The sequence below is a fragment of the Somniosus microcephalus genome, chromosome 7 (genome assembly GCF_052327205.1).
Source record: "Somniosus microcephalus isolate GS21.2 chromosome 7, FLI_Smic_1.0, whole genome shotgun sequence".
NCBI classification, from domain to species: Eukaryota; Metazoa; Chordata; class Chondrichthyes; order Squaliformes; family Somniosidae; genus Somniosus; species Somniosus microcephalus.
Window position 1 is genome coordinate 131,854,043 of NC_140993.1, and position 128,361 is coordinate 131,982,403.

Here is a 128,361-nt window from a genome sequence, read left to right on the forward strand (position 1 = left end):
CACAGGACTCAGAGGAGTACTTCGATGGGGTGGCCTACAGAAGAACATTGATGGGTAAGCACACGAAATGCTTGGTGCATTGGGAAGCCTGCCAGAAAGCCTGCGTGCACTGTCAAGGGGCATGGAGGAGTCTGGCATCAACTTGGCACAGGGCTTTGCGCAGAGCCTGGAGCCCATCCATTACAGCTTGGAAATGGAGGCAACTCCATTGGCCCACTGTGGACCCAACCATGATGCAGCATCAGATGGCCGATGTCTCAGCTTCCATTGCAGCACAAGCAGCAGCCACCCAATGTCTGAGTGCTGCAGTGGAAGCTCAGACTGCTATCATGCAAGGTCAGCTTGCTGCTATGTAAGCACAGACTACTGCCATTATGGTTCTGGATTCCAGTGTTCAAAAGGGCCTGCAGGGTGCCACAGCGGTCAAGCAATCTGTCCACCAGCAGATTATTAGGATTGCTGAGGTGCCGCCCTGGGGGAGTGACAGTGGCTCCGTGGAGCACAAACCTGCTGTCCTCTCTCAGGATGACAGCATTCATCCTTCCACCACTGCTACTCCACCAATGCCCTTGCTGTTGCCTGTCAGCCAGCCAGCCCAGACTGCTGCTGCTCATGCCGAGGTGGTGCAGTCTGCAGCCGGCCTTCTAGGCCCAGAGCTGCTCAAGCTCGTCCTCCTGCAAGGCCATCAGCAGTCTCTTCCACTGAAACTCAGCAGCCTCCCACCAACCATGTTGCAGTCGCTGGGGTAGCACTGCGTAAGGAGCATTAGGACAGGCAAAGGCACATGAAAGACAGCCACTAAGGGAATGCACAAGGGTCATTAGCTGACTTTGTATGCAATACGACATGATTCCATTTATAAATTTGGTTTGGAATGTTTATCTTGTTGTGGCTTTTATTTTTGCATTGTGGTTAAGCAGACACTGTGATGGTCAGTGACAGAGGGAAGATACGGGGCTGAATTTTCATTGAGGAGTTGGGTAGGAGGCGGGACTACAACTTTCGGGGTTGTAGTCCAGCCTCCATCGAGTTCTAGCCAACCCACGCGATTTTGACTTGATTGACCTTGTTGAGCCCGCCCAGTGGGCTCAGCAGGCCAATTAAGGGCCACCCGGCAACAGGTTACGTCACAGATTGATATTTCATCTGTCAAGACCTTTTGACAGATGAAATATCAGCATTCGACAGCTGTTTGAAGCTGTCAAACACTGACAATCTGTACTCTAAGTTAATTCCTTCCTGTCAGGATGATTTACAGATCTCCGAGGAACAGAAAGCTGAATGCTGGAACTTTTGACAGATTGCGGCCATTCTGCTTTCTGTGCCGGTGAGATGAGGGACTCCCAAGACCCGAAGGAAGGAAGGCTGTAAAGGTAAGTAAATGTAAGTACAACTTCTTTAAACACTTTACACACACCAAACACACTTACCTCTGCACTCATGTATCCATCACTCACCTGAACACCAGACATCTCGACCCCTCCAAGCCCTTCATCCCGACGGCCCGCCTCGCTAACTTGGCGTGATTTGGAGCCGTCGGGAATCCCACATTTCAACAATGAAAATAGGGATTAGGCTAAAAACTGCCCGTTAACTACCTGTTAACAGGCAGTTAATTGGCACTAATCCCCTTCCCCAGCGCGAGTCGGGCACCCGTCTCCTTTGAAACTGGCATGGAGGTGGGTTGGGGGCAGGATGGGTGCGTGCCCCCCGATTTCGGTATTTTAACCCCCCACATGCCTCCAATCCCGCCTCCACGGCTCAATGAAAATCCTGCCCAAGGTGTGGGACTGTTGGTGAATGGGGAATTGGGATTGAGGTTACTCATAATGCACTCGGATGAGTTCCTCACGGACCTCCCGGGCAGAAAGGGGCTGTCTAGGTTGCCTCCTCCCTTCCTCTTCCTCCTCCTCCTTCTATTGCTCCTGCTCCTCAGCTGGTTGCCGTATAGCTGGTGGCAATGGCTGTGCCCTCATGATGGCGAGGTTGTGCAGCATGCAACAGACCATGAATTTTAACACCTGCTCTGCCGGGTACTGCAGAGCTCCTCCAGAGCAGTCCAGGCAGCAGAAGTGTTGTTTCACCACTACAATTGTCTGCTCTATCACATTTTGTGTGGTAGCACAGCTTTCAATGAATGCATGCTTTGCACGTGTACATGGGTTGCGCAACGGAGTCATGAGCCATGTTGTCAGTGGTCTTGTTGCCCAGTTGCTACCCTTTGGTTTGCTGTGGTGGCTGAAATGCAGCTGGCACAGCAGACTACTGCAGAATGAAGACATCATGACTGCTGCCAGGATAACGGCTACTGACCTGCATGATTCGCTGCCTTTGGTCGCAGACCAGCTGGGCGTTGAGGGAGTAGAAACCCTTTCGGTTCCGGTATATGATAGAGTTGACATGTGCCGCCCGCAAAGCAATCTGCATGCAGTCAATGGTACCCTACACCCTGGGGAAGTCTGCAATCCTAGCAAAATTGCATGCTCGCTCTTCCTGCTGGTCTCTGGCAAGAGAGAATGAAATGTAGTCAGCTCTTTTTGAATAGAGAGCATCAGTGACCTCCCGTACACAACAGTGGACAGACAGCAAACTGCGAGTTGTTGCAAATATCTCCAGCTCCAGCCTGGAAGGAGCCATACACAAAAAAGTTCTTGGCCACGGTCACCTTCACAGCCACTGGCAATGCGGTCCTTGCCCTGCAGCAAGTGGCAGATTTCAGTGAGGATGTCCTTATCGAAGCACTGACGTCTCACACATTGTTCCTCACTGAGGTTCAGGTAGGAGAATTGCTCCATGAACACCCTGGGCAGATATGGCCTCCTGGGCTTCTCCCCCCTCCTTCTCCTCCCTCTTCCAGCAGCTTGTCCTGCTCGGCATGCCCTCTGTTCATTCTCCCAGTCACGCTGTATTCCAAGGGAAATTCCTACTAGTGCACCCATGTCTGTCAGCAAGTGGTTTGTGCAAAAGCCTTGAAATCAGGAAAAAGTCCTTCAGCACCTGCCATACCACTCCCTGTAGATTTTAGCAACTTTAACCAACTATAGAAAGCACCAAACACTTGTAGAATCATAGCCACAGCCAGTAGAAATCAATCAGTAACCTGTAAGTAGGCGATAATCCCTTTAAAGAGCCTTGGTGCTGAGTCCTCCCTGCTGCTGAATGCATGTTGAGCTGTGCAAAGTTAAGAGAGGGCGTTAGCTGGAGCGTTGAGCTCCAAAATGGCACCACTGGCTGACTGACATCATGATCTGCCTGCTCTGCATACTTCCGGCGGACTTTCACTAGGCACGTACTTACGCCCTCACCAATATGGCGTCTGACATGATTCGCCACACAGGTGTGCACGCATGGCATTTTGGAACCAAAACGGCTTTCATAGTGCCGAGAAATGGGCGTTAAGGATCCGAATTTTGCCCCTGTAGTTCTTCCTCTCACCTAGTTGGTTTAAAGCTGGTTAACCTCAAGTTTGTATAGATGATGGGCTGTGGAAAAATAAAGCGCAGAACATGTAAAAATACTGTTTCATACATAACAACATAAATGACCTACATTGCTGGCTAAGAGGCGAGGCAAAATGCCTTCACATAAGCAGTAATTTGCCAAATGAGCGTCTGGCCTAATCATACTTTTTGATGTAGCCTTTGTATAGCCACTGACCGCTGAACTCTGTAGGTGATAATACAAACAAACTATGCATTGCATGAAATGATCTTCTGGTCTTTTTCCCCAGCTCTTTGCCCTTTAATCCCTCCTCTTCTGAAGACATTGGGGTAGAAATTGGTATGCATTGTGCTTGTTTTTTGGGGGTAAAATAGACACAAAGCATAGCAGTTTAGCAATGGAACGTCCTGGACCCAGTGTGCACAGGCGTTGGTCCCACTGCTAAATTCGTGGGGTCCATTTTTTTGGCGTCTCAGGCGGACTCCTGAGACAGGCATGAGGTTCCTAGAATATGACAATGATGGGCCCAACGCATGTTTATGGACACCTTTGTAAAATTAGGTATCAATGAGTGGGACAGGCATCAGGATTTTTCAGCAGCCATCAACAAAAGGTAATTCAAAAAGAAAATACTGCAGATGCTGGAAATCTGAAATAAAAACAGAAAATGCTGGAAATACTCAGCAGGTCAGGCAGCATCTTTGAAGAGAGAAACAGAGTTAACGTTTCAGATCGATGACCTTTCACCAGAACTGAAGATAATTGTTCAGTAATTATTTTTAATTACTTTTTCTGTGGATCCAGGAGTAGGAGTGCTCCCCGCGACTCCACAGTACTGGCGTCGCCCTCACCCATTGCCTAATCCAAGCCCCATCCCGGAGCTTACCTAAGGAAAACTGCCGACGGCCCGGAATTCTTTTTTCTCGTGGGGTGATCCGCTTGTGGCACTGGCTGCTCATCCCAAATATGTAGATGAGGCCCAAGGCCCAATTTCAGATGAACATCAGGCCTCTCTGTTTGGGTCCAGACTAATTTCTACTTCATTGACTCATTGTGGGGTGCAATTTCATGTGCATTGGTATTTTCACGTGTGAACCTAGACAGTGAGCATTATACGGCAATTCAACAATGGAAGGCCTCATCTCAACAGAGCTCATTTAATTGCTAACACACACTTTCTAGCAGGAACCACTGAGCAGAAATCAGAAGCAGAAACCCTGGGTGATTTTTCCCTTCTCTAAATCCAGCTTCAGGTGTATTTGAAACACCTGTTTGGTTTAAGCATAATTCTTTCTAAAGTGCTAATCAATAGAAGTACAATCTAGCAATATGCATACAGACTATATGATTACACTATCAGTTACTGAACTCATTGGCACAGAAGTTAGTGGCGTCTCTCTGCCACAATTATGCCGGTGAAGCAGGCCAAGGATTTCTGTTCTCACCAATTCAAGTCACTGGTTTCATTTTATAATAATCAGAAATCAAGCTGCCTGCTTTTCTTCTCCAAACCTTTGGTCAGTCAAATGGGTTGACTAATCAAGTGCTGATTACCATATTCGTTTAAACAACCTTGTTGCAACAGAAAGCTACCATTGTTAGTCCTTGGATGTGTGTCTTGGTCACATCAAGATAAGTACATAAATAATACAGCAGCATAAAGTCAAAACAGCAATGACTTAACTATTGATATGGATTGTGTGAATTTCCTTCTATTTTTCATCTGAATCAATACATACAAATATACATTCTGTCTCATGATTACTGTTGTTGATGCCATATGATTAACTCTGCCCCAATATTTTTGTCCATTCATCAGGGAGCTGGGATGTCTTTGTTGTTACTAGTGACATGCCAAACAGTGGCACAGATGTAGAGATAACACTAACAGTTTGCTGCCAGAATGGCTCAGCTACTCCCATCATTCTTAAGAAAGGGTCTTTGAAGAAAGGTTATACGCACAAGACCTCATTAGACATAGATGAGCAATTAGGAGCCATCACTAAAGTCAGGCTGCAGAGAGAGGACTCCAGGAATGAAGATATTTGGCATTGTCAGAAGGTAATGTGTGAAGATGCCTGTGGGCAGTAATAACTGATCACAAATCTGTAACATTTATAACTACTAATTCTTTCCACCTCCATCTTTCACATTATTTTCTTCATATTTAAGGTTTGTTTGATACTATTCTAATTTTTTCAGCAAAATTAATTTGCAAAATCATTCAAATTCCTTAATTCCCTCAGGTTGAGCTTCAACACCAAAATACAAAAGAGGTGTTAGAGTTTTTGTTCCTGTGCAATTTATCACAAGTTGAAGGATCCAAAGTGGTGGAACTCCCCGTAATCAAAAGCAGCACCGATTTTCTGACAGGTTTGTAGCTCTGTTGGGTATATCACTAGATGAACAGTACATATAAACAATATTTGAAGTGAATCTAATATCGATTCAGAGAAAATATGGTGAAAGATACGCATTTTCATTTCACACAATCCATTATTAATCTGTTGACCAAGATGTCCAAAACTGAAAGCACGTTGTGTTTTGCAGTGAAGGAATACATGATATTCACCACCACTGGATCGTCCAATGAATTAGGAACAGATTCTGATGTGTACATCACTTTAAAAGGAACTTTAGGAGATACAGGCAAAAGAAAGCTCAACACGGAAACAGGAACTAAAGAAGGAATGGTAGGAAAACCTGTGCATTATGGTCAAATAATTGGATTTTAATTTCACTCTGTATTGATAGACAGAATAAAGTTAGGACTGGCCTGATCCAACCATTGAACTACAGGCACGCAGTTACAACATAAAACTGTATTGATGCCAGACAAGTATCTTTATAAACCTCCCCAGTTTAAAGTTATTTACCAAAATGTAATTATCCTCTTGGGTACACATAGATGTAATTTTATTTCAAAGGATTCATTATACAACCCAAAGGCCACTGAGGTCATTGTAAACCTCTGTTGCAGCCTTCAGACTCAGGGGCCTAACAACGCTTTTGAATTTGACAGAAATCACACGTGGGGAATTGTGTATTTTTTCTCTGCAGAATATGGACATATATATAAAAAAATAAAAACAAAAAGTGCTGGAAAAACTCAGCAGGTTAGGCAGCATCCGTAGAGAGAGAAACAGAGTTAACGTTTCAGGTCGATGATCTTTCATCAGAACTGGAAAAAGTTAGAGATATAACAGGTTTTAGGCAAGTGCAGAGGCAGGGAAAGGGGGGAGGGCAGGAAAGATCAAAAGGGAAGGTCTGTGATAGGGTGGAAGGGAGGGGAGATTAAATGACAAAAGGTATGATTGTATAAGGCAAAAGGAGATGGTAATGGGATAAGTAAAGGAACAAAAGATGGGTTTAGAAGAGAGGTAAATGGGAATAGCAGAATCACTAACAGCTGTCTGGAAAAAATGGGGGCAGAGGTTATGATCTGAAATTGTTGAACTCAATGTTGAGTCCAGAAGGCTGTAAAGTGCCTAATCGAAAGATGAGCTGCTGTTCCTCGAGCTTACGTTGAGCTTCGTTGGAACTTTTGTATTGTATAAAAATGTATATATTTTCAAATTGCACACCAGTGGTGCAGAGCTTCCCTTCTCCCCAATGGGAGTGCATGTCAGGAAATCACACTCACACTCAGCCCATGATTATCTGTAAGGCTCAAGCCTTTCAAGAATTCCCCCCTGTACTAGTGAGCCTGCTTGGGGGTAGGACAGAAATCACTGCTGCAGACCTCCGGACAAATTAAATTATAAAAAATAATAGGGCCAGGGGAATCAGTTACACTCCTGTGGGAAGGATTTCACGTATGATAGCAACACTGTATGCCAGGAACACACTCCATTCCTAGCAGCCAGCATTGCTATGGGGCAAAAGATGGAGAATACATTGAATGGCATATTGCTATTATTTGCACTTCATTTCAATTCACCTGAATATATTTGGGTGTACACATTCAATATTCAATGTCACTTTGAGCAGAAAATCCTGGAAGTGGCAGCAGGGAACTGAAAAATGGCTTCCTAGAATGAGTCTGGGGTGCTGGTATAAGTCTATGGGGGAATCTGCCCCTTTATTTATTGTGACTTGATTTAAAGGGAAAGCCACCAAGTCAAAACTATACAAAAATACTTCAAGAGGAAAGAAGTGAGAAAAGTGGAGTGAAAAGGTCAAAAGAGAAAAGGTGCAATAAGCATTATAATATCATGTTCATACTATATTATTGGCTCTATGCTGTAATGTCTCTATTTCACAGCAATGCAAGCAGCTGCCATATTTTCACTGCCTGCTCACATTGTTGCACTATTGGAAAAGCAGGCTGCACCATATATCCAAACAAGATAGTTATTTTCAATCATTGAAATATAAATCATGATACAACTGGGTAGCAGGATTTATTTTAGCAGAAAGAAAACTTTTGCTTTTATGCTACAGCCAAAGCCATCCTTCTTGAATAAAATGCCTGTCCATCTTATTTTTTTAAGACTTTATTTTTGTATTGCATCTCTACCCTTTTTATTTCTCCCTTTAAAAGCACCTTTCCTTTTAAAGATTAAAACTTAGAAACATAGAAGATAGGAGCAGGAGTAGGCCATTCGGCGCCTCGAGCCTGCTCTGCCATTCAATGCGATCATGGCTGATCATCCAAATTCAGTACCCTGTCCCTGCTTTCTCCCCATATCCCTTGATCCCTTTAGCCTTAAGAAATATATCCAACTCCTTCTTGAATATATTTAATGAATTGGCCTCTACTGCCTTCTGTGGTAGAGAATTCCACAGGTTCACCACTCTCTGGGTGAAGAAATTCTTCCTAATTTCTGTCCTAAATGGCTTACCACTTATCCTTAGACTGTGACCCCTGGTTCTGGACTCCCCGACCATCGGGAACGTCCTTCCTGCATCTAGTCTGTCCAGTCCTGTCAGAATTTTATAAGTTTCAATGAGATCCCCTCTCATTCTTCTAAACTCCAGAGAGTATAAGCCCAATCGACCCAATCTCTCCTCATATGTCATTCCTGCCATCCCAGGTATCAGCCTGGTGAATCTTCGCTGAACTCCCTCCATGGCAAGAACATCCTTCCTCAGATAAGGTGACCAAAACTGCACACAATACTCAAGGTGTGGTCTCACCAAGGCCCTGTACAAGTGCAGCAAGACATCCTTGTTCCTGTACTCAAACCCTCTTGCTACGAAGGCCAACATACCATTTGCCTTTTTAACTGCCTGCTGCACCTGCATGCTTACCTTCAGCGACTGGTGCACAAGGACACCCAAATCTCATTGCACTTCCCCTTCTCCCAATCTATTGCCATTCAGATAATAATCTGCCTTCCTGTTTTTGACACCAAAGTGGATAACCTCGCATTTATCCACATTATATTGCATCTGCCATGCTTCTGCCCAATCACCCAACCTGTCCAAATCATCCTGGAGTTTCTCAGCATCCTTCTCACAGCACACACGCCCACCCAGCTTTGTGTCGTCTGCAAACTTGGAAATATTACATCTAGTTCCCTTGTCTAGATCATTAATATATATTGTGACTAGCTGGGGTCCAAGGACCAATCCCTACGGTACCCCACTAGTCACTGCCTGCCACTCGGAAAAAGACCCGTTTATTCCAACTCTTTGCTTCCTGTCTGCCAACCAGTTCTCTATCCAAGTCAATACCTTTCCCCCAATCCCATGTGCCTTAACTTTACATGCTAATCTCTTATGTGGGACCTTATCGAAAGCCTTTTGAAAGTCCAAATACACCACATCCACTGGTTCTCCCTTATCTATTTTACCAGTTACATCCTCAAAAATTTCCAGTAGATTAGTCAAGCACGATTTACTTTTTGTAAATCCATGTTGACTTTGTCCGATCCTGTCACTGTTTTCCTCCTTTATCTTTTTCATTCCTCCGTTAAACTTTGTTCCTTGATTCTTATTTCTATTTCCTTTTGTTTTAGCTTCTGTTCATCAATTGTGTTTTTGAAATTTAATTTATTGTTCTTTTATGATTAGCAGAATGAATTTCCCATTGCCGTGGATGGATGGGATTTCCGCTCCACCGGAATTCCACCGGCAGAGTGAAACTCCCGGAATGTTGGGTGGGTCCAGAGACTATTTTGTACAAGACATAAAAATCAGAGGAATGGATGAGCAACTGAGGGATCTACACTTATTTATTTATTTGAAAGCAGTACTTGTGTTTGATTTGTATCAGCCATGGCTCAGTGGCCTCTGAGTCAGAGAAGGATGTGCCTGTCTATGTCCTCTTGAAGCCTATCACTATCCTCCTCACTGTTCACTATACTTCCAAGTTTTGTGTCATCTGCAAATTTTGAAATTGTGCCCTGTACACCCACATCCAAGTCATTAATATATATCAAGAAAAGCAGTGGTCCTAGAACCAACCCCTGGGAACACCACTGTATAGATTCCTCCAGTCCGATAAACAACCATTCACCACTACTCTGTGTTTCCTGCCACTTAGACAATTTTGTATTCATGCTGCCACAGTCCCTTTTATTCCATGGACTTCAACTTTGCTGGCAAGCCTATTATGTGCCACTTTATCGAACACCTTTTGGAAATCCATGTACACCACGTCAACTGCATTTCCCTCATCAACCCTCTCTGTTACCTCATCAAAAAACTCGATCAAGTTGGTTAAACATGATTTGTCTTTAACAAATCCGTACTGGCTTTCCTTAATTAATCCTACACTTGTCCAAGTGACTGTTAATTTTGTCCCTGATTATTGGGCTGGATTTTATCAATGGGGGTGCGTTGGGGGCGGGACTGCTGGTTGTCGGGTTTCAGTCCTGCCCCCAATGACATCCAGCCAACCCACGCTATTTTCCCTTGATTGACCTTGTTAAGCCCACCCTGTGGACTTAGCAGGCCAATTAAGGGAAAGCTGGTGACAGAGTACGTCAGCGTATGACGTTTCATCTGTCAAAGATTTTTGACAGACGAATTGTCAGCGTTTGACAGTTTTGAGAAGCTGTCAAACACTGACAATATCTGTTCTATGGTGAGTCCTTGTACTGAAGACTCACGAAACCTCTTTCCTGAGCAGAAATCAGATGGCTGCTGCATCGGAGAATGCAGCAGCCATTCTGTCATCTCTGCCGTTGATGTTGAGTCTGTGTTTACAAGTGCAGTTATAATGAATAACAGGACACAGACAACAGAAGTAAGTAAACAGGTCTTTAGTGATTGAGGGTCAGGGCGGAACTGAGGTACACTTTGCTCCGCAGGGTTTATATACCGGTGTGGTCACCACCGGTACTACAATGTACAGGAGCCGTTAAAAAGTAGTCCATCACCTTAAGGTATCCTCTTAAGGTAGTACAGGTTACATACACTACAATTCCTCCCCTTTTAGCTTAACAGTGGACACCCCCAATTAATACACTACATGGATAACATATATACAATTTACACACAAGAACTGTTCAAAGATTCAGTCTCTGAGGAGGCCTCCTGATCCGGCCCAGATAACGCCTTTCAGGGATCTCTGGTTCCCGTTGCTGGGGTGACTCATCCACTTGATCTCCTATGGATTCAACATCATCCAATACGTTCGAGTCTGAGGTAGATGCTACAGGCTCAATAAGTTCTTCAACTGGTGTCTCTGCTGTAGACATGGGGTCGACCCTTGTTCTCGATTCCACAAGTTGGTCAGCATGACGTCGTATTACGTTCTCTCCAACGTCTACCGTGTACATCAAGGGTCCCTGTCGTGCACAAATTGTCCCAGGTTGCCATTTATCATCCCTATAGTCCCTGGCCAACACTGGTTGTCCTATTTCAAAACTACGAGTGGCCTTTTTATTTACATGCTGGAATTGCTTGTGTTCGACTTCCCGTCGCACATTGGGTTTTAACAAATCCAACCGGGACCGCAACCTTCTGTTATAGAACATTATGGCAGGGCTTTGATTTGTCACTGCATGCGTGGCGTTTTGATACGCCATTAGGAAATTGTCCACCTTGTGTTGTAGTGGAATATGATCTTCACTCATGGCCTTTATCGCCTTTTTGAACGTTTGTACAAATCTCTCGGCCAACCCATTTGTAGCCGGATGATATGGGGCAGATGTATAATGTTTCACCCCATTCTTTTTCATGAATTTCTGGAATTCTTCTAGTCCGTTGTCTGAACATATTTGCTCCGGCAATCCATTCCTTGCAAATATGGTTCTTAGAACTGCAATCGTCTTCTCAGAGGTAGTGGTCGACATCTTAATCACTTCTGGCCATTTAGAATGTGCGTCTACTGCTATCAAAAACATGGAATCCATGAATGGACCTGCAAAGTCGATATGCACACATTGCCATGGGGCTGAAGGCCATTCCCACGGATGCAGCGGTGCAATTGGAGGTGCGTTCTGAACTTTTTGGCACCCTGAGCAGCTTTTAGTCAGATCCTCTATTTGTTTGTCGATACCTGGCCACCACACATAAGCCCTAGCAAGGCTTTTCATCTTGACTCCCCCCAGATGACCTTCGTGCAATTCTTTTAGAACTCTCTCCCTTAATTTAGGAGGAATAATCACCCTTGTTCCATACATCAATGTTCCTTGACATACGGACAGCTGTTCTCGTCTGGCTGAGAATGCTGGTAACAGTGTTTCGCCATGTGCTGGCCATCCCTTCACTGTCAAGTCGTAGACCCGAGACAGTGTCGGGTCATTTCGGGTCTCTCTCTCAATACCCGCATTGGTGACTGGTAAGCATTCGATGATGGTCGAGTGAAATATCTCGACAGGGTCAACTGCCGGTGCCTCTTCCGCTGTAGGTAGTGGCAGGCGCGACAGCCCATCAGCATTACCATGTTGCTTTGTACCTTTGAACTCAATATCATATTGATGTGCCCCTAGGAAAAGGGACCATCTCTGAAGCCTCTGCGCCGTCATTACCGGAACACCCTTCTTAGGGTTGAAAATGGAAACCAACGACAGGTGATCTGTCAGCAGCGTAAACTTTTGGCCTTGCAGGTAATGGTTAAATTTCTTAACTCCCCACACGAGGCTGAGAGCCTCCCTATCTATCTGAGCATAGTTGCGCTCAGCGGAGGTCAATGATCTGGATGCGAAAGCGACTGGCCTTTCCGAGCCATCTGGAAACTTATGTGAGAGCACTGCCCCGATACCATATGGAGAAGCATCACAAGCTAAGCGAATAGGCAGCGTTGGGTTAAAGTGAGCCAACACTTCCTTAGAGGTGATCAGTGCCTTGCTCTTTTGAAAAGCCCGCTTACAATCATCGCTCCACTTCCATGGTATTCCCGTTTGCAAAAGAGTGTTTAGCGGGTGTAACACCGTGGATAAATTTGGAAGAAACTTGTGATAATAGTTAACCAACCTGAGGAACGACCTCAACTGGGATACATTTTCCGGTGCTGGAGCTTTGACAACAGCTTCGATCTTGTCAGGTGACTTATGGAGCCCCTCCTGGTCAATGACGTGGCCGCAGTACGAGATTCGCTTTTGAAAGAACTCGCATTTCTGGTGATTAGCTCTTAGCCCATATTCTTTCAATCTGATGAGCACCTGCTCCAAATTCGCGCGGTGATCATTATCGTTAGCTCCTGTAATCAGGATGTCATCCAGGTAGCATTGTGTGCCTGGGATTCCCTGCAATACCTGCTCCATGGCCCTTTGCCAAATCGCTGGAGCCGATGCCACTCCAAAAACCAGCCTATTATACTGATATAAGCCCTTATGTGTGTTGATCGTGAGATACTGTCGTGACGCTTCATCAACTTCCACCTGTAGGTACGCCTGCGCCAGGTCTATCTTGGTGAAGTGCTTTCCGCCAGACAGCGAAGCGAAGATATCTTCAGTCCGCGGAAGCGGATATTGCACCGTGTGAAGAACTGGATTAACAGTGATCTTGAAATCGCCACAGATGCGAACCTTCCCAGGTTCCCCCGGCTTGTTGCTCAACGAACGCTTCATGACAGGAACATTGGGTGTAGCCCATTCGCTCCAGTCCACCTTGGACAGTACCCCTGAACGTTCTAGCCCTTCCAGCTCTGCTTCCACAGCAGGTCGTATCGCATAAGGCACCGGTCTGGCTTTGAAAAATTTTGGGTTTGCATGTTCTCCAACCTTGATGGTTGCCGTAATTCCTTTCAGTGTTCCAAGTCCCTGTTGGAACACCTCCTTAGCATCGTCTAAGATTTTGGACAGTCGTTTAGGTTTGACGTCGTCCTCCTTACAGGCATCCACAGTCAGTGCTTGTATGGAATGCCAGTCCAAATTTATTCTCCGGATCCATTCCCGTCCCAGTAGTGGCGGACCTCCATCAGGTAACACGTACAAGTCCATTTTCTGACTTTCTTTACCATTGTAGACCACATTTACTTTTATCTTTCCTTTGGGGTATACTATTTGCCCCGTGTATGTTTTCAATACAATCTCCGTATCCCTCAGGGGAATGTGCGAGAATAACCTTTTGTAATCTTGCTTATTCATGACCGTTAATGCCGACCCTGTGTCCAATTCCATCTTCACTTGGACTCCTGCTATCCGGAGCATGACCCAGATAGTTTGGCGGTCTGCTGTGTTACCCACATTATGTATTTTCAGACAACCCAGCTCCTTACTGCTGGAGTCTGAATCCGTCTTCTGTTCATCCGAACTGTTCTCTGTCACCTTGTGTACTTTTTTGTACTTCTCCTGCGGTGACTTTTTGCTGCTGGTCTTCTTTCCTGACCGGCATACTCTCGCTATGTGACCAAGTTTGCCACATTGCCTGCATTCTTTGTCTTTGAACCAGCACTGGTTCTGGTCATGCGTTGTCCTTCCGCAATGATAGCACTTTACTGCGCCCAATGTCATTTCATTGGTGCTGAATTCCAGTGGCCTTTGCTGCATCTCTGCAGCGCCCCGTGCTGCTGCCTCGTGGGATGCTGCAATGCTGAAAGCTTTGTCCAGCGTAAGATCCTTTTCCTCTAGCAGTCGCTTCTGGGTTCCTTCCCTTAGGAGCCCACACACAAACTTATCTCTCAGTGCGTCTGCCAGTCCTGTTCCGAACTGGCAGTACTTTGATAACTTGCGCAGTTCTGTTAGGAATTCAGCATTGCTTTCTTCTTTAAGTTGAATTCTTTTGTAGAATTTAAATCGTTCCGCTATCAGCAGCGGTGTGGGGTTTAAATGCTCTTGCAGGATAGTAACACTATCCGTGAAACTCTTTCCTACCGGTTTGTCTGGGGTTACCAGGTTCCTTAATAACCCATATGTCTTCGCACCCATCGAGTTTAATAGGGTTAGTGCTTTCTTATCATCCAGTACATCATTCGTTCTACAGTAAACTTCGATGCGTTCCACATAAGTGGCCCAATCTTCCACATCGTTGTCGAAGGCAGTGATGTTACCCGTTTTTCGGCATCCTTGCTGAGTTTCTCCTTTCCCTTCGGATATTATTTAATATGATGACATTTTTAATTTTTTTATTTAAGATGGCGGCTTTTCCCGCGCTTGGCGGCTTTTCCCGCGCGTGTCTTCTTCCCCCGCCGACTCAAGATGGTGATTCCCGCGCTGTTGCTGTCCACGCCTCCCAGCGGTCCTTCCTGCCTTTATTTTCCCGTGTATACGCTTCCTTGTGCTGCTGCTCTTGTTGCCCCGCCGCTCCCGCGGTCCTTGTGGCAATAAAGCGCTTTTCTGGCTGCTGCGCGTCTCTGCCCCGATTGCAGTCCGGCCCCTGACGCCGGCTGCGGTCGTGTTCTCCGCCCTTTTTCTTCGTTTTTCCTCCCCTTCTCCCACTGACAACTCGGCCGACTTCCCCCCCCGTGCCGCTCGATCGGGCTTACCCGCCGCTGTCGTAGAAGGGATGATCACTGCCTGTTGCTGATGTTGGACTTCGTGGCCAGAAAACCGAACCGGGTTCCCGATGGCCTCCCATACGATGCAGTGCTCAGCAGGATGTTGAGGGCGGATGCCCTTTTCCGACGCCCGTTTCTGAGGACGAAGCTTCCTTGGAATGGGCCCCAGAATCAGTACTGGGGGAGGTGATGCAAAACTGCCGCTAGGTACGATCAGACTCGTCGCCACTGTTGAGTCTGTGTTTACAAGTGCAGTTATAATGAATAACAGGACACAGACAACAGAAGTAAACAGGTCTTTAGTGATTGAGGGTCAGGGCGGAACTGAGGTACACTTTGCTCCGCAGGGTTTATATACCGGTGTGGTCACCACCGGTACTACAATGTACAGGAGCCATTAAAAAGTAGTCCATCACCTTAAGGTATCCTCTTAAGGTAGTACAGGTTACATACACTACAGTTGAGATGAGGAACCTCCGGATCCCCAAGGGTTAAAGCCTGCAGGAAGAAGCAAAGGTACGGAAACTTTTTCTAACACTTTACACTCATCTCCCATACTTACCTCTCTACACTTGCATCCATCACTCACCTCCACAGCAGACTTTTCGACCCGTCTCACGCCCGCAGATCCACTGCTCGCCTCGCTAACCCTGGTGAGGCTCGCAGCCGTCAGGACTTGTGTGGGTAAAATGGGGATAACCCTCTTAACTGCCTGGGAAGATGGCACGGAGGCGGGTTGGGAGCGGGGTTGGTACCCGCTCTCAGTTTCTGCCATTTTCCCGGCAGACCCCCCATTGTTTCTAAATGCTTCCCCACTACCGAGGTTAAACTGACTGGCCTATAGTTGCTGGGTTTATCTTTACACCCTTTTTTGAACAAGGGTGTAACATTTGCAATTCTGCAGTCCTCTAGCACTACCCCTATTTCTAAGAAGGATTGGAAGATTATGGCCAGTACCTCCACGATTTCTTCCTTCACTTCCCTCAGCATCCTAGGATGCATCCCATCCGGTCCTGGTGACTTATCTACGTTAAGTACAGCCATCCTTTCTAGTACCTCCTCTTTATCAATTCCTATCCCATCCAGTGTCTCCTCTACCTCCTCCTTTACTATGTCTATGGCAGCATCCTCTTCCTTGGTGAAGACAGATGCAAAGTACTCATTTAGTACCTCAGCCATACACTCTGCCTCCATGTTTAGGTCTCCTTTTTGGCCCCTAATCAGCACCACCCCTTCTCTTACTACCTATTTACTATTTATATGCCTATAGAAGACTTTTGGATTACCTTTTATGTTAGCTGCCATTCTATTCTCAAACAATCTCTTTGTCCCTCTTATTTTCTTTTTCACTTCTCCTCTGAACTTTCTATATTTAGCCTGATTTTCAGATGTATCCTCGACCTGACATCTGTCATATGCACTCTTTCTCTGCTTCATCTTACTCTCTATCTCTTTCGTCATCCAGGGAGTTCTGACTTTAGTTGCCCTACCTTTCCCCCTAGTGGAAATGTACCTCGACTGTACCCGAACTGTTTCCTCTTTAAAGGCAGCCCATTGTTCCACTACAGTTTTGCCTGCCAATCTTTGATTCCAATTTACCCGGGCCAGATCCATTCTCATCCCACTGAAATTTGCCTTCCTCCAATTAAATATTTTTACGCTAGATTACTCCTTGTCCTTTTCTATAGCTAATCTAAGCCTTATGATACGATGATCACTGTTTCCTAAATGTTCACCTACTGACACTTGCTCCACTTGACCTACCTCATTCCCCAGAACCAGATCCAGCAATGCCTCCTTCCTCATTGGACTGGAAACATAATGATCAAGAAAATTCTTTTGAACACACTTCAGAAATTCTTCCCAATCCCTGCCATTTACACTATTACTATCCCAGTCTATTTTAGGATAGTTGAAGTCCACCACTATCACTACTCTATAGTTCTTGCTTCTCTCTGTAATTTCCCTGCAAATTTGCTCCTCCATATTTTTCCCACTAGTAGGTGGCCTATTGAATACACCTAGTAGTGTAGTGGCACCTCTATTATTTCTTAACTCTAGCCATATAGATTCTGTCCTTGACCCCTCCAGGACATCCTCTCTCTCCAGTACTGTAACATTCTCCTTAACCAAAACTGCCACACCACCTCCTATCTTTCCTTCCCTATCTTTCCTGAACACCCTATATCCAGGAATATTTAATATCCAATCCTGCCCTTTTTTGAGCCAGATCTCCATTTCCTCATCTTTTGCTGGTAACGGGTGGCGTTAAGCCCCCGAATTTTTAGCTGCTAGTTCTTTGGCCCAGACAGGACCCAGTGTATGCTGGTACACCCAGTGCGTTGAGGTGTACCAGCTTCCAGAAGGGTGTATGGGCCCCACCGGGGGATCTAGTTCAGGGAAGTGGCCAGGACCCTTGAACAATGACAATTTCATTTTTTAAAGTTGTAGTATTGGCCCTTTTTGTAATGTGGTTGATGGGGGCTGTGAATCATGTCTTCATAGAGGGTGCTTCCACCCCCAGAGTAGGAAACTACCTGAATTTCCAGAAGCATGGGGCAATCAGGCGCCCATAGTGCTGTGGGCACCTGTCAGCCCCATGCAACTCAGATGCCCATCCACTGATCCCACATACACTGACAGTGTTAGCATTGATGGGCACTGGCAGGTGCAATCTTGGTGTAACTGTCAGGATCACACTTTCGGCTGAAAATTCAGTAGCCTTAGCGCCTCATTTGAGGCGCTAGAGGGCCTTGCACCGGAGTTATGGCCAGTAGTGAAATTCCCTGGGGCCCTAAATCGGCGTTGCTCCGTTAGCGCTGCGCCGGCACCGATGACGTCATCGGTGTGCGCAGCGTCCCGGTTGCCGTGGTAACCCGCCCGAACTCCGAAATTGAGTTGCGGCCGCCTCGCCCGTGGCAGCCGCAACCAGCGTTTTGTCAGAGGTGCCTTACTGCAGTTAGCGCCGGCGCATTAAAGGCCCCGCGGCGGCCGGCCGCTTTCCCGCCGGCCGCCTGCCCGCAGCTCCCTCCCCGGACTTCTCTCCCCCCCCCCCCGGAACAGATGCAAGCCCGGCACTTGTCCGAGGTGCCGGGCTCATTTTTAAGCAGATTTGCGCGGGCCGCGGCCGGGTGCAGGCAGCTCCTCCTTAACGGAAGGAGGAGGCCTGCACTTCCCCAGCCTGCCGCACCGCATCGGGTGCCGCAGCGCCGGAATTGCGGCGCGAAACGGCAGTTAGCGCCCTTTTCCAGGCGCTAAGACCCTTCAGTAGCACCGGCAGCCGTTTGGGCGCGGCGCCACTGAATTTTTGGCGCGCGCAGGGGACTTAGCGCCGGCACTAATTTCCGGCGCTAAAGCCCTGGCTAAGCCAAAACCCAATTTCTAGGCCTTTGTATATTTTTGGGGCCTATATGATTAATTTCTTTTTGTTTTGCAACATTTACTAAAATTAAAGAATCAGAATCTTTTCAGGGAACCACAAACCATGCAAGCAGTATCTAATAACTACAACAAAACTTTTATAACTCAGGGTTCCTATGTGCGCAGCCAGCTTTGATTGCCATCAGTAGCACTAAAACCCATAACCACCTTATTGTGATGAAATATTTTTACTATTTCAGTGTTTCATTTTCTCAATTGATGTTAAATCTTGCAGATTAACACATTGATAACTGAGGCAGTTGATGTAGGGCAGCTTCAGGCACTAACGATTCAAATGGAAAGAGGTTCTGATTCATACCTGGAGAAGATTATTGTGAGGGAAGGAAAGTATGCAATGACAGAAGCTGTATTTATGGCTCGTGAATGGTTATATCACCCAGAAGATACAAACAATGTGTCAACATTAAATCTACCAATTACAGGTTAGTGGATTCTTAAAATGTAATTGATTTTCTATTAGAGTTTAAATGCTGAAACACCTGTAAGTTTAAAAATATTGGCCTAGAAATTTGTTTGCGTAGCACCCCTTTTTCAGGCACTGAACAGCTTCCTATGCCTTCAATATGGTGAGCCATATACACATGCTCATTATGAACCAGGAGTGCACCGCCTGTCATATTAGTAAAGGCCAAAAAATTGGCATGCAGTGCCCGTGCCTGAAACAGGCATTATGCTCTGTTTGATGCCCCCACTGCAAGATTGGTTTGCTCTGATGCAGCTGGCACCGGCTGCACTCAGGTAAACCAGACCTACATGTGGTCGTTAAAGGCCACAACCAACAAGGTAAGTTTTTAAATATACTTACCTGAATGTGGAGCCGGGAGGAACCTACATTCAAAGCACATGGACCCCCCTCCAGATTGGCACCGATTCCAACACACTTCATACCAAAGTGAATAACCTCACATTTCCTCACATTATACTCCACCTGCCACCTTATTGCCCACTCAGTTAACCTGTCTTTATCCCTTTGCAGGCTCTTGTGTCCTCCTCACAGCTTACTTTCCCACCTAGCTTTGTATCATCAGCAAACTTGGATACATATTGCACTCGGTCCCTTCATCTAAGTCATTAATATAAATTATAATAGCTGAACACAAGCACTGATCCTTATGGCACCCCACTAGTTACAGCCTGCCAATCTGAAAATGAACCGTTTATCCCTACTCTGTTTTCTTTCCATTAATCAATCCTCTAACCATGCTAATGGCCCAGAAATTTGGGTCGGGGGCTTCCCGCGGGTGTAAGCCCCCAACCTGCACTTACCTTGCGTGCCAGCCGTTGAGCTGTGGGCCCCCGTGGAATTGCGATCCTGGGTCTGCTCCAGCTGCCGGCGCACAGTGCTTGCGTATCCCAGGGGCGCAGTTAGTTTGATGCGTCCCCTGGGATCACGTGGGCCATGGGGAGCCAATCGGAGCAGGGAAATGCCCATTCATAAATTTGACAGGAAGAGCTGTCAAAACTTAGAAATACTACAGGCCCCAAAACATCACTAAATCTTCAAATAAATTTTTAAAAAATCACATTTTTTAATTAAACTATAAATTACATTAAATAACTATTTTAAACAATAATTTAAATTTTTGAAAAAATTAATTTTATTTTCTAACGGGGCTAAAAATAAACTTACCTTGCTTTAAAGTATTTAAAAATAATAAACCTGTGGAAAAAATGTTTTAATTTTAATTAATTCACCACTTACCTTGTAAAAAGCAGGCCTTACACCTGCTTTTTAAATGTGTAACTTCTGGAGACTTACCCTCCCGGGAAAACCTGCAAAAAAAACCTAAGTTCGATGCGCACGCGCTGCCTCTCCCACGCACACGTTCGACCTCTGAACCCCTTCTTTCAGAGGAACAGAAGTGCTGGTTTCCCGCGCATGCGCAGTGCATGCAGGAAACCGGCACTTCCATTGGGCCTACGGGTGAGTACCCCGTGCGTACTCACCCGTGGAGACCCGAATTTCTGGGCCAATATATTACCCACAACCCCATGAGACGTATTTTGCATAGCAATCTTTTATGTGACACCTTATCAAATTCCTTTTGGAAATCCAAATATTGTTGAGTCTGTGTGTTCCAGATATACTTATTTTAAATAACTGGACACAGACAACAGGAAAAACTTAAACAGGTCTTTACTACTTGAAGGTCAGGGCTGAACTGCTTTACAAATTACTACACAGAGCTTATATACCGGTGTGGTCACCACCGGTACTACAATATACAGTAGCAAGAGAAAGTAGTCCATCTTCTTAAGGTAGTTCTCTTAAGGTGGTACAGGTTACATACACCACAATTCCTCCCTTTTTAGCTTAACAGTGTACACCCCAATTTAAACATAACATGGATAACATATATACAACTTTCATGCAACTGTTCAAAGATTCAGTCTCTGAGGAGGCCTCCTGATCCGAGTTGGATAACGCCTTTCAGTGGTCTCTGATTCTGGTTGCTGGGGTGACTCCTCTAATTGATCTCTTATGGATTGAACATCCTCATGTACGTTCGCGTTTGAGGTAGATGCTACAGGTTCAATAATTTCTTCCACTGGTGTCTCTGCCGTAGCCATGGATTCGACCCTTGTTCTCGATTCTACAAGATGGTCAGCATGACGTCGTATTATGTTTTCACCAATCTCTACCGTGTACATCAGGGGTCCTTGTCTGGCACGAATTGTTCCAGATTGCCATTTCTCATTCTTATAGTCCCGGGCTAACACTGGTTGTCCTATTTCGAAACTCCGAGTGGTCTTGTTATTTACATGCTGGAACTGTTTGTTTTCGACTTCCCTACGCACATTTGGTTTTAACAAATCCAACCTGGACCGCAACCTCCTGTTATAAAACATCATGGCAGGACTTTGATTTGTCACTGCATGTGTGGCGTTTCGATATGCCATTAGGAAATTGTCCACCTTGTGTTGTAGTGGAATATGGTCTTTGCTCATGGCTTTTATCGCCTTTTTGAACGTTTGTACAAATCTCTCGGCCAACCCATTTGTAACCGGATGATATGGGGCAGATGTATAGTGTTTCACCCCATTCTTCTTCATGAATTTCTGGAATTCTTCTGACACGAACTGCGGTCCGTTGTCTGAACATATCTGTTCTGGCAATCCATTTCTTGCAAATATGGTTCTTAGAACTGCGATCGTCTTTTCCGAGGTAGTGGTCGCCATCTTAATCACTTCTGGCCATTTAGAATGTGCGTCTACCGCTATCAAAAACATGGAATCCATGAATGGACCTGCAAAGTTGATATGTACACGCTGCCATGGGGTTGAAGGCCATTCCCATGGATGCAGCGGTGCAATTGGAGGTGCATTTTGAACTTTTTGGCACCCTGAGCAGCTTTTAGTCAGATCCTCTATTTGTTTGTCGATACCTGGCCACCACACATAAGCCCTAGCAAGGCTTTTCATCTTGACTCCCCCCAGATGACCTTCATGCAGTTCCTTTAGAACTCTCTCCCTTAATTTAGGAGGAATAATCACCCTTGTTCCATACATCAATGTTCCTTGACAAACGGACAGCTGTTCTCGTCTGGCTGAGAATGCCGGTAACAGTGGTTCGCCATGTGCTGGCCATCCCTTCACTGTCAATTCGTAGACCCGAGACAGTGTCGGGTCGTTCCTGGTCTCTCTCTCAATAATCGCATTGGTGACTGGTAAACATTCGATGATGGTCGAGTGAAATAACTCAACAGGGTCAACTGTCGGTGCCTCTTCCGCTGTAGGTAGTGGCAGGCGCGACAGCCCATCAGCATTACCATGTTGCTTTGTACCTTTGAATTCGATCTCATATTGATGTGCCCCTAGGAAAAGGGACCATCTCTGGAGCCTCTGCGCTGTCATCACCGAAACACCCTTCTTAGGGTTAAAAATGGAAACCAACAGCTGGTGGTCTGTCAGCAGTGTAAACTTTTGGCCTTGCAGGTAATGATTAAATTTTTTTACTCCCCACACGAGGCTGAGAGCCTCCCTATCTATCTGAGCATAGTTGCGCTCAGCGGAGGTCAATGATCTGGATGCGAACGCGACTGGTCTTTCCAAGCCATTTGGCAACTTATGTGATAGCACTGCCCCAATACCATATGGAGAAGCATCACAAGCTAAACGAATAGGCAGCGTTGGGTTAAAGTGAGCCAACACTTCCTTAGAGGTGATCAATGCCTTGCTTTTGTGAAAAGCCCGCTTACAGTCCTCGCTCCACTTCCATGGCACTCCCTTTTGTAAAAGAGCGTTCAGCGGGTGTAGCACCGTGGATAAATTTGGCAGAAATTTATGGTAATAGTTAATCAACCCTAGGAACGACCTCAACTGGGATACATTTTCCGGAGCGGGAGCCTTCACAACAGCTTTGATCTTGTCAGGTGACTTGTGAAGCCCCTCCTGGTCAATGACGTGACCACAGTACGAGATTCGCTTCTGAAAGAACTCACATTTCTGGCGATTAACTCGAAGTCCATACTCTTTCAATCTGGTGAGCACCTGTTCCAAATTAGCAAGGTGTTCCTCATCATCATCTCCTGTAATAAGAATGTCGTCCAGATAGCATTGTGTGCCAGGAATTCCCTGTAATACCTGCTCCATGGCCCTTTGCCAAATCGCTGGAGCCGATGCCACTCCAAAAACCAGTCTATTATACCGATATAAGCCCTTATGCGTGTTGATCGTGAGATACTGGCGTGACGCTTCATCAACTTCCATCTGTAAGTACGCCTGCGCCAGGTCTATCTTGGTGAAGTGTTTCCCGCCAGACAACGAAGCGAAGATATCCTCAATCCGCGGAAGCGGATATTGCACCGTGTGAAGAACCGGATTAACAGTGATCTTGAAATCGCCACAGATGCGAACCTTCCCCGGTTCCCCCGGCTTGTTGCTCAATGAACGCTTCATGACGGGAACAATGGGCGTGGCCCATTCGCTCCAGTCCACCTTTGACAGTACTCCTGAACGTTCTAGCCCTTCCAGCTCAGCTTCCACAGCAGGTCGTATCGCATAAGGTACCGGTCTGGCTTTGAAAAATTTCGGGTTTGCATGTTCTTCAACCTTGATGTTTGCCATAATTCCTTTCAGCGTTCCCAGTCCCTGTTGGAACACCTCCTTAGCGTCGTCCAATATTCTGGACAGTCGTTTAGGTTTGACATCGTCCTTTTTACCGGAATCTACAGTTAGTGCTTTTAAGGAATGCCAGTCCATATTTATTCTCCTGATCCATTCCCGTCCCAGTAGTGGTGGACCTCCCTCAGGTAACACATACAAGTCCATTCCTTTGCTTTCTTTACCCTTGTGGACCACCTTTACTTTTATCTTTCCGATGGGGTACACTCTTTGCCCCGTGTATGTTTTCAATACAATCTCCGTATCCCTTAGGGGAATGTGTGAGAATAACCTTTTGTAATCTTGCTTATTCATGACCGTCAATGCCGATCCCGTGTCCAATTCCATCTTCACTTGGACTCCTGCTATCTGGAGTGTAACCCAAATAGTTTGGTGGTCTGCTGTGTTACCCACATTATGTATTCTTAGACAACCCAGTTCCTTACTGCTGGAGTCTGAATCCGTCTTCTGTTCATCCGAACTGTTCTCTGTCACCTTGTGTACTTTTTTGTACTTCTTCTGTGGTGACTTTTTGTTGCTGGTCTTCTTTCCTGACCGGCATACTTTTGCTATGTGACCGAGTCTGCCACATTTTCTGCATTCTTGATCTTTGAACCAGCACTGGTTCTGATCGTGCGTTGTCCTTCCGCAACGATAGCACTTTACTGCACCCAATGCCATTTGATTGGTGCTGAGTTCCGATGGCCTTAGCTGCATTTCCGCGGTGCCTCGTGCTGCCGCCTCATGCGATGCTGCAATGGTGACAGCTTTATCTAGCGTAAGGTCCTTTTCCTCTAGCAGTCGCTTCTGAGTTCCTTCTTTTAATAGTCCACACACGAACTTATCTCTCAGAGCATCTGCTAGTCCTGTACCAAACTGACAGTACTTTGATAGCTTGCGCAGTTCAATTAAGAATTCAGTGTTGCTTTCCTCTTTCAGCTGCGTTCTTCTGTAAAATTTAAATCGTTCCGCTATCAGCAGCGGCGTGGGGTTTAAATGCCCTTGCAGGATAGTAACAATATTCGCGAAAGTCTTATCCGCCGGTTTATCTGGTGTTACAAGGTGCCTTAATAACCCGTACGTCTTCGCACCCATCGTGTTTAATAGGGTTAGTGCTTTCTTTTCAGCCGGTATCTCATTTGCTGTACAATAAACTTCAATACGCTCCACATAAGTGGCCCAATCTTCGACATCGCTATCAAAAGCAGTGATGTTACCATTTTTAGGCATCCTTGTAAGTTTCTTTAAGTATTTTATTTTATTTTTTTTTCGAAAATGGCGGCTTCCCGCGCTTGGCGGCTTTTCCCGCGCTTGTCTTCTTCCTGCGCCGACTAAAATGGCGGCTTCCCGCACTTGGCTTCTTCCCCCGCTGGCTACAATGGCGATTACCACGCTGTTGCCGTTCTCGCCCCCCAGCGGTCCTTAATTTCCCCCGACGCTGCTGCTTTTACTCCCCGCTGTCCTCGTGGGTATTAGCGCTTCCTTTCTTGCTGCGCGTCTGTTCCGATTGCAGCCCGGCCCCTTACACCGGCTGCGGTCGAGTTCTCCACCCTTTTTCCTCCGGTCTCGCCCCCTTTCTCCACTGACAACGCGGCCGACTTTCTGCCCGTGTCGCTAGACCGGCTTACCCACCGCCGTGGAAGAAGGATGATCACTGCCTGTCGCTGATGGTGGACTTCGTGGTCAGCAATTCCAACCCGGGTTCTCGATGCCTCCCGTGCGAATGCGGTGCTCAGCAGGATGATGAGGGCGGATGCTTCTTCTCGATGCCCATTCTGGGGACGAAGCTGCCTTGGATGCAATTGCCGCTGGGTAAGATCGACTCGTCGCCACTGCTGAGTCTGTGTGTTCCAGATATACTTATTTTAAATAACTGGACACAGACAACAGGAAAAACTTAAACAGGTCTTTACTACTTGAAGGTCAGGGCTGAACTGCTTTACAAATTACTACACAGAGCTTATATACCGGTGTGGTCACCACCGGTACCACAATATACAGTAGCAAGAGAAAGTAGTCCATCTTCTTAAGGTAGTTCTCTTAAGGTGGTACAGGTTACATACACCACAACTACATCCATTGGTTCCCCTTTATCTACCCTGCTAGTTACATCCTCAAAAATGCTAAATTTGGTAAACACCATTTCCCTTTCATAAATCCATGTTGACTCTGCCTAATCGTATTATGATTTTCTAAGTGCCCCGTTACCACCTCCATAATAATGGATTCCAGCATTTCCCCGACGACTGATGTCAGGCTAAATGGCCTGTAGTTCTCTGTTTTCTCTCTCCCTCCTTTCTTGAATAGCAGGGTTACATTTACTACCTTCCAATCTGCTGGGACCGTTCAAGAATCTAGGGAATTTTGGAAGATCACAAACAATGCATCCACTATATCTGCAGCCACCTCTTTTAGAACCCCTTTAAGTAAAATGATGGGACATCTGAGACCCGTTGCATGTAATTCTTGTGCCATGTGGGAACTCCAGGACACTTCATGTGTCCTGGATAACTATGTATGCAGGAAGTGCCTCTAGCTGCTGGAACTCAAGCTCAGGGTTTCTGAGTTTGAGGAGTGGTTGGAATCACTGTAAGGCATACAGGTTTTTTCAGGAGGAAGGGGAACAGCCAGAAGTCATGGTCCATGTTGGAACCAATGACACAGGGTTGAGGTCCAACAAGCACTGTTTCAGGAGCTAGGGAGGAATTTAAAGAGCAGGGCCTCAAAGTTGGTAATCTCTGGATTACTGTCAGTGCCACGTGCTATTGGCCCATAAATTCCATTCCCTAAGGGTGTGTACGCGCTTTGTACTCACCTGTAGGGCAAACGGAAGTGCCGGTTTTAGGCATGCACTGTGCATGCGCTGGAAACTGGAACTTCCATTATGTGAAGAAAGAGCTTGACAGGTCAAACGCCTGCGCCGGATAGGCAGCGCGTACGGCTGAAACTTCCGTTTTTTTCACAGTTGCTTCAGTCCAGGTAAGTCGGAAACTGCTGCACCTAGAAAAGCAGGCGCAAGGCCTGCTTTTACCAGGCTAACAGTTGAAGAAAGTTAAAAAAAAAATGTTTCCACTGATTTAGCATTTTAAAAGAATTTAAAGGTAAGTTAATTTTTAGCCCTGTTAAAAACTTTAATTATTTTTTTCAAAAATTTTAATTTTTGTTTAAAATAGTTAATTTATGTAATTTATAGTCATTTTAAAAATGTGATTTAAAAAAAAAATGTATTTCAAGTTTTACTTATGTTTTGGGGCTGATCTCTATTCATAGGTTTGACAGGTCTTCCTGTCAAATCTATGAATGGAGATTCCCTGCTCTGATTGGCTCCCCATGGCCCATGTGATCCCAGGGATGCTGCAAACTACCTGCGCCCCTGGGATACGCATGCCTTGCACACCGGCAGTTTGAAGAGGCACAGCAACGGAATTCTGCGCCTCCCGGGAGCCCTCCGGTCCAGGCGGAGATTTTTCCAAATCGCAGCCCTCCGCCCGTGGGAGGGCTGCGAACGGAATTTCTGGGCCAATGAGTATAAGAGCAGTAAGATAAGACATAGAAACATAGAAGATAGGAGCAGGAGTAGGCCATTCGGCCCCTCTAGCCTGCTCCGCCATTCAATGAGATCATGGTTGATCATCCAAACTCAGTACCAGCTTTCTCCCCATATCCCTTGATCCCTTTAGCCTTAAGAAATATATCTAACTCCTTCTTGAATATATTTAATGAATTGGCCTTAACTGCCTTCTTTGGTAGAGAGTTCCACAGGTTCACCACTCTCTGGGTGAAGAAATTCCTCCTCATCTCAGTCCTAAATGGCTTACCCCTTATCTTTAGACTGTGACCCCTGGTTCTGGACTCCCCGCCATCAGGAACATCCTTCCTGCATCTAGTCTGTCTAGTCCTGTTAGAATTTTATAAGTTTCAATGAGATCCCCTCTCATTCTTCTAAACTCCAGCGAGTATAAGCCCAATCGACCCAATCTCTCCTCATATGTCATTCCTGCCATCCCAGGTATCAGTCTGGTGAATCTTCGCTGCACTCCCTCCATGGCAAGAACATCCTTCCTCAGATAAGGTGACCAAAACTGCACACAATACTCAAGGTGTGGTCTCACCAAGGCCCTGTACAACTGCAGCAAGACATCCTTGCTCCTGTACTCGAATCCTCTCGCTATGAAGGCCAACATACCATTTGCCTTCTTAACCGCCTGCTGTACCTGCATGCTTACCTTCAGCAACTGGTGCACAAGGACACCCAGGTCTCATTGCACTTCCTCTTCTCCCAATCTATTGCCGTTCAGATAATAATCTGCCTTCCTGTTTTTGCCACCGAAGTGGATAACCTCACATTTATCCACATTATACTGCATTTGCCATGCATCTGCCCAATCACCCAACCTGTCCAAATCATACTGGAGTTTCTCATGTTAATGCGTGGCTGGAGAAGTGATGCAAGCAAGAAGGCTACAGATTCCTGGGACACTGGGACCAGTTCTGGGGCAGGAGGGATCTGTACAAGATGGACAGCTTGTACCCCAACAGGGCTCGGACCAATGTTCTGGCAGTGAGGTTATCTAGTGCTGTAGGGGATGATTTAAACTAATTTGGCTGGGGAAGGGGCACAAGGATAAAGCATTAGAGAGGAGCTAGAAGGTGCACAGAGGATTGGGGGTGACAAACACCATTAAAATAAAGAATAGTTCAGAAATGAGAGGGATCAGACAGGGAGGAAATGTGAGACAGGCTAGGCTTTGGAGTGCATGTGCATAAAGGCAGAGACCGTGGTAAATAAGGTTGGTGAGCTGCAGGCATAAGTAGCCATATAGTTAACAATGAGGAGGATAGTAACAGACTTCAGCAGGACATAGACAGACTGGTAAAATGGGCAGACACATGGCAGATGAAATTTAATGTAGAGAAGTGTAATGTAATACATTTTGGAAGGAAGAATGTGGAGAGGTAATATGAACAAAATGGTACAATTTTAAAGGGGGTGCATGAAATGAGGGGCCGGGGGTGTCTGTACACAAATCTTTGAATATGCAGGGCAAGTTGAGAAGGCTGTTAAAAAAGCACATGGGATCCTTGGTTTTATTAATAGAGGAATAGAATCCAAAAGCAAGGATATTATGCTAAAACATTATAAAACACTGGTTAGACCTCAGCTGGAGTATTGTGTTCAATTCTGGGCACCACACTTTAGGAAGGATGTCAAGGCCTTCAAGAGGGTGCAGAAGAGATTTACTAGAATAGTACCAGGGATGAGGGACTTCAGTTATGTGGATAGATTGGAGAAGCTGGGGTTGTTCTCCTTAGAGCAGAGAAGATTAAGAGGACATTTGATAAAGGTGTTCAAAATCATGAATCGTTTTGATAGAGTAAATAAGGAGAAACTGTTTCCAGTGGCAGAAGGGTCAGTAACCAGAGGACATAGATTTAAAGTTATTGGCAAAATAATCAGAGGGCATGAGGAAACATTTCTTTACACAGCAAGTTGTTGTGATGTGGAATGCATTACCTGAAAGTGTGGTGGAGGCAGATTCAATAATAACATTCAAAAGAGAATTGGATAAGTACTTGAAGGGGAAAAAAATTACATGGCTATGGGAAAGAGTAGGGGAGTGGGATTAATTCAATAGCTCTACCAAAGAGCCAGCACAGGATTGATGGGATGAATGGCCTCCTTCTATGCTGTATCATTCTATGATTCTATGAGATTATGATATAGTGGCAATAACAGAGACCTAGCTCAAACAAGGGGAGGAATGGGCACAAAATTCCTGGCTACAATATATTCAGGAAATATAGGGAAGGAAAAGAAGGAGGGGGAGTGGCAGCATTGATCAAAGATACTGTTACAGTACTAGAAAAGGATGATGTACTTGAGGATTCAAAGACAGAATCTATTTGTTTAGAATTAAGGAACAATAGCTGGGTGTATACTATAGGCCACCAAATAGTTGGAAGGAGATAGAAGAGCAAATTTGTAGGCAAATTGCAGAAAGTTGCAAAATCTAATGAGGGACTTCAGTTAACCTAATATAGACTGGGAAAATAACAGTGTGAAGGGCAAAGAGGGGGAGGAATTCCTGAAATGTGTACAGGGGAACTGTCTTGATCAGTATGTTTTCAGCCCAACAAGGAAGCAAGCAGTAATGGACCTGGTTCTGGGAAATAAAGTGGGGCAAATGAATCATGTTTCAGTAGGGGAGCATTTGGGAAACAGTGATTACACAGGTTTAGAGTAGTTATGGAAAAGGACAAGGAAAGATTGGCAGGTAAAACGGATGTTCCGCCCCAAATAGGGCCCAGGCAAACAGGCAGTGAAGGCTGTGGCCCATTGTATCCGGGTCTCGACCTATTTCCCAGCCTTTAAACCACACTCCTGTCCAACTTATGGCAGGAGTGCATCAGAAGCCCCCCAGACCGTTGGGGGAGATGCCACTGTTGTTATTATAACTCATTAAATTACTGAGGCAAACATTTCCACTGTGTGTTATGATTTTGATGCACTTAACACACAGAGTAAATCTTCCTCCTCCATCACTAAATTCATATTGCAGAGCCTGTGAAACAAAACTGATTATGAAATTATTCAGAAAACAAACTTAACCAAAAAATATTCTCAATTAATTTAGAACTGCAGCTAAGCAGAGAATACCAAGAACTTCCATCCTGGCAACAGCTTAAATCAGGTACATTGATGGCCAATGCAAATCGTTTACTGTTTTTGTAAAATTAAAGTGACATGGCAATCCTTGATATTGGACGTTTCTCTTGATCCAGGAGGCAAATGGAAAATCTATCTGTCAAATCTCAATGACACAGCAAAATCAGTGAATAGAATTGATTTGGAAATGGTAATATATGGAACAATGAAAAAATCTAATCCTATTCCTTTGGCGACTGAACTATCTCGTTTTGTGGATTTTGTGACATTTGAGGTAAGTCATTAATTAATGCATACACTGCAGAATGGTATCTGTTTTTGTAATGTTAGTAAGGCCATTGGTAAACTGGAGTAGTGTAAGGACTGGATGAAATATGTCCTTATTTGCATATGGTATTTGTTTCTTTGAAGTAACTGTCATTTTGGCTCAGCTGGTAGCATTCTTTTCTCTGAGTTGTGCAGCAGGACTTGAACATATACAACAACAACATTATGCATTTATATAGCACCTTTAACGTAGTAAAATATCCCAAAGGCGCTTCACAGAAAATATATAAAGGCATTAATTCCACGTTCTCAGTGGAGAGCCACCCTGAAAGGGAGTGCAAGTCAGAGATAGGGTTACAACACTGTACTGCAAATTCTCCTACCCATACCTCCTTCAACCATGGCTCCCTACTGGGAATGTAGGAGCTGTGCATTTAGTCTGTAATCTAGGCTGATACTTCAGTGTAGTGCTGTCCCATCTGCATGATTTGGTGATTCTACTGGATAGTAAAGATTCTACACCACAATGTGAAGAAGAGCATAGAGTTCTCCTGATGTTCTGGCCAATATTTTTCCCTCAGCCAAACAACCAAAAAAAAAAAATGAGCCATTCATCTCATTGATGTTCCTGAGACTGTTGTGAAAATCGCTGCTGGGCTTGGCTGCATAATAGTAACTGCTTTTCAAAGCATTTCATTGAAGTAAAGTGCTTTGGCTGCTTCTGAGACATGATAAGGCACATATAATTGCAAGGTCTTTCTTTAATTGATTGAATAATTATTGCAGGTTGGAAGAATCTCCATAAAGCAGTTCAGCTGTCTTTGTTCTTTCTTAGGAATTTGGGGATAAAATAACAAAAATGATTAGTGTAATACAATAATTTTATGAAAGCCCCAAAAAACTCACATATTAAAATTAGAACTAACAACAACAACTTACATTGATATAGTGCCTTTAATGTAGAACAAAGTCCCAAAGCACTTCACAGAAAAAAATGAACACCAAGCTAATTTAAATTAGGAGGGAGAGGTGGGCTTTAAGCAGGGTATTAAAGGAGAGATGAAGGTGGAAAAGCAGAGGATTCTAGGAAGGGAATTTCAGAAATGGTGCCTGGTTAGCTGAAAGCATAGCCACCAATCATGGGGCAAATGGAGTGGGGGGGGGGGGAGCCACAAGAGGCAGAGGAAGAGAGTTTAGGGAATTGTGGGGCTGGATGAGATTGCAACAACAGATTACATCTATAAAGTACCTTTTAATGTAGAAAAACATCCCACGGTACTTCAGGGAAGCAAAAATTGACACTGAGATAAAGGAGATATTAGATGGGGTGACTAACAGCTTGGTCAATGTGGTACGTTTTCAGGAGGGTCTTAAAGGAGGCGAGAGAGGCGAAAAGGCAGTGAGGTTTAGGAAGGGAATTCCAGTGGCTGAAGGCACAACCACTAATGGTGAGGCAAAGGTTGTGTGGGATGCACAAGAGGCCAGAGTTGGAGGAACGCAGAATTATTAAAGGGGTGTAGGACTGTAGGAGTTACAGAGATAGGGAGGGGCAAGGCCATGAAAGGATTTGAACATGAGGATAAATTGTAGACATTGGGCGGACCAGGAGCCTATGTAGATGAGCGAGCACAGAGGTGATGGTTGAGCAGAATTTCATACAGGTTAAGAAATGGACAGCAGTGTTTTAGATGAGCTTGTGGGGGACAACAGTCTCCCGCGTAAAGAAATAGGCAACACAGCGAGCTACAAGAAATAGGTCTTTACTCCAATTCTCACAATACAGTACTGAATTCGTGAAGCCCGCGAACCTGTGATGACTCACAGATTGGTCACCTGCTGGAACCTGATTGGTTTTCCTTCTATCAGCAGCAGGCAAGTCTGAACGTACCTTATTCCTCTCAGCTTGCAACTGTCTTGTGGGGGGATGGGAATACAGCAGTTAAAAGGGGATTATACAGGTTTATCTACATACACACAGTGTTTCCCCAATGTGGCAACGCCACATACGCCCCCCCAGAATCCTCGTTAACTGTAAAAGTCAGTCTCTGCGGAGGTTTGACCAAGCGGCCGTAGCGGCTGTAGTAGCCATCTGGCGTGTGAGGAGGGCTGTCTGGGAGGTCGGCCGGTTGGTTCGTCGGCTGATCTGGCGGCTGGTCTGCCGGTGGGCTGGCTGGACGGGCTGCCGGCGAAGGTGGGGCGGCGGCCGGGAAGTAAGGTTCTGGCGTGTCTTGATCCTCTTGTGGGGCCGCCGCCAACGCGGGAGGTCTGCCCCGCCATGGGGGAAGAGCCGGCCGAAACGGGAAGCTGAGGTCCAGGTGCGCCGGTTTGAGGCGGTCTACTGAAATAAGGTCCGGCTTCCCGCCGACATCGATAAGAAAAGCTTTGTCCCCCGTCTCCAATACTGGGAAGGGGCCGGTGTATGGTGCCTGCAGCGGGCCTCTGTGCGCGTCCCGGCGCACGAAGACGAACTCTGCATGTCGTAAGTCTCGAGGCACGTAGGACGGCTGTGGGCCGTGTTGCGAAGTGGGCACTGGACGGAATTGCTGGGCCATGTCCTGGTGCAGGGAAAGCTGTCTGGCGGCCGACCACGGCTCCGTTGTCAGGGGGAGGAAGTCGCCTGGTACTCTAAGCGGTTGGCCGTAGACCATCTCGGCCGCAGAGGCGCGGAGGTCCTCTTTGGGCGCAGTACGCAATCCCAGGAGAACCCAGGGTAGTTTGTCGATCCAGCTGGTGTCGGCCAGGCTGGCGCGGAGGGAGGCTTTCAAAGAACGATGAAAGCGCTCGCAGAGCCCGTTGGCCTGTGGGTGGTAGGCTGTTGTCCTGTGCAACTTGGTGCCGAGGCCGGCGATGATGGCATTCCACAAGTGGGAGGTGAACTGGGGGCCTCTGTCCGAGGATATGTCGGTCGGCACGCCGAACCGGGCCACCCATGTCGAGACGAATGCTCGCGCGATGTCGGTCGTGGTGGTGGAGGCGAGGGGAACCACCTCGGGCCATCTGGTGGTGCGGTCGATGATCGTGAGCAGGTGTGTAAAACCGTGCGACAGCGGCAAAGGGCCTACCAGATCGACGTGGACGTGGTCGAAACGCCTCTCGGGCACCGGGAAACACTCCAATGGCGCCTTGGTGTACTGCTGGACCTTAGCGCGCTGACATGGCACGCATGTGTTGGTCCAGTCTCTCACATACTTGTGGAGTCCAGGCCAGACGAACTTGGCGGACATAAGTTTCTGAGACGCACGCATCCCTGGATGTGAAAGGCCGTGGATGATGTCGAAAACTCGCTTGCGCCAGGCGGATGGAACGACCGGCCTAGGCGAGGGGACTGAGACGTCGCACAGGAGGGTTGTGCCGGCTGCGTGGAAGTGAATGTCGGCCAGGGTGAGGCTGGTAGTTGACGTCCTGAGGGCCTGGATCTCCGCGTCAGCAGCCTGGTCTCTCGCCATGCTGGCGTAGTCGACGCCCAGGTGCACTGCGTGGAGCGAGGGTCTTGAGAGGCAGTCGGCCACCAAATTGTCCTTGTCGGCGACGTGGCGGGTGTCCGTGGTGAACTCCGAGATGAAGTTGAGTTGGCGCTGTTGGCGCGCGGACCAGGGTTCGGTTACTTTGGCCATGGCGAAAGTGAGCGGCTTGTGGTCCACGAATGCAGTGAACGGCCGGCCTTCCAGAAGGAAACGGAAGTGCCGGATTGCCAGGAACAGGGCCAGGAGCTCTCTGTTGAACGTGCTGTAGGCCTGCTCGTTCTTGCGCAGCTGTCGGTTGAAAAATGCCAGTGGCTGCCACGTGCCTTCGACCCACTGTTGCTGGACGGCGCCGACGGCGTAATCTGAGGCGTCCGTGGTGAGGGCGGTCTTGGCGCCCGGGATGGGGTGGGCCAGTAGTGTGGCGTTGGCCAAGGCGCTTTTGGTCTGGTGGAAGGCTGTCGCAGTCTCGCTGGACCAGGTGAGTTGCTCTTTGCCCGTTTTGCCCCTGGTGGCTTCGTAGAGGGGGCGCATGAGTGCGGCGGCCTTGGGCACGAACCGGTGATAGAAATTGACCATCCCCAAAAATTCCTGCAGCGCCTTAACCGAGGTGGGCTGGGGAAAGTCCGCCACCGCCTGCACCTTGGAAGGTAGGGGAATGGCTCCCCTTGGCGAGATTCTGTGGCTGAGAAAGTCAATTTGGGCTGCTCCGAACTGGCATTTGGCCGGGTTGACGATTAACCCGTGTTGGCTGAGGTGCTGGAAAAGGGAGCGCAAATGCGCGATGTGCTCGGCCTTGCTGGTACTGGCCACGAGGATATCGTCCAGATAGACGAACAGGAAGTTCAGGTCCCGTAGGACTGAGTCCATGAGCCGTTGGAAGGCCTGTGCGGCGTTCTTAAGCCCGAAGGGCATGCGCAGGAACTCGAACAGTCCGAAGGGGGTGATGACCGCCGTCTTCTGGACGTCTGCGTGGTGGACGGGGACCTGATGGTAGCCGCGAATCAGGTCGACCTTGGAAAAGACGGACTTTCCTGCTAGGTGTGCCGAGAAGTCTTGGATGTGCGGAATGGGGTATCTATCGGGCGTGGTGGCATCGTTGAGCCGTCTGTAGCCGCCGCAGGGGCGCCAGCTACCACCCGGCTTGGGCACAATGTGGAGGGGGGACGACCAAGGGCTGTTCGAGCGGCGGATGATGCCCAGTTTTTCCATCGTGGCGAATTCTTCCTTGGCCACTGCCATCTTGGCTGGGTCCAGGCGTCTGGCTCGAGCGAACACTGGTGGTCCCATAGTGGCGATGTGGTGCTCGACCCCATGCTTGGCTGCCGCGGCTGAGAAGGTCAGTTGTGTGAGCCTCGGGAAATCTGCGAGTAGGCGGGCGTAGTCGTCATGCGCCGGGGCGGAGCAGGACCCGACGAGGGCCGGGTTGTTGCTCTGCTGGCAGGCCAGTGAAGCGAAAGTTGCTGCGTCGATCAGGCGCCTGTCGCGGACGTCGACCAGGAGTCCGTGGGCGCAAAGAAAATCGGCGCCCAGCAAAGGATGTGCCACCGAGGCTGTCACGAAATCCCACGTAAATCGCTGGCCGTTGAAACAAACCTCGGCCCGTCGCTTTCCGAAAGTAGCCATGGCTGCGCCATTTGCCGCCACGAGGGGTGGGCCGCTGCGGCCTGCCTGGATGTCGAGCTGGGATGCAGGAATTATGCTGCATTGGGCTCCGGCGTCGCAAAGGAATCTGCGCCCTGAAAGAGAGTCGGTTATGTACAGCAGTTTACCTGCGGTGCCGATGGCCATCGTGGCGGCGGGGGTGCGGTCGAGCGGGCCTAGGCGGCGGCGCGGGGCTGTTGCGTTGGACCGGGCGGCCATCTTGGTTTGATCGAAAGAGCAGGGTGCTCTGCAGCGTTGGGCCTTGTGGCCGAAACGCGCGTGGTAGTAGCATAGTTCTGCGGCCTGGCATGGCGGCGCGCGCTCGGTGGTGTCGGGGAGCCTCGCGGCTGCACAGCCGAGTTGGGCAACGGCGAAAACTTTGTCCGCAGCGGCTGCCAGTTGTACGCAGTCCGTGATCGGGGACCCCGCGAGGGCAGTCTGTACCTGCTGAGGAAGCAGGCTGAGGAAAAGGGCCCGAAACAAAAAGCACTGCGGTTCAGAGCCCAGGAGCGCAAGCATCCAGCTCATCAACTGGGTCAGGGTAGAATCGCCGAGGCCTGGTAGTGAGAGAAGCCTGCGGGCCCTCTCCTCCTTGGACAGGCCGTAAGCCTGCAGCAAGCGGCCCTTAATGGTTGAGTACTTGCCGGTCTGTGGTGGGTTCCCCAGCAGGTCGAGAACTTCGGCGGCGGTAGAGCTTGCTAGTGCTGAGACTACGTGGAGGTACCTTTCTTCATCGTCTTGAACCCTGCGAAGGGTGAATTGGGCCTCCGAGTGCGCGAACCAAGCTGGTGCTTGGTGTTCCCAGAAGGTGGGGAGCTTCAAGGACGCGGCGCCGGCCGACATCAGGCTGCTGCTGGTTGCCATCGGGTCATTGCTGGCCTCTGTAGGGCTGCGTGAGTCGGGGGCTTCGGCCGCCGACATTCGGGGTCACCAATGTGGGGGACTACGGTCTCCCGCGTAAAGAAATAGGCAACACAGCGAGCTACAAGAAATAGGTCTTTACTCCAACTCTCACAATACAGTACTGAATTCGTGAAGCCCGCGAACCTGTGATGACTCACGGATTGGTCACCTGCTGGAACCTGATTGGTTTTCCTTCTATCAGCAGCAGGCAAGTCTGAACGTGCCTTATTCCTCTCAGCTTGCAACTGTCTTGCGGGGGGATGGGAATACAGCAGTTAAAAGGGGATTATACAGGTTTATCTACATACACACAGTGTTTCCCCAATGTGGCAACGCCACAAGCTGAAGATTATGGAGGGTGGAGCATGAGAGGCTAGCCAGAACAGCATTGGCACAGTCGAAGCTGGAGTTGGCAAAGGCATGGATAATGGTTTCAGCAGCACATGGGCTGAGGCAGGGCTGGAGATGGGCAATGTTATGAAGGTGGAAATAGACAGGCTTGATAATGGAGAGGATACAGGGTTGAAAGCTCAGCTCACATTTAAATAGGACGCTGAGGGGCAAACAATCTGTTTCAACCTGAGGCAGTGGCCAGGGAGAAGGATGGAATTAGAGGTGAGGGAACGGATTTTGTGGGAGGACCAAAGATGATGACTTCAGTCTTCCTAATATTTAACTGAGGAAATTATGGCTCATCCAGAACTGGATGCCGGACAAGCAGGTTGACAAGATAGAGGCAGTGGAGAAGTCAAGAAAGATGGTAGAAAGAAAGCATATATATGGCACTTGTCTTCGGATGATGAGAACAAGGGGCAGCATGTAGATGAGGAATAGGAGAGGGCTAAGGATAGATCCTTGGGGGACCACGCAGGTAATGGTGCAGGAGCAGGAAGAGAAGCCATTGCTCTGGCTACAATTGGTTTCACTCTTACTGACCCAATCAAGGGCAGACCCACTCAGCTGGAGGAGGATGGTGTGGTCAACAATGTCAAAGGCTAAAGACAGGTCGAGAAGGATGAGGAGGGATAGTACACCATGGTCACAGTCACAGAGAATGTAATTGGTGACTTTGATTAGAGCCATTTCAGTGCTCTGTCGGAGGTGGAAATGGAGATAGGGAGGTGTAAAACCATGAAGGAATTTAAACATGAATAACAATTTTAAATTGGCGGCACTGGGGAATGGAAGCTAGTATTATCATTGAGAACAGGCGTGATGAGAGAGTGGGTCTTGTTGTGGGTTGGGATACAGGCAGCAGAGTTTTAGATGAGCTGGAACTTGCAGAGGGTGGAGGATTGAAGACCAGTCAGGAGAGCACTGGGATAGTTGAATCTTGAAGTGACAAAGTCATGGATAAGGGTATGAGCAACAGATGGACTGTGGTAGGGGCGGAGGTAGATGATTTTACAGAGGTGCATGTAGACGGTCTTTGTGATGGAGAGAATATGAGGTCAGAAGCTAAGCTTAAGGTTGAATAGAAGGCCGAGGTTGAAAACAGTACGGTTCAACTTAAGACACTGACTGGAGAGGGGCATAGAATCATTGGCAAGAGTATGGTGCTTGTGGTGGGGCCAAAGACAATGGCCGGAATTTTCCTTACCTTGGTGGGTCTGGTGCGGCCGGTGTCCATGGCGGGTCCCAACCCCGCTGCTGGCTCCATCCCGCTGCAGAAAATGAACTTACCTTAATGGGGCCTATTAAGCCCGCCCAGCGTGTTACCCGGCCCAATTAGATGGAGCGGGTATAGTGACCTCATTCATGACACGTTTTAAGCCAGGATCCTTAAAGGGACCATGGCCCCATTAAATTTTACGTTTAATCTAACATAATGAGTGTTGAATCTTTACTCTACAATAATATAAGGCCATCTGCTACCTCCCCCACTGAAAGTCAGCAGCCTTCCACCAACCACGCTGCAGCCACTGGGGTAGCACAGAGTGACATCGCTAGGATAGGCAAAGGCACACACAAGACAGTCACTAAGGAAATGCACAAGGGTGATTAGTTGATTATTTGATGTAATATTGGATGCATATATGAATAAAGTTGGATTGGAAAGTTGTGCTTTGTAGTGGCTTTTGTTTCAGCATTGTGGCCAATAGTATGCTGTGATAGTCAGTAACAGAGGGATGTTAAGCTGTGGGACAAATGTTGAAAGGGGAATTGGGTTTGTGGTCACTGGTACCGCAGGCGGATGATTTGATTCCGGATATCCCAACCAGAAGGGGGCTGTCTGGGTTGCCTCCTTCCTTCAGCTTCCTCCTTTTCTGCTTCCACCTCTTCCCTCTGCGAGCAGCTTGCCCCCTTTGCTGTCTCTGTTTCATCTCCATATGATGTTGCCGCCCAAGAGGGACTGCAACTAGAGCCCCCAGGACTGTGAGCAAGTGGTGTTCTCGGAGCCCTTGCTTTAACATCCAAAACCTTGCAAGCGTCCAGCAGCACTCCCAGTACACTTTAACAACTTCTTAAAGGTATTGCACCAAGCCACTACTCCAATTAAATATTAAAAAAACACTCCAAAAGTTGAAATCGACTCTTACCTGAAAGATCAGGGAACGGTCGCATAGTGGTTATGTCACTGGGCTAGTAATCCATGTAGACCTGGACTAATGATCCAGCGACGTGAGTTCAAATCCCACCATGGCAGCTGGGGAATTTAAATTCAGTTAATTAAATAAATCTGGAATAAAAAGCTAGTATCAGTAATGGTAACCATGAAACTATTGGATTGTTGTAAAAACCCAGGGAAGGAAATCTGTCCTTACCTGGTCTGGCCTATATGTGACTCCAGACCCACAGCAATGTGGTTGACTCTTAACTCCATTTGAAATGGCCTAGCAAGCCACTCAGTTGTAACAAACCGCTACTGAAACACCATAATAAGAATGAAACCGGACGGACCACCCGGCTACGGACACGGCAGCGGCACACCCAATCGACCCTGCAACATAGAGTCATAGAGTCATAGAGTTTTACAGCACAGAAAGAGGCCCTTCGGCCCATCGTGTCTGCGCCGCCCATCCATCCCTGTCCAGTCTAATCCCATTTTCCAGCATTTGGTCCATAGCCTTGTATGCAATGGCATTTCAAGTGCTCATCCAAATGCTTCTTGAATGTTGTGAGGGTTCCTGCCTCTACCACCCTTTCAGGCAGTGAGTTCCAGATTCCAACCACCCTCTGGGTGAAAAAGTTCCTCCTCAAATCCCCTCTAAATCTCCTGCCCCTTACCCTGAATCTATGCCCCCTTGTTATTGACCCCCCTACTAAGGGGAAAAGTTCCTCTTTATCTACCCTATCTATGCCCCTCATCATTTTGTACACCTCAATTAGGTCCCCCCTCAGCCTTCTCTGCTCCAAGGAAAACAACCCCAGCCTGTTTAGTCTTTCTTCATAGCTGAGGCGCTCCATCCCAGGTAACATCCTGGTGAATCTTCTCTGCACCCTCTCCAAAGCAATCACATCCTTCCTATAGTGAGGCGACCAGAACTGCACACAGTACTCCAGCTGTGGCCTCACCAGCGTTTTGTACAGCTCCATCATAACCTCCCTGCTCTTATATTCTATGCCTCGGCTAATGAAGCCATGGTGTGGAGATGCCGGAGTTGGACTGGGGTGGACAAATGTAAGAAGTCACACAACACCAGGTTATAGTCCAACAGCTTTATTTGAAATCACAAGCTTTCGGAGCGCTGCTCCTTCTTCAGGTGAAGTGGAGAAATGCATAAAGACACAGCTTATATAGTCAGAGAATCATGTCAGATGTTTACAGGTAACCTTTCCAACTGCCATTTATCGCACCTTGGCAGAGAGATAATCACAGCAGTCAAAGGTGTGAATGGTGTCCAAACAGGTCAGTCAGGGAAACATTACATCAAAGAACAATGAGGTGGGGTCACAAGGGGTCAAATATTGCAGATGCTGGGGTCTGTATGAAAAGCAAAAAAACAGACAAAAAACATTTTTTTTGGCTGGAAATCACAGCAGGTCCGGCCACATCTGTGTAGAGAGAACAAGCCAATGTCGACTCGAGTCTGGATGACCCTGCATCAGGTGGGGTTACATGTAGCGTGACATGAACCCAAGATCTCGGTTGAGGCCGTCCTCATGAGTGCGGAACTTGGCTATCAGTTTCTGCTCGACGATTTTGCGTTGTCGTGTGTCTCGAAGGCCACTTGGAGAATGCTTACCCGAAGATCGGAGGCTGAATGTCCTTGACTGCTGAAGTGTTCCCCGACTGGGAGGGAACATTCCTGCCTGGTGATTGTTGCGCGGTGTCCGTTCATCCGTTGTCGCAGTGTCTGCATGGTCTCGCCGATGTACCATGCTCCGGGGCATCCTTTCCTGCAACGTATGAGGTAGACAACGTTGGCCGAGTCACATGAGTATGTACCATGTACCTGGTGGGTGGTGTCCTCACGTGTGATGATGGTATCTGTGTTGATGATCTGGCATGTCTTGCAGAGGTTGCTGTGGCAGGGTTGTGTGGTGTCGTGGTCGCTGTTCTCCTGAAAGCTGGGTAATTTGCTGCGAACGATGGTCTGTTTGAGGTTAGGCGGCTGTTTGAAAGCGAGTAGTGGAGGCGTGGGGATGGCCTTAGCGAGGTGTTCGTCATCATCGATGACATGTTGAAGGCTGCGAAGAACATGGCGTAGTTTCTCCGCTCCGGGGAAGTACTGGACGACGAAGGGTACTCTGTTGGTTGTGTCCCGTGTTTGTCTTCTGAGGAGGTCTATGCGATTTTTCGCTGTGGCCCGTCGGAACTGTCGATCGACGAGTCGAGCGTCATATCCCGTTCTTACAAGGGCGTCTTTCAGTGTCTGTAGGTGTCCATCGTGTTCCTCCTCGTCTGAGCAGATCCTGTGTATTCGCAGGGCTTGCCCATAGGGGATGGCTTCTTTAACGTGGTTAGGGTGGAAGCTGGAGAAGTGAAGCATCGTGAGGTTGTCCGTGGGCTTGCGGTAGAGTGAAGTGCTGAGGTGTCCGTCTTTGATGGAGATTCGTGTGTCCAGGAATGAGACTGATTCTGAGGAGTAGTCCATGGTGAGTTTGATGGTGGGATGGAACTTGTTGATGTTATCGTGTAGTCTTTTCAGTGATTCTTCGCCGTGGGTCCATAGGAAGAAAATGTCGTCGATGTATCTGGTGTATAGCGTTGGTTGGAGATCCTGTGCAGCGAAGAAGTCTTGCTCGAACTTGTGCATGAAGATGTTTGCGTATTGGGGTGCGAATTTGGTCCCCATGGCTGTTCCGTGTGTTTGGGTAAAGAACTGGTTGTCGAAGGTGAAGACATTGTGGTCAAGGATGAAGCGGATGAGTTGTAGGATGGCGTCTGGAGATTGGCTGTTGTTGGTGTTGAGTACTGAGGCTGTCGCAGCGATGCCGTCATCGTGGGGGATACTGGTGTAGAGTGCCGAGACGTCCATCGTGGCGAGGAGTGTTCCTGGTTCAACTGGTCCGTGGGTGCTGAGCCTCTGTAAGAAGTCTGTAGTGTCGCGACAGAAGCTGGGGGTTCCCTGTACGATGGGTTTCAGGATGCCCTCGACATATCCAATGAAGGCAAGTATCCCATATGCCTTTTTAACCACCTTATCTACCTGTTCCGCTGCCTTCAGAGATCTATGTACATGTACACCAAGGTCCCTCTGACCCTCTGTACTTCCTAGGGTCCTACCACTCATTGTGTATTCCCTTGCCTTATTTGTCCATCCAAAATGCATCACCTCGCACTTTTCAGGGTTAAATTCCATTTGCCACTTTTCCGCCCATCTGACCAACCCGTTTATATCGTCCTGTAGCCTGAGGCTTTCCTCCTCGCAATTTACCACCCCACCAATTTTCGTGTCATCTGCGAACTTACTGATCATACCTTTTACATTCTCATCCAAATCATTTATGTAGCTCACAAACAACAAGGGACCCAGCACCGATCCCTGAGGTACCCCACTGGACACAGGCTTCCAGTCACAAAAGCATCCTTCGACCATCACCCTCTGCCTCCTGCCACTCAGCCAGTTTAGGATCCAACGCGCCAAGGCACCCTGGATCCCATGGGCTCTTACCTTCTTGACCAGTCTCCTATGCGGGACTTTGTCAAAAGCTTTACTGAAGTCCATGTAAACCACATCCACAGCATTTCCCTCATCCACACACCTAGTCACCCCCTCGAAAAATTCAATCAGATTTGTCAGACATGATTTACCCTTGACAAAGCCATGCTGACTATCCCCGATTAATCCTTGCCTCTCCAAGTGGAGACTAATTTTGTCCCTCAGAATTTTTTCCAATAATTTCCCTACCACAGATGTTAGGCTCACTGGCCTGTAATTCGCTGGTTTATCCCTGCTACCCTTCTTGTATAATGGTACTACATTAGCTGTTCTCCAGTCCTCTGGTACATCCCCTGTGGCCAGAGAGGTTCTGAAAATTTGTGTCAGAGCCCCTGCAATCTCCTCCTTTGCCTCCCACAGCAGCCTGGGATACATCTCGTCCGGGCCTGGGGATTTATCCACTTTTTGGCCTGCTAAAACCGCTAGCACCTCCTCCCTCTCGATGCTAATATGTTCAAGTATGTCACAGTCCCCTTGCCCGATTTCTATGTCTGCATCGTCTCTCTCCATAGTGAACACAGATGCAAAAAATTCATTTAAAACCCCGCCTACATCATCTGGCTCTACACACAGATTGCCACTTTGGTCCCTAATGGGCCCTACCCTTTCCCTGGTTATCCTCTTGCCCTTAATATACTTATAAAACATCTTAGGATTTTCCTTTATTTTGCTCGCCAGTGTTATTTCATGGCCCCTCCTCGCCCTCCTAATTTCTTTTTTAAGTATGCCCCTGCACTTTTTATACTCCTCTAGGGCTTCTTCCGTCTTTAGTCTTTTGTAACTGCCAAAAGCCCCCCTTTTATTTCTAATGCATTTTTGTATATCCCTTGTCATCCAAGGTTCCCTTTGCTTGTTGGTCCCACCCTTGACCTTTACAGGAACATGTTGGCGTTGTACTCTCTCTATTTCCCTTCTGAAAGTCTCCCACTGTCTTGATGTGGATTTTCCTATAAGTAGCTGCTCCCAGTCCACTTTGGCCAGATCCTGCCTTATCATATTAAAATCGGCCTTCCCCCAATTTAGAACCCTTATTTCCGGGCCGTCTTTGTCTTTTTCCATGACCACCTTAAATCTCACCGAATTATGGTCACTGTCGCCAAAATGCTCTCCTACTGACACTTCCACCACTTGCCCGGCTACATTCCCCAGAATTAGGTCCAGTATCGCCCCCTCTCTTGTAGGACTTTCTACATGTTGGCTCAAAAAGCTCTCCTGGATGCACTTTAAGAATTCTGCACCCTCTAAACCTTTCACACTCTGACTATCCCAATTAATATTGGGGAAGTTGAAATCCCCCACTATTATTACCCTATTATTTTCGCACTTTTCTGAGATTTGCCTACATATCTGTTCCTCTATCTCCCCCTGACTGTTTGGGGGCCTATAGTACACTCCCAGCAAAGTGCTTGCCCCCTTTTTGTTTTTAAGTTCTACCCATATGGCCTCATTAGAGGAACCCGCTAATATATCATCCCTCCTTACAGCAGTAATTGACTCCTTAATTAATATTGCAACACCCCCTCCCCTTTTACACCCCCCTCTGTCTCGCCTGAAGATTCTATACCCCGGAATATTGAGCTGCCAGTCCTGACCCTCCCTCAACCATGTCTCCGTGACAGCAACAATATCGTACTCCCATGTGTTCAACAACAACTTCAGTTCATCCACCTTATTTGCAAGACTCCTTGCATTAAAATAAATGCCTTCCAGCCCTGCCATATTCCCTTTTGCCTTCACATGTTTGCTGTGCCTTGTTTTTTTCTCTGTATTTGGCTGTAAATCACCCCCTGCTATAGCTCCACTCTGTACCCCATCCCCCTGCCAAGTTAGTTTAAACCCCCCCCCCAGCAGTGCTAGCAAACCTCCCCGCAAGGATATTGGTTCCCCTCTGGTTCAGGTGTAAACCGTCCGACTTGTACAAGTCCCACCTTTCCCAGAAGCAGACCCAGTGATCCAGGAAACTAAAGCCCTCCCTCCTGCACCATCCCTTTAGCCACGCATTCATCTGTTCTATCTTCCCATTCCTATACTCACTAGCACGTGGCACCGGGAGTAATCCAGAGATTACAACCTTTGAGGTCCTGCTCTTTAATCCTTCACCTAGCTCCCTAAATTCTTGCTGCAGGACCTCATCCCTCTTTTTACCTATGTCGTTGGTACCAATGTGGAGCACGACCCCTGGCTGTTCACCCTCCCCCTCCAGGGGGGGACTTGTGCCAGAATTGGGAGAGCTGTCCTACAGACTAGTCAAGCCTGACACAGTCATTACTCACAGAATCATACCTTTCAGCCAATGTCTCAGATTCCTTCATCACCATCCCTGGGCATGTCCTGTCCCACCGGCAGGACAGACCCACCAGGGGTGGCGACACAGAGGTATACAGTCAGAAAGGAGTGGCCCTGGGAGTCCTCAACATTGACTCTGGACCCCATTAAGTCTCATGGCTTCCGGTCAAGCATGGGCACGGAAACCTTCTGCTGATTACCACTTACCGCCCTCCCTCAGGTGATGAATCAGTACTCCTCCATGTTGAACACCACTTCGAAGAAGCACTGAGAGTAGTAAAGGCACAGACTTCAATGTCCATCAGCAAGAGTGGCTCGGTAGCACCACTACTGGCTGAGTCCTGAAGGACATAGCTGCCAGTCTGGATCTGTGACAGGTGGTGAAAGAACCAACACGAGGGAAAAAACCTACTTGACCTCATCCTCACCAACCTACCTGTCGCAGATGCATCTGTCCATGATAGTATTAGCAGTGACCACCGCACATTCATTGTGGAGACTAAGTCCCGTTTTCACACTGAGGACATCCTCCATCGTGTTGTGCGGCACTACCACTGTGCTAAATGGGATAGATTCAGAACAGACCTAGCAGCTCAAAACTGGGCATCCATGAGGCGCTGTGGGCCATCAGCAGCAGCACCGCCCGGCATATCTCTCACTCTACCATTACCATTAAGCCAGGGGACCAACCCTGGTTCAATAAGGAGTGTAGAAGAGCATGCCAGGAGCAGCACCAGGCGTACCTAAAAATGAGGTGCCAACCTGGGGAAGCTGCAACACAGGACTACATGCATGCTAAAAAGTGGAAGCAGCATGCTATAGACAGGGCTAAGTGATCCCACAATCAATGGATCAGATCAAAGCTCTGCAGTCCTGCCACATCCAGTCGTGAATGGTGGTGGACTATTAAACAACTGACGGAAGGAGGAGGCTCCATGAATATCCCCATCCTCAATGATGGTGCAGCACATGAGTGCAAAAGACAAGGCTGAAACGTTTGCAACCATCTTCAGCCAGAAGTGCCGAGTGGATGATCCATATCGCCCTACTCCTGAGGTCCCCCCCATCATAGAAGCCAGTCTTCAGCCAATTCGATTCACTCCACGTGATATCAAGAAAGGGCTGAGCCCACTGGATACAGCAAATGTTATGGGCCCAGACAACATCCCTGCTATTGTGCTGAAGACTTGTACTCCAGAACTAGCCGTGCTTCTAGCCAAGCTGTTCCTTTACAGCTACAACAATGTCATCTTTCCGACAATGTGGAAATCAAGGTGTGTTCTGTCCACAAAAAGCAGGACAAATCCAATCTGGCTAATTACCGCCCCATCAGTCTACTCTCAATCATCAGCAAAGTGATGGAAGGTGTCATCAACAGTGCTATCAAGTGGCACTTACTCACTAAAACTGAAGTCAATGGGAATCGGGGGGAAACCCTCCACTGGATGGAGACATACCTGCATAAAGGAAGATGGTTGTGGTGGTTGAAGGTCAATCATCACAGCCCCAGGACATTGCAGCAGGCGTTCTTCAGGGCAGTGTCCTGGTCTCAACCATCTTCAGCTGCTTCATCAATGACCTTCCCTCCAACATAAGGTCAGAAATGGGGTTGTTCGCTGATGACTGCACAGTGTTCAGCGCCATTCACAACTCTTCAGATAATGAAGCAGTCCATGCCAGCATGCAGCAAGACCTGGATGACATTCAGGCTTGGGCTGATAAGTGGCAGGTAACATTCGTGCCACAGAAATACCAGGCAATGACTATCTCCAACAAGCGAGACTCTAACCACTGCCCCTTGACATTCAACGGCATTACCATTACCGAATTCCCCACCATCAACATCTTGGGGGTTACCATTGACCAGTAACTTAACTGGACCAGCCACATAAATACTGTGGCAACAAGAGCAGGTCAGAGGCTAGGTATTCTGTGGCGAGTGTCTCACCGCCTGACTCCCCAAAGCCTTTACACCATCTACAAGGCACAAGTAAGGAGTGTGATGGAACACTCTCCACTTGCCTGGATGAGTGAAGCTACAACAACACTCAAGAAGCTTGATACTATCCAGGACAAAGCAGCCCGCTTGATTGGCACCCCATCCACCACCTTAAACATTCACTCCCTTCACCACCGGTGTACCATGGCTGCAGTGTGTACCAGCTACAAGATGCACTGCAGCAACTCACCAAGGCTTCTTCGGCAGCGCCTCCCAAACCTGCGACCTCTTCCACCTGGAAGGAAAAGGGCAGCAGGCGCATAGGAACACCAGCACCTCCAAGTTCCCCTTCAAGTCACACACCATCCTGACTTAGAAGTATATCGCTGATCCTTTATCGTTGCTGGGTTAAAATACTGGAACTCCCTCCCTAACAGCACTGTGGGAGTACCTTCACCACACGGACTGCAGCGGTTCAAGAAGGCGGCTCACCACCCCCTTCTCAAGGGCAATTCGGGATGGGCAATAAATGCTGGCCTTGCCAGCAAAGACCACATCCCATAAATGAATAAAAAAATTTTTTAAAGGTATGTGTCCCTATAAGAAGCGCTGACAGCGTCTCTGTACCTGCCTTCGGTCGCCTGAGGAAGAGAGTGTTTGAAGACTAGGACCTCAAACCCGGCACTAAGCTCATGGTCTACAGAGCAGCAGTGATACCCGCCCTGCTGTTTGCCTCAGAGACATGGACCATGTACAGCAGGCACTTCAAAGCACTGGAGAGGTACCACCAATGTTGCCTCCGCAAGATCCTGCAAATCCATTGGCAGGATAGGCGCACCAACATCAGTGTTCTGGCTCAGGCCAACATCCCCAGCCCGATCAGCTCCGATGGACGGGTGACATTGTCCGCATGCCCGATACGAGACTCCGAAAACAAGCGCTCTACTTGGTGCTCCGGCACGGCAAGAGAGCCCCAGGTGGGCAGAGGAAATGCTTCAAGGACACCCTCAAAGCCTCCTTGAAAAAGTGTAACATCCCCACCGACACCTGGGAATCCCTGGCCCAAGACCGCACCAAGTGGAGGCGAAGCATCCGGGAAGGCGCCGAACACCTCGAGTCTCTTCACCGGGAGCAAGCGGAAGCCAAGCGCAGGCAGCGCAAGGAGCACACGTCAACCCAAGCACCCCACCCACCCGCCGCTTCAACCACCGTCTGCCCCACCTGTGACAGAGACTGTAGGTCCCATATTGGACTCATCAGTCACCTGCAAACTCATTTTCAATGTGGAAGCAAGTCATCCTCGGTTCCGAGGGACTGCCTAAGAAGAAGATTGTCTAAGAAGACAACTGCTGCATGCACGTTCTACTGTGCGTGGATAGAAGAGGGCGGTATGGAATACAGCGACGTCCAAAATCGCAGTCGTACGTCAATTCGGGCGTTGCATGCTGATTGAAGTCACGATCTGCATATTTACATGGGAGAGGCAAGTGCAGACAATGGCAGTGTTGCCGAGCTCTCCAAAATGGTGGCCGCCATGTCTCGCGCCGGAAGCGGCCGGAAGCGAGGCACCAACAAAACCGGTCTTATCGGCCGGCGCTGCAACATCAAATTTCCTGGCCTTATTTTTCAAGGAATATTTGGACTCCTTATTCTTCCTACCAAAATGCATCATCTCTCGCTTACCTATATTGAAATTTGCCATTTACATGCCCATTCCGCAAGTTTGTTAATGTCTTGTATGTCTTGAAGTTAATCAAATGTTTGCGGATAATGTTGCCAAGCTACAGCATGTAGAAAGAGGAGGTGTCCAAGGATATATACTTGGGGGACTCCAATAGCTACATAGCACCGGTATTCTTGGAATTTGCTACATGATATCTAATAAGAACTGCATGAAATTTCAACAAATTTCAAGTTTTAGTAATAAGGCCAGGCTAAACTGAGATCAAAGCAGAAGATGCTCATTGCACAAGATGTGAACAGAGAAGGATGTGATCACCAAACTGATCTTGATGACTTCCTTTTAAAGAATTTTGATATTTCCTACCTTACAATAGTGATTACACTTCAAAATACTTCATTGGTTGCTTTGGGTCATCCTGACGTCGTGAAAGGCACTATATAAATGCAAGTTCTTTATTTCTTTAATTGTGCAATAATTTCACAATTACAAGCTTTCTATTTTTTGTAGTTGGAAATTAATTTTGAGAACCAATAATTGCAAAGTGTAAATATTTTATGCTTAGTAATCAGACAATAAACCATCACTCTCAGTCTGAAACAAATGTTTTAAGTGTGCTTAATAAGAGGAGCTATGTAACAAACCTTAATTATAATGTTATAAGAAGTAAGTAAATGCATGGCAAGCAACTGAGATACTAAAAATATTTATAGACTACTAGTGACAGATGCTGTGTAAAACACAGCAGTTTTAATGAAGAGCCTCCATCCAAAATACCAATCTAATGCTAAAAGATAGGCTGTGTATTTGCAAAATGTTCTTCAGATTTTCACTTGTGCAATAGAATACATTTGTCTGTATTAAATTTCATTGTTCCACCTTCATTATTGGACATAAGCCTGAAGCCTGGGCAATGCTCATTTTCCAGGAGCTGGGGAGATGAAAAGGATGCAGAGATCTGATACGTCAGACCTCCACTGCTTTTATTTTCCCCCCAGGATCCAGGATTTCTGGAGTTCCCCAGGAGTTTGGAGCAGGGCCTGCACTTACAATAGTCACAGGCACGGAGTTGGGATATTAATGAGACATGTTCCTGGCCCTTCCGCCTAAATTTCCCATCCTTGCATTGCAGGGCCACTGAGTTAGAGTGCACTTTTAAGAAGCCTTGTCCCTGGACTCTCCCTCAGATTGGAGAGCCTGAGGACGCAGACAGTAAAGGCCAACAGGTAAATGGCCTTTTTTGGCAAGTACGGTTGAATTTTGGAGTGTAGATGCTTTCTTGCTACTGTCCTGCAACAGTATCTAGAAGGTCCCCAGTGCCATAGACAACCACAGAGCTACAGGCTGCTCAGACCTGCGGCTGCAACACTGATTCCCGATTCAAGGCCCTGCCAGGGGTTGTCCTGTGCTGAGGGTGCAAACAGGTCCAACCTGACAAATTAGGACACACCTCAACCTGGATAGATGGAGCTCACTAGAACTAGAAGTGCGCTCCAATGTCCAGCACATGAGCAAGAAGGGAACAATATCGGGCTTGTCATAAATCTCATCATCGAGAAACTACCTATGAAATAACACTGGACGGCCAGCTGGTGGCGCCGTCCAAGGAGTATAAATACTCGGGCGTTGGCCCCAGCTTGCCAGGGACATTTTGTAAGACAGGAACTAGTGTAGGACAACTAGACCTCCATGTTCTGCAATAAGTTGATTAAAGCCTTGCTTCATGCTCAAACCAAGTGTGTAGTGAGTTTTATTACGTCAGAGGTCATTTTGTCTAACTTGTTTTGTAGTTAACTGGTCCTCCTAGTTTAGAATCATCTGTGAATTTATCCAGGTTTTATTGAGCTTCCGAATCCTAGCTGTTAATTTAAATTGGAAACAGTCCCCTAGAATAGGAAAAATTAGTCTGCCGTGCAAATGGTATGAAAAGCTTTAGGTTATAAAAGAAATTAAAAGGGTTATGTGAAATGTCAAAATTAATGTATTTGTGTGGGCATTTAAAGTAATCACAACCGTTCATAGGCTTAATTGATATAATTGTGGAGTAGAAACTCAATTTTTTATTAATATAACAATATTATTAGATGGTTGACCTTGGTTAGATGTAATAATATTGATGTGTTTGCAATTGGGATGGCCAACAGGTTTTAGCCCCAAAAATTATGACAATAATTAACTATATTGTGGTAAAATTGTACTATATTCAAAAAGGAAATATTTTGGTCTTTAAAGACACTGCTAAGATTTCATTCTAAAGTAGCATAATAATATATAGCCTCCACTACACTTCGAAATTCCAGATTAATCTCTCAGAAGACATAGGCAACCCCTGGAAGATTCGTCTAGGACTTGGAAAACCAGGAAAAAAATCAACTCCAGCAACATCTCCAATATTACTTCACTATTTTAAGATGCAAAATGTAACTAATCTAGCCACGTTTAGCTACTCTATTAATGAGAGCCTACCTGTATATTCTAATGGTGACAAATGGCTTGAGTTCCCTATAGAATGGCCGCAAAAACCTACTATGTCCGGTGAGTATAAAATCTTGATAAAAATATCCTTGTATTATATTCCTTTCTGTCTCGTAAAGTTACATAACTGAGTACTTTAATCACAATGGCCCTGAAATTCTATGGGGCCTCTGCTGGTCTCCTGCCACAACTCCAGCCAGAGACCAGCAGAACCCCCAGGCAAACAGTGTAAACAGCAGAAACCGGCAGTTTACCTTGTTTTCCTCAGGGTTCTGCTGGGTTCCTGCTGGATTTACAGTGGGACACCAGTAAAAATCCTGTGGAATTTAAAAGCCAATGTTTTCATCACAGTTTTACTCTTGAGGGATACAGAGATTGCAATCAAAAACTTCACACACAAGGGAAGAAAATAAATTGGGAAGAAATCTTTATTAGTTTTAAAATGGTATTAGTATTGTGCAACAAAAACAGAAAACACTGGAGACACTCAGCAGGTCAGGCAGCATCTGTTGAGCATTCAGTTGATGTTTCAGGTATAAAGCCATACTCGGAACTAAAAGATATTACAGATGAATAGCATTTAAAAAAGAACAGAACAATGGAAAGAGAGAAGGGGGGAAAACACACATGACCACGCATACACAGTAAAGATATAGAATGACTTGCAAAGTGACATGGTGGGGATCATGAAATGGTTAAAGAGCAGAAGTGATATGCACAGGACACAAAAGGAGAAATAAATTAGAAAAATGTAAGAAATAAAATACATATACAAGACACTGAGAGTGTGAGAAGAGGTAAAAAGGGATTGGTAGGTAGAATTAGAAGCATGAAAAACTGACAAAGTGGAGTAGGCTCCAGTAGCACAGGGGTCTGGTCGAAGAAAAAAGTTGGTTGGCACCAATTTCAGGCTTTAGTTACAAGCAGAGTCTGGGGCTCTTCTTTAGAACAGAGGTTTAAGAAAAGATCTGATAATTAGGGGTTTTGATAAGATAAATCGGGAAATACAATTTCCACTAATCAGTAAATCCCAGTAGATGTGGTGTATTTGGATTTCCAGAAGGCATTCGATAAGGTGCCACATAAAAGGTTACTGCACAAGATAAAAGCTCACGGGGTTGAGGGTAATATATTAGCATGGATAGAGGATTGGCTAACTAACAGAAAACAAAGAGTCAGGATAAATGGGTCATTTTCAGGTTGGCAAACTGTAATTAGTGGGGTGCCACAGGGGCCTCAACTATTTACAATCTATATTAATCACTTGGATGAAGGGGGTGGGGTGAGCAGTAGCTTCATGCACCCTGGGAGCCTGACATACGGGATAGCCTCATCTGCCAGAATTTCCACTGCTTCCATCTCCTTTGCCCTGATGATCTGAAGTTCAAAAGTACTTCATTGGCTGCAAGATTCTTGTGTTCAGTTAGGTGGAATGACCTGAGTGGGGCCCACAGTAGTTTTCCAGGCTAGGGTTGTAGCTTGAGTTAATCAAGAAGATAAATTTCTTTCCAAGTGAAATAAGAACATAAGAAATAGGAGCAGGAGTAGGCCATTCGGCCCTTCGGGCCTGCTCTGCCATTCAATAAGATCATCACTGATCTTTTACCTCAACACCACCTTCCCGCACTATCCACATATCCCTTGATTCCCTTAGTATCCAAAAATCTATCGATCTCTGTCTTGAATATACTCAACGATTGAGCATCCACAGCGCTTTGGGGTAGAGAATTCCAAAGATTCACCACCCTCTGAGTGAAGAAATTTCCCCTCACCTCAGTCCTAAATGGCTGACCCCTTATTCTGAGACTGCGGCCCCCTAGTTCTAGACTCCCCAGCCAGGGGAAACATCCTCTCGGCATCTACCCTGTCAAGCCCCTTAAGAGTTTTATATGTTTCAATGAGATCGCCTCTCATTCTTCTAAACTCACAGCTTACTTTCCCACCTAACTTTGTATCGCCAGAAAACTTGGATACTTTACACTTGGTCCCCTCATCTAAGCCATTGATATAGATTGTAAATAGCTGAGGTCCAAGCACTGATCCTTGCAGTACCCCACTAATTATAGCCTGCCAACCCGAAAATAACCTGTTTATTCCTACTCTCCGTTTTCTGTTCATTAACCAATCCTTAATCCTTACCCCTAAGTCCATAAGCCCTAATTTTGTGTAGCACCTTATAGAATGATTTTTGAAAATCCAAATACACTACATCCATTTATCCCCTTATCTACCCTGCTAGTTACAACCTCAAAAAACTTGCTAACAGACTTGTCAGCCCTCTTATAAAGAGGGTCAATTTCAAACATAGTCAACAACAACAACTTGCATATATATAGTGTCATTAACATAGTAAATTATCCCAAAGCGCTTCACAGGAGCATAATCAGATAAAATTTGACACCTAGCTACATAAAGAAATATTAGGACAGGTGACCAAAAGCTTGGTTGAAGAAGTAAGTTTAAAGATGACTTAAAGGAGGAGAGATGGCAGAGAGCTTTAGGGAGGAAATTCCAGAGTTTAGGGTCTAGGCAGCTGAAGGCACAGCCACCAATAGTGGAGCGATGGAAATCTGGGATACGCAAGAGGCTAAAATTGGAGGAGCACAGAAATCTCGGAGGGTTGTCGGGCTGGAGGATGTTGCAGAGATAGGAAGGGGCAAAGCCATGAATGGATTTGAAAACAAGGATGAGAATTTTTAAATCATGGCACAGCTGGACCGGGAGCAATGTAAATGAGCAAGCCCAGGGGTTATGGCTGAGCAAATTAGGATACAGCCAGCAGAGTTTTGGATGAGCTGAAATTTACAGAGTGTGGTAAGTGGGAGGCTGGCCAGGACAGCATTCGAATAGTTGAGTCTAGAGATAACAAAGGCATGGATGAGGGTTTCAGCAGCAGATGGGCTGAGGCAGGGGCGGAGATGGGTGATGTTACAGAGGTAGAAGTAGGTGGTGTTCGTGATGGAGAGGATTTAAAAATTCTCATCCTTGTTTTCAAATCCCTATATGCCCTCGTTCCTCTCTTTCCCTGTAACCTTCTCTAGCCCTACAACCCTCCGAGATCTCTGAGCTCCTTCTCGTGCATCCCTGATTTTCTTTGCTCCACCATTGGCGGCTGTGCCTTCAGCTGCCTAGGTCCTAAATGCTGAAATTCCCTCCCTAAACTTCTCTGCCGTTCTACCTCTCCTCCTTTAAGAAGCTCCTTAAAATCTACTTCTTTGACCAAGCTTTTGGTCACCTGTACTAATACCTCCTTATGTGGCTTAGTGTCAAATTTAATCGCTCCTGTGAAATGCCTTGGGAAGCTTTACTAGGTTAAAGGCAGTATATAAATGCAAATTGTTGTTGCTGATATGGGCTTAGAAGCTCAGCTCAGGGTCAACTAGGATGCCGAGGTTGCGAACAGTGTGGTTCATCCTCAGACAGTGACCAGTGAGAGGGACAAAGTCGATGGCTAGGGAACAAAGTTTGTGGCAGGGGACCGAAGACACAGTCTGCTGACACGCTATCACACATTTTACACTATCACACAAAGTCAAGATCTACCCATGTATCAATCTACATCTTATTGTTACGCTACCTAACATTTTTTTTAATGAGTTTGTTCCACAAAAGAGTAATCACATGCTAATCCTACAGTAGAAAATATTTGCTGTGCTCTAATGGGAATTGTTTTAAGATGCTTGTTCAAGTGAATCAACTAATATTGTCATGATGTGTAACAATTCTGACATTACAGGTTAGATTTCCCTCTGATGGGTGGTTTATTTGTGAGGCCCACGCATGTGGTACCACCAGGAACTCACAATCTTTTCCTGCAGGGAACCTCATTGTATACACAGCAGTAGAAGTTTACAGCAGTTTTCACAATCCTGACTGGTTTACTATTGGGAGGGAGGACAATATGGGTTAGCTGTAGCATGTAAAAGAATGCGACTGATTAAAGGACGTGAAGCACTTAAATTGGAGGAAAAGATAGAGCAAAAACTGGCTTGCAATGGTAGTGGTAAGAGCCCCCAAATTGTCAGACTAATATGTGTAGGTGTGGCGGTACCACCGGTTGTCCCTTACATATAGATATATACATAATTCCCTTTAACTTACCTAACTGTATGTACTTAACTTACTTATGTACGTATAACTTACCTGTTGGGGCCGTTGCACTTTTAACTTAGCTGTTGGGCCGTTGCCCCTTTAAGAGGGGACCTAACGCGCTGACATCACGCATCACGTGACGCACGCGCGCCGGCCGCCAGCCCGACTCGGTCTTCCAAGACGGCCGCCGGCACAGCCCGGCCTACTGCGACTTCGGCCGCATCGGCCAGCCGACAGGAGCGACGCGATCTTCCGCCCCCGCGGCAAGCACCGGCACAGCCCGGCCTCGCGACCTCGGCCTCCACAGCCAGCCTCCGTACCGGGAGACGCGCTGACGCAACGACGCAGTCACGTGATGCCCCAAGCGTGGGCAAATGCGACGACGCGCATCACGTGACGTCCTAAGCGCGGGAAACGCGACCGAGCGTGATGACGTCATCACGCTCCCCACAGGACTGCGAACTCAGTCCTCGTGGAGTCCCCGCTGGGACAAGACCTATACCATGGTGCTCCTACAGTCAGCCATCTTACCTGCCATCTTACCTGATGTAATTAGTCTGTTCCTGTAAATAAACAACTTGTTAATAGTTCGTCGAAGTCAAACTCTCTTATTTAGTGGCGATCTACACGAACCTCTACATTGGTGACCCAACGACGTGAGTACGGGAGTTCATCAATTCCTGCACTACAATTGGTGACCCCGTATCCGTGAACGATTTTCACGGTAGCAACGCGCAGCCTGACCCTCGTCTTCACAGAGGTACAGCACGCCCAATGGCAACCGTCGACCACCAACGCTACATTGGTGACCCAACGACGTGAATACGGGAGCTCATCAATTCCAACGCTACAATTGGTGAACCCGAGTCCGTGAACGATTTTCACGGTAGCAACGCGCGCCTGGACCTCGTCTTCCCACAAGACGACCGACGCACAACCGACGAACAACCACGGAACAGCAACCGCCTAACACCGATTCCTCCAAAGGTGACCCTGTCTTTGCGAACGTATTCGCAAGGTAAGCGCAGTCTGGAGCAGATCCCGTTTGACATGGACAAACCTCAACCGGACCCCGTTCGTTTTTTTTTTGTGAGCAATTTTCACAAAAGAGGCACGCCATGGAAGCACCAGCCGTTTTGCTGTTGCTACCGCAATCCAGGGAGCCACAGTCTCCCTCGTGCGTTATACCGGTAGAAGCCCCATTCGCCGAGAACATCGATGCGGCACAGACCACGCATGTGCTCACGGTCCCCGTATTCGACTATTCTACCGCCTCACGGATCGTCCGCCTCTACGTCTACAGCAACAGTAAGTATAAATCTCTCCAAGCGCGGGGTACAGCATGTTCAGGCCCGCAAAATCAGAGCACGCCCTGCGGGGATACCACGAGGACTCACCCCCGTGAAACACGAGGACCCACTCCTCGCGCACGAGGACCCATCCCTCGCGGACCACGAGGACCCATCCCTCGTGAAAAATGACGACTCCTTCTCCGCCGACGACGCACCAGCTCTTCAGCCTGCTGGTTGTGTTACCTACTACACGATTCGGCGTGAACAAAAAGCGTGCCGCCCTCCCGGCTGTTTTCTCCTAAATCTACAACTGTTACACGTGTTGCCGCCCTCCAGGCAGAGTTAACCCCTCCTGCAAGCAACAATAACCTGGACCGTTGCCGCCCTTTCTCCAGTTTTCCCTTTAACAAACGCAAACGTCTACTGAAGCTGCACACATCGAGGACGGGTCCAATGGGCATCCTGCGGCCGCGATCAGCCACGTGAAAGTTGCTAGCCTCACCGATCACAGGTTAACGCAGTAACTCTTCACCCTCTGTTGTGTTAACGTCGTAGCACTATGGCACGCACCGTTCTGCGTGTTCCAGCCTCCTGATGGTTTCGCTCACCTGTCGGCGAGTTCACTCACCTCGCCTGTCAAGTCCTTCTAAGAACATAAGAAATAGGAGCAGGAGTAGGCCAATCGGCCCCTCGAGCTGATCTGATCCTAGCCGCCAATCGACTATCACAGAACCAGCTCCTGAATCTAACAGAATTAGACACACAAAATGGGAGCAGGATCAGGCTACACGGCCCCTGGGCCCGCTCCGCTACCCACAGGGCCATGACCGATCCGAACCTAGACTCATGTCCAAATTCCTGCCCGCTCCCCGTAACCCCTTAATTCCCTTTACTTCTAGGAAACTGTCTATTTCTGTTTTAAATTTATGTAATGATGTAGCTTCTACAGCTTTTTGGGACAGCATATTCCATGGACCTACCACCCTCTGAGTGAAGTAGTTCCTCCTCATCTCAGTTTTGAAAGAGCAGCCCCTTATTCTAAGACTATGCCCCCTAGTTCTAGTTTCACCCATCATCGGGAACATCTTCCCCGCATCCACCCGATCCAACCCCTTCACAATCTTATATGTTTCAATAAGATCACCTCTCATTCTTCTGAACTCCAATGAGTAGAGTCCCAATCTACTCAACCTCTCCTCATATGTCCATCCCCTCATCCCCGGGATTAACCGAGTGAACCTTCTTTGTACTGACTCGAGAGCAAGTATGTCCTTTCTTAAGTATGGACACCAAAACTGTATGCAGTATTCCAGGTGCGGTCTCACCAATACCTTGTACAACTGAAGCAATACCTCCCTATTTTTATATTCTATCCCCCTAGCAATGAAAGCCAACATTCCATTGGCCTTCTTAATCACTTGCTGCACCTGCATACTAACCTTTTCAGTTTCGTGCACCAGGACCCCCAGATCCCTTTGTACTTCAGTACTTTCCAGTTTCTTGCCATTAAGATAATAACTTGCTCTACGATTTTTCCTGCCAAAGTGCATAACCTCACACTTTCCAGTATTGTATTCCATCTGCCAAATCTCTGCCCACTTACTTAGCCTGTCTATGTCCCCTTGCAGGTTTTTTATGTCCTCCTCACTCACTACTTTCCCTCCCATCTTAGTATCATCTGCAAACTTTGATATGTTACACTCGGTCCCCTCCTCCAAATCGTTAATATAGATTGTAAAGAGTTGGGGACCCAGCACTGACCCCTGTGGAACACCACTAGTTACTGATTGCCAGTCTGAGAATGAACCATTTATCCCAACTCTCTGCCTTCTGTTAGATAGCCAATCCTCTATCCATGCCAGAATATTACCCCAATCCCGTGATTTTTTATCTTGAGCAATAATCTTTTGTGTGGCACCTTGTCAAATGCCTTTTGGAAGCCTAAGTACACTACGTCCACTGGTTTCCCTTTATCCACCCTATACGTTACTTCCTCAAAGAACTCCAGCAAATTTGTCAAACATGACTTCCCCTTCATAAAACCATGCTGACTTTGTCCTATTAAATTATGATTATCCAAATGTCCTGTTACTGTCTCCTTAATAATGGACTCCAAAATTTTACCTACCACAGATGTTAGGCTATAGTTTCCAGCCTTCTGTCTACTGCCCTTTTTAAATAAGGGTGTTACATTAGCAGTTTTCCAGTCTGCCGGGACCTTTGCCGGGTCCAGGGAGTTTTGGAAAATTATTACCAATGCATCCACAATCCCTACCGCCACTTCCCTCAAGACCCTAGGATGTAAGCCATCAGGTCCAGGTGATTTATCCACCTTGAGTCCCATTATTTTACCGCGTACCACTTCCTTAGTGATTTTGATCGTGTTTAGCTCCTCCCCCCCTTTAGCCCCCTGTTTGTCCGCGACGCACGTGCATCATGTGACGCACGCGCACCGGCCGCCGGCCCAACTCGGTCTTCCAAGACGGCCGCCGGCACAGCCCGGCCTACCGCGACTTCGGCCTCATCGGCCAGCCGACGGGAGCGACGCGATCTTCCGCCCCCGTGGCAAGCACTGGCACAGCCCGGCCTCGCGACCTCGGTCTCAACGGCCAGCCTCCGTACCGGGAGACGCGCTGACACAATGACGCAGTCACGTGATGCCCCAAGCGCGGGCAAACGCGACGACGCGCATCACGTGATGCCCTAAGCGCGGGAAACGCGACCGAGCGTGATGACGTCATCACGCTCCCCACAGGACTGCGAACTCAGTTCTCATGGAGTCCCCGCTGGGACAAGACCTATACCACGGTGCTCCTACAGTCAGCCATCTTACCTGCCATCTTACCTGATGTAATTAGTCTGTTCCTGTAAATAAACAACTTGTTAATAGTTCGTCGAAGTCAAACTCTCTTATTTAGTGTCGATCTACACGAACCGCTACATAGGTGTTATTGGCAGACATAAGAGCAAGTAAGGATTAGCTCTTTGCTACTCCTGATTGGAAGCTTCACAAGTGGGTGATGCAGGCACAGGCAGTCAGTGCCACCTTAACCACCCTACAATAGGCAAGGCAGTGCTGGAAACCATTTAATTACCTCACAAGGTTGGCCAAGGTAAATCAGTCATGAGTACCCATGTATGTCCTGAGGAACTGCTAGAAGTATGATGCACTAACAGACCCACATGCTCTGACAGTGTAACTTACTAGATGGATGAATATTCACAATGCACTTGATATTCCACACACACTTCCCTATACCACCATTCCATTGTGCCTTATCCCATTCCCTGAGGTGGTAAAGTTAAGAGAAATAAATCAACAAAAGTTAAAAAAAAGATTTTGTAACGCAAGAATGAAACTCAATGTAAATGGCTAGCTAACTCTTCAGAGCAGTTCCTGAGCCTAAACAATGAAAAAATCAATGTCCAAATAAATCTCCGCAAACATGCAATAAAATTCTCCGACAATGGCCTCTTATATGTGGTATCCATCTATGGGATAGCACTTTGCTGCTCCTACTGCCACGTTTTCCCATGGTCAGGTTAGGGTCGCTGTTTGTGAGAAATTGTTGAGATTACTTGGCCATGCAGCAGGGAAAGTTTAGGGCAGTTCCTAAATGTGACTTTCATTTCCTAGGAGTAAAATTATGGTGGCAATTATTGGAACACGATTGCGTAGTAAGATACACCACCCTACTTGTCTCTTTTCAACATCCCAAACCACCTAAAAACAGGCAGCTTTGCAAATGAAAATCCACCCTACATTATTAAATTTAATATTAGTTACATAGAAGAAAGCTAGGTCTGGGGAAAATATTGAAAATGAAATATTATTACAGCATTGTATAACAATAATGTCTGTAGTATTAATAAATACAATTTAATTGATCTATATTTTAGTGTTGTTGGTACAATGTCCCTACTTTTATAATTTTTTTTTACAGTTCTGACATATCAGATAAAAATGTACTGCAGTGACTTTTTGGACATAGAACACCCTGCTACTGTTTCTTTGTGTTTGTATGGAGACAATGGTGATACAGGAGACAGAAGCCTTCTCAAACCTTTGCACAAAGAATCAGGAGATAGACAGGTACTTGATGCAACAGAGAGCATGCACTTAAAAAAAAATTATATAATAGCCGTTCTTATTATGTCATGATACATTTTCGCTTAAGATATTCATGTTGCGTGTTCTTTTTCAGTCCTATTTGTTTGAAATTAGTGCTGTGCAGCTGGGAGGACTACACACCCTTGAGTTGTATGTCAGCAGTATAAAAAGTAAGTTTTGTTTTTGTCAACATAGAAGAACAATATATTTCTGAATCATTTTCATATTGCCCTAATTTATTTCACCCACAAGTTAGCCTTCAAACTTTTGTTGCTCTCAATAGTCAGGTAAGAGTAATTTTCACATATGTATCTCCACAAACTGAGTGAATGTATTTTTTTGATTGTCGTGTCAGGAGGTACATGTAAGCAGTGTTTGTCTTCTCCCTGGCCAGTTTTCCCTCTGAGAGGTCCTGCTGAGAGAGTTTGAGCAGCTAGCGGCTAAATTAAAAAGCAGAACCACAAAGGATTATTACTGGAGTCATGAGCAAATTGGCATAGGGTCAATAGGATCAAGGAGATGAATGCGTGGCTCAAAGATTGGTGTGGGCAAAGTGGGTTTCGATTCGTGGGGCACTGGCACCAGTACCGGGGAAAGAGAGAGCTGTTCCGTTGGGATGGACTACACCTGAACCATGCTGGGACCAGAGTTCTAGCGAATCGAATAACTAGGGAGGTAGATAGGGCTTTAAACTAAATAAGGGTGGGAGGTGGGGGAGGGTCCTGGTGGAGAGAAATCTAGAATGCTAAAGAGAAAAGACAAGGAAGCAGTGCAGGAAAGTGATTGGGGTAAGGATAACCAGATTGTGTCAGGAAGGGACAGAGCGTGCAAACAAAAGAGTGCACTAACAAATAGGGTCCGGGTAAGAAAAAATGGTAATAAGACAAATAGGGCCATAGTACGAAAAAATGTTAAGATGTCTAAAACTGTTAAAAAGACAAATCTAAAGGCACTGTATCTGAATGCATGAAGCATTCGTAATAAGGTAGATGAATTAGCAGCACAAATAGATGTAAACTTATACGATATAATTCCGATTACGGAGACATGGCTGCAGGGTGACCAAGGCTGGGAGATGACTATCCAAGGATATTCGATATTTAGGAAGGACAGGCAAAAAGGAAAAGGAGGTGGGGTGGTGTTATTAGTAAAGGATGAAATTAGCAATAGTGAGAAAGGATATTGGCTCAGAAAATAAAGATGTAGAATCAGTCTGGGTGGAGCTAAGAAGCACCAAGGGACAGAAAACATTGGTGGGAGTTGTCTATAGGCCTCCAAAGAGTAGTGGTAATGTAGGCGATGGCATCAAACAGGAAATTAGAGATGCATGTAACAAGGGTACTACAGTAATCATGGATGACTTTAATCTACCTATAGACTGGCCAAACCAAATTAGCAATAATACTGTGGAGGATGAATTCCTGGAGTGTGTACGCGATGTTATTTTAGACCAGTACATTGAGGAGCCAACTAGGGAACAGGCTATCCTAGATTGGGTATTGTGCAATGAGAAGGGGTTAATTAATAATCTTGTTGTGCGGGGTCCTTTAGGGAAGAGTGACCATAACATGATAGAATTCTTCATTAAGATGGAAAGTGAAGAATTCCAATTTGAAACCAGGGTCCTAAATCTAAACCAAAGGAAACTACGAAGGTATGAGGAGTGAGTTGGCTATGATAGATTGGGGAGCTTCATTAGAAGGCATGACGGTGGATAGGCAATGGCTAACATTTAATGAACTAATGCATGAATTGCAACACTTATACATTCCTTTCTGGTGCAAAAACACAAAAGGAAAAGCGGCCCAACCATGGCTAACAAAAGTAATTAACGATAGTATTAGATCCAAAGCAGAGCCATATAAAGTTGCCAGAAAAACTAGCAAGCCTGAGGATTGTGAGCAGTTAAACAAATACTTTGGTTCTGTCTTCACGGAAGAGGACACAAATAACTTCCCAGAAATGCTAGGGAACCAAGGGTCTAGTGAGAAGGAGGAATTAAAGGAAATTAGTATTAGTAAAATAATAGTGCTGGAGAAATGAATGGGACTGAAAGCCGATAAATCCCCAGGGCCTGATAATCTGCATCCCAGAGTACTAAAAGAGGTAGCCATGGAAATAGTGGATGCATTGGTTGTCATCTTCCAAAATTCTATTGACTATGGAACAGTTCCTGCAGATTGAAGGGTGGCAAATGTAACCCCACTATTTAAAAAAGGAGGGAGAGAGAAAACAGGGAACTACAGACTGGTTAGTACATCAGTATTAGGGAAAATGCTAGAGTCTGTTATAAAGGATGTGAGAACAGGACACTTAGAAAATATCAACAGGATTAGACAAAGTCAACATGGATTTATGAAAGGGAAATCGTGTTTGAGAAACTTATTGGAGTTTTTTGAGGATGTAACTGGTAGAATAGATAAGGGAGAACCAGTGAATGTGGTGTATTTGGATTTTCAGAAGGCCTTTGATAAAGTCCCACATAAAAGGTTAGTGTGCAAAATTAAAGCACATGGGATTGGGGGTAATACACTGGCATGGACTGAAAATTGGTTAACAGACAGGAAACAGAGAGTAGGAATAAATGGGTCTTTTTCAGGGTGGCAGGTGGTGACTGGTGGGGTACCGCAGGAATCAGTGCTTGGGCCCCAGCTATTCACAATATATATCAATGATTTGGATGATGGAACCAAATGTAATATTTCTAAGTTTGCTGACGACACGAAACTAAGTTGGGACTGTGAGTTGTGAGGAGGATGCAAAGAGGCTTCAAGGCAAGTTAGACAAGTTGAGTGAGTGAACAAATACATGGCAGATGCAGTATAACATGCATAAATGTGAAGTTAACCACTTCGGTAGGAAAAACAGAAAGGCAGAGTATTATTTAAATGATGATAGATTGGGAAATGTTGATGTACAAAGGGACCTGCGTGTCCTTGTACACCAATCACTGAAAGCAAACATGCAGGTGCAGCAAGCAGTTAGGAAGGCAAATGGTATGTTGGCCTTCATTGCAATAGGATTTGAGTACAGGAGTAAGGATGTCTTACTACAGTTAGACAGGGCCTTGGTGAAACCACACCTGGAGTACTGTGCAGTTTTGGTCTCCTTACCTAAGAAAGGATATACTTGCCAAAGAGGGAGTGCAGCGAAGTTTCACCAGACTGATTTCTGGGATGGCAGGACTGTCATATGAGGAGAGATTAGGTCGACTAGGCCTGTATTCACTAGAGTTTAGAAGAATGAGAGGGGATCTCATTGAAACGTTTAAAATTCTGATAGGGCTAGACAGTCTGGATGCAGGGAGGATGTTTCCCCTGGCTGAGGGGTCTAGAACGAGAGCTCACAGTCTCAGGATATCGGGTAAGTCATTTAGGACTGAGATGAGAAATTTCTTCACTCAGAGGGTGGTGAACCTGTGAAATTCTCTACCACAGAAGGCTGTGGAGGCCAAGTCACTAAATATATTTAAGAAAGAGATAGATAGATTTCTAGACACAAAAGGCATCAAGGGGTATGGGAAGAGAGCGGGAATATGGTTTTGAAATAGAGGATCAGCCATGATCATATTGAATGGTGGAGCAGGCTCGAAGGGCCGAATGGCCTACTCCTGCTCCTATTTTTCTATGTTTCTATTCTCTCAGGTGGCCTAGCCAAAACTGGTGAATTTGACACAAACAGGAGACTCAAGTGAATGTCAGCTGAGCTTTGGTTTTGTTTCAAGGTCCAATTCTCCCACAGTAAGGTCAGATTTTATGTACCAGTCTAATTCAATTCTGAATGATTAAGAGCTGATTCAAATCTAGCCAGAATAGCAATTTTACTGAGTCAGCTTATTTACACAATTCTTCACAGCTCCAAGTGCTGATTTGGACATCTACAGGGTGGTAGTCCGCTGTTGTGATGGAAAATTGCAATTCAGGTGAAATGGAAAGGAATACAGACAATTAAAAAGAAATGACAGAACGAGGGTCAAAAATCCTTGCAGCCTCTGGAAAGTCTCATAAAACATTTCAACCATGTGACAGACTTTACCAAGGTTGCGAGGAGAGAAAGCCAAGAAGTGACAACCAAAAATAAAGGGGAACAAAACCAAATCTGGAGGCACATTAAGTGCGTGCAAGTAATAGAGCAGCACAGCACCCAACACATTGTTTGATTGCTGCTGAACTACAGATGCTACTGCATGAGGTAATTTCAAGGAGGTTAGTCCTTTTTGCCACTGCATAATACGATCCCCATAGGTCAGATCTCAGTGTGCCTACAAGGAGGTGGAGCCCATGAAGACAATTCCCCATGGTCATTGCCAGGTAGTTGTGCTAGGATCTGCTGATATGCTAGGTGGCATCTTATTGGGTGAAGCCAATCAGTCGGTGGTGGCTCTTTGATCATCCTACCATGTCTCTTTCATGCATAGTGTGATTGAGATGCTTCCAAAGAACTACCCACCATGACAGTTGGGCAGACCTTCATTTATCATTTATGTCCATCGCACCCACTGTCATGTCCTCCCTTGGAAATTGGAGTCTCCACAAGCACTAATCTTCTGCCAAAGCAAGGTATGTGCACCTGTCTGTGGATGTGGGTGTGAGGATACCAGCAGATGGGTATAAGAAACCTGTGGGTCAGCCCTGATCCACCTGGCACCATTTGTTGGTCCTCCTTTTCTTCCTCTAAAAAGCTGAGATATTCAGATTCCCTTTGGGAAACCCAATGGTATCATTAATGGAGCTGTAACAAAAAAACAATAATAAGCAGAGCAATCTTTGAGGTGGATGCAGGAAAAAAAATGTAGAAACTAGTGCAGAAATGTCTTTTAAACAATTCGAAGGCATAGAAAATTGATAAGGCCCAAAAACGGGCGGTGGCACTGCGGGGCGAGATTTCCTCGCACACATTTAAAACTTGCAGGCGGCATGTTATTTTGGTGCTGCCTGCTATTTTGAATGATTACAGCGCACAGCCCAGCGACGAACGCGCTGTTGCTTCAGGCTGTGCGCTCAGCAGGAGGCCCAATAAAAAATAATTTTTACAATTATATTAGGAAAAAGAGGGCAGCCAGGAGCAACGTTGGCCCCTTAAAAACTGATATTGGTGATATTGTCAATGATAATATGGAAATGGCAGACATGTTGCATAATTACTTTGCATCAGTATTTACAGTAGATGAAGAGGATAGCATGCCAGAAATCCTAAGGAAACTAATATTGAATCAGGGACAGGGACTCAATAAAATTAACATAAGTAAAATAACAGTAATGAAGAAAATAATGGCACTAAAGAGTGACAAATCCCCAGGACCAGATGGTTTCCATCCGAGGGTTTTAAAGGAAGTAGGTGAGCACATTGCAGATGCCCTAACTATAATCTTCCAAAGTTCTCTCAATTCAGGAACTGTTCCTTTAGATTGGAAAATTGTGCATGTCACTCTGCTATTTAAGAATGGCGAGAGAGGGAATCCAGGGAATTATAGACCAGTTAGCCTAACATCTGTTATCGGGAAATTACTAGAGCCCATAATTAAGAATAGGGTGACTGAATGTAGTGTATGTGCCTTTAAGAGCCCCATGTGTACTGTAATGCCGGTCGAATGGCCACTCGGGCTATATAAGCCTGTATATTGTGTTGTATCAGTTAGTTCCCCTCCAGACTTTGTTTATTAAACACCTATGAAACCAACTCCTGTCTTCAGTGTCTCTATCAACACACAGACACAACAGTGGCAACGAATTGGAAACGGACTTACCTGCAATTCGGCAGCACCTCAAGGACATCGATTCCTCTGGCGTCCAAAGTTGAAGAAAAATCAAGAAAAAGAAAAAGCTGTGGTTTCACCAGCTAGCCAAGCTGGTGGCAGGTACTGCAATAATCCTTCCTGGGCGTCGGGCTGGGGCTCCAGTGGCTGGCTCTACAGCTGGGCCAAGCAGCGAAAGCGGAGGCAAGCAGTAACAGACGGGGAGGGAGCACTCGGGAGACGGCCGGCACTGCAAGCAGGTCAGCGTTCAGACCTAGAGAGAGAGTCCGGTGGGAACGAATCTCCAACTGTAAATAAATAAATAAAAAGAACATAAACCGCGGGAAACAGCGTTGTCATCGGCAGCAGCGGCGGGGAAGCGCGGGAAGCGCCATATCTTTTCTGCAGAAAAGAAAGAAAAGCGCGGGAAGCGCCATTTTATTTCTAGGATGCCTAAGTCTGGCAATATTGATGCTTTGGTAACGAGATAGAGGATTGGACCACATATGTGGAAAGAGTGGAGGTATATTGCACCGCAAATGGAATAGAAGATGAAAAAAAAGCTTCAGTACTGCTAAATCTAATGGGCGCAAAGACATACGGGCTGTTACGAAATTTAATCACTCCAGCCAAACCAAAGGACAAGGATTTAAAAGAAATTGTTGATACCCTACAGGAGCACTTCAACCCAACACCGCTGCTGATAGCAGAACGATTCAAATTCTTCAAGAGAAATCAACACAAGAATGAAAGTAACGCTGATTACCTCACCGAATTAAGAAAGCTATCAAAACACTGCCAATTCGGGGCAGGACTAGCAGATTATCTTCGAGACAAATTCGTCTGCCGTCTCTTAAGTGAAGGAACACAGAAAAGGCTGCTTTCTGAAAAAGATTTAACACTGGACAAGGCTTTCAGTATGGCTGTATCATACGAAGCAGCCGCAAGAGGAGCTGCAGAGATACAACAAAAGACACAGGACTTCGGCACCCATGAAATGACACAGGGTTTCGAGAGATGTTATCGCTGCGGCAGATCCACCCATGACCAGAGGGACTGCTGGTTCAAGGACAAAGCATGCAGGCAATGTGGAAAGATTGGACACATTGCACGGGTATGCCGATCTGGACAAAAAAAATCCACAGACAGGAAAAGAAAAATCAATAAAGAAAAGTACAGAAAGGTACAAATGATGACGGACAATAGCTCCGAAGACCAGAATAGTGATAGCGACTCCGAAAACAAGAGACTAAGCTGTCTCAAATTACATAATGTAATTGCCAAAGATGATTACCAGACCATTTGGGTTACCCTCACGATAGCAGGGTCCCCAGTTAAAATGGAGCTAGATACAGGATCAGCTCTGACCGTCATAAATCGACGGGATTACGAGCGGCTATTTCCGCATATACCTTTAAAAAACACATCCATTATCTTGAAAACATATACGGGGCAGAAAGTATACCCCAAAGGAAAAATAAGGGTGCCTGTTGTATACAACGGCAATGAAATACAAAAGTTGTATTTATACATTCTACAAGATGGTGGTCCACCGCTGTTGGGACGTGAATGGATCAGGAAAATACGTTTAGACTGGCACTCCAGGCACTGACGGTGACCAGTAAGAAAAAAAACAATGATGACATCATACCTGAACGATTAAAAGACATCTTGGCCAACGCCAAAGAAGTGTTTCAAGAGAAACTAGGAACCTTGAAAGGCATCACCGCCTCAATAAAAGTGGAAGATGCAGCAATTCCCAAGTTTTTTAAGGCAAGACCGGTGCCATACACAATTCGTCCAGCAGTCGAGGCAGAGCTGGAGAATTTGGAAAAGGCAGGCGTATTATCCAAAATAGATTGGAGCGAGTGGGCAACACCCATCGTTCCAGTCATGAAGAAAGCATTGAATAATGATAAATCTGAAGAACAGAGAAAAATTTGCATCTGTGGAGACTTCAAGGTGACTGTAAACCCAGTCCTTCACACGGTACAGTATCCTCTTCCGAGGATGGAAGATATTTTCGCCTCACTATCCGGAGGGAAACGTTTCACCAAAATTGACTTGGCACAGGCATATCTACAGATGGAGGTTGAAGAGGCCTCTAAAAAATATCTCACGATAAATACACACAAAGGTCTGTACCAGTACAATCGACTGGTTTTCGGAGTAGCATCCGCTCCAGCTATCTGGCAAAGAGCTATGGAGCAAGTCCTCCAAGGGATTCCGGGGACTCAATGCTACCTAGACGACATCCTTGTAACAGGAGAAAACGACAACAAGCACCTTGCCAATTTGGAGCAGGTGCTCACTAGGCTGAGAGAACAGGGCCTACGAGCAAATCGCCCCAAGTGCGAATTTTTCCAAAATCAAATATCATATTGTGGCCACATAATTAATAAGGAAGGGTTGCATAAGTCACCTGAAAAAATTGAAGCGGTCATAAAAGCCCCAGCACCTGAAAATGTTTCACAATTTAGGTCGTTCCTGGGATTAATAAATTACTATCATAAATTTTTACCGAACTTATCAACTCTTCTACACCCTCTTAATGAACTGCTACAAACAGGAGTAATTTGGAAATGGAGCGAAGACTGTAAACGTGCCTTCCATAAATGCAAAGACTTAATCACGTCCAAAGAAGTTTTGGCTCATTACAACCCATCACTGCCAATCAGACTGGCGTGCGATGCATCCCCTTATGGCGTAGGAGCAGTATTATCGCATAAATTCCCTGATGACTCGGAACGGCCGATAGCTTTTGCGTCACGCTCATTGAACTCAGCTGAGCGTAACTATGCCCAAATCGGCAGGGAAGCACTCAGCCTGGTATGGGGAGTGAAGAAATTCAACCATTACCTACACGGACAAAAATTTACCTTGTTGACTGACCATCAACCCCTCATCTCCATATTCAACCCTAAAAAGGGTGTTCCCATTATGACAGCACAAAGGCTACAGAGGTGTTCCCTTTTTCTAGGGGCACACCAATACAACATAGAATACAAAGGATCAAAACAGCATGGGAATGCTGACGGGTTATCGCGCCTACCATTGCCAATGGTAGAAGAAGCACCTACCGCAGACCCAGTGGAGATTTTCCACTCTACCATAGTCGAATGTCCACCAGTAACAAATTCTGCCATTGAAAGGGAAACTAGAAATGACCCGACTCTCTCACGAGTCTACGATTTAACAGTGAAGGGATGGCCAGCACATGGCGAACCACTGTTGCCAGCATTCTCGCAAAGAAGAGAACAGCTGTCAATGTGCCGAGGAACCTTGCTGTGTGGATCCAGAGTGGTGATTCCACCCAAACTCCAGGATAAAGTTCTAAAGGAGCTTCATGAGGGGCATCTGGGTGGAGTGAAAATGAAGAACCTAGCCAGGGCGTTTGTATGGTGGCCAGGTATCGATGGAGACATCGAAGATATGACCAAGAGCTGCCTAGGATGCCAGAAGGTCCAAAACGCTCCACCCCAAGCCTCTCTACATCCATGGGAGTGGCCCTCATCTCCCTGGCAAAGGGTACACATCGACTTTGCTGGTCCATTTATGGACTCAATGTTCTTAATCGCAGTTGATGCACACTCCAAGTGGCCGGAGGTAATAAAGATGTCCTCCACCACCACGGAAAAAACCATCACAGTATTAAGGACCATATTTGCCAGGAATGGGCTGCCGGAACAGACCTGTTCTGATAATGGACCGCAATTTGTGTCCGAAGAATTCAGGAAGTTCTTAAAAAACAATGGGGTTAAGCACTACACGCCCGCCCCATACCATCCCGCCACCAATGGATTGGCTGAAAGGTTTGTCCAGACCTTCAAGAAGGCCATAAAGGCCATGGGTAATGAAGACATAAAACTTCAGCACAAGGTGGATAACTTCTTGTTCGCATACAGGAATGCAACACATATGGTTACAAACCAAACTCCCGCCATGATGTTCTTCAATAGAAGCCTAACATGCCGGCTGGATTTGATCAAGCCCAACATCAGAAGGGACGTGGAGAACCGGCAATTTCAAGGCATGAATGAAAGGCTAAGTAGAACCTTCCAGATAGGTCAACAAGTTTTGGCCCGGGACTACCGTACCGAGAAATGGCAGCCTGGAACTTTCTGCACACGACTAGGACCGCTGATGTATACCGTGGACATCGGAGAAAGCATAATAAGGCGCCATGCTGACCAAATCATAGAGTCATCCGAAAAGGGACAACCTACACCACAACTCTATGGCCTAGAAATTCAGTTTGTGCCCGCCAGCTGGTTTGCGCCCAAAAGTTAGCGCTGAGCGCGGAGCCAGTTGCGCCCGTCAGATATTCGGTTTTTGCGCCCCAAGTCAGAACCGGGCGCTATTCCAGGGTGTGCCCGCCCCCGCTTGGGGCGCTGAAACTGAATTTCAGCGCTGTAGGCGCCGCTGCGCCACCCGATGCGGTGCGGCAGGCTGCGGTACTGCAGGCCTCCTCCTTCTCTTAAGGTGGAGGTGCCTGCAACGGGGAGATCGCCGCTGGATTGTGCCGGCAAATGAGCCCGGCACCATGGAGAAGTGCCGGGCTCGTGGAAAACAGCCGGCAATGCCGCGGGGGGGGTGGTGGAGGAGGCCGGGGAAGGAGGTGCGGGCAGGCGGCCACCGAAAAAGCGGCCGGCCGCACCTCCACCTTTATGTGCCCCACTAAGGCTGCAGTAAGGCCCTGGTCTCCGGATGTAAGTAGCGGCCGCCACGGAGGAGGCGGCGGCAACTGAATATGGGATTCGGGCCGGCATCGGGGCGGAACCGGGGCACTGCGCACACCGATGACGTCATCGGTGCCGGCACAGCGCTACCGGCTACCGCCGCCATTACCGCAGCGCTGAATATCAGCGCGAACTCCTCTATTGGCGCAAAAGCCCTCTTTGTGCGAAAACTGGGCGCAAAGCCAACCGAATTTCTAGGCCTATATGCCTAACGATGAAGTAGAGATACCCATATCTACCTCCGATCTGGTGATACTGGAACCCGATGAACCCGACACTGGCATTCAAGCCGAATCAGCCTTGCCAAAAGAACCTACTACACCACCAGAAACTACTACACCACCGAGGCGTTATCCGGACCGAGTCAGGAAACCTCCAGAGAGACTGACTTATAATTAATTAACTGCAGCAATGTGTAGATTATTTTTCTTGTAACATGTAATTAATAATTACTTGAAATATTATGTACTGGTTGGCTAAAAGGGGAGGAATTGTAGTGTATGTGCCTTTAAGAGCCCCATGTGTACTATAATGCTGGTAATGGCCACTCGGGCTACATAAGCCTATATATTGTGTTGTATCAGTTAGTTCCCCTCCAGACTTTGTTTAGTAAACACCTATGAAACCAACTCCTGTCTTCAGTGTCTCTATCAACACACAGACACAACACTGAACACCTCGAATATTTCAGTTGATCAGAGAGAGCCAGCATGGTTTTGTGAAAGGTAGGTCATGTGTGACAAACCTGATTGAATTTTTTGAGGTGGTGATTAAAGTAGTGGACGGGAATGTCTATGGATGTTATGTATATAGACTTCCAGAAGGCATTTGATAAAGTCCCACATAAGAGACTGTTAACAAAGGTAGAAGCCCATGGAATTGAAGGCAAACGATTGACCTGGTTAGGAAATTGGCTGAGAGGCAGGAGACAGAGAGTAGGGATAATGGGTATGTACTCAAATTGGTAGGATGTGACTAGTGGTATCTCGCAGGGATCTGTGTTGGGGGCCTCAACTATTCACAGTATTTATTAACAACTTAGATGATGGCATAGAAAGCCATATATCCAAATTTGCCAATGTCACAAAGATAGGTGGCAGTATAGACAGTGTAGATGAAAGCATAAAATTACAAAGGGATATTGATAGATGAAGTGAATGGGCAAAACTGTGGCAAATAGATTTCAATGTAGACAAATGTGAGGTCATCCACTTTGGACCTATAAAGGATAGAACAGGGTACTTTCTAAATGGTTAAAAGCTAAAAACACTGGAGGTCCAGAGACTTGGGGGTCCAGGTACATAGATCATTAAAATGTAATGAACACGTATAGAAAATAATCAAAAAGGCTAATGGAGTGCTGGCCTTTATATCTAGAGGACTAGAATACAAGGGGTAGAAGTTATCCTGCAGCTATACAAAGCCCTGGTTAGACCACACCTGGAGTACTGTGAGCAGTTCTGGGCACCACACCTTAGGAAGGATATATTGGCCTTGGAGGGAGTGCAGTGTAGGTTTACCAGTATGACACCCGGACTCCAAGGGTTAAATTACGAGGAGAGATTACACAAATTAGGGTTGTATTCCCTAGAATTTAGAAGGTTAAGGGATGATCTGATCCAAGTTTTCAAGCTATTAAGGGATAGAGTAGATAGAGAGAAACTATTTCCGCTGATTGGGGAGTCAAGTACTCGGGGGCATAGTCTAAAAATTAGAGCCAGACCGTTCAGGAGTGAGATTAGGAAACACTTCTACACACAAAGGGTGGTAGAAGTTTGGAACTCTCTTCTGCAAACAACAGTTGATGCTAGATTAATTTTTAATGTTAAATCTGAGATTGATAGATTTTTGTTAACCAAAGGTATTAAAGGATATGGTATTAGGTCGCAGATCAACCATGATCTAATTGAATGGCGGAAGAGGCTTGAGGTGTTCAATGGCCTACTCCTGTTCCTATGTTCCTAAGTAATGTCGCGTCCCTGCAGCATCCCTGGAGCGAGGCTGCATTTTCTTAAAGCAAGGCTGTCATTTTAGAAAGTAGTCTCGAGCCCTTAAAGGTGAACTGTCTTCTGCAAAAAACGAAAATCATTCAAAAATACGCAGTCTCGAGCCTTTAAAGGTGAACTGCCTTCTGCACGTAAAAAAAGGTAAAAGTGCTTCAGCACTAACACAAATGGCTCAACAGGCCAGGGAAAGGGCACCCAGGGTCTTGCATGCAACACTCCAGCTTTGTGCAGGGGATCAACACTGGATGAGAGGTCCTCTACCCACAGGGGCCAGGAGGCCCTCCAGAAAGAAGGATGTGGGACCATATTGCCGAGGCCATCCCTGTGCCAGCAGTGTGACCCCCAGGACCTGGCTCCAGTGCCCTAAGAAGTTTCATGACCTCAGGTGAGTGGTCAGGGTCAGTGAATGCATCTTTAAAAGCCGTCTCCTACCAACTGCACCACCAGCCTCACACACTGCTCAATGCACGACCCCCCCCACCCCCCGCCATCACTCACCTACCAACAATCTGACATTCCTAGCTAAATCTCACCCCCTTGGAGGAGACGGTGCTAGCTATTCTTGGCAGGGGCATGGTTGAGCCCTTGGCCAGCGGCGGGGCTGAAAGAATACAAGATGCCAGTATCCTCATACGTTATCCTCCTTCTAACATCCCACTTCCCCCTTATCCCACAATATCCTCTGATGTACAAGCTGTGCATGCTGTAAGCATGCACCTCTTGCTTTCCTGCCCTCACCTCACCACAACCCTACCCTTGTGCCTTCCTCATTTCAGACACCCAAGAAATCTAGCGTGCCCAGCCAGTGGTTCACCAAGAAGAAGGAGAGGAGAGTGAAGAAGAAGAAGCACCATCACTCAATTTGACACACCCAGCCACTAGGTCCTCAACTTTGTTCTGCAAGGCCATCTGCAGTGTCCCCCACTGAAAGCCAGTAGTCTTCCACCAGCCGTGCTGCAGCCATTGAGGTAGCACTGCATGACATCACTAGGATAGGCAAAGACACACAGAAGACAGTCACTAAGGAAATGCACAAGGGTGATTAGTTGATTTTTTAATGTAATTTTGGATGCATATATGGATAAAGTTGGATTGGAAAGTTTGCTTTGTGATGGCTTTTATTTCAGCATTGTGGCCAAGAGGACGCTGTGATGGTCAGTAACAGAGGGAAGGGAAGGTGTGGGACAAACGTTGAAAGGGGAATTAGGGTTGTGGTCACTGGTACCGCAGGCGGATGATTCCATCCCGGATATCCGGGCCAGAAAGTGGCTGTCTGGGTTGCCTCCTTCCTTCCGCTTCCTCCTCTTCTGCTTCCTCCTCTTCTGTGTCTTCCTCTTCCCTCTGCGAGCAGCTTGTTCCCTTTACTTGCTCTGATTCATCGCCATGTGATGTTGCAGCCCAAGGGGGACTGCAGTGAGAGCCCCCAAGACTGGGAACAAGTGGTGTTCTCAGAGCCCTTCCTTTAACATTCAAAGCATTGCAAGCATCCAGCAGCACTCCCTGCACAATTTAACAACTTTTTAAATGTATTGCTTCAAGCCACTACTTCAATAAAAAAAATTTAAAGTCCAAAAGCTGAAATTGAAACTTACCTGAAAGAAACGCTGACAGCGTTTCTGTACAACTGCTGCACGCATGTTCTTCCGTGTGTGGTTAGGAAAAGGGTGGTATGGCATGCGACAACGTCCAAAATCGCAATCGTGCGTCAAACAGGCATTGCACGTCGAATAAAGTCACGATCTGCACACTTATATTGGAGAGGCAAGTGCAGGCAATGGCAGCGCTGCTGACCTCTCCAAAATGGCTTTCGTCGTGTCCCGAGCTGGAAGCAGGCAGCCGACATTTGTTCAAGAAAACCAGCGTTAACTACAGGGAATTTCTAGGCCGACAAATTTTATTATTTTGCCCTTTTAATGAATTTCCATATGCAGCTGGATCTCCTAGCAACCATTAATGTGGGCATGAAATCCACCTGGCATCCTCCACACTCTAACATGAAGCAAGCCTATTTGCCATACAAGAATCTTATATAGGACCAACAATGCCATCTAATGTTCTTTAGGGAAGGAAATCTGCCGTCCTTACCCGGTCTAGCCTTTATGTGACTCCCACAGCAATGTGGTTGACTCTTAATTGCCCTCTGAAATGATGGTTCACCGCCACCCTCTCAAGGGCAATTAGGGATGGACAATAAATGCTGGCCTTGCCAGCGACACCCACGTCCTGTAAATGATTTTTTTTTTAATGTCTCAGAGGGAATCAATCTCAGAGGGATCAATTCCAGTTAGGATGTCAGCAAAACATCAAGGGAGGAGCAATCACTTTAAGTCGGTCCTTCAGTATACATGGGCTTGACTAGCCCATGACCCTCCCCTCCCTCAATGGAGCTGCTATTGCAGAATCGCATTTACTCTGCGGAGAAGGCATCCTGTAGTACCATTACTGACATAGACACCCATGCCTATTATTGAAATGACTAACAGGGTTAGGGTGAAGGCAACTGGGCAGGTAGAAGTCGCAATCCACTAAACTTCTGACAGCTCCTAGGATTTCTATCCCATGATTATATTTTGGTACAAGAGCAAGATTGTGGAGCATGAGTCAAATGATTATGAATCTTGGCCTTGGCTCAGTAGTAGCACTCTCGCCTCGGAGTCAGAATGCTGTGAGTTCATGCCCCAGTCCAGACACTTGAGCACATAATCTAGGATGGCACTTCTGTGTAGTGGTGAGGTAGAGTTGCACAGTCGGAGGTGCCATACACACAAGAGGCAATGAAATGTTAAACTGGGGCCTCATCTGCCCTCTCAGGTGGATATAAAAGTACCATCGGCCAACATTCATCCCTCAACCAACACCTAAAACATATGATCTGGCTGTTTGTGAGAGTTTGCTGTGTGCAAATTAACTGCTGCTTTTGCTGTATTGCCACAGTGACTACACTTCAAAAGTGCTTCATTCCCTCTAAGTGCTTTGAGACGTCTTGAGGTTGTGAAAGGCGCTATATAAATCAAGGCCTAGAAATTGGGTATAGCCTCGCTTGGGGCGTTAGAATTGGTGGAGCGCAAATTTTATAGCCAGATGCAACTTATCGACACCTCGTGCGATATTGGGTTGCAGCGCCCCAAAGGTGATTGAGGCGCGAGTTCAGGCATTACACGGGGCACCTAAGGCGCTAACATGCCGGCGCAACCTAATATCGGGGCGTCCAGCCGCAGCGCAGGTGCTCTCAATTACCCCTTCGCACCGGAGGAGGCCGTCCTCAACTGGAGCCTCTGACGGATCTCGAGGAGAGAGTCCACCAGATTGTGGGAGGACGTCTGAGTGGTCCTGTCACCACTGCAGCTGCCGACCCCATTGTCCACAGCGATGGTAAGGTTCTCTACTATTACAGCTGTCACCTTCCAGTTGTTTCCCCCGCCAGCATGCTTTCTCAATGTGGAGCCATGTCATAGCATTGCCGCACTGTTGCATCCCTTGCTGCCAAACTGTCCTTTTGCTAAAGCCACTCTTCAACCTCCCTGCTTTCAGATGCTGCATCACCAGCTTGGGAGCCGGCTCCTCAAGCTGCCAGTGCCAGTGCCTCCAGAGGCGACAACCAGGAGGAAGCCGGACCATCCGTGCCAGCCTCAGGGGAGCCGCCGCATCTGGAGACTGGGGATAGTAGTTCCCTTGAGGGGAGGGGGGGGGCTCTGATGAGGAGCCAGTTGCAGGAACCAGCGGCCTGCAGCAACGCGCGGGGGGTAGGGACGCTCGGGGGCCATCTCCCCGGAGGGCAAGGCAGGCCACCATGACTGCTGCACAGAGTGCAGAGGAAGTGCGTAGCCTTGCCGAGATGAGCGCCCAGGCCTGGCTCAGGCACACTGAGCTGATGGCTGCAGTGGGGAGGATGCCTGAGTCGATCGACACACTGGCAAAGAGTGTGCTGGACTTTGGGGCAGCAATGGAAAGGACTGTCCAGGGCTTCAGCCCAGCAATGGAAAGGTCTGAACAGGGCTTCGGCCCAGCAATGGAAAGGTCTGTCCAGGGCTTGTCTGAGGCAGTGGAAAGGTCGGTCCAGGGCTTGTCCGAGGCAGTGGAAAGGTCTGTCCAGGGCTTGTCCGAGGCAGTGGAAAGGTCTCTCCATGCCTTGTCCGAGGCAGTGGAAAGGAGTGTTCCGGCCTTGTCCGAAGCAGTGGAAAGGACTGTCCATGGCTTTTCCCAAGCACTGGCACCTGCCACGCAGGTTCTCACTGCTGCCACGCAGTCACTTGCTGGACTCGTCCACATGCAAATTGAGGCCACGTGAACACTCTCTGCTGCCACCCTAGCTGCATCAGGCAGGATCACCCCAGGCCCTTGCAGCACCACAGCAGGCCATGAATCTGTGGAGCAGTCGATTGTGGCGTATGATCCTGTGCGGCCCCGTCAGAGTGCTAGTGTTTCGGCCGACCATGGTGCAGGTGTCCTCTCTCTGCATGTGAGCAGTCCTGATGCCACCGCTGGCATGTCAGCAGAGCGGCTGCCACCACCTGCGCGGCAGACTGCTAGCAGACATGCCCAGTTGGAGCAGCCTGCTTGCGGGACCTCCAAGCCCAGAGGTCGTCCAGGCCGTCTCTCAGGGGCTTCAGCACTTCCACACACTCAGCAGGCGTCCCCCAGCCTTGATGCAGCCACTGGGGTCCAATTACGGAGGAGCTGCAGGGAGGGAAGGGGCCGACCTCGTAAGAGGAGTCGGTCTCCATCAAGGGGTCACCAGTAGAGGGAGGTGCTAAGACGTCTCTTTTTCCGGATTTAAGGCCGTCCACACTTGTTGTGTTTGTTTGTTATGGTTTGGTTAGTTTCGCCGGGTTGCCAGACAGTTATCTGTTAGTTTGTTAGTTATGATTTCTGTTACCATTACGTTGTCATGCTGGAAGGAAGCACTTGTTTGAAAATAAAGATAACTTTTTATTTACAATCGAGCTGTACACTATTTACAATCATCGAGGCCTTCATAGGCTTACAGCGAACTGGAGGGCGCTGTTCGAATCACAGCCACCATTCCGTCCGAGGGGCCTAGAACCGAGTCCTTCTGAGCCTCTGACGAACGGCCCTTCCAGTTTCTGGAGCCCTCCCATCTTCCTCCTCCTCCTCGTCCGCCTGCTCTGCTGGACCTTGAGGGTCGGCTGGCATTGGCTGGGTGCGTCGAATGGCCAGGTTGTGGAGCATGCAGCAGACAACAACGATGCACGCCACATGCTCCGGCGAGTACTGTACGGCGCCCCCCGAATGGTCTAGACAACGGAAACGCTGCTTCAACACACAGGTGGCCTGATGGCTGTTATTGTAATGCTCTTCTGCCGGGGTGCTGGGCAAACGGAGCGGGGTCATGAGCCATGGGCAGAGAGGATAGCCCTTGTCGCCCAGAAGCTAGCCTCGTGGGTGAGCCGGGGCCTCAAAAAGGTCAGCCACTGAGGTCTGCCGCAGGATGAACGCGTCATGGCTGCTGCCAGGGAATTGTGCGTTCACCGCCATGATCATCTGCCGGTGATCACAGACCAGCTGCACATTAAGGGAGTGGAACCCCTTTCGGTTATGGAACTCCTCCGGATTCTGTAATGGCGCCCGCAAAGCCACGTGTGTGCAATCAATGGCCCCCTGCACCATGGGGAAGTCCGCAATAGCCGCGAAGCCTTGTGCGCGCTCCCCCTGCTTCTCCAGGATCACAGGGAAGGTGATTAATTCGCGCCTCCTTTTGTAGAGGGCAGCTGTCACTTGCCGGATGCAGCAATGCACCGCAAATTGAGAGATATTTGATATGTCCCCAGCTGCTGCCTGAAACGATCCGCTGGCATAAAAGTTGAGCGCAACAGTGACTTTCACGGCCACCGACAGAAAGGTCCTGCACCGTATCCGCGGCTGCAGATCCCCAGCAAGCAGGTGGCACAGCTCAGTGACAACATCCTTACCAAATCTGAGCCTTCGCAGACACTGCTCCTCCAACATGGTAAGGTAGGAGACCTGCTGCCTGAAAACCCTGGCAGCGTATGGTCGGATTTGGCGACGTCCATTGGCCCTCCTCCTTCTGGCCAATCCCAGCCCTCCCTCCGTCTTTGTGCCCTTGCCAGTTGTTCAGCCAGGATGACGTTCCCCTCCAAAGCAGCTCCCATTATTCTGGCCGACGAGTAAGACGCAGTCAGCTTTCTGGATCCAACTGTTCTGGACAGGGCTGAAGGTCCCAAGGCTCCTCTGGCTCAATAAGAACAAGTCTGTGTAACTGAAGGTCTGCAACTCTCTCCAGCAGCGAGCAGTATGGCCAGGCCAAATGGCTGCCGCTTTTCTACTAGTGCTGTCCCCTTTAAAGAGCGCCCCCCGAGTCCGAGAAGGACCTGGTAACATTCCATCCAACTGTCACTAATAGCGCCAGGCGGAACGGAGGGGGGCGCCACTGAATTTCCGGTACGGGGCGCCAAAAAGGCGTTGCACAATGAAATGACGTCATTATCTGGCTGCGCCCGCGAGCGGGCGCAAAGACTTAGCACCGGCACTAGCAGGCTACTCAATATGGCAGGATGCGCTAGGATCACAGCGCACGTCCGAAAATTGGGTAACGCCCCAAATCTCGGGCTCTTTAGGCGCTAATCGCTGGCGCAACCAACCGAATTTCTAGGCCCAAGTCTTTCTTTCTTGACACTTGCTCTGGGCTGTACTGAAGGACTCCTGCTGAGCTGTGCAGACAGCTGAAAGGTTGTTTCAGGATGCCAATGGTTTGCTCAATCAGAACCTAGCAGCTGTATGGCTCTCATTAAGTTGGCACTTGCATGTGTGTCTGGATTCCTAAGAGGAGTCATGAGCCAATTGGTGAAAGGATAGCCTTTGTCCCCCAACAGCGAGCCTGCCACCCAATGGTTTGGGTGGAACAGACAGGAGTATTGAGGACTGGCAAAATATGAAAGCCAGTTAGGAAACTGGGTACAGACCTGCATGACTCCCTGCCTGTGGTCATAAACAAGTTAAACATTAAGCAAAGGGAAACCATTACTTTTGAGAATCAGTCTTGGTTCGTGATGGGGAACACACAGGGCTATGTCTGTGCAGTCTATGATGCCCTGCACCTGCAGGGATCCAGCAAAGTGAGCAAATCCCAGTGCTTTTTCTTCCTGCTTGTCAACCTTCATGGGCAAGCTAATGAACTATTGTTGCCTCGCAAACCAAGCATCAGTAACCTTCCCGATCGCCATGCACACAGTAAACTGGCTCATGTTGCTGATGTTCCCAGAAGCAGTTTGGAAGGAACCATGGCCATAAAAGCTGAGAGCCACAATGACCTTCACTGGCACAGGCAATGCAGTGCAAGCCCTGGTGTAGGGCTCCAATTCTAGCTTCAACAGGTGGCACAGGTAAGTGACTGTCCTACACACTGTGCCTCTGTGAGGTTCAGTAATGACGTTTTGCTCCGGAATACCCACATGCTGTAAGGCCTCCTGCCCTCTTGCCTATTTTGCTCTCTTCTTGCAGCCTGTGCAGGTCTTTGCTGCCTTTCTTGCTGCTGCTTCTTCTGATTTGGGACCCTCAAGGGTAAATCCAGCAGCATTTCCATACTCAGCTACTGAAAACAAGCAAATCCTGTGAACCAGTTGCTGACCTCCACAAACTCATTGTGCAAAAGTATCTCACAGCCAAACATGCCAAATCAGCCAAAAACGTGAACCAAAAGCTCCCTATAAGCCTAAAACTAACCAGAGACTTGCCTTAATGGAGGTAAGGATCCCTTTAAATACCGCTTGTGAAAGCTGCTGGCTGACTGTTCCCGCCACGAGTTGCTGGGCAGGCTAAGGAATTGACATTTCAGGAGTATACACAATAATTTCACAAAAGGGATCTGATTTAGGCGCAGGACCTTTATTAATACCATTTAAATGATGTCTGCATTTGTTTCAGGAAGGCGTCAGGGGCAGCTATTGAGCATTCGAGCCAATATGGCGTCAGACACCATTCCGGCGCGGAACATTTGGCTGCAAAATTTCACTTCATGGCGCCCTTTTTGGATCCAGAAAACGTGTGAACCGCATACCCCACTAAATTTAAAATACTGCATAATTTTACACATTTTTGTTTATTTAAGAAATTAATTAACTTTGAATTGCTGTTAGAATTATTGAATTTCTTTTTCAGATCTCAAGATATATATTAAGGAGTTATATGTAACTGAAGTTACTTACCCAAGGAAAGTTTATGTTTTTACACTAAATGAGTAAGTAACATTTCCTGTGTATATTAGAATCATACAGCACAGAAGGAGGCCATTCAGCCCCTGATGCCTGTACTGGCTCTTTGAAAAAGCTATCCAATTAGGCCCACTCCCCTGTTCCTCCTCCATAGCCCTGCAAATATTTCCTTTTCAAGTATATATCCAATTCCCTTTTGAAAGTTACTATTGAATTTGCCTCTACCACCCTTTAAGGCAGTGCATTCCAGATCATAACAACTCACTACATAAAAAACGTTCTCGTCATCTACCCTCTGGGTCTTTCCCCAATTACCTTAAATCTGTGTCCTCTGGTTACCGATCCCCCTCCCAGTGGAAACAGTTTCTTCATATTTACTCTATCAAAACCCTTCATAATTTTGAACCACTCAATTAAATCTCCCCTTAACCTTCTCTGCTATAAGGAGAACAATCCCAGCTTCTCTAGTCTCTCCATATAACTGAAGTCCCTCATCCCTGGTACTATTCTAGTACATCTCCTCTGCACCCTCTCCAAGGCCTTGACATCCTTCCTAAAGTGTGGTGCCCAGAATTGAACACAATACTCCAGCTAAGGCCTAACTACTGCTTTATAAAAGTTTAGCATAACTTCCTTGCTTTTATACTCTATGCCTTTATTTATAAAGCCAAGGATCTCGTATGTTTTTTTTAACATTACCAACTTGTCCTGCCACCTTCAAAGATTTGTTTTTGTGAACCCCCAGGTCTCTCTGTTCCTGCACCGCCTTTAAAATTGTACCATTTAGTTCATAATGCCTCTCCTCATTCTTCCCTCCAAAATACATCACTTCATACTTCTTTGCATTAAATTTTGTCTGCCCATTTCGGCAGTCAGTCTGTGTCCTCCTGAAGGCCGCTACTATCCTCCTCATTGTTCACTATATTTTTAAGATTTGTTTCATTTACAAACTTTGAAATTATGCCTCCATACACAAGTACAGGCCATCAAAAAGAGCAGTGGTCCTAATACCGACCCCTGGGGAACATCACTGTATAATTCCCTCCAGTCAGAAAAATAACCGTTCACCACTCCTCTCTGCTTTCTGTCTCTTAGCCAGTTTTGGACCCATGCTGCCACTACCCCATTAATCCCATGTGCTTCAATTTTGCTAACAGGTATATTATGTAGCACTTTATCAATCACCTTTGAAAGTCCATATACACAACATTAACTGAATTACTTTAGAATCATAGAGCAGTGAAGCACAGAAGGAGGCCATTTGGCTCATCAAGTCTGCGTCAGCGCTTTCAAAGAGCAATCCAGTTAGCCCCACTCCTTGGCTCTTTTCCCCTATCCCTGCAATTCTTTCTCCTTCAAGTATTTATCAATTCCTTTTTGAAAACTATTATTCAATCTGTATCCACCATCCTATCAGGCAGTGCATTCCAAATCCTAACCACTTGTTGCGTAAAAAAATTTATCCTCATGTCGCCTCTGGTTCTTTTGCCAATCACTTTAAATCTGTGCCCTCTCGTTATCAACCCTTCAGCATTGGGAACAGTTTCTCTTTATTTATCTAAACCTTTCATGATTTTAAACACCTCTATCAAATCTCTTCTTAGCCTTCTCTGCTCCAAGGAGAACAACCCCAGCTTCTCCAGTCTATCCAGGTAAATCTAATCCCTCATCCCTAAAACCATTCTATTAAATCTCTCCTGTCCCCTCTCCAAAGCCTTCACGTCCTTCCTAAAATATGGTGCCCAGAATTGCACACAATACTCCAGCTGGGGCTGAACTAGTGTTTTATATAGGTTTAGCATAACTTCCTGGCTTTTGTACTCCATGGGCTGGATTTTGATACTGGAGGCGTGTAGGAGGCGGGACTACAACTTTTGGGGTTGTAGCCCCGCCTCCATCGAGTTGTGGCCAACCCACTCGATTTTCACATGATTGACCTTGTTAAGTCCGCCCAGCAGGCTCAGCAAGCCAATTAAGGGCCACCCAGCAACAGGTGACATCACAGATTGACATTTCATCTGTCAAGAGCTTTTGACAGATGAAATATCAGTGTTTGACAGCTCTTTGAAGCTGTCAAACACTGACAATATGTACACTAAGTTAATTCCTTCCTCTCAGGCTGATTCAGAGATCTCTCCAGAACAGAAAGCTGAATGCTACAACTTTTGGCAGCTCGTGGCCATTCTGCTTTCTGTGCCGGTGAGATGAGGGACTCCCGAGACCTGAAGGAAGGAAAGCTGTAAAGGTAAGTAAAGGTAATTAAACTTCTTTAAACACTTTACACACACCAAACACACTTACCTCTGCACTCATGCACCCATCACTCACCTGAACACCGGACATCTTGAACCCTCCAAGCCCTTCAGCCCGACGGTCCGCCTCGCTAACTTGGCGTGGTTTGGAGCCATCGGGAAGCCCACACTTCAGGAATAAAAATTGGGATTAGGCTAAAAACTGCCTGTTAACTACCTGTTAACAGGCAGTTAATTGGCACTAATCCCCTTCCCGCCTCGGGGAGGCGGGTCCCAGCACAGGTCGGGTATCCGCCTCCTTTGAAACTGGCATGGAGGCGGGTTGGGGGCGGGATGGGTTGTGCCCCTCGACTTCCCGATTTTAACCCCCCACACGCCTCCAATCCCGCCTCCACGCCCAATGAAAATCCTGCCCTATGCCTCTATTTATAAAGCCCAAGATCCAATATGCTTTAATAATTGCTTTGTTAACCTGTTAACCTTCAAAGATTTGTGAACAAACACCCCCATGTCTCTCTGTTCTTGCACCCCTTTTAAAATTGTACCATTTAGCTTGTTTTGTCTCTCCTCATTCTTCCTACTAAAATATATCACCTCACACTTTTCTGCGTTGAATTTCATCTGCCATGTATACCCCATTCCATTAGCCTGTCTGTGTCTTCTTGAAGTCTATTACTATCTTCCTCAGTGTTTACTACATTCCCAAGTTTTGTGTCATCTACAAATGTCAAAATTGTGCTCTGTACCCCCAAGCCCAAGTCATTCATGTATATCAAAAAGATGTCCTAGTACTAGTACTGAACCCTGGGGAGCACCACTGTGTATCTCCCTCCAGTCCATAAACAGCCATTCACCACAACTCTCTGTTTTCTATCCCTTAGCCAATTTTGTATCCATGCTGCTACTGCCCCTTTTAACCCATGCGCTTCAATTTTACTAACAAGCCTATTATGCGGTACTTTATCAAACACCTTTTGAAGGTCCATATACACAACATCAACTAAACTGCTCTCATCCACCCTCTCTGTTACCTTTTCAAAAACTCAATCAAATTACTCAACACAATTTGCCCATAACAAATCAGTGCTTGCTCTCCTTTATTAGTCCATACTTGTCCAAGTGTCTGTTAATTTTCTCCCGGATTATTGTTTCCAAAAGCTTCTCTACCACCGACGTTAAACTGACTGGCCTTTAATTGCCAGGTTTATCCTTCTCTCTTTTTTTGAACAAGCAAGGAGGCTTCAAGGGGATATAGACAGGCTAAGTGAGTGGGCAAGAACATGGCAAATGGAATCTAATGTGGAGAAATGTGAAGTTATTCCTTTTGGTAGGAAAAATATAAAACCAGAATATTTTTTAAATGGTGAGTGATTGGGAAATGTTGGTGTTCAGAGAGACCTGGGTGTCCTTGTACACGAATCACTGAAAGTTAACATGCAGGTACAGCAAGCAATTAGGAAAGCAAATGGTATGTTGGCCTTTTTTACAAGAGGATTTGAGTATAAGAGTAAAGACATCTTACTGCAGTTATATAGGGCCCTGGTGAGACGACACCTGAAGTATTGTGTACAGTTTGGTCTCCTTACCTAAGGAAGGATATACTTGCCATAGAGGGAGTGCAATGAAGGTTCACCAGACTGGTTCCTGGGATGGGGGGATTGTCCTATGAGGAGAGATTGAGTAGACTAGGCCTATATTCTCTAGAGTTTTGAAGAATGAGAGGTGATCTCATTGAAACATACAAAATTCTTACAGGCCTCCTGCCACTGTAGTAGGTATAGGAGGCTAAGACTGAAAGGGCACACAATAGTAAGCACCAAGGGGAGGTACAGTAGCTTTAAATAGTAAGTGCTTTGGCAGATTTGTTGTCAGTGAGATGTTTTTGTCACTGACGGAATATCTGCAAAATGATTTGGAGCAAGATAGGGGAATGCCTGTGTGAAAGAGTCATAGAATGATCAAATGGGAACCATTGAAGTAGTGTTACATGTCAGCGAGCGACAGATTTGAGTATGTTGCCAAAAGGAAGCTGAAGGCAGGGCTCATTGGCATTGGCCTCAGATCCTAGTTAGCTGGAGATTTCCTTTATGAGCTGTGCCCACAGCTGTCTGGCAGCTGGCATAGCTCAGTTATTGCTTTGTGATGGAAGGGCAGTCTTCACAAGCATTTACAGGGGTCACCTACATTTGCAGATGGGAGGCATTGTTACGGTGGGTGCTACCTACTGTTGCTGTTCAACCTAGCATCCCTATGGTGATCTTCCTAATCCTCCTCTTTCTCCTCAAAGCAGAGGAACAGGGGAGCACCAGGGAAGAGCCCACTGGTGCCCGAAGTGCAGTTTGCAATATTAAATTTAAAAAACACTGGAAAAACAATGAAATATACACTTACTTAAAAACCCATCAAAAATTTTAAAGAAACAAATAAAATTAAGAAAACTTTTTAAATCATTATAAAATTCTTTTTTTTTAAGTTTTAAAAATGTAATTAATAAAATGTAGATACCTCCTTTCAGGCTACTTCTGGCCTTCAATAATGGAGCCCACCATAAGCAGGCCCACATGTCTCCTCCCTGAGGTGTTATCTACCACCAGAGGCCACTGTGCAATAGTAGAGGGGAATGTGGCCCTGCACCAAACCCCACCCACCCATCATTATTTACATATGGTGGGGAGAGGGTGCAATAGCAGTCCACCCCAGTGGGGCTGAAGGAAGGTCTGCTGGTAAATCTTTGGGACAGAGATCTGGTGTTGGGCCTCAACCCCATATAGAATCATAGAATGTTTACAGCACAGAAGGAGGCCATTCAGCCCGTCGAGCCCATGTCAGCTCTCTGCAAGAACACTTCGGCTAGTCCCACTCTCCTGCCTTTTCCCCGTAGCCCTGAAAATAATTTCCCTCTATTGGCCGTCTCAGCTACACCAGTAAACAGGCAGCCAAATGGAGGAAAATACAGTACTAAAACTCCTGGAGATCATAACAGAGTCATGCACACTTCCACAATAAGACTTGAGACCCACTTTCAGCATAGGCACAGCTCCATCAGTGTAAGAAAAGAAAAAGCTTGCATTTATATAGCATTTCATCCCTTTACATGCAATTAATTACTTTTGAAGTTTAATCACTGTTGCTTTGTAGGCAAACACAGCAGACAATTTGCACAGTTTCCGTTCAAGCTATTATTTCCACTTAATTTAATTGTCTATTGTTTTTTCACTTCTAGGCATATTGCTGTTCATTCCAAAAAGCCACCCATTATAAAGAAAGTTCCATTGTCTGGCATGCTTAGCAATGAACACACACGATCACAACAAATGCCCCAAGTTAAGGATTCAAATAGCACCGGAGCCTCAAAAGCATTAGATGAATACTTGGTCAAAGTCTACACTGGAGATCATTTTGGAGACAGTACAAATGCCAATGTTTATATTGTCTTATTTGGTGACAAGGCACATTCAAACAGGATTCTTTTAACAGAAACAGCTGATCGTCAGAATCCATTTCGTAAAGGACAGGTAAGGAAACACCTCAAACTGGTCAGAGAAGGAAAATGTACTGTTTATACTTTGTACTGTTTAACCTTCTGTTATGTATTCCTCTGATAATTTCTTAGGCTGACACATTCAAAATCAAAACAGATCTACTGGGTAGCCTGTACAAAATTGAAATTGGTCATGATGGGGGTAAACCTGGTAAGCAGAGCATTGAAGAAAAACTGAACCCCATTTGGTATGCTTTACCTGTGGGAGCCATTACATTTGTAATATACTTGACAATTTATCTGCTTGTCAAAGTTTCTAAATACTACTAAATATTTCTTTACAGGAAGTGGATGGTTCCTTGAAAATGTTGAGATAACTAATCAAGTAACTGACGAAAACCATGTTTTTCCATGTAACAGGTGTGTTAAAAATGGGATACATGCCTGGATTGCTTTACTTTTGGTTACTGCTGAACTTTTTAAAAGACTATATTTAAGCAGTTTACTTTTTATTATTATTCCATTTCAATTCTTTCTATTTATTTTTATTTTATTTCATTCATACTAGAGTTGTTTAATGAGAAACCATAAACCATTGTTAGTAATACTTTTGGTTACTATGAAAGATGAGTTTGTTTTTAATAAACAAAAAATTAAGCACAGCAGCCTTTTAGGTTTGTTCATGAGATTAGATCGGAGAAGTTTGGATATTTAAATTGAAATTGCTTATCATAAAAAATACTGATACACTATCTGATATGATCACAATAATATATTTGAGTCAAATATTCTAATAAAATGTGGTAAATTAATTATGTGAATACAATAGCAAAATACTGCAGATGCTGGAAATCTGAAATAAAAACAGAAAATGCTGGAAATACTCAGCAGGTCAGACAGCAGCTGTAGAGAGAAAAACAGAGTTAACGTTTCAGGTCGATGACCTGTTGTCTGAACTCAGATCGCTGGATTATTAACTATGTGAATGTTTCACTGTAGTAAACCTTTTTAAGTAATGTACTATTCGGGATCAACTGAACAAGGCATTGCAATGAAGTATAGACTATAGCAAGAGTGACGCGATACAGTTGCAAATTGTATGAAGATAGTGACGCTTTGCTAAAGCAGTTTAAACTAATATCAGGACAATCAGAATTCCCAGGGCATGGTTCCTGTAAAGTCCGCACCTCAATAATACACGGACTTCGGGAGAACAGTTTAACAGGTACTTTACTGAACAGGAGGGCACTCTTTTAGTTTGGACCAAAAAAAAACCCAAATTGGACTGTAAATGAACAAAAGTTCAACGAAAACTTAACAAATCAAGTTAAAATTTGGTTTTCCGGGTTGATGGTGCACTCCAGTCCCCGCGGCGCCCACCGGTCGTGGAAATACTCAAGCGCACCGGCGGACACCGCATGCTCCATCTCCAGGGCCACCCGGGCGCGAAAATGGCCGTGGAAGAGAGGCAGGCAATCTGGCTGGACAACCCCCTCGACCGCCCGCTGCCTGGACCAATTGATGGCTCTCTTGGCCAGGCCCAGGAGCAGTCCCACGAGGAGGTCCTCCAACCTGCCCGCTCCCCTCCGCACCGGGTGACCATAGATCAAGAGCGTGGGACTGAAGTGCAACCAAAAATCGAGGAGCAGCCCCTTCAAGTAGTGAAAGAGGGGCTGCAACCTCTCACACTCGACATAAACGTGAAACACGGACTCCTCCAGGCCGCAAAAAATGCAGGTGGCCTGGGAGTCCGTGAACCTACTTAAAACCATATTGCACGGGACCGCTCCGTGCAACACCCTCCAGGCCAAGTCCCCGATGGAACAAGGGAGGACTCCCGCGTAGAGAGCCCTCCATTGGGGACCTCCGCCTCCACCGGTCGGCAAGACGCCACGCCAAGGTGTGTCCGGACGGCAGACGAAGATGGCAAAGTGGAGAGTGTGCAGGAGCAGCCCGTACAGGAAACCCCTCCACGCAGAATGAAAAGGCACGGAGGGTATTTCCTCGAGACGGCTCAAGTTGTGAGGCGCCGGTTCCCGAGGGGAGTTTCGGGGCCGGGCGCCGATGAGGAATTCTGTCCGAACAGGGGTAAGCTCGGACGGGATCGCCCCACGTGCTTGAGCTGCCTTGATACACCTAGTGGAGTCGGGGCCCAGTGCCACTTTCACCGACTCGATGGCTTCGACCGCGAGCCGGACGTTAGCCCAGGAAAGGCGCCGCGCCAGCTCCTCCGACGCCATCCAGCCCGCTCCTCCGCCATCGAGCAGGCCCCCGACTCTGGTCACCTTGCCAGGCACAGCCCTGCCCTCCGCCAGCCGCCCGAACCCGCGGTCGTGGAGGTGCGGATTCCTGAGCCGCCACTCCTGACAGGGGAGAGCTCCGCCTGGAAGCGAAGTAGTTCCAAACCCATAGCAGTTCCTGGTAGAAGACAGGCAGCTCCCGCAGGCCGGCACGCCTGCCGCCCACTTTCACAAACAGGAGCTGCGTGTCGTAATTGAGGCCGTGCAGCTGGCGGAAGAAATACGTCGCCAGCGCACACCATCTCGGAGGATTCTCGACGTACAGGTATCTCTGCAGCGTCTGAAGACGGAAAGTCGCAGCCTGGGTGCGAAGGCACACCAGCGCCTGACCGCCCTCCCTAAGTGGGAGACTCAGAACCGCGGCAGAGACCCAGTGCTTCCTTTTTCCCCAGAAGATGTCGATGAGCTTCTTCTGCATCTTGGCGACAAACGCAGGGAGGGATCAAAGTGACCAACCGGTACCACAACATGGCAGCCACCAGCTGGTTTATGACCAGCACTCGACCCCTGTAGGACAACACTCGGAGCAGTCCTGTCCAGCGTCCTAGGCGAGCGGTGACTTTGGCCTCCAGCTCTTTCCAGTTCGCCGGCCAGGCGTCCTCGGCAGGGCTAAGGTAGACTCCCAAATAGAGGAGGTGCATGGTGCTCCAGCCGAAAGGCCTGAACTCCTCCGGCAGGGAGTCCACCCGCCACTGACCCACCAGGAGTTCGGAACATTTCTCCCAGTTGATCTTGGCAGAGGATGCGTCCGAGTAAATCTGCTGGCATTCCCGCATCCTCCGCAAGTCAGCGGGATCCGTGACCGTGAGGAGCACGTCTTCGGCGTAAGCCGAGAGGACCACCTCCACGCCCGGCTCTTGCAGAGCCAGTCCCGTCAACCTCTTCTGCAAGAGGCGCAGGAAAGGCTCCACGCAAACGGCGAAGTGAAGGGGCGCCGTCAAGGACCCGTTAACTTTAATCAGACACTCCACGGCGGTGTACAGAAGTCGGATCCGGGCGACAAAATGCGTCCCGAACCCGAATGCGCGCAGAGTCCCGAAGAGATACTCATGATCCACCCTGTCGAACGCCTTCTCCTGATCCAGGGAAAGGAAGGCGACCAACAGACCAGCCCTCTGGGAGTGGTGGACCAGGTCCCGGACCAGATGGATGTTATCGTGGATGGTCCGGCCCGGGACCGTGTAGGACTGGTCGGGGTGGATTATGTGGGCCAGCACGGTGCCAAGGCGAGCAGACATGGCCCTGGCAAAGATTTTATAGTCCGTGCTGAGGAGGGAGACCGGGCGCCAGTTTTTAAGGAGGCGGAGATCGCCCTTCTTAGGCAGCAGGACAATGACCGCCCTGCGCCAAGAGAGGGGCATCGCCCCGGTCGCCAAACTTTCCCCCAGGACCCGCACGTAGTCGCCCCCCAAGACATCCCAGAACGCCCTGTGGAACTCCACGGTCAGCCCGTCCAGGCCCGGGGACTTTCCCCTGGAGAGCTGGCGGAGGGCGCCGGTCAGCTCCGCCAGGCTTAGCGGAGTGTCCAATTTTTCAGCGCCCTCCGGGCTGACCTTTGGCAGGTCCTCCCACAAAACTCTGCGCGCATCCTCGCTGGACGGATCCGGAGAGAACAAAGCCCCGTAATAGGCGCGGGTCTCCGCGCTGATTCCCTCCGGATCCAAGACCAGAGATCCATCATCGGCCAGCAGCCCCAAGAGCTGCTTACGGACCCCCCATCTTTTTTCCAGCGAATAGAAGAAAGGGGAGCCGCGGTCCAGGTCCCGCAGGAGCTGGATCCGCGACCTCACGTACGCGCCTCGGGACCCAACGAGCTGCAGGTCCTTCAGCACGCCCTTCTTCTCTTCGTACACCTTCCGCAGGGTCGGGTCCTCGACGACCTGACCGAGATGGGACTCCAGGTCGAGCACCTCCTTCTCCAACCACCCAACCCGGGCTGCCCGCCTCTTGGTCGACCCCTTCGCGTACTCCTGACAGAAGAGACAGACGTGAGCCTTGCCCACGTCCCACCATAGCCTCAAGGAGGGGAAGCCCCCCCGCTTCCTTCTCCAGTCGGCCCAGAACCGATGAAATGAATCCCAGAACTGCGCGTCCTCCAGCAGCAGGTTGTTAAAATGCCAGTACGCGGACCCCCCCGCGCGCGCAGAGCAGCGAGCTCCGCCCACACCAGGTGGTGGTCCGTGCACGGCACCGGCCGCATGGAAGCCGCCGGAACGCAGGAGACGTACGCCCGGGAAATGTAGAGGCGGTCAATTCTGGACCTTCCTCCCCCAGACCTCACGCTAATGAAAGCGCTGGAGTCGGGGTGGAGATTTTGCCAGACGTCCACCAAGTCGAAGGACCTGACCAAGTCCCTCAACTTCTCCATCGCCGCCGGGCTTCACGGGGGACCCGAACGGTCCCTCGCCTCAAGGGTGCAGTTAAAATCCCCCCCGAGGATGACGCACTCGCCCACGTCGACGGAGCCCAAAAGAGCAGACACTTCTTCGAAGAAGCGCACTTGCTGCGCACCGGTCTGAGGGGCGTACATGTTCACTAGATGGAGCGGCACGCCCCCCAGGCGAACAGTGACCTAGAGTAAGCGGCCCGGCACGTGCTCCTTGACCCCCAAGATCTCTGGCTGAAAATGCGGGGCCAGCAAGATAGCCACCCCACTGGAATTGTTGGAGAGGTGACTCATGCTGACCCCTCCTTGCCACTCCAGGAGCCATGTGGTTTTGTCTTCCGGAATGGTGTGGGTTTCTTGCAGGAAGCACACCGCATACTTCCCGTCCTGAAGGACCGAGAAATTATTGAATCTGCGGCGCGCCTCCCTGCTGCCATTGATGTTGAGGCTGGCTATGGTTATCTTCATGTCAGAAGCATAGTGCAACCTCTACCTACACCTAACAGGGGGAGGGAGCGCAGCCGCTGGTCAGCCGCCACTTCCTCAGCAGCCCAGTGAGGAACGTTCTGAGCCGACGCAGCTGGAGCGGGTTCACGCCCTCGTCCGCGCCCATGATTTTAACGGCGGCGCAGACGGACATGATGAGCAGCGCCAGCTCCGACCACCTGTCGAGGGCCAGCCGGATCTTATTGTGCCAACCCAGGCACGAGGCCATAAAGTCCCGGAGTTCCCTTACGGGAATGAGGGGAGACTCAGCAAGGGGCACGAGGTCATCCAGCGCCTCGTCGGCGCTGTAGTCCAAATCGTCCTCCGTGCCCATCACCGAGTCCCCATCCTCCTCCAGGGGGTCGTCACCAGCGGCCGACCCGTCCGTCGCACAGTGCGCAGCGAATGGCTCCGCCGCACCAGCCGGCCCCGCCTCCGCCCAGATCCCACCCCCAGGATCGGCGGCAGAGGATTCCTCCCTGGGCTCCTCTAGGGGCGCCGGGCCAGAAGACTGCGGCAGTTTGGAGTCCCCCTCCGCCTCAGACGCCAGAACGACCGGAGAAACTGGGGAGAGAACAATTCCCAGCTCCTCCAGCACGCCCGGCACCAGAGACGCAGCCAGGGGGCCATCCTCCTCCCTGCCACCAACCTCCAACCCAGCGGATGGGGTGTTTTGAATTAAAACCTCTACCAGGACGAGTAGCCCCTGGGAGATGTCCGGGTCACATTGGGCGAGTTCAATTTCCTCGAGCTCGCTCGACCCAGACCCCAGGCCGCCCGACCCGGCGAGGGGTAACGGCACCGATAAAATGTCAATCTCTGCCGCGGGTTGTCCCGCGCCCACCCCCATGGGCAGAGTCTCGTCCCCATCCCCAGGAGGCACGTGCCGGACAGACACATCTGCCTCAGCCTCCCGAGGGACAGGCGACCCCTGCCGATCGCCGGTGGTGATGACAGCGGGGGGGGGGGTGGCGCAGTACCCACGGCGGGCGACGACTCCCCCTGCTCGGAGGGACCTTCCTCCTCCCAGTCCTTCTCCTCTTCCAGGGGTTCGCGCCTTCTTTTTAGCACGGAGGGAGTGAGGGAGACCTCCATGTCTGCAGAGGCCTCCTCCTCTGCTCCCTCCAGCGGAGCAGGTTTGCCGGGTTCCTCGTGCCCGAGCCCGGCCTCAGGTATTGGCGTTTCCGCTACGGCGGTTGCGGCCACAGGTTCGGGCACGAGGCCCCTCCCACTCTCGTCTGTCCCAATCAACTCTGCGAGGAGCGCGGGTGTAAGGGGCGCAAGGGGCAAGGGCTGGCCCTCCATGGAGGGACCCGCCCTAAGGTGTTTAGTTTTTTGCCATGCCTTCTTTCCGGCCGGACGCACTCCCTCCCCCGGCCGGAGGCCTTGGTGGCATCGGCCCCCGACGTTGACCGCGCATCAGATGTTCCCGACGCGCGGGCAGATCCGGGGGGAGGAGCGGCGGCGGCGCCAGCCTCGGCCGCACCAGACGATCTGGCGGCCTTGGAGGCGGGGCAGTTTTTCCGAATGTGCCCCACCTCCTTGCGGGCGTGGCACCGCACACCGTCCGATGTCCAGAAGACATTTTAGGCGGTCCCCTCGTGGTGGACGATGACCGCCCCATCGGTGTTCTCCTCCCACGCCAGCTGGACGAATAGCTGGCGCCGGAAGGAGAAGACGTGGTGAAGGCTGGCTTCCCGGAAGCCGAGCGGGATGGGCGTGATCCCCGACCTCACCTCCCCAAGTTGGCGCAAATGTGGGAGGAGGAGCTCACCAGGGACATAGGGCGGGACGTTTGAGATGACAATTCTCTGCGCGGTGGCCTCGTGAGGATCCACCGGCAGGAAGGTCCCGCCCACGGTGAGCCCCTTGGCGACGGCCAGGGACACCGCCCGCTCCGACCCCAGGAAGAACACAGCCTTCCCGTACATTTTTGAGGCCGCTACGATGGCTATGGGGCCGACAACCCCAGCCATGGCTTTAACGTAGGCCTCAATAGTCATAGTGGGGTGAGTGTAGCTCTTCACCCCAAGCTTTTTTGTTGTCAGTCTGAATGGTGACGGGGCAGCAGAAGCAGCGGGAGCAGCTGTGGCTGTGGCTGCCACTCCCGCATACGTCCTGGCTGGCCCTGCCACCGGCGAAGACGCAGTCGCCATTTTGGGGTGTTTTCTAAAAAGGGCTACACTCACCCCAAGTCACAGGCCTGAAGGTGTTAATGGCCTCAGTTATTTGTAAGTCTTCTATTTGAGCAGAGGGAGCTGTTTAGATTGAAGGCACACCTCTCCCCTTACTGATTGAAATTGGGAGAGGGGCCTTCTCCCCTCTGCTCAATAGGTAATTAATTAGTAGAGTAAATTGAGGTGCCTCAGAGAAAGAGGCAGAGAGAGAACAAAGAGAGAGAGAGAGGGGGTGGGAAGGAGGGAGGCCGCAAGGGCAGGGTCGCCACTCAGGATGGTGGGTGGGTGGGTGTCGGCAGGGGTGCACTCTCTGATGGAAATTTAAAGTCTTTGATGGTCTTCTGGCGGGGGAAGAAGATGTCTTCACCTGGGAGAGCTGGAGATGCCCCAGGCTCAGTCCCACACCAGGTCTTAATGATGTTAAAGTGAATTGGGCTTCACCTAGGCAGCTCCAGCTGTCCCAGGTCAGGCAATAGAAGGGTGGCTTATTAGTGGTGTGTGTGGCCTAGTTTTTAGCAAGAGCCACACACACACACAGACACCCCTGGATGATCCGGCCTTGTTTCTTCTTTTCTCCCCCCACCTGCAAAACAAAGTCTTTAGGCGGGTGCACCAGATAACACCCACCTGTAGATGTTCAAAGGATGTTGCTCTTCCCTGTTCCCAAACAGTTGTGGTTGAAGGTGGTTTCTCTCCCCTCTCTCCCTCTCCTGAAGTGGAGGCCAATTTGGGGAGGCAGCGATAGGACAGGCCTCTCCCCTGGTTGATGATGTTGCTAGCCTCCTTTCTCCTTCTCCTCCTTTGTCCTCTCTCTCCAGGCACCTCTGTTGTTGTGATGATGATGGTGGAGGTGGTGGTGCTGGCCTATCATTGTCCTCCTCTTCCTGGCCAGGAGACCACCACTTTCCACTCTCCTCCTTCTCCTGGTCTGGCTTCTCCTTCTCCTTCTGCTTGCTGAGGCAGCTGCACAGCCAGCAATGCTGAGAATGAGGTCTGAACAGGAGGGCAACGTCAGACTGAAATACAGAAGCCTGCTAGGGCCTTTTATACAGGGATGGTCACTGCCGGTACTGCAGTCTAAAACCAGTTCTTCCCTTAAAGGTACATACACAACAATTCCTCCCCTTTTAGATAAACAGCACATAACATTCATTTAACAACTAAATAATAACTAATTACAACTTTCTGGATATTATATACATCAACTGAAATAATCATTTATAAGTTCAGTCTTTGAGGAGGCTTCCTGATCCTGACTGGATAGCGCCTTTCTCGAGTATCCTGTTCTTGCGGCGAAGCTGATTCTGGTTCATGGCCACTGGTTGGTTCGTCAGCTTCCAATACCACTGCTTCTGAGGTAGACGCAATCTGTACTTTAGGTTGATTACCAGGTGCACCTTCTCGTGGCACGGGTTTGGCTTGAAAAATTTTGGGTTTGCGTTATCCTCAATCTTTATGGTTGCCTTTACTCCTTTTAGAGTCCCAAGTCCTTGTTGGAACACCTCTTCCGCGTCAGATAGAATTTGTGACAGACGTCCAGGTGCGACGTCATCATCCTTTTTGTTAGTCACAGTTAGCGCCAGAATGGAATGCCAATCCAATTGTATTTTTCGGATCCATTCACATCCCAATAATGGTGGTCCCCCATCTCGTAGTATATACATATATAGTTTCTGTGTTTCCTTGCCGTTATATTTAACTGGCACCCTTATTTTTCCTCTGGGGTAGACCTTTTGCCCCGTGTATGTCTTCAATACAATGGACGTGTCCTTTAAGGGTATGTGTGAGAATAGCCGCTCATAGTCTCATTGATTCATGACAGTTAGGGCTGATCCTGTGTCCAATTCCATCTTTACTGGGGACCCTGCTATCATGAGGGTGACCCATGGTTTGGTGATCTTCCTTTGCGATCACGTTGTGTAACTTTAGACAACTTAGTCTCCTGCTCCCGGAGTCCTTATCACTCTCCTAATCTTCCGAACTACTGTCTGTCAGTTTCTTTACTTTCCTGTACTGTTCCTTAGTAGTTCTTGTCGTGTTGGTTTTCTTTCCCGACCTGCAGACTCTTGCTATATGTCCCATTTTTCCGCATTGCCTGCATACTTTGTCCTTAAACCAGCAGTCCTTCTGCGCATGGGTTGTTCTGCCGCAGCGATAGCACTTTTCTGCTCTATACGCCATTTTGTTAGCGCTGTATTCTTGTGGTTTCTGTTGTATTTCCGCAGCTCCCCGTGCTGCTGCTTCATAGGATACTGCCACGCTGAAAGCCTGTTCTAGCGTCAGGTCCTTTTTTGAAAGTAGTCGTTTCTGGGTTCCTTCACTCTGGAGCCCGCAGACAAACTTATCCCGCAAGGTGTCTGCCAGTCCTGCTCCGAACTGGCAGTGCTTCGATAACTTGCGTAGTTCCGTAAGATAGTCAGCATTGCTCTCATCTTTGTGCTGGTTTCTTTTATGGAACTTGAATCTTTCTGCTATCAGCAGCGGTGTAGGGTTTAGGTGTTCCTGTAAGGTATTAACAATCTCCTCAAAACTTTTCTCCATTGGTTTAGCTGGGGTAATTAAATTCTGCAATAGGCCGTACGTACTCGCGCCCATCAAATTCAATAATACCGATGCCCTCTTTCCATCGGCCACCTCATTTGCCTTGCAGTACACTTCAATTCTTTCCACATACGTGGTCCAGTCTTCTACCTCGTTGTCGAAAGTGGTGATACTGCCACTTTTCGGCATCTTGGGTGATTTAAAATGGCGCCTCCCGCGCTTTTTCTTCTTCCCCAATGGAATAAAATGGCGCCTCCCGCACTTTTCCTTCTTCCCCAATGGGATAAAATGGCGCCACCCGCGCTTTTCCTTTTTCCCCTTGCTGCCGTGCTGCTCCTAGCGTTCTATGGGGTAATGGCGGCGACCTGTGGCTTCGGCGCATCTCGCTTTCCTTCCCCCCCGTTTATTTTCTCTCCGCTGCCCGGTTCTTGAGCTCCGACCACGCCCTGTGCGCTCCACCCTCTCTCTTGTTTTCTTTTTCCGGCGACGCTGCGCGGCCTGTTTTGTAGAGCCGCTCGATCGAGCTTGAGCCCGCCACAGTCCGGAAGGGTCAGCGCACTACCTGCTACCAGCACAATTTGCTGGAACACCTTAACTGGGGAGCCAAGCACAGCTCTCCACAGTCTCTCCCGCAATTCTCCGAACACCGATGAATTCTTTGGGCGGTTGCCCGCGGTCGACGCCCGTTGCTCAGACTACGACCTCCAAGAAACCTCCTCTCAGGGCGAGATCCCCGTGAGATGATGCCACATTGCAGGTGAGTTCGAACTTACTCGTCGCCACTGTAAAGTCCGCGCCTCAATAATTCACGGACTTCGGGAGAACAGTTTAACAGGTACTTTACTGAACAGGAGGGCAACGTCAGACCGAAATACAGAAGCCTGCTAGGGCCTTTTATACAGGGGTGGTCACTGCCGGTACTGCAGTCTAAAACCAGTTCTTCCCTTAAAGGTACATACACAACAGTTCCCAGCTCCTGCTTCCTATTGCTGCTGCTCTAAGTGATTGCATGCCTCTGCACACTGTGGGCAAAAATTCTGACAAGTTCAGGAATTCCCAGTCACAGAGTACTGCAATGTTCAGCAACAGAAAATAGGAGTTGGAAGTGATGGAACCTGACCTTGCAGCCCAATTCCACCATAGGTAAATATTTACTATTACTTAGTAAATATTCAATGTTTGCTAATACACATCATAGTTTGTAGAGACACTTAATACAGCATTGTTCTTGGAGAATGCAAGATGTGTAATAACACTGCAGCCGCTGCCAGTGTCTGTCAAGATTACCACTGCTTGAAAATTTTATGCTGTGGTGTGCCATTTCAGACTACCCCTGGAAACAGCAATAACATTACACTAGGACACATTACACTTAATTGGCTATGCACAGATGCTCCAAGAAAGCCAGAGGTGCATTGTTTGCAAGTGCAAGGCAGTTCATTCACTTCCCCATGAACTACATGATGGGACACTGCAGTTTTACAGAGCATAGAATTGCCCAAATTGCCTGGGGTCATAGCTTGAACCCACATCAACAGGAAAGGAGTCCATTCGCTCAATGTCCAGCTTGTTTATAACCAGCAGCATCACATCATGCAAGTTTTCCTGGCAGTGCTGCCATACTGCCTTCATTTTAATTGTAACACTGTGCTACTTCTCTTTCAACCAGAAAGGCAACTGGATCATGAAAGACCAAAGTAATCATCTAGAGTCATGGCTGAAAACACCTGTGCGCTTTCCTAGGACACCAACTGAGCGCCACTACAATAAGTTCCATTCCTCCACCAGATCCATAAGAGAGCACACAATTAGAATTCTAAAAGTATGCTTCAGGAGCCTGATTGGCTTGGAAGGCTCTGCAAATAGTAAGGTTCTAAAGATAGTGCTTTACAAAGAGTCCTCCTCATGGAGGTCTCAGAGGAGGAAAGCACCCAAAGGCAGCAGGGGATTCAGGCAGATAAGCACGAACAACATGAAGAAGGTACAGAGGATGTAAGACACATTCATGCCAATTTGTTACAGGAGACTCTTTTGTGGTGACCACACCTGCCCACTACATGAATAGTCCTGTATCCATTTTCTGTTGCCTCTCAATATGAGCTTGTTGGGATTCAGATGGCTTTCATCTCATGGCAGCTAAGTCCTGAGATGTACCTGCTGCAGGCTGCATCTCTTGTGCTACTACAAGAGCAGCTTGGTCCTGCATTCTTTCATGTACAAGTATCTGTGGGTGCTGGCAGGATGGCACACGTGCTGCTGTCCTGGGAGAAAGCACCATAATGTGACTGCCTTCCTGCAATGCCACTAGTACGGGAACTGGCTCTGTATGGCCACTGATAGTGGGACTGTTAACAATTATCTTGCTAAAGGCCTGTGTGATACTTTATATCCTAGACCCAATAGTTTGGAGTCCAGAAGGAGCAGTCCTCTCAATCTTGCATCCCGCCATCTACAGCAGTGGTGTGAACATCCATGGAGCAAGCACAGACTGCTCTTGGGACTTCTATAGTGGGAAAGTCCACCGCAGAACTGCCTAAAGCTGCCATACGTTCTAGGGTGGTCTGCTGTGCTGTGAAGCCATCCATCATGGGGTGACAAATGCCGAGCATCACTTGCAGATTCTGAGAGACCATCCTCAGTGCCTGCACACACTGGTGATGCGCTGCAAGCATCCTTTTAAAAAAAAGGAATACATGAGATTTGGGTTCCAAGGCTCTTTGGCCGACCTGTAAAGAACATCTGCTTCCTCAACCTCTACGCCCAGCTTCTCCTGCCCATTTGCGCATCAGCCTGTGAACTCTTTCTAGGTCTGCCTGCTGTCCCTTGTGAGCTGGATATATTTGGGCTGGTACTTGGCATAAAGAGGTTGAATAATGGCGTGTGCAATGCAGTGCTGACAGGAAAAGAAGCAGGCGAGTCTGCCAGATTTTCTTTGACCGCCTTTGCTTCTTTTTGCTTAGTGAAATCCAGAGGAGGAGAATAGGAGAGGTTAGAATGGGTTGTAGAGGCGCATTTGTGACTTGAGGTAGAAGGAGTCACAAGAAGGTTTGTGATGTAGCTTGCTGACAAATAGAGCAGGATTTTCATTGGGCCGTGGAGTCGGGATTGGAGGTGTTGCGGGGGGGGGGGGGTTAAAATCCCGAAATCAGGGGTCCCGACCCCATCCCGCACCCAAACCCACCTCCATGCCAGTATCAAAGGAGGCAGGTACCCGCTCCGCACTGGGACCCGCCTACCCGAGGCAGGAAGGGATTAGTGCCAATTAACTGCCTGTTAACAGGTAGTTAACAGGCAGTTTTTAGCCTAATCCCTATTTGTAAGGTTGAAGTGTGGGATTCCCGACGGCTCCAAACCACGCCAAGTTAGAGGAGGCGGGCCATCGGGTTGAAGGACATGGAGGGGTCGAGATGTCAGTGTCCAGGTGAGTGATGTGTGCATGAGTGCAAAGGTAAGTGTGTTTGGTGCGTCTAAAGTGGTTAAATAAGTTTTACATACCTTTTCTTACCTTTTCAGCCTTCCTTCCTTTAGGCCTCGGGAGTCCCTCATCTCACCGGCACAGAAAGCAGAATGGCTGCGAACTGTCAAAAGTGACAGCCTGCAGCTTTCTGTGCAGGAGAGATTTCTAGCTGAATCTGTGGAGAAGGATTCATGTTAGAAGTAAGACTGTCAGTGTTTAACAGCTTCAAACAGCTGTGAAATGCTGATATTTCATCTGTCAAAAGGTCATGACAGATGAAATTTCAGTCTGTGACGTCACCTGTTGCCGGGTGGCCCTTAATTGGCCTGCTGAGCCCGCCCAGCGGGCTCAACAAGTCAATTAAGTTAAAATCGCATGGATTGGCTGCATCTCATAGAAACATAGAAGATAGAGCAGGAGTAGGCCATTCGGCCCCTCGAGCCTGCTCTGCCATTCAATGAGATCATGGCTGATCATCCAAATTCAGTACCCTGTCCCTGCCTTCTCCCCATATCCCTTGATCCCTTTAGCCTTAAGAAATATATCCAACTCCTTCTTGAATATATTGAATGAACTGGCCTCCACCGCCCTCTGTGGCAGAGAATTCCACAGGTTCACCACTCTCTGGGTGAAGAAATTCCTCCTCTTCTCAGTCCTAAATGGCTTACCCCTTATCCTTAGATTATGAGCCCTGGTTCTGGACTCCCCGGCCATCGGGAAAATCCTTCCTGCATCTAGTCTGTCCAGGCCTGACAGAATTTTATAAGATTCGATGAGATCCCCTCTCAATCTTCTAAACTCCAGTGAGTATAAGCCCAATTGACACAATCTCTCCTCATACGTCATTCCTGCCATCCCAGGTATCAGCCTGGTGAATCTTCGCTGCACTTCTTCCATGGCAAGAACATCCTTCCTCAGATAAGGCGACCAAAACTGCACACAATACTCAAGGTGCGGTCTCACCAAGGCCCTGTACAACTGCAGCAAGACATCCTTGTTCCTGTACTCGAACCCTCTTGCTACGAAGGCCAACATACCATTTGCCTTCTTAACTGCCTGCTGCACCTGCATGCTTACCTTCAGCGACTGGTGCACAAGAACACCCAAGTCTCTTTGCACTTCCCCTTCTCCCAATCTATTGCCATTCAAATAATAATCTGCCTTCCTGTTTTTGCCACCAAAGTGGATAACCTCTCATTTATCCACATTATAGTGCATTTGCCATGTTTCTGCCCAATCACCTAACCTGTCCAAATCGTACTGGAGTTTCACGACATCCTCCTCACAGCATACCCTCCCACCCAGCTTTGTGTCGTCTGCAAATTTGGCGATACTACATCCAATTCCCTCGTCCAGATCATTAATATATATTGTGAACAGCTGGGGTCCTGGGACCGATCCTTGCGGTACCCCACTAGTCACTGCCTGCCACTCGGAAAACGACCCGTTTATTCCAACTCTTTGCTTTCTATCTGCCAACCAGTTCTCTATCCAAGTCAATACCTTGCCCCCAATCCCATGTGCCTTAATTTTGCACGCTAATCTCTTATGCGGGACCTTATCGAAAGCCTTCTGAAAGTCCAAATACACCACATCCACTGGTTCTCCCTTATCTATTTTACCAGTTACATCCTCAAAAAATTCCAGTAGATTAGTCAAGCACGGTTTACCTTTTGTAAATCCATGTTGACTTTGTCCGATCCTGTCACTGCTTTCCAAGTGCTCTGCTATTACATCTTTTATAATGGACTCTAGCATTTTCCCCACTACTGATGTCAGGCTTACCGGTCTATAATTCCCCGCCTTTTCTCTACCACCTTTTTTGAATAGTGGGGTAACAGTAGCTACCCTCCAATCCATGGATACTGTTCCAGAGTCTATCGAGTTCTGGAAGATGACCAGCAATGCATCTACTATTTCTCGGGCCACTTCCTTAAGTACCCTGGGATGTAGATTATCAGGCCCTGGGGATTTATCGGCCTTCAATCCTGTCAACTTCCCCAAAACCATTTCCCTATAAATACTGATTTCTTTCAGTTCCTCCCTCTCATTAGTCCCTATGTTCCCCGACATCTCAATGGAGGCGGGACTACAACCCTGAAAGTTGTAGTTCCGCCTCCAACCCGACTCCTGAATGAAAATCCTGCCCATAATGTCTGGTCCTAGAGAAAGGAAGGAAAGAAAGAAAGAACTTGGATTTATATAGCACCTTTCACAACCTCAGGATGTCCCAAACTCTTTACAGCCAATGAAGTACTTTTGAAGTATAGTCACTGTATGTACGAAAACCCCATAAGTATGAATGAGAATACCCCCAAAAATACCTCTACACCGACTTCTGAAAGAAATCTGCACTTACCTGGTGCAAGGCCTCCTTGAAAACTTGCGTTGTTTTGCTGCAGATTTGTGCGCAGTGTAGTGGCCCTCGGATCCCACGGGTGCACCATGTGTGTAAGCATACCTGGGATCACGTGGGGCAGTGCGCCAATCAGGAAACAGAAATCTCTGATGCCTGACAGCAATCAAATTTTAAATTCACACATTACACCATTTATCTGACTCATGGGATAACAGTGGTAGTCCATAATAATCAAGTGAACGTGGTCTATTTACCCCTGGTTAAGCTCAGCACCCACAATATGGAAATGCAGGGCTGGATTTTGCCAGCCGAGACGAGTTGGGGGCGGGACTGCTGCCTTCCGGGTTCTAGTCCCGCCCCCAGCGACATCTGACGCACCCACGCTATTTTGCCTTGATTGGCCTTGTTATCGGCCAATTAAGGGAAAGCCGGTGACAGATGACGTTAGCGTATGACGCTTCGTCTATCGAAAATTTTTTGACAGATGAATTGTCAGTGTTTGACAGCTTTGAGAAGCTGTCAAACACTAACAATCTCTGTTCTAAGGCGAGCCCTTGCACAAAGGCTTACCAAGACCTCTCTGCTCAGCAGAAAGCAGATGGCTGCTGAATCTGAGAATGCAGCAGCCATTCTGTCATCTCTGCCATTGAGATGAGGCACCTCCGGATCCTCAACGGTTGAAGCCTGCAGAAAAAAGCAAAGGCAAGGAAACTTTTTCCAAAACTTAACATTCACCTCTCATACTTACCTGTCCACACTTGCACCCATCACTCACCTCTACAACTGACATATCGACCCCTCTCACCCCCGCAGATCCACTGCTCGCCTCGCTGACCCTGGCAAGGTTCACAGCCGTCCAGAAGCCCATACTTGCAGGCGTAAAATGGGAAAAAGCCTCAAAACTGCCTGTTAATAGGCAGTTAATTGGCTCTAATTCCCTTCCCGCCTCGAAGAGACGGGTCCCTGCACGACTCGGGGACCCGCCTCCCGGGAAGATGAAACGGAGTTGGGTTGGGAGCGGAGTTTGTACTCGCTCCCAGTTTCTGCCATTTTCCCGGCAGTCCCACCTCCAAACCCCCCTCCTCAGGGCTGGTAAAATCCAGCCCGCAGTGATTTTTTTTTTCAATCTTATGTGGTTTATCGTAAGTTCGGGATTGCATGCACTAAATCTGGAACTTACGATCTGTCAAGTTCCGACAGTATTGTCCTCATTGCTGGCACAGAGTTGGGCTAATTGCCAACCAACTGCCCAGCAATTACACAGGAAAATGTTATGGTTGGTGCAAACAGGCGCAGGAGCCTGTTTGCACAGCGTAAGGGGATGGATGATATAGGTGAAGCATCAAAGCAGCAGCTTGAGTGCTCGAAAAGGGACCTGTGTTTATTTTACCACATAGTTTTCTGAAATGGCATGTTTTACAGCACATCAAGGCAATGAGGTTTAGTAAATCTGAGAGTACGCCATCATGCTGACCACAAAGCCTGCCCCTTTAACTCTATGCCCTATTCTCACTCTGATCGTTCTGTTTCTGGCCTCATATAATGTCCCAATCAGGCCAATGCAAACTTAAAGAACAGTAGCCTGAATTATCTCCTCCCTGCCACTCATTCTATCAGCATAGGTTAACATTTCCATTAGGTACAGTTAGTATGTGGCCACTGGTATAAGATCTTACACAACAATGTGAAGTACCCTGGTAGTTGCCATGATGCATTTATAATGAAAAAAATCAACTGTACCAGCTTTTTGCCAAATTAAAGACAGGTTAGTGGATGGATTCTGTTAGATAAAGATTACCCTCTCCAATCCTGGCTGATGATCCCAGTCAGAATTCCTTTCAGTAAAACTGAGGAGAAATACAATGAGGCTCATGTGGCCACCAAAGCCATAACAGAGCACATCTCTGGAATACTGAAAGCATGATTCTACTGTCTGGACAAATCTGGTGGTTCTCTGCAGCATGCACCAACACAAGTATTGAGAATAGCCATTGGCTGCTTCACAATTATGCACTGAAGAGAGGAATCAGTTGAAGGAAGAGGAGAAACCACTGTGTTAAAGGGTGGGGGATGTAGAGAGTGATACTGATGATGTAGGAAAGTGAGGAAGATCCACAGGCTTATCTTGTGCCTGGCCCAAGAAGTGTCAGAAGAGTTCTGATAAGGAACACATTCTCCTCAAAGTAAAAACAAATCTGCATCTGAATAAAGATTCCAATATCTGCGATTGGCAGCACTTCCCCACAACATTGCAAACTGGGCAATCCATTTTCTTGGAATTTCCCCGAAACACACCACTTTATTCAAGGGAATAAAAGGAACGCATATCGCAAATTCAGGAACATACTCGCCACGATTTTCCACCCATTGAAATTAATGTGTTGAGGGACTATGACTGACTGTTGATATACTTAATAGCCAATGTGAAACCACATAAACTACCCAACAAACTATATTGTAGGTCATAGAATGTTTTACTTCTTCTTACACTTACCCTTGTGGTGTCTGATTATTTCATTTGATATGTGATTTATGCTTTGAATTGTTTGATAATCAATATAACATTTTATCAATTTGATTTTTTTCAGGTGGCTCACTCTGGATGCAGGGACTGTGGTACAGCTTTATTTAGGAGGTTTGAATATATTTAATTTACAGTCTGTCAATGTCAACACCTCTGAAGCAAGTAAAATGTTCTGTTTAGTTATTCATTCCACATTAAGCAAACTGCATTAAAAATTACATGTTCGTATTTCTGAAGCAATACCTTCTATAAATATCCAGGAATTTACATCAATTAATTTATTGCAAAAGCATAGAATTGTAGAATGATACAGCACAGAAGGAAGCCATTCATCCCATCATGCCTGTACCGGCATTTAGGTAGAGTTATCCCACTGCCCTGCTCGTTTCCAACAGCTCTGTATTTTTTTTTTCCTTCAAGTATTTATCCAATTCTCTTTTGAATGTTACTATTGAATCTGCTTCCACCACCCTTTCAGGCAGTGCACTACAATTCACAACAACTCGCTCTGTAAAAAAAATGTGTTCTCGTGTCGCCTCTGGTTCTTTTGCCAATCACCTTCCTTCTGTGTCCTCTGGTTACCGACTCTTCTGCCACTGGAAACAGTTTTTCCTTATTTACTCTTCATGATATTGAACACCTCTATCAAATCTCCTCTTAACTTTCTCTGCTCTAAGGAGAACAACCAGTCTCTCCACGTAACTAAAGTCTGTCACCCCTGGTACCATTCTAGTAAATCTCTTCTGCATCCTGTAGGGATTGTTGGTTGGGTGGTCGGTTTGGCCCGGGCCTGACCCAGTGGACGTTTTCGAGGCGTCCCCACACTCCCACTTAGTTCTGACACTGGGATCCTACCAGGCAGCTGATGCGCAGAATAACAAGCTCGAGACAGACAAGCAGGTGAAAGGTTAAAATAATAACGGTTTTATTGAGAGAAAAATAAAACAAAACAAGCAAGCAGAGAAATTAATTGGTTCAACGATACTAGACCAAGGCTACAGCTCTATACACTTTAAAAAGAAAAAAAAAGGAATACTATATATTCAAAACAGAGGGCACGCGAGTGCGGGAAGGAGTACGACACATCGAGGGGTATCACACATTAACACTCCCCTTAGCCTTATCCCCACCTCCTACACTATCCCTAACCTAGGTCGAACTAAAGGGGGGTCAGACTCTCATGCTCACCCAACGCATTGGAACAAAGGCCTTTAGGTTGTCCTGGGACTGCAGCTTTAGTTGGTCTGGCCTGGTAAAGTTCAGTGTGCACTGGCCACACACTCTCCCGTCAGTCAGGTAGTGGATCTTCCTCCTTGGCTGGGCGAAAAGGCTTCCCTTCTGGGTTGGGCTGCGCCGTTTAGCGAGGCCCGCTCTGGGCTCCGGTCCGTACCGGGATGGTGCACTCCGTCCCGTGTCTTCCTGGTTCCAATCTGAATCCCTGCCTGAGGTGGTGGGCACGGGGGGTGGGGGGGGGAACAGTCAGGTTTAAATCGGGAGGCAGTACAGACCGGGAGCTTCGCCTGCTTACCAAAGCATGGGCCTGCTGCGCATAGCCTTCCCCGTCTTGGAGACTGCTTCTCCCAGTAGAGCCCTTGAAGTTTCCCTTTTGCAGCGAAGTCCCAGGATGAAATCGAAGTGAAGTGTAGAAGCTGTCTCTCCCGAAGTGTGTTCCAAGTTGAAGTGTCTCGAACTGCTCTTTCTGTCTGCTTACTAAAAACAGTTATACTCTCTCGATCTGCCTTGCCTCCCCCAGATCGAGAGGTGTCCCAGGTTACTTCGTTAACTGTAAATGGCTGCAAAACGGCCGATTTCCCACTAACGGCCTTATCACCGGCCCTCATTGTTTTTGGTTTCAGTCACACAATGGTGTCTCCGGTGCCTAGTCCTCTAAAATGGTTTCTGATATGATTGGATCTGTTAGGATGGGCCCGATGATGGTTTTAACTAGCTTAACCCTGATTGCAGTGCAACCAGGTTCATTGTTCTTACCGGCCTACTGGCGACTTGCTATTACATATTCAATTCCATGTCTGGCCTGGAATCCACATAGGGACTGTGGAATTCCAGGCCCTGCCTCCAGTCTTGTTGCTGGGGAGAAAAATGACTCGCTTCCAGCAGCTTTCTGGTCACGTGTCCCAGAACTCCATTTTGTACGTTTAAAAAGTGGCCAACTTTGTTTGATTCGGAAAGCAGGCGAGGTGGGGGAATTTTGCAAACTCCCTACACCCCCCTGTGATACATAATAATTTTTCTTGAAAATTCCATTACGTATCATAATTCTGGCCCTCCTTAGTCGACCTTCCCCTTAGATTAATCTCTCCCCTCTACAGGTACTCGCGATACATCGCACTTCCCATAACGCGAGACCGTGGTGTACACAAGCAGCTAGAAAAGGAAAAATCAACCAAGTACATTACATTACTTACATCCAAACATGGAGGGGCTCCGACGTCCCTGCTCAGTTCGGTACATTCATCATTCACAATCTTTATTAACAACCGCGCTGCAAGAATTCTCATAGTACAGAGAGTCCCTTGGGAGGGTTTACGCAGACGAATCCCCATTGATTCCCACGTAGTGTTCCTGCCAAGTTCTTTGGTTGCGGAACTGTGTCAACCGACCCCTCCCTCTACACTGCATGCAGACTAGGTACAGTACGATCCCTATCTGACACACCACCAGGATGTGGGAGGCCAGACGGATCCACGAGGGGACCTCTATACTCTCAAAAATGTCCCACCACGGTGGAACCACTATATCCAAAATCTTGGACCCTATATCTATCGTCTTTTGCTCTAGGGTGTAAAAGTGTTTTTGGGAAACCACTACGGCCTTCAGTAGCTTTGCGAGGTGTTCAGAGAGAGGGGGAATCTCGTAGCCGAAGTGTGCTACATACTGCAACAAGTTGGTTACATTCTCTTTAACAGTGAGGTGAACGGTGGAGGGCTCCGGGATGGGGACAATTCGTTCCTGGGCCACTTGAACTTCTGCCTCGGGTTTGAAACAGAAACTGCTATCACTCACCGCACACCAGCTGTGCTGTCTGTGCCGGTAGTGGGACGCGCCGGTGGTGACACAGTAGGTCCCACCTATATATGCCACCTGGGGGGGAACGTGGCCTTGTGCCATCGCCTCCATGGTGCAATTTATAGGATTCGCGCCAGCAGCTCTGAACCCACACTGCGGTCTTAAAAAGGCATTCAAGTGCTGGGGACACAGGATTATGTGTGCTCCCCAGCTCCGGCACCCTGAAAGTTCCGTGCCTGTCATTTCGTGCTCCCACTTGATGACGTAAGGCGGGACTGTGGCGAAACGAACGTGCGCACCCCCTTGGATCACTCCAATATTCTCCACCCTGTACACCGGTGCGGGTCGGGCTGTCCTACCCATGACCGGCATCCTAACAACCACCCCCATGACTGTGTGGTTAGACCGACCACAGTCCACGGGAACTGGATAAGCCTCGGAGGCTAGCCGGAGTTGGCACGGGCTCAATGCGTTCTCATACGGGTGGAGGGCGGCGAGGTGTTTGTTACTGATCCAGGAGGGGACCAAACCCTGTTTCAGGTCCTCCAGATTACTGCAGCCCTCGCCCAGTAACCATGCCCCGTACAGTACACACACCGCGCTCTGCGCTGCTTGGTCAGGCACATTCCTGTCCTCCCGTATGAGAGCATTTACCGTTTTCGCATGCTTCTCCAACTCTGCTATGATTTCCTTTAAATGGACCGTCATAGCCTGGTCCTCATGCAACTCCGAGCTCATTACTTTGTTCTCATCCATGAGAATCCCCTTTAGCTGTGTTTTCAGCTCATTTATCTGGGTCTGTAACTCAATGTCATCTAAAGAGTTGATGACAGAAGTCCCAGTATTAAATGCGGTGAAAGTATCACCCAAAATACCACTTCTCTGTCTCCCCGTGTCGCCCAAAAACTCGCGTGGTGTAGTGTAGAGTTCAGTCCTATCCCCACTAGAAAAATCAAATTCGTAAAACCTCCTGAACATGTCCTTTAAGAGGGCCTGGTATAACTGTTCTGTTTCCTTGGGGTACCACTCGGGTAGACGTACCTCGGTGAGATTTAAGATCACCGAGGCCACCGCGTAGTGTACCCCCTGGTACAGCACCTGATCGGTAGGCACTAGTACCAGTCCATTCCCAGGTCCCTTAGTGGTGGTAGGGCACCTTTCCCGGGGTGTCCTATTAGGTGGATTGGTGGGTAACGGCTTGTGGGTGCGCGCCACCAGTTCCGTGGCTTTAACTGGGGCTGCCCCTTGAAAAACCACGCATGAACGTATGTGAGAGCCCCACCTTATCCCCTTTCTCTGGTCCTGCCAGGCGGCAGAGAAGACAACTGAGATTCCTGCGGGGCAGGCCTCCTTCGATCCCCACATGCACACATAAATCCCTTGCTCGGATTCCCACCATGTGTCCCAACAGACACTTGTCCTTTCTGCCGTAGCAGTGACAGTTCGGTGGGTGTCATTGTCCATTCACACCCACGTGGATGAAGCGTCTTTTAAGTCATTCTTTAACTTGCGGATCCACCACCATCGTGCGGCCGGGATCCTTCCGGTGCAGGTCAGGCAGACCTTCTTGCCAACGATGACTCCCACACGCGCAGCCACTATTTCCACTGTGGGACACACTAGGGATGCCTCGCCGTAGGTGAAATCGGGCTGGTCAGAATACCGGGTGGAATTGGACCCGACCCATCCGGGCCAGCGCCCCTGGTGGGTGTAGGTGGCGGGTCCCTCGGAGTCTCTCTCACAGCTCCCTGCAGTGACTACTGCACCCGGTCCGGAGCACCCAAAAATGTGGGAGTCTTCTACGTCTCCCCGGAGTCCTCTGCTCCCCTCGATTAGGGCGAGCAGGATGGCCAGCTGCCATGCGCGAACGCCTCTCTGTAAAACAAAAAGGAACATGCAGCCAGGTCTCTCCGGAGATGCTCTGGCCTGGGTTAAGCGGTGGTTGGGTCCCTCGACCTCGAACCCAAACACATACACTGTGAGCAACAAGACTTACTTAAGCACTAAACTTATAAACCTAACTTAACTTATAATACACTATATACATCCGCCGCCCGTCTCCGGACGGCTAAGTCAGTCCCTGGTAGGGCCCCGGCTTGCCATTGCTTCCGGCGGGCCCGCGGTGTCCCTACCTATGGCCCCTTCGCGGTCTGTGGCCGGCCGCTGGGGACCCCTGTCCTCAGCTTTCCTAATCCTCGGGACGGCTCTGGGCAAATGGAAGACGGGTGACCACGTCTTCTTGGGCTGGGGTATGCGGGAAGACCTCCTGAGGGCGGGTGGAGCTTTCCTGGCCGGTGGTCCCCTGACTCGGGCCGCCGCTCCCTTGCATCCATCCCCCCTCCTACCGTTGGGACAAACGTCCCGCTGCAGCCTACTGCTGCGACCCGCAGGTCTCCGCCCCCTGTTCCCATGACGGGGTCCGGGGCGGGGTTCCTGACCTCAGGTCCCTCCTTCCCTACACCTGAGCTAGGGGCGGGGCTACTCTCCTCGGTCTCCCCCCCCCTCCTCATCTGAACTGAGAGCGGAGGCGCTGCCCTCGGGCTCCTCCCCCTCTATACCCGAGCTGAGGCTGGAGACGCCGCTCTCGGGTTCCTCCCCCTCAGCCACATCCCACAGAAGTGGAGGAACGCCCCACTCGCCGGTGGCTCCTCCATTCAGACACGTCACCAGACCTGCTGCGGTCTGTGACCTGGTTCCCATATCGGGCTGGGGATTTCTATTCCCCAACCCCTGACCAGCCAGCTGTCCAGCCCTGCTTGGCTTAAACAGCTTGCACTGGTTGATATGAAACCACTTTGTACGCCGGGGCATTTTCACGGCGTACACCATGGGGCTGGCTTTGTCTACCACACTAAAGGGCCCCATGTACAAAGGCTCCAAGCTTCCTACTCTGGCATAATTCCTGACCATGACCTGGTCTCCCAATTCCCATTCTTGGTGCCCTTTCGGTTCCAGCAGCAATCGGTTACTCTGATGCTGCCTCCCCATGTTCCCCGCTGCCTGCCCATGGACCTGCTTCAGGTGCTCATAGAGGGTTCGGGCGAACTTGTCCCGATTCACCTCCCGGAGTTGCCCCTCCATAAGCAGCGGCGCTAACACATGGGTGGGGGTCCGCATGACCCTGCCTGTCATCAGCTCGTACGGGGAGTACCCCGTGCTTTTTGACTGGCTGGCCCGGATCCCCATCAACACTAACGGCAGGATCTCGGCCCATTTGCGGGGCGAGTCCACCGTCTCCTTTCTCAACCGTTCCTTGAGGGTCCGGTTCATGCGCTCCACAATCCCGGATGACTGTGGATTGTGAGCTACATGCCACTTTCCCTCAATGCCCAACAGCATAAGGGCCGTCTGCATCACCTGTCCGGTGAAGTGACTCCCCTGGTCGGACTCCACATACTGTGGTAGTCCCCACCCCGAGAACACCTCTCGGACTAGGATCCTTGCAGTTCCCAGAGCCGTGGCATTTCTTCAGGGGAAGGCTTCCACCCACTTGGTGAACACATCCACCAGGACTAGGCAGTACTTAAAGCCTCCCTGGGCGGTGGGCAGGGGCCCAATGTAGTCGACCTGGATCGACTGCCATGGTCCCTCTACCCGCCTGATGTGTCCGATGGGCACCTTCCTTTTCCGGGGGTCAGGGTTGTTTGCAGCGCACACGAGACAGTCTGCACAGAACTCGCGGACGTCCTCCCTGAGTCCCGGCCACCATCCCGCCTGTTCCACCCGCTGCCAGGTGGCCTCGGGCCCGGGGTGTCCCCCTCCCGGTCCCTCATGGGCCAGTTGCAGGAACTCCCTCCGGTGCTGTTGCGGCACAATCCACTGCTCCCCCCTGAACAGCATGCCCTCTTTAACGGAGAGGGTCGCTGTCCCATATGGCCCCTCTACCCTCCTGCCCTCAATGACTGCGCTGAGGACAGCCTTCAGGGCCGGGTCCTGAGCCTGGACGGACTTAAGGTCCAGGGCTAATGCTGCCCCTACCCTCCTTTGTGTCCCGTCCCTACCTCTGACCGCTGCCACAGGTCCGGACCTGAATGGATCCCAGAAAGTGCCGGTGCGGGCACCCTCCTTGGCAAGCAGGTCAGCCTGCTGGTTACCCTGACCACGGGGTTCTGTGGAGGAATGAGCTTTCACCTTATGGATGAACACGTCCCCTTCCTCCCCCACGGCTGCCAGAATCTTTTCCAGCAAGGGCTTCACTGTGAGGGGTCTCCCGTCAGCGGAGGTGTATCCGCGGCGGGACCAGATGGCCAAATATTCCGTACACGAGTTACACGTGAACATGCTGTCCGAGCAAATCGTGTAGGGGGTAGGGAAGATTTCGGGGTGTGTAACGACATACAGCACCGCGGACAGTTCAGCCTGCTGGGCACTCATGGTGCTGGGGAGTTTCATTGCCAGGGCAATGCTTGCCGTAGGGTCATAAATCCCACATCCCGTGAGACGCTTGCCAGCGGACACCGTGCTGGAACCATCAACATAGATTTCGCGGCCTGTGGGATGTATCCCGGCCCGTAAACCTATGTTCACCTCCCAAACCCCTTCTACGGAACACCGATGGGCTGTTCCCGGGTAGACCAAATTGGCCGCGAGCTTTGGCTCGCAGAGACCCTTCACCCTCAGATCCATCTGGGAGAGGAGCAAGGTCCAGCGAGCAATGCGGGCACTGCTCACTGTCCCATCCTTAATTCTCCCATCCAGTAGCATCTGAGTCGGCATGTGATGCATGAGGAGGGTGATGGAAGAGGTGCCTGTGAAGATTAGGGACCTCTTCACAGCCCAATGCGTGGCTAACAGATGCCTCTCGCAATTGGAGTAGCTCCTCTCAACATCAGTGAGCACCCTGGAGGAGTATACCATGGGCCGCAGCCGGCCGTGCCGCTCTTGAAGCAGCACTGAGCTCAGGCTGTCCCCGCTGACTGCTACCTCCAGAAAAAACTCCTTTCCCTCATCTATGGCTCCCAGGGCTGGTGCGGTCTGCAGATTCTCTTTGAGCCCGACAAACGCTGCCTGGCGCTCCTCATCCCAACGCCACTCCACTCCCTTGTGCAGGAGTCAGAGCAGAGGAGCTGCCGAGGCTGCATAGTCCTCAATAAAATTTCGACAGTAACCGGTCAGTCCTAGAAACGACCTCACACCCGATACTGTTTTTGGGATCGGTAGCTCTTGCACCGCCTCCCTCCTGCCCTTATCTATGGCCCTTTCTCCAGCGCGCACGGTCAGGCCCAGGAATTTTACCTCCTGCCAGCCGATCTACGCTTTCTTGGGGTTAACTTTAAACCCCTTCTGCCCTAACAGCTCCAGCAACTCAGCCAATAGTGGGCCATGCTCTTCCTTTGAATCGGTGAAGAGGAGTACACATATTGGACTAGTTGTCTGGGCTGGCTAAACTCCTTGATGCTACCTGCCATGCACTGATGGAAGATGCTGGGGCTGTTGTGAAAGCCCTGTGGCAAGCAGTTCCAAGTGTACTGTTGCCCCTAAACGTAAAGGCAAACTTGTACTGGTCCTCCCTCCGTACAGGGATGGACCAAAACCCGTTTGAAATATCCAGTACCGTGAACGTGGTCGCGGATGCTGGGATACTCCCAATTAGGTCAGCGACTGCTGCCACGGTGGGGGCGCAGGCAGTAATGTTACTATTGAGGACCCAATAGTCCACCGTGGCTCTCCAGGCACCGTCCGGTTTCCTCACCGGCCACAATGGAGAGTTCAGGTGGGTTGCTATAGGTCTCAACTCCCTGCTGCACCAGGGAGGACATGGCTGCTTCCATGTCTGGCTCAGCTTCCCTTGGGAAATTATACTGTTTCTGTGGTCTGGCCATGGGATCCCCGTCTACCGTGACCTCAAACCCCGTGACCCTACCGCAGTCGTGCTGGTGAGTGGCAAACGTGGCCAGGTGCGCCTTCACGAATGCCCGAAACTCCTCGGGGACACCACTGACCATAAGCCCGAGGTCGTAGCCTCCCTTTGGCTTCATGGTGCAGAGAGTCCCCTTCCCTTCCTTTCCCGGGATCACTACTACCTCACCATCCTTTATTCCACCTGCTCCCCACAAGCAGTGGTTCCTTAGATCCACCAGAATCCCGTGACCTACAATGAAGTCGGCCCCCAGGACTCCCCTTTCACCTTCCACCTCCCACCTCATCAGGATGCACTTCCATGTGGTGTGGAGTGGTCCCAACTTGATGGAAAGCGGGATGGACACCGACCCAGCCTGTTCCTTCCCTGTAAATCCCGATAGACTGTAGGGGACCCCGCTGGAGAGGGGCGAGGCGGCGGGGTTATCTGCATAGATTACGGTGCTTGATGCTCCCGTATCCAGCAGATAGGTCCCCTTCAGCCTCTCCACCTCCATCTCCACGAGGGGTCTCCCCCACTCGTCATAGCGGACAGAGCACAGGTGGACCGGTTGCGTTCTTGCTAGTCAGGGTTGGGAATTGGCTGGGGCTGCCGGAGTAAGAGTGCCAGTGGCCATTGCTACCTTCCCCTGGCCAGACAATACGGACCGTACGGCGTCCAGTATTATCTCGACCTGGCTGGGCCCTGCCCTCGCCGGTTGGGCTGGGGCAGTGGGCACCTTCCCCCTGGTCTCTTTCCAAGGGTTTCTACACTCCTTCCGCCAGTGGCCATCTTTACCACACCCGTAACAGTTAAGTTTGGGGTGTGTTGGGGTAGTCCCTTCCTGGCGCCACTCCTTCCTACCCGGCCCGGGTTTTGCCTCATGCAGCTTCCCTTTCGCTGGGAGCGCTTCGGCTGCCCGACCGTTCTTGTAGGCTAGGGTGAGCTGCCGGATCACCCCGGCTTCTGTGGCCCCGGGGTCCTTGGGGTCGAACCAAACTTCCGCTTTTGCTCTAACTTGCGGCAGGCTGTCTGCCACCAAGCAAAGGAGCCAATGGGTCAGGAGATCTCCGTTCAGGAACGCCCGGTTGGGTGTCCCTGGGCAAGCTCTCCGGTACACCGGCCACAGCCGGTCCGCGAAAGCTTGCGGCATCTCTTCCACCAATTGGACCGTTTTCTCCACACAGGAGAACGGACTACCCTCATCCATGCCCAATGCCTCTAAGACTGCGTCCTTGAGCTCCTCGTACCCACTCTGACCTCTTTTATCCCGTCAGAGAGGGACTGGAGGAGGCTGCTTTCTAGGGAAAATAGCAGCATTTTGGCCTGCTCAGCGTCATCACAGTCGTTGACGCTGGCTGCCTGCTCTACCTCCCTAAAATGAACCGAGGGATCTCCCTTCTGGGAGAGCTTTGGAATATGGCTCACCATACTCCTAAGCTGTTGGGTATTAAAAGGGACCACAAACTGGTTCTGGAGAGGCCCTTCCCTTTCCCCTTCGGCGGGCGGACCTAACCTCAGCTGCCGGGCCGGGCACATGGGCCCCGCTCCCGTCCTAGCCGGGGCTTGGACCACCTCCGCCTTCACCTCCCCTTGGTGCCACACTTCCCCGAAACTCGGAGTAGTGGGTGGTGGACGCGCGGTTTCCTCTCTTTCCTCTATTGCTTCCCTAGGTACCACTTGGGATGGTGAAATGGTCCTACCCTCGTTCCCCAGAAAATCCGCCTGACCCACCTTCGGATTCATCAGGCATACCATGCCCTTGGCCTTCCAGAGGGCTCGGCTAAGACTCTCTATCTTCTCCTGACAGGGGCTGTGGTCAGCTTCCCCGAACCCCTGTTCACTGGCCAGCTTATAGGCTGCCTTCACTTCCCTGACTTTCTCCTCCTGTTCTTTTACTTCCTTTACCAAGCGGGCACTTTTGTCCCGCAGCCTAAACTCATTCCCCTTGGCCTCGGTGACTTGACACCGCAGGTATTCCAACTGGGAATTATAATCCCCTAAGAGCTGCACCCTCTCCTGTGCGAGAGCCTGCAGCACCACAACTAACTTCTCTCCTGCCTGAGCCTTCTCCTGGACTTCCAGTTCCAGCTCCTTTAACCTGGCTGCCTGGGCTGCGACGAGCCCATCCAGGAGCTGTACCTGCTTTTTGTAGCAGCACAGCCACACAGCCTTTTCAAGAGATTTCTTGTGTTCCCTCCCCTGCGTCCACTGAGCTGCGGCGTCCACCGGATGGCCAGCCTTCAGCAGAGCGGTGATCCACTTCTTAGTGAGATTCACCTTCCTGAACACATAGTCCGAGATTCTCTCGTCCATCAAGCTTGTCTCATTCGACTCGCCATCTACAACACCAGATGCCTGCGCCCAGTGTCCTGCGGCGGTCGCCATTTTGTAGGGGTTGTTGGTTGGGTGGTCGGTTTGGCCCGGGCCTGACCCAGTGGACGTTTTCGAGGCGTCCCCACACTCCCACTTAGTTCTGACACTGGGATCCTACCAGGCAGCTGATGCGCAGAATAACAAGCTCGAGACAGACAAGCAGGTGAAAGGTTAAAATAATAACGGTTTTATTGAGAGAAAAATAAAACAAAACAAGCAAGCAGAGAAATTAATTGGTTCAATGATACTAAACCAAGGCTACAGCTCTATACACTTTAAAAAGAAAAAAAAAGGAATATATATTCAAAACAGAGGGCACGCGAGTGCGGGAAGGAGTACGACACATCGAGGGGTATCACACATTAACACTCCCCTTAGCCTTATCCCCACCTCCTACACTATCCCTAACCTAGGTCGAACTAAAGGGGGGTCAGACTCTCATGCTCACCCAACGCATTGGAACAAAGGCCTTTAGGTTGTCCTGGGACTGCAGCTTTAGTTGGTCTGGCCTGGTAAAGTTCAGTGTGCACTGGCCACACACTCTCCCGTCAGTCAGGTAGTGGATCTTCCTCCTTGGCTGGGCGAAAAGGCTTCCCTCCTGGGTCGGGCTGCGCCGTTTAGCGAGGCCCGCTCTGGGCTCCGGTCCGTACCGGGATGGTGCACTCCGTCCCGTGTCTTCCTGGTTCCACTCTGAATCCCTGCCTGAGGTGGTGTGCACGGGGGGTCGGGGGGGGGGGAACAGTCAGGTTTAAATCGGGAGGCAGTACGGACCAGGAGCTTCGCCTGCTTACCGAAGCATGGGCCTGCTGCGCATAGCCTTCCCCGTCTTGGAGACTGCTTCTCCCAGTAGAGTCCTTGAAGTTTCCCTTTTGCAGCGAAGTCCCAGGATGATATCGAAGTGAAGTATAGAAGCTGTCTCTCCCGAAGTGTGTTCCAAGTCGAAGTGTCTCGAACTGCTCTTTCTGTCTGCTTACTAAAAACAGTTATACTCTCTCGATCTGCCTTGCCTCCCCCAGATCGAGAGGTGTCCCAGGTTACTTCGTTAACTGTAAATGGCTGCAAAACGGCCGATTTCCCACTAACGGCCTTATCACCGGCCCTCATTGTTTTTGGTTTCAGTCACACAATGGTGTCTCTGGTGCCTAGTCCTCTAAAACGGTTTCTGATATGATTGGATCTGTTAGGATGGGCCCGATGATGGTTTTAACTAGCTTAACCCTGATTGCATTGCAACCAGGTTCATTGTTCTTACCGGCCTACTGGCGACTTGCTATTACATATTCAATTCCATGTCTGGCCTGGAATCCACATCGGGACTGTGGAATTCCAGGCCCTGTCTCCAGTCTTGTTGCTGGGGAGAAAAATGACTCGCTTCCAGCAGCTTTCTGGTCACGTGTTCCAGAACTCCATTTTGTATGTTTAAAAAGTGGCCAACTTTGTTTGATTCGGAAAGCAGGCGAGGTGGGGGAATTTTGCAAACTCCCTACAATCCTCACCAAAGCCTTGACATCCTTCCTAAAGTGTGGTGCCTAGAATTGAACACAATACTCCAGCTGAGGCCTAACCAGTGTTTTATAAAGATTTAGCATAACTTCCTTGTTTTTGTACTCTGTTTCTTTATTAATAACGCCAAACATCCCATATGCTTTTTCAATAGCCTTCTCAACTTGGCCTGCCATATTCAAAGCTTTGTGTACATACACCCCCAGATCTCTCTGTTCCTGCACCCCCTTTAAAATTGGACAATTTAGTTCATATTGCCTCTCCTCATTCTTCCTATCAAAATGTATCACTTCGCACTTCTCTGCGTTAAATTTCATCTGCCTTGTGTCTGCCCATTTTAGCAGTCTGTCTACGTCCTCCTGAAGTCTGTTACTATCCTCTTCAGTGTTTACTCATTTCTGAGTTTCGTATCATCTGCAAACTTTGAAATTATGCCTTGTCTACCCAAGTCCAGGTCATTAATATATATCAAAAAGAGCAGTGGTCCTAATACCGCCCCCTGGGGAACAACTGTATACTTCCCTCCATTCTGAAAAACAACCGTTCACCACTACTCTCTGCTTTCTGTCCCTTAGCCAATTTTTTTCTCTAAAAGTCTTTCCACCACTGATGTTAGGCTAACTGACCTGTAGATTTATCCCTCTCCCTGATTTTAAACAGGGGTGCAACATTTGCAATCCTCCAGTCCTCTGGCACCACCCCCATATCTAAGGAGGTTTAGAAGATTGTGGCCAAAGCGTCTGCAATTTCCACCCTTACTTCCCTCAGCCCCCTAGGATACATCCCATCCAGACCAGGTGACCTTTCTATTTTGAGGACTGCCAAACTTTTAAGTACCTTCTCTTTGTCTATTTTTATTCTATCCAATATCGTTACTGCCTCCTCCTTTACTGATACATTGGTAACATTCTCTTCTCTAGTGGAGACAGATGCAAAGTACTCATTTAATATCTCAGCCTTGCCCTCTGCCTCCACAAGAAGATCTCTTTTTTGGTGCCTAATTGGCCACACCCTTCCTTTAACTAACCTTATACTATTTATGTGTTTATAAAAGACTTTTGGGTTCCATTTTATTAGCCGCTAATTTATTCTCATACTCTCTCTTTGCCCCTCTTATTCCATTTTTTAGACCTTCTCTGTACTTTCTGTATTCAGCTTGGTTCTCTACTGTACTATGAACCTGACAATAGTCATAAGACACCATTTTCTGTCTCATTTAAACCTCAATATTTTTAGTCAGCCAGAGAGCTCTAGCTTTGGCTACCCTTCCATTCCCCCTCATAGGAACATGTCTACTCTGTACCTGAACCATCTCCTCTTTGAAGTCCTCTCATTGTGTTTTGCCTCCCAATTTTTGATTCCAAACCACCTGGGCCAGATCCCTTTTCAACTCACTGAAGTTAGCCCTCCTCCAGTTAAGTATTTTTACGCTTGATTGTACCTTGTCCTTTTCCATAACTATTATAAACCTGATGATGTTATGATCGCTGTTCCCCAAATGCTCCCCCACTTAAACATGCTCCACCTTTCCCACTTCATTCCCCAGAATTAGATCCAGCACTGCTTCCTTCCTCACTGGGCTGGAAACACACTGATCAAGAAAGTTCTATTGTACACATTTCAGGAATTCCTCCCCTCTTTTGCCCTTTACGCTGTTACTATCCCTGTCTATATTAGGATAACTGAAGTCCCCCATTATCACTGCTCTGTAGTTCGTGCATCTTTCTGTACTTTGCCTGCGAATCACCGCCACTATCACCTTCCCACTATTTGGTGGCCTATAGTATACACCCAGTAGCGTAATAGTTCCTCTATTGTTCCTTAATTGATAATGGGGGATTTCAGTTATCCTAATATAGACTGAGAAAGTAACAGTGTAAAGGGCAAAGAGGGGGAGGAATTTCTCAAATGTGTACAAGAGCACTTTCTTGATCAGTTTGTTTTCAGCCCAATGAGGAAAGAAGCAGTGCTAGATCTAGTTCTGGGGAATGAAGTGGGACAAGTGGAGCATATTTCAGTGGAAGAGCATTTGGGGAACAACGATCACAATATCATCAGGTTTAGAATAGTTATGGAAAAGGACAAGGTACAATCAAGTGTTAAAATACTAACCAAATGTTAACCAAATAGGCGCTGTCTTTGGCCCTTCAACTACATCATCTCTCTCCAGTGCTATAATAGTTTATTTTATCAGTACTTCTGCCCCCCTCCTTTTTTTCCTTCCCTATCTTTCCTGAATACCTTTTGCCAGGAATATTAAGTTTCCAATCCTCCCCTTCTTTGAGGCAGGTCTCTGGTAATACCACTATATTATAGTCCCATGTGGTGACCTGTGCCTGCAACTCACCAACCTTATTTACCATGCTCCTTGCATTTACATACATGCACTCCATCTTAGACTGCTTCGCATTTGCTCCCTGTCTGATTCCTCCTATTTCTGAACTGTTCTTTACTCCTCTCCCAGTCCTCTGTGGACCTTTTTTCTCCTCTCTAATGTTTCATCCTGGTGTCCAACACCCTGCCGCTTATCACCTAATGCAAATCTTTTGGACATCACTGAGAGGGTGCAGAACATTTTGAGGGGGGAAGGGGAACAGCCAGAAGTCGTGGTCCATGTGGGAACCAATGACATAGGAAGAAAAAGGGCTGAGGTCCTGCAGGCAGAGTTTCAGGACACATGAGGTTAAGGTAGAAGCTGAAATATCATAAACAAACTTAAATTTTTTTTTTAATTATTTTAAAAATCTAGTAATTTTCTATCACAATGGAGAAATTTGACATTCCACAAATATAAAATTTGTTTTCAGGGCCATAATGGTTGTTCAGCAGTCAATACACCCTTAAAACCCCAGTTACACCTATTCCAACAATGGGGTGTGTAACAGTGTAATTAAATCAGAAAAGCTTAAGTTTGTGTCACTTCAACTGATTTCACTGATTGCCGGCTGTGGGGAGTTCCTCAGCACAGCCTGTGGCGGAGCAGTGAATGACCGACCGCAACTTCAGAATTTCCACATTTATCTGCGCATGCGCTAAATCTTGAAGTTACGGTCAGTTTCAGAGGGGTAATGACAGTGAACGCTGGTAGTTCACCATCAACACCACTGCAAAATCTGGGTCATTAACTCCAACCTAAGCTGTTTTTCATTTTAACATGTGTGGAACGAATGGGTGTCTGAGCAAATGTTACCATTAAATGAATATTTTCATTAACTGACTACCCATTACCCAATATATAGCTTGCAGTCATGCATTTTTCAGTTAGCTACCAGTTTATCTAATGTACTGTTCATTAAAATTATATTCATAAATTCTTTTCCAGAAAACTACACAAGAAAATAAAAAATCTGCTCATTATATGGGTAGCAACGACAATGATATATCTACAAAGCATCGAAAATCAAATACAGACCAGTGAGGTGAAATACTTATGTGCCAAGTCTTTTCAATGAACCTTTATAAATAAACTTGCAAAAGAAATCCAAACATCATTAGGTTCTGAAATGATTCTTGTGATATTCCTCTCTTGATGTTCTTTCTGGTAAATGTAGACGGTTCTAAATAAGTTAAATTATAATGATGCAAGGGTCAGCAGGAAAACTTAAACTTGGGACTAAAAGTCTACAGCAGTGATTCTGAGATCTGGCACTTGCAAGGAGTCCACCTCAGGAGATCATGCCCCCCTTCCCCTGTGATTTTCTGAGATATGCTTCCTGTGAGCACATCTCCCCATTGCATCGTGAAATCACCCCTCTACTGTACACTTTGTATGAAGATAATGAGGACTTTTAAATAAATCATTTTTTAATTAAAACATTTTGGCCTAGAAATTGAGTTTGCGCCGGCCGCCTGCCCGCAGCTCTCTCCCCGGACTTCTCCCCCCCGCCCCCCCCGGAACAGATGCAAGCCCGGCACTTGTCCGAGGTGCCGGGCTCATTTTTGAAGAGATTTGCGCGGGCCGCGGCCGGGTGCAGGCAGCTCCTCCTTAACGGAAGGAGGAGGCCTGCACTTCCCGAGCCTGCCGCAACGCAGCGGGCGCCGCAGTGCCGGAATAGCGCCGCAATGCGGCGCGTTGCGCCAGTTTTCAGGCGCTAAAACCCTTCAGTAGCGCCGGCAGTACTGTTATGTTAATAAGTAAAAGTTAAAAGACAAATACTGGAACACAAATATGATTTGGCAATAGAGTTCAATAATGTTAAAAATCAATTGAGTACATAATCATGTCATTAATATATTTTTTAATGCTTATCGAATAAAGACAATTGTCGTTCAAGTGTTTTTGGCACCTAAAAATGTATTTTGCTCAGAAATTTTTAATTAGTTTAATTTAAAAAATGAATAGTATTGATTTTCCTGTAGTTTCCAGCTGTTATTTTAGTGTTACTTTTTCTCCTGAAACCCCGCTTCCCTGCCCCCTGCATCCTCACCTCCAACACCAAGTTTTATGGACTTCTTTGTCACCAAGATTGAGACCATCTGTTCAGCTGTCTCTGCCGCATCCCCCCTTCCCATTGCCCACCAAGCCAAGGTTCCCCACCCCCGCCATAGCCATGAAACCACATCTTTCTCTAGTTTCTCTTAAATCCATGTTTGAACTTCTCCAATCAGGTTTCCATCCCACCACAGTACTGAAACAGCCCTAATCAATGACACAAATTGTTAAGTCCATGAATGATTGAGACACGGACTAGCAGGAGAGAAACAAAGAGATCTTTACTGGTGAAAGGCATAAATGAAACTAACCAACAGAGGCTCTCTAGCGCCTTTTATACAGGGGTGGTCACTGCCGGTACTGCAGTCTGAGACCAGTTATTCTCTTAAAGGTACATACACAACAATTCCTCCCCTTTTAGATAAACAGTACATAACATTCATTTAGATACATTGGTTAAGTTTAAGCAATTATAAGTTCAGTCTTTGAGGAGGCTTCCTGATTCTGTCTGGATAACGCCTCTTTGGAGTATCAGGTTCTTCTGGCAATGTTGAGTCGGAATCAATGTCGTTGTTTGGTTCATCTGCTTCCAATATTACCGGTTCTGCGGTAGCTGCAATTGGAACGTCGATTTCATTACCAGGTGTATCAGATCGTGGTGTGGAGTTGACGTTTTCCAGTGACTCTAGAATCTGGTCAGCATGGCGTCTTACAATGCTCTCCCCAACGTCCACGGTATACATGAGAGGTCCTTGTCGTGTACAAATCGTTCCTGGCTGCCATTTCTCAGTGCGGTAGTCCCGGGCCAAAACTGGTTGACATATCTTAAAACTCCTGGTCGGCCTTTCATTCATATTCTGAAACTGCCTGTTCTCCACATCTCTTCGGACGTTTGGCTTAACCAAATCCAAGCGGCATCGTAGTCTTCGATTGAAGAACATCATGGCTGGAGTTTGGTTGGTAACCGCATGAGTCGCATTCCGGTAGGCAAACAAGAAGTTGTCCACCTTGTGTTGTAGGGGTATATCTTCATTACACATTGCCTTGATAGCCTTCTTGAATGTTTGGACAAACCTCTCGGCCAATCCATTAGTGGCTGGATGATATGGGGCAGATGTGTAATGCTTAACACCATTGTTCTTTAAGAACCTCCGGAACTCTTCAGACACAAACTGTGGTCCATTGTCAGAGCAAATCTGTTCAGGCAGCCCATTCCTGGCGAATATGGTTTGTAAAACTGCGATAGTTTTTTCCGTGGTGGTTGAGGACATTTTTATTACCTCTGGCCACTTTGAATGTGCATCCACCGCAATTAAAAACATCGAGTCCATGAAGGGACCAGCAAAATCAATGTGCACCCTTTGCCATGGAGATGAGGGCCACTCCCATGGATGCAGAGGAGCTTGTGGTGGAGCGTTTTGGACCTTCTGGCATCCTGCACAGCTCTTGGTCATCTCTTCGATTTCTCTATCGATTCCCGGCCACCACACAAACGCTCTGGCTAAGCTCTTCATTTTTACCCCACCCAGATGACCCTCATGAAGGTCATTGAGCACTCTATCCGTCAACTTAGGTGGAATTACTACTCTGGATCCACACATCAAGGTTCCTCTGCACACTGACAGCTGTTCTCTTCTTGGCGAAAATGCTGGCAGCAGTGGTTCGCCATGTGCTGGCCATCCCTTCACCGTTAAATCATAGACCCGTGATAGTGTCGGGTCATTCCGTGTTTCCTTTTCTATGTTTGCATTCGTCACAGGGAGACATTCGACTATGGTCGAGTGGCATAACTCCATTGGATCCACTGCAAGGTCTTCTTCTTCCACGGTCGGCAACGGTAGACGTGACAATCCATCAGCATTTCCATGCTGTTTAGTTCCCCTGTACTCGATGTCATATTGGTGTGCCCCTAGGAAAAGGTACCATCTCTGCAGCCGTTGTGCTGTCATTATCGGTACGCCCTTCTGAAGGTTGAAAATGGAGACAAGAGGTTGATGATCGGTTAGTAGAGTAAATTTTTGACCGTGCAGATAGTGATTGAACTTCTTCACCCCCCACACTAGGCTGAGGGCCTCTCTGTCAATCTGGGCGTAGTTACGCTCGGCAGAAGTTAACGAGCGTGACGCAAAAGCTATCGGCCTCTCCAAACCACCAAGGAATTTATGTGACAGTACCGCCCCAATGCCGTAGGGAGACGCATCACACGCCAGCCTGATTGGCAGTGCTGGGTTGTAGTGAGCCAATACTTCCTTCGAAGTGATTAAGTCCTTACTCTTCTGAAAAGCATGTTTACAATCATCTCTCCATTTCCATGCTACCCCCGTTCGTAGCAGGGCGTTCAGTGGATGCAGAATTGTCGACAAATTCGGCAAAAACTTATGATAGTAATTCACCAACCCGAGGAATGACCTCAGTTGCGACACATTTTCAGGCGCTGGGGCCTTAACAACCGCTTCAATTTTGTCAGGGGACTTATGTAACCCCGCTTCATCAATCACGTGGCCACAATACGATATCTGTTTCTTAAAAAATTCGCACTTGGGGCGGTTTGCTCGCAGCCCATGTTCTCGTAGTCTAGTGAGCATCTGTTCTAGGTTGTTAAGGTGTTCACTGTCATCTTCACCTGTTACAAGGATGTCGTCCAAGTAACACTGAGTCCCCGGAATCCCTTGCAGGACTTGTTCCATCGCTCTTTGCCATATCGCCGGAGCCGATGCTACTCCGAATACCAATCGATGATACTGGTAAAGACCTTTTGTGAGTGTTTATCGTGAGATACTTCCTAGAGGACTCTTCAACCTCCATCTGCAAATATGCTTGTGCTAGGTCAATTTTTGTAAAACGCTTCCCTCCAGACAGTGAGGCGAAGATGTCTTCTATCCTTGGAAGAGGATATTGCACTGTGTGAAGGACAGGGTTCACCGTCACCTTGAAATCCCCACAGATGCGAATCTTCCTTGGCTCTCCGGACTTATTGCTTAACGTTTTCTTCATGACAGGAACGATGGGTGTCGCCCACTCGCTCCAGTCGACCTTAGATAACACACCCGCCTTCTCCAGATTCTCCAGCTCTGCCTCGACGGCTGGACGAATTGCATATGGTACCAGTCTCGCTTTGAAAAGCTTGGGAACTGCATTCTCTTCTATTTTTAACGAGACGGTTACGCCTTTAAGCGTGCCCAGTTCTTGTTGAAATACCTCTTTGGCGTTAGCTAAGATTGTTGACAATCGTCCAGGAGTGACGTCTTCACCTTTTTTACCGTCCACCATCATTGCATGAATGGAATGCCAATCTAAGTTTATCTTCCTGATCCATTCCCGTCCCAATAACAGTGGTCCACCATTTGGCAGTATGTAGAGATACAATTTCTGTATTTTCTTGCCATTGTATTCGACAGGCACCCTTATTTTTCCTCTGGGGTATACTTTTTGCCCCGTATACGTCGTCAAGATGATGGATGTCTCTCTCAAGGGTATGTGTGAAAATAGCCGCTCATAGTCTCGTCGATTCATGACGGTTAGCGCTGATCCTGTATCCAATTCCATTTTAACTTGGGACCCTGCTATCGTGAGGGTGACCCAAATGGTTCGGTGATCCTCTTTTGCGATTACATTGTGAAGTTTGAGACAGCTTAATCTCCTGTTCTCGGATTCACTATCGCTCATCTGGTCTTCGGAACTACTGTCCGTCATCTTTTGTACTTTCTTGTACGGTTCCTTAGTAGCCTTTTTGTTGTCGCTGGTCTTCTTCCCAGACCTATAAACTCGTGCAATGTGTCCAATCTTCCCGCATTGTCTGCATATTTTGTCTTTGGACCAGCAGTCCTTCTGGTCATGGTTAGTTCTGCCGCAGCGATTACATTTTGCAAATCCCCGTGTCATTTCGTGGGTGCCGTATTCCTGTGGTTTTTGTTGAATTTCTGCAGCTCCCCTGGCTGCTGCTTCATACGATACTGCCACGCTGAAAGCCTTATCTAGCGTCAGCTCTTTTTCTGCGAGTAACTTCTTCTGTGTTCCTTCACTCAGGAGTCCACAGACAAATTTGTCCCGTAGGGTATCTGCCAGTCCTGCTCCGAACTGGCAGTGCTTTGATAGCTTGCGTAGTTCTGTAAGATACTCAGCATTGCTCTCATCTTTGTGCTGAGTTCTCCTGTGGAATTTAAATCTTTCTGCTATCAACAGCGGTGCAGGGTTTAAGTGCTCCTGTAGAACAGCAACAATTTCATTAAAACTCTTCGCCTTCGGTTTGGCTGGAGTAATCAGATCCCGCAATAGGCCGTACGTTCTAGCGCCCATTACGTTTAGCAATATTGATGCCTTTTTCCCCTCCGCTATTTCATTTGCCTCAAAATATACCTCGACTCTTTCCACATACGTGGTCCAGTCCTCTAATGTATTATCAAAAGCAGTGATACAGCCAGTCTTCGGCATCTTGCAAATCTAAAATGGCGCCTCCCGCGCTTTGCCTTCTTCTCCGATTTAACAAAATGGCGCCTCCCGCGCTTTTCCTTCTTCCCCGCTGTTGTTAGCGCTGCTTTCCACGGTTTCCTGCGCGTTAAATATTAATTCGTTTTCTTTTATTATCTTCCCGTCGTGGAGCGGACCCTCTGGGACACTTCCCTCCCTCTTCTGAGGTCCGAACGCTGCCCAGCTTCGAAACACCGGCCGCGCCCTGTATGCTCCACCCTCTCTCTCTCTCCTTGCTTCCCGACTCGCTGCCCGGCCCCGTTGCAGCCCAGGAAGGATCAGAGCACTACCTGCCACCAGCCCGATTAGCTGGGAAACCACGGACTGAGGAACCCAGCCTGGCTCTGGACAGTCTCTCCTGCAAGTTTTGAAATCGATGATTGACGGTCGACGCCCGTTTCTCGAGTTTCAATGGCCTATTTTTTTTTTTTTTTTCTTCTTTCTTCTGGCTCCGACCTTCAACACGTCGTCGGAGCTGCTGCTGAGTTGCAGGTAAGTTCGTTTCTAACTCGTCGCCAGTGTTAAGTCCGTGAATGATTGAGACACGGACTAGCAGGAGAGAAACAAAGAGATCTTTACTGGTGAAAGGCATAAACGAAACTAACCAACAGAGGCTCTCTAGCGCCTTTTATACAGGGGTGGTCACTGCCGGTACTGCAGTCTGAGACCAGTTATTCTCTTAAAGGTACATACACAACACAAATGACATCCTCTGTAATTCTGACCATGGTGCACTACGCTTCCACGTCCTTCTTGACCTCACTGCGGTCTTTGACACAGTCGACCACATCATTCTGCTTAATACTTCTCTGCTGTACAACTGAGTGGAACTGCACTTGTCTGGTTCAACTCCTACCTATCCAATCGTAGCCGGAATATCTCCTACAATAGCTTCTTTTCCCGAACCACACCATTACCACTCGTGTCCCCCAAGGATCTATCCTTGGTCCCCTCCTATTCCTTATATACATACTGCCCCTCAGCAATATCATCCGAAGACATGACATCAGCTTGTACATGTATGCTGACAACCAGCTCTACTTCATCATCACCTGCATTGACTTCTCCACTGCCTGTTTATTTGTCATCCAATCCTAGATCAACTGCAATTTCCTTCAATTAAACCAAAGCCATTGTCCTCAGACTCCCGCCCCCTTAAATCTGTTCCCTCGCTCCCAATTCCATCCCCCTCCCTGGCCACTGTCTCAGGATGAGCCAGACTGTTCGCAACCTTGGGAAGCTGTGCTTCTGGCACTATATCCTTTCCATCGCAAAGACTGCATAAATCCACCTCTGTAACATCGTCCAGCTATACCCCTGCCACAGTCCATCTGCTGCCGAAA

General features: G+C 48.0%; 1 protein-coding gene across 1 annotated transcript; it reads left to right on the top strand.

Annotated features, from left to right (window-relative positions):
* Nucleotides 1–30,597: 30,597 nt before the first annotated feature.
* LOC147114889 (uncharacterized) lies at nt 30,598–121,593 on the top strand. The gene is made up of 10 exons (XM_085992119.1): nt 30,598–30,759; nt 51,074–51,308; nt 60,577–60,725; nt 60,838–60,913; nt 81,359–81,437; nt 86,887–87,178; nt 87,277–87,355; nt 87,489–87,564; nt 105,439–105,485; nt 121,442–121,593. Exons 1-10 carry the CDS (start codon nt 30,673–30,675, stop codon nt 121,459–121,461), a joined length of 1,140 nt encoding a protein of 379 aa, XP_085848245.1. The 5' UTR covers nt 30,598–30,672; the 3' UTR covers nt 121,462–121,593.
* Nucleotides 121,594–128,361: the final 6,768 nt, after the last annotated feature.

What these genes read in the sequence shown, in the direction of transcription:
- LOC147114889 (XM_085992119.1), top strand. Translation starts at nt 30,673, where the DNA reads ATGGTAATATATGGAACAATGAAAAAATCTAATCCTATTCCTTTGGCG. An exon ending in CATGTTTTTCCATGTAACAG is followed by an intron (nt 87,565 to 105,438) that starts GTGTGTTAAAAA and finishes GATTTTTTTCAG; the next exon opens with GTGGCTCACTCTGGATGCAG. An exon ending in GGTACAGCTTTATTTAGGAG is followed by an intron (nt 105,486 to 121,441) that starts GTTTGAATATAT and finishes ATTCTTTTCCAG; the next exon opens with AAAACTACACAAGAAAATAA.